This window comes from Furipterus horrens, unplaced genomic scaffold, assembly GCF_987537825.1.
Source record: "Furipterus horrens unplaced genomic scaffold, mFurHor1.1.pri manual_scaffold_2, whole genome shotgun sequence".
Taxonomy (NCBI): domain Eukaryota; kingdom Metazoa; phylum Chordata; class Mammalia; order Chiroptera; family Furipteridae; genus Furipterus; species Furipterus horrens.
In genome coordinates, this window is record NW_028327172.1 from 8,581,228 (window position 1) to 8,725,108 (window position 143,881).

The following is a 143,881-nucleotide window of genomic DNA, read 5'->3' on the forward strand; positions in this document are numbered from 1 at the left end:
TGAATGCATAGATAAATGGAACAACAAATCAATGTCTCTCTCTCTCTCTCTCAAATTAGTAAAAAGTTAAAAAACAAAACAAAACAAGAAATCACTGAGAAGACCAACATCAAGGATATTTCCCCCTGTTTTTTCCCTCATTTTATGGTTTTAGGTCTTAAAAGTCTTTGATCCATTTTGAGTTATTTTTGGTGAGCTTAATTTTTATATGTAAATATACAGCTATTCCAACATAATTTATTAAAGAGACTGTCATTTTCTCATCGTGTGCTCTTAGTGCCATTTAAATTAAGTTTATTGGGGTGACATTGGTTAATAAAATTATATATATTTCAAGTGTACTGTTCTATGATACATCATCTGTATGTTGCATTGTGCATTTACCACCCAAAGTCAGATCTCCTTCCATTTTTGGTACCATTTAAAAAATTAATTGACTGTATATGGATTATACTTAGGCCCTCTGTTCAAATTCATTGGTCTATGTGTCTGTTTTAATGCTAATAACATACTATTTTGATGACTATAGCTTTGTAACATGATTTAAAGTCAGGAAATGTGATGCCTACAGCTTTGTCCTTCCTTCTTAAAATTACTTTGACTATTTGTCTTATGACATATATAATCTTACAAAATATTCCATACACCTTGAGATATTCCCTCTGCCACCATTGGATGGAATGTTCTGTATATGTCTATTAGATCCATTTGCTCTAAAGTATAGCTCAAGTCCATTATTACCTTACTTTCTGACTGGATAACCTATCCTTTATTATTATTAATTAATATTATTTTTATTACTGTTGCTGTTTTTGCCTTAGGTCAGTTAGTAATTGTTTCATTTTGGACCTTCAAAGTCACATTTCAAAGGCGCATGCATATGGGATGTGAAGGTTTTGTGACCATTTGTGTTGTCTACCAGTTATCAAGTCTCTGTACCTTCTTCTCTCTCTCGGCCTATATGCAAGCTAAAGTTTCTCCTACTCTTCTTGAGAGTATACATAGTATAAATTAGTTTATACTCTTGTCTACTTTTTCATAGCTTATTAAATACCTTTAATCTCCTGAAATATGGTCCAAGGTATAAATATCAATAATTTATTATTTGCTCTTTCTATTACTTACCTTGTTTGACATACTTGAATCCCTACCTTGGAACCTACTTCTCCTTTGGCTTTCGTGATACTTTAGTTCCCTAATTTCCTTTGCTTTCTATGACCATTTCCCAAACTTTGTTGCATCTTCTTTCTTGTCATAAACCTTAATATTGGTTTCTGCAGGGTTTTTCCCTCAGTACTCTCTACTACTCTCTCAATACTTTCATCCTGGATGGTTTCATTCATTTTCACATTTAAAAAAATAATGGGATTGAATATACAGAAGGCTGTACACATCAAGCATACCAACTAGATGAATTAACCAAGGAAAGGGAAAATACATTTATGTAACCCTCATCCAGTTGAAGAAAAAAAACTGTCATCTCTTGAGAAGCTCCCTTCTAGCCCTGTGATATCACAACCTCTATTGTTTCTTGTTTCTAACTTTTTACTTTGTATTAATTATAGACAAACAAAGCTTACACATATAGTGCAGAGAGGTCCCATGTAGCCTTCACCCAGTATCCCTAGTGATTGCATTTTACAATTATAACAATAATTGTACAATATAATATCAGAACGAGGAATCTGATATTGGTACAATGTGTGTGTAGTTCTATGTCATTTTATTATATATGTAGATTTATGTAACTTGCCCCACAATCAAGATGCAGAACTATTCCATTACCACAAAGATCTCCCTCATGCTATCCCTATGTGGTCACACCCATCCTCCTCCCCTTCACCATCCTTAAACACTGGCAATCAGTTCTCTGTTGTCTGAAGAACACTTACTAAAATTTCATTTCAATGCTGATAACTTTTGACTTTTATTTTCTTAACAAGTCAGCTGTTATTCTTTTTATTGTTGTCCTCTGAAGCTAAAATGTCTTTTTTCCTTGTTTGCTTTTAAGACTTTTCTCTTTGTGACTGGCTTTATGCAGTTTTACTATGATGTACTTAGATATGGATTTCCTTGTATTTACTTAGCTTAGGAATGTAACCCTTTGAATCTATGATGTCATTTTTTATCAAGTTGGGAAAATTACCAGACACAGTATTTTCAAATATTACTTATTTGCTTTTATCTCTATTCTCCTTCTGAAATTCAAACACATGGTATTATAACTTTTCATTAGCACCATAAGTCTCTTACTCTGTCCACTTTCTGCATTGCATTTCCTGTTATTTTGTCAATACTTCAGTCTGTTTTTTTCTGCTTTTTCTTATAGTTCACTAATTTTCTCATCGTTTATGCCTAATTGCTGCTATGTCATATAGTTAGATCTTAATTTTGGTTACTGTTATTTCTCATTTCCATTTCACTTTTATAATTTTCACTTCTCTGCTAAAATCTTGTCATTTAAGGTTTTATAATTATGTTATGGTATCTATTATGGGCCTGTGTTATTCTTGGACTTTAATTCGTGTTTTACTTTTACTGAATCTCAGACATCATGTATGAAACATTGTAGTGATAACTTGAGGCTCGAGATAATGTTATTTTCTTCTTGAAATGATTTATTTTGCTTTGGAAGAATGTTATATTTGATGAAGCTCACTTTACTTCAGTCTGTAAGTGAGCTGACTTGGGTCTCAGCATTAGTCTGTGAGAGTAGTGGCCCATTGTTATTAATAGGATATAGCCCTTCTAGGGATCACAACTAAAAGTTCTGGATATTTAGGAGTGTCTCACTGGTGAGCCTGAGCTCCAATTACTGTCTTAACAACCCTGTAAGGATATTGGAAGCTCTTCTCAGCTTTTTAAACTCTCAGCTGTTATTTGTGGTTCAGGAATGGATCAGAGGGAAAAGCTATGTCAAAAGGCTGGATCATCATCTCTGTTTCAACTCAAGTTCTTGGCTTCTTAAATCTGATCTCCCTTAAGTCCTAGAACTCCAATACCTTTAAACCAGCGATTCTCAACCTGTGGGTCGCGACCCTTTGGGGGTCGAATGACCCTTTCACAGGGGTCGCCTAAGACCAGCGGAAAACACATATATAATTATATATTGTTTTTGTGATTACTGTGCTTTAATTATGTTCAATTTGTAACAATGAAAATACATCCTGCACATAAGATATTTTCATTACGATTCATAACAGTAGCAAAATGACAGTTATGAAGTAGCAACGAAAATAATTTTATGGTTGGTGGTCACCACAACGTGAGGAACTGTATTAAAGGGTCACGGCGTTAGGAAGGTTGAGAACCACTGCTTTAAACAGATGGAGTTTTAAAACTTTGGCCTGTTTGTGTTGTGTTCTCGGTAGGAGACTTGGGCTGCAAGAACCTAGTTCTTAATTGCTGGAAATGGAAACCCTCTCGTATTTTTAACAATCTCTCTCTGTACATAGCTTTCTCCAACTGCCTGATATGTGTTTTTCAACTGCCTAATACACATCGCTACATTAATGTCTCATAGTTATCACAAATTCAACTTGTTCCAAACAGAATTTATTATTTCATTCAATCCTGCTGCATCTTCTACATTTTGTATCAATGTGGGTGTCACCCTAACTAGAAACTGAGGAGTTATTTTAGATATTTTCCTTCTTACCTTGTGTTTCATAATTCAACCGCGCTAAAACTTGCCCTCTCTCTTTCACTTCTTGGTCTGAATCATGGCAATAGCTGGCCATTACTCTTTCATATTCTAGCTGTCATTAACTTTATCCTTCCTAGTGGATTTCCCCCTATTTAAAATTTTTCTCAAATGTAAACCCAAGCCTATTATTTCCCTACTTAGAAACTTTTCAGGCCCTGGCTGCTGTGGCTCAGTGGATTGAGCGTCGGCCTGTGAGCCAAGTGTCGCTGGTTCAATTCCCAGTCAGGGCACATGACTAGGTTGCATGTCAGGTCCCCAGTTGGGGGCGCAAATGAGAGGCAACCACACAGTGATATTTCTCTCCCTCTCTTTCTCCTTTCCCCTCTCTCTAAAAATAAATAAATAAACACACAAATAAATAATTAAAAAAACAAAAAAAAACCCAAAACTTTTCAATGACTTAACTACTGTCTGCAAGATACAGTTCAATACTTCAGTCATCAATATTTGATAATTTGACTTCTTTATCATCTAGCTTCTAACTGCCTCTCCAGCTTTCACTCTTGACTTACTCCTGTCATTGTTTTAATGATATTTATTTTAGCTAATGAATTATACTACGCTTTCTCACATTTCTGATTTTGCATGAGTTAATCTTCCTATTTGAAATGTCCTCCCACCTCTCATTCTGCTCAGTAAACAATGATTAATCCCCAGCTCAAAGACTGTATCCTTTATAACGCTGAATTCCCTCATTCTTTCCAACAGAAGAATCGTTTTCTTTTCTGCGCTAATTCAAGTTTTTCATACCTCTGTGAATACATGTATTGCACTGTGTAGTCTTGTTACTTGTTTGCGTCCTCACCTAAAATAAAAACTTTTTGCAGTGAGTTACCTTATTAAGCTTTCATGCTCCATAGTTTAATATATTCACTGGTGCACACAGACAATCAATGTGTGGAAATGACAGCTATGAGCTAAGAACTCAAATTCTGGGAAGCATGAAATCTTAACTTATAGTATTAAGATAACAATTGATGAAGCTTCTTGAGAGGCAAGGCAGAAAACAAACAAATGAAAAACAGCAGCACATTTAAAAAAGAACCACATGTTCTCACTGGCATGACTAACACTGCAGAGCAAGACTTTCTATAGTTCTGTTCCGTATTAGATGAGAGGGCGAATCTAAATTCAGAACTTATTCATGGGTAATTCTCATTGTGGAAAATTAGCCTGTTTTCTTCGAAAAGCAATTGAACAGTTGATCCAAGCAATGATAAAAATAAGAAGCAAGGGGGGATGAAAGGGAAGAAAGAGAGCAGAGATTGGCAGGTGCGGCTCAGGAGCTCCAAACCAGGACGCTGCTTCCGTGTTCACGATATTCTGAGAAAGCCGCCCAGAGGCCCAGCGGATGAGGACATGCCGCTTCTCACGCACGTCACAGCGGAGCGGACCGACGGTGGCAGGTCAGCGCAGGAGAGACAGCACCGACCGCAGTCTGAGGCTCGTTGTTAGTGGTCCCAGACAAAGGCAGCAGGGGCCCAGGTAGCACAAACCTCCATGTGGCCCGGCGCTACATTACATCAGTGTGTATGTGCAGAAGGGAAAGGTCAGGAAGCAGTCACAGGACGAGAAGCTGCTCCCAAAAGGAGGTAAAGAAGAAGTTACAATCCATTCACAGAACAATACACATTCCTTCTGGCCAGGCGCCCCCTGGCCAGCCCCCATCACAGGTGGTGAGAGAGCCATGTGTTGACCCCACTACAGGGCAGAAAGAAACTTTAACGAGGAAAAAAGTCAAAGAAGAACAGTGAAGGGACTATGAATTGGATGTCTTTTGATTCTTATTTTATTCAGGCAGAAGCTGGTTTAGGTAGAAGAACTAAGACTGAAACGTACTCTTTCCTTGTAGGGGCATACATTATTGAAAGTTTTCCTGAGAATTATACAGTATCGTGCTCCCAAGTCTTCATAGTCTGCACTCCAGAGAAAACCACAGGTCGTTTGTGGCGTCTTACAAAAACTCCCTTAGGGAGAGTTAACAGCTCTTCAGAGGACCTAGAAAAAAAAAGGCTTCCTTGTAAGTATATCAGATTTAAATAGGAAAAAGCCTTCCACTTGGGGCTTACAAAAATACGTACACAGACATTTCTTGAATACTGAGAAAACTCCAACTTGTTTTATATTTTCTTTAGCACAAAATCTGTGGGTTTTGCAGCAACTTTGTTATACAGAGATATCGTTAGGGCCCACATCAGGTCTGGGCACTGGGAAATGTCTCACATTTCTGAGGTATTTAAAAAGTGCTCTCGGCTCCTTCTGTAACAGTTGTAACACTATCTTCATTACCATGACTCTGAAAAAAAAATTAGCCTCTTTTAAATGATCTTTCTTAAAATCATACTTGTAATAAATACTTAAAAAAAAATACAAGCAATCCTGATGTTTATCGAATAAAATGTTAAAGTGCCACTTGTCCTCACTTGTCCGATCTCTACCACAACCCCTCTCTTAAGTCCTGTTGGGCTACTTGTAACTTTTGGTTGGCTTCCAGACTTCTGTAATGAAAAATATCCATGGTCTTCCTTAACACGAACAGTTGCCAGCATCCCCGAAGTCACCTTGTCATGACATTTTCCAATTAGTACCTATTCCTTCCCTTCAAAAGGAACTGTCATTTTGGCTTTTAGGTAATTAAGCCTTACTTTTCTTTCTAGTTTTACCAGCTAGCTTGCCTCCTTCCTTAAAAATTATAGTTTAGTTTTGCCTGGTTTCAAACTTCATGTGAATAGAATCATAAAGTATGCATTCTTTAGAGTCTGACTTTTTAAAAAAAAATGTTTTATTGATTATGCTGTTACAGTTGTCCCAATTCCTTTTCCCTCTGCTCCCCTCAACCCTGTGACTACCCTCCCTCCAGTTGTCCCCCCCTCCTTTTAGTCCATGCCCACTGGTTGTGCATATAGTTCTTCTCAACCTCTTCCTGTCTACTCCACTCCCTCCTACTATGCTTCTTAATTCCTGTACCATCTCCCTCACTCTCCCCCTTCCCCCTCCCTGCTTACCTCCCCCCCAATATGCTCCCCATACCTATAGTTCTTTTTCCACTCTCGTTGCCTATTTAGTTTGCCTTTGTTTCAATTCCCTAGCTTCTGTTGTTGGTTGTTGTGATGCAGTTTTCATTTTAATGTTCATAGTTTTGATTCTCCTTCTTCTAAATCAGTCCCTTTAACATCTCATATAATAGTGGTTTGGATCTAAGGAACTCCTTCAGTTTTACTTTGTCTTGGAAGCACTTTCTCTGCCCTTTTATTCTGAATGACAGTTTTGCTGGATAGAGTATTCATGGCTGAAGGTTTTTGATTTTCATTACTTTGAATATTTCTTGTCAGTCCCTTCTTGCCTGCAGGGTCTCCTTTGAGAAATCAGCTGATAGTCTAATTGGGATCCCTTTGTACATAATTCTTTTCTTCTCTCTTGCTGCTTTTAAGATTCTCTCTTTATCTTTAACTTTTGACAGTTTGATTATAATGTGTCTTGGAGTGGTTCTCCCTGGGTCCAGTTTTTCTGGAACTCTCTGTGCCTCCTGGACCTATAAGTCTATTTCCTTCCCCAAGTTAGTGGAAGTGCTGAAGCGGTCTCCTTGCCCCCAGACACGACGTCTCTGAATCAGCCTCTAGATCAGGGGGTCAAAAGGACCTTTAAGGACCGTCACTACATAGGGTAACATGGTACTTTACAGAAAGGATCTTCAATGCTATGGCGCAGAATCCTGACAGAGAGAGCATCATGAAAGTCTAGAGAATGATTACAACATTGTCATTACAGAACTGTATTCCCATAGAGTATGCCTCTCTCTCGTAAGTGGAGAAACTGCGTATCAGCCTATCATCATAGGTAAATGATTTTTAAAAGTGTAACAATGTTTCTAATACTGTATTATGAATATGACTATAATACTGTATGCAATAAAGATATTGTAATGATTTAATCATTAGTGTATAGGCTAAGATACTGTGAGACCGTCATATCAATTACACTAACAATCATATTGCTGTTTTCCATCATCAATGCATAAATCATTAAACCTATAAACAAATATGAATTTCTTTTTCACATCTTTTCATTTTTGATGTCTAGTGTCAGTAATATGCATAACCTGTAAGACAGTATTGATACAGCTGCTCACAGACAAGTCGTCTTGTAAATAGATGGCATAAACTTACAGAATCAATAAATACAGTACTAAAAGTGTATTTTCTCTTCCTTGTGATTTTCTTAATAGTTTCTTTTCTCTAGCTTATTTTATTATAATAATACAGTATATGATAAACATAACATACAAAATACGTGTTAATTGACTGTCTATGTGTCAGTTAGGCTTCTGTCAACAGCAGGCTATTAGAAGTTCAGTTTGGGGGGAGTCAAAAGTTACATGCAGGTTTTCAGCTGCATTGGGGGTCAGTGCCCCTAACCCCTGTGTTGTCCACGGGTCAGCTGTACACTTACAGAAATCAACTACCGACAGAAATACTAGTCTTACGTGCGAAGATATATGTATTGAGATGTTTACTGAATCATTGTTTGTAATTTAAAAAATTGGAAGAAAGCTAAATATGCAGCAATAAAGGAATATTAAAATAAAATCTAAGGAAAAGTATAACACTATGAAAAGGCATTGTTTAGATATGCTTTATAATAAAAAATATTTTATTACAGTTTAGAAAAATGTATGCGACCAAACAATATGACTATAATCACACAATTAGTAACCAAAAAAATCTCTGTGCGTGTCCATCTGTGTCTTTTTGTGTAGATTTGCATGTATGGGTAAGACAAAGATTACATTAAGACAATAACTTTTTACTCTAATTTTTTACTGTTTTATTTGTTTCAAGTATTCCTTTTGCAGTTTTGTAAACAATAAGATGAAGAAAAATTAAAAAGGAACTATCATCATATATTCCATTTTCAGTAATTCTAAACATATTGTATGAGTGCACTATATCGCCTCATAGAATGTGCTTACCGAAGTCAACAGCTCTTGATACGCCAGAGAGTAAACACTTACCAAATCAATACAGCCGAAGATGGAGTATGTCAATGCAATAGCTAATTCCAAGGGGTAGGAGATCAGCAAAATCCGAGAAACTTCCCTCCCAAGTTTCTGAAACCAGAAAACAGGTAGAAATCTTTCATTATTATTTTTTTAAGAGCAACTACATTCAGGGAAGGAGCGCCTGGTATGAGAGGAAAATGGGAAGAATAAATAAGCCTCTTTTGCAATCTGCTTTCCCCGGGTGTTTCTGCTCCTTTGCCTTCTGCTCCACTTTTCCCAGCTTTCATTCCTCCAGTCATTGTCCACAGCTCCCAATCTTGACCTTCTCTGCAGCCCGTTGTGTCTCGCTTCTTACAGCTCTTCATTTTCGTATTCTCTTCACTACAGAGTCCCTGGCACAGCTCACTAGCCAAGCTCTTCCGCCAAGAAGATTTGGCTTTCCTGTCTCCAATGATAAGACGGCTACCAAGAGGCTTTTATCAAGCAATCCTCAGGTATTAAAATAGCTATTAGTAATTACAAACTTTCCTAAATTTACAGGTATGGTAATAATAAAAACCACATGGGAATTGCTGTAATATCATACAGGAAGACGAGTAAATTAAGAGTTCATAGAACGACACTTCATTGAGGAGTGTGGGGTGCCTGTGATGGCCGGGGTAAATAAAGCAGACCCTTTCTGCTGCTCTCTGAAAGATACTTTCAACTACTGATACATATCAGGATAAATGATACTGGTACTAATCCTGAAAATGAATGTAGTTTTTGTATTGGCTATGGAAAGACAAGAATGATATTCAGACCTATAAAGAATAATATCATAATTCTCTCTCCTTTGGTTCCTTGGGTTTATTTAAAACATTTTATATGAAATAAACTAGGAGGTGGTAGGATTAGATGGCAAGAATGAAATGACAAAATATGCCTGTTTTCCCAAGGTTTATATTCAAGTACAAAAGACAGAAGAATAATATTAGGTGACGTATGATAAAGTTAAATGTACCAAAGTGGATAAAGACTTGCTCAATAATTATAGGGAACAGGAGATCCACCCTAAGCCATTCATATCTAGGAGGGCTTCATAAAGAGGACCTTTGAAATAAGAATAGGACTAAGAAAAGGAAAGTGGGGAAGCAACATTCTAGGCAGCTTTAATTTACTTGCTTCTTTGTAATCTTTCTTTTCCAGAAAGAATTTAATAGCATAAATTAAAAGTGTGACAAAATAATTAAGAAATGGAGACATTAAAAAGGACCGACAATAAAGCTAAAATGTATATCACGTGATCTATGGTTTGATAATGTTAGCAAAACACTGAATGCAGGACTGAATATGACATGTTGAGAAAATGATAAAAGCTTAACTCAAATATAGTCTTCATTCATGTACGTTAAAGCAAGATAAAGAAAAGATTGTAGAAGGTTTGAAATGGCAAGGTGAAGAATTCTGATTTAATTTTGTTGGCAGAAACATGATCGTAACATTTTAGCTGAAAAGTACCTGTGACTTCTTAGCGGGCAAGATTATAAAAAGTCATTTTGCCCATATTCCTTAATGTATATGTTCAGTGTTATTCTCAAACTCTCTCCCTGAAAAGTAGCAAGATGTCTGCCAAAGAAGTTCAAGTCGGAAAACAACAGAGAGAATGACTGAATTCTGGACACATAATTTAAGCGTCTGAATCCAGCTTAAGTCAGTAAGTGGCCCTTTCTTACTTAAGTCACTTTGGGTTGTATTTCCTGTCACAAGCCAGACAGTCCTAATTAATACAAACTTAAGTAAGAAATAAGCAATATCTGGTCATCGGGAAAGCAGTGGAAAGAGAAGGATGAAGGGTTACAGAAAAACCTAGGGGATTGCAATAAGGGAGTTTTGCAGCACAGTATTTTTGAGGAGGCGAATATTTTCCATTTTATATCTGCGGAGTTTGAGATGATGATGCTACAAGGATATCCCAGCAGAAAAGTCAAGCTGGCCATCAGAACAGGAGGACTGGCGTTTGGGAGACGGACAAAGCAGTTAACTAACAGATTGCGTTCATGTTTTCTCCATTTACACATAAAGAAACTAAGGAACAAGGAAGTTAAGGAACTTGTCCAAGGGGGTCACATGCAGTTAATACTAAAGATGGTGTTTGAATAAGGGCAGTCTGGTTCTGAATTTATACTATTTATCATTTTGCCAAAAGAGGAGTATAAATCTGAGGCATACACTTTGGGGGCTAGCTGAGCCTACCTGTGAACACTGAAAACTTGGTGAGTTTGTGGCTGTAGCCAAGCCACTGGTTTATGTTAGAAAGGTTGGCAGACAGAAAACCTTATACAACGCTGGCTGCTTTAGGAAATGTAGGCATGTAATCCTCGTTGTCGTCGGCAGCCGTCCGTCTCGAGAGACGATGGCGTAGCTTCTTGAGAGTCTATCTGCACCGCCGAGAATGGCTGTGCAGTCCGACTCGGGAGTGACAATCCCTGCCGCACTTGGTACAGGTGAAGGCAGATGGCCGTTGTTGCTGCTGCTGACGCTGCTTCCGCCTCGATCTTTTCTGGACCGCCTCCTCGTTGCGCGCAGCCTCTGCGCGTGACGTACCTTGCCTGACCGCGAGCCTCCAGGCTAGGCGGTCGTCTGCTTGAACTTCCCATGTGTTGAGATTGATGGAGCATTGTGTCATGTCCTTTTTGCAGATGTCTTTGAACCGCAGTTTTGGGCACCCTGTCATCCTCTTGCCTTCTGCTAGCTCGCCGTAGAGGAGGTCTTTGGGGATACGGCCTGCATCCATTCTTTTGACATGGCCGAGCCACCTGAGGCGTCTCTCGCTAAGAACTGCATGCAAACTGCTCATATTGGCTCGCTTCAGCACCTCGGTGTTGGGGACCTTATCCTGCCAGGCGACATGCAGGACGCGTCGCAGGCACCTCATGTGGAAGCTGTTGAGTTTCCTTTCGTGCCTTGCGTAGGTGGTCCACGTCTCGCTGCCATAGAGGAGAGTGCTGAGTACGCAGGCTTGGTAGATGCGCAGTCTGGTTTTCTCAGTGAGGCTGGAATTGTTCCACGCTCGCCGGTTCAGTCTGGCCATAACTGTGGCTGCCCTGGCGATTCTCCGGTTGACCTCCAAGTCGACTGACAGAGAGCTCGAGATGGTGGACCCGAGGTAAGTGAAGTCGTTGACAACCTCCAGGGTGTATCCGTCGATGGTGATGCATGGGGGAGTCCCCGTGCCTTGAGCCATAACATTCGTCTTCGTCAGGCTGATGGCTAGTCCGAACTCCTTGCATGCGTGGGAAAGGCAAGTGACTAGCTGCTGGAGTCCCTCTTCGGAGTGTGATGTCAAAGCTGCGTCGTCGGCGAAGAGCATCTCACGGATGAGCACCTCTTTGACTTTGGTCTTGGCTCGTAGACGGGCCAGGTTGTAGAGCTTGCCATCGGATCTGGTGTGAATGAAGACACCCTCGCTGCAGTCCTTAAAGGCGTATTGGAGGAGCATGGAGAAGAAGATTCCGAACAGCGTAGGTGCGAGGACGCAGCCCTGCTTTACTCCGCTGCTGTAATCCTATAATGCCTCTAAAATAAGAGGTGCAGGCCTAACACACAAGTTCGTTTTGTGTACTAATCACAGCAAATAAAGCTGAAACGTTTGTCTGGTAGATTGTGAAACTCGTCATTAATACTGAGTTTAGGTCAGGTAAGTACAGTCTGCAGTGGTTGGTAATAATATTTGCAAAGGGTAGGTCTTGGCAATTATGCCATATTATCCTAAACTGATGATTACAAGCTTGTGAATAAGAGTGGTAAGCTAAAAGAACTTGAAATAACTCTGCACTTAATTCCTGTCCCTCTCTTTGGTCCCAAAATTAGAATCAAAGATTTGTAGATTGAATTTCCAGGGCTAGTGGAAAATTTTCTTACAATTTATAGGGAAAATCTGATGCATGCTTATTTAAATCAATATGTCATGCACTACTCACAATCTATTTTGGGATATTATTGTATCTTCTCTCATCTCCATGCTTGGATTCCTTCCACTGATGGTCCTATGGAGTGGGGCTACATGGAGGGGGCAGGAAGTTTATCCCTCACCTACAATGACTCTTCTACTGATTAGAATTATATTTGAATTAAAACTTTCAAATAGTTATTTGTTTTGCTCTGTTGTTCAGGAACAAAGAGGAGTTCCACTCCAATCTTTTGATTATGATTTCACATGGAAGATTTTATAAGCATTGCAGCACTAATAATCTGTGATTCGAAATTTAAAGCCAACCCAGTTGGGAAAAAAATTTATTATGATCTCAGTAAAGATATTCCCATTTATTTAGTACTTAAGGACTTAAAGCAAAATTCATGCAAGATACAAAAATAGGCTGTGCATGCAATGCTATATGTTAAACCAGAAATTACTAGGTGTCCACAATTCCAACTATATGCATCAATAGCAAAATTCTTTTGTCAGTTATGGGAATGGTTTTAAAGTCTAGGATATTTTTCTTTCTTTAAGAGAATCATCACTAATCCCATGCCTAATGCAGATACACTTACCACCAAGCCCTTCAAATTATTTACTTGCTTTATTTTAATTGGGTATGTCAAGAACTGAAATATTCTAGTGATATTTACAAAGAGTCATGTTAGAATTACTTTTGCATTAGAATTTCCAACCAAGAGCTTACTATGAAATCAGAGAATTTTGTGAGGACCAATAAAATCCTTATTTTACCTCCTAAGCCTTCAAAACTTCTGAAAAGAATCAGTTTGAAATAGAGATGCTCCTGTAGAATTGGTCACTTACCGCTTGTCCGTAATTCCTATATGACACAGAATGAAAACTAGACAACTCAAGTATAGTCAAAGCTATCGCAGCAATTGTGATAATTATGCAGGAGATGTTCAAGATCAAAGCACATATAACCTGAGAAGAAGATCAAGGGTACATTTATTATAATCAGAATAAACACTTCAGTTAGTGTGCTGGAAAAAAAGATCACCTAGTTAAAACTTTGATCTAGTTTCTGAAGTTTTGGAAGTGTTGGTACACTTGCCATTAGAATAAAATATTTTCTGTTTTATATGAAATCCAGTTAATTTGGAGAAAACACTAAGATATCATCACACCAATAAGCATAAATCTTTCATTTGGACTAAAAAATATTGTATTTTACAGTCTTCTTAGTCAGTTGGAAGAAGGCCATCTAATATGTGATTCAAACAAAAGGAGTTCCATTGCAAAAGGAGAAAAAGGTGGAAAGGGACCACATGTAGAAATAAGCCAAATAGGAATCAATGATTTTTAATGCTGGGCTTTAATTCTCTAGGAAAAATCCATCAATACCTCTGGATATTTGTACAATTATATACAGCTTTTTTAGCTGTACAATTATGAGATGAGATGAGTTAATTTCTAAAGTACTGTTTAACTCTAAAATTTTCTCTTCCCAATAGCTTTCTACCTATACCACAGAGGGATCTTTATTCTGGACATACCCTCTTCTTTATTACAAGATACAATCTTGTTCCCACGCTGGGTAGTGAGGAAAATGGAGTTTTATAGCAGTATTATGTTTGTATATAAAGGCATTTGGTCCTATTACATTTTTCGAAAGTAAAGTTTATATACTCTTAATAGAAGGTAGAATACCAAACTAAAAAATAAAAACTATATATAAATTTAGAAACCTTTATATATCATGATTCTAACTAATATAGGGTGTTTGTCTACATTAAATTATGTGCTTTTGGATTTTCACTTAATTCCTTCATTTCATTTACAGATGGGGTAGATTCCTTCATTGTTTAGATATTCACTATCTAACTTTATTTAACTTTGTGACAAATGATTTGTAGGATACCCTAAATATTTCAACTTACCAGGCGATGAGTTGGACGTCTTGCTATTTTAATTAAGAAGAATCCTGAAATGATAAACTGGATATAAAAATATATATTTATAAATATTCATTAATAATGCTCATCAATTTAAAATGCTTTTTTTTTAAACAACTCCCTCCTCTAAGTCAATAATTTTTATAATACTAGCAGTAGCAAAATATAAAAAAGTTTTAGTTGAAGGTGTCAGGACATATACTAATGAATTGAAAGGCAACAGTAGGGTCACTAATAACAGAAATATATAGGGGACAGTGGGCAGAATTCAGGTTGTAGTATATGACAAAGATGACTTAAGCGATCCCGAGTCAGGGACCAAACCTGTGCATGCTCTCTGAACTCATTCAATTACTACTTCTAATGCTGTCCCTACTCGTGAAATGATGCCACTGATTATAATTGCTGTGTACATATCCAGATGTGAAGAAAGTGGCCAATGAGTCCATTCCAAATTGTGACTGTACAAAATATGTCGCTTAACTGAGACTGTGACTCTCTGAAGGCAACAGCTGCTATTCTTATTATTGTCTTTGTTTTCAAAAAGAATTCTGTTATTCCACATCAGGCTACGTTGTTTCCTGGAGGTATAAAGCGATGCCACATATTTTGAAGGTGGGCTGAACAAATATTCTTTTTGTCTTATCTGTCTTGTTTTAATCTGTGGGAAAATAGTATTCATACTACACACCATATATAGAAAGGCCAAATCTGAAGTTTATGATCTACTCAAGGATAACTTAAATTGACACACTCAGCACTTCATTCTGTAACAAAAGTTGAGATTTCCAAGGACACACATAGTGAAGGTAAGGGCTAATTCAGAAGAGAAAATGAAAATATCTTTTGAATTTTAAACTGGAGTCTTCTGAAATTAAAACTACTAAACCATGTGCTTTACAAAATACCTTTCAAAGTTTATGACCTAAGTAAGAAGTTTTGCACTGTATTAAATTTCATGAAATTTTTAGATAATTTATTCTACGAGCTACATATGCTATTCTTATAATACAAACAATTAAATGCTGAGGGACATGAATCATTTATCTGGATTTTGTCTGAAAACTCAGCGTTTTTCTCCTATTGTTTTCCAATGCAGGGCTTTGACACTTGTGAGCCGACGTAGAAAGGCAGAGTATCTCCTTGAGGCCACTGCCGTGGATAAAGCCCTGTCACGTAGCGGCCGTCTTATCTCCGACGGCCCTTAGACCGCTGGTTGTAAGCATACGGTAAGTGGTCTCCTTGCTCCTTTTTGCTGTTTCCAACCATTCTCTCTCCTCTAGCTTTGAATCAACTGTTATCAGATTCTGTCACCCACTATCCCTCCTGGTGAAAGTCATGTGTTGACCCCTTGGTTGCTCTCCTCGCTCTAGGTAATTTTAATTCTAGCCTTTAACCCTCTCTAACATCTCTGAATCCTTGGTGTTTTAAATATATACATATATAATCCTCCTAATACCCTGGGATTGTAGTTCTTTGAATTTATGTCCTTCAACCCTTTAACGCCACCCTATTTCAGTCACTCACTCCCATGTGCATTCTCTTGTCCTTGTTTCTACCAATAAGTGTAACATTTTTCAAGTCTCAATTTTAAGTATCCCGCTCTGACCACCAACTTCTGTCATTCTAGCTCATGGCCTGTAGCACTTGGACTCTAACAGTCCTCTGACCCCATTAGATCTATAATCTGAGCCCCTCCATTCCCTGTTACATTCTATCCATCACTCTCTTAAATTCCATGGTTGACCTCTACAAACACTCACTTACATACACTCTCAACGCCTTTGCACCTTTCTTGTTTGATCACAGCTGCACGCTTGGACCAAAATCCTGATTAAATGCAATTCTTCTTACTGCATGCCTGCACCTGTGCAGCGAGTCATGGCCTAAGAGAGACACACACCCATCTCGATCTGTCTCACTATAAGCTTATGTGAGCCTTTACCGCTGCATGTTAAGTCAAACTCCTTCTCTATAATTCACGAACTCTCACTTTTCCTACATGACTAATTCATGTCCTCCCCTCCAGTAACCAATCTACTCTTCAGTTCACACTCTCAGCTCATGGTCTTGCTTTTTAATTCACTGAGATATTTGAAGCCGCTGGAAGAAAAGTTCCACAACTTCCCAACATCCCATCTACCTAGTTGTCAAAAGTTTTCTCCTCCCTCTCTGTTTTTCTACCTTTCCCTCCTGTTGCCGACCTTGACACTATTTACATTAAAGATGGGTAATTCCTTGTTGTGGGAGCTGTCCTCTGCATTGTATCCTAGGATGTTTATCAGCGTCCGTGGTCTCTGCCCACTTGAAGCACACCCCCAGCTCTGAAAACCAAGATTGTCTCCAGACATTACCAAATGTCCTCTGAGTGGCAAAATCACCTCTAGGTGGGAACCACTACTAAAGATGAGCTGTCCACACTCTTAACTATTTGGGTATTAAAATCCGTCATCTCTTGCCTACACAAGTACATGATTCTAATGATCTTTCTCTCCCACCATTTATCTCATATTATCAATTTTCTCTTCTGATTCAGTTTCCTCAGTAAAAGACATGATATTTCCAACTTACTGAAACAAATAAGCAAACCCTCTCCTGACCCAAATTTTCCCCAGCTACAACCTCATTTCACTATACCATGTTACACCTGAGTCCTTAAAGGAGTTGTCTGCATTTATTGTCAATAATTCCCTTTCCCCACTGATTTTTAAACCAACCCCAGGCAACCTTGTGTCCCACTATTCCACTGAAACTATTTATCAAGCTTACTACAGGCCTTTGTATTGCTACATCAAATGATCAGCCCTTGTCTTATTTGATAAAATAACAGAATTTCATATAGTTTTATCTTTCCTTATTTCTTTGTTTACTTGGTCCCAAGATGCCAGGCTCTCCAGATTTTTCTATTACATTACGGCTGTGTAAAAACCACAGAAGGGTGCAGGTAACAGGAAATTGAGACAATGTATGAGTATAAACTCATTGTGTGAGGACGCTAATATAACTAGCTTAAATATGAAAATTAACCATGCTAATGGATATCATGGTTGAGATTCTTTGTTTTTCACAGATCTAAGGCAATCCAATCTATGGCTGTCATTGTGTATTCACTCCTGTATCCATATCTCTTCTGACATTGCTGGCAATTCAATAGTGCTCAGAAAAATATTTGTTGAAAAATGGAATTTGATTTTGAATGAATTACCAACTTTAGATTTTGTTATATAATTCTTCTGAAAATTGCATTTAGAAACTGCTCCCTATCTTCCATTAAAGGCATGCATATTACTTATTGAATGATTAAATCATAAAAATGAATTCTACTCACAATAATTCCCCATAAAGCACATCCTACTTTGTAAGTTACAGGTTCATATGTCCCAAAAACTCCTCTAATCTGTCCCATATACAAAATCGATATGAAATACCACATGAAAACATGAAAGATGCCAATCAAAATCTGGATAGTCTGTGAAAAGAGAATGCTATTAGTACTGAAATCATGTAACTTATAACACAATTCTAATAATTATTAACTATAAATAACATTCAACAATTTTTATAAAAGATAAAAGTAAAATAGCAATACACTTAACCATGTATTTCTTGGATTGGTTCACCCAAGAAGAAGGTCCTAACCAAGGAGTACTGAGATTTACCAAACAGGAATCACCTAATAATTGTTCCTTAATAATTCTGGCCAATTATTCCATAAGAAAGTTGACGATCTGGCTCTATTACTGGCTATCCTCCCTATCTACCAAGTAATGGCACAAGAGGAGAATACTGAGAGTACTTGAGTAAAAATGTGGTTACTGATCTATTTGGATGCAGGTAGCCACACATCCAGTAATTTCTTGTTCATTAGTAATTTATTAACAACGAATCACTTCTTGAATCTTATAAAGGTTTGATATCTCTTTTCCTTCAAGACATGCTTGGTATGGATCTTTTCCACAAGCATGCTGGGATGAGGTTCACAGAGATACAAAGAATACCCAAAGTAGACTTGCTTCCACAAGGTCTTCCTATTGAATGGGGATGGGTTAGGTTAGGGGGGAATTATTATTCAACTTAAATTTGTTAGAATATAATTACAATCTCAGTAACTATGTCCCAGTAAGTTTATTTCTGAATGTATATATAAACTGATATTTCATATTCTGAGTTACATTTTAAATTACCCTTTAAAAATTTCAGAGCACATTATTTTCATTTTCATATAAACTTTAATAAAAAGCTATTTAATGCTTTAACTTCAATAGTTCCAGCTCTTTGTAAAGCAAGTTATTTATGAAACACATACATGCAATTGGCTGACATTAAAAAGTGAGGTTTTTTTTTGTTTTGTTTTGTTTTTGGTAAAGAAAGACCACCGTTGGGGGGTAATAATCTCATGCATTTTTATAGATTTAGAATTTGAGATTTCCTCTGCACCAAATTTAGGAGATTTCCTCTGCACCAAATTTAGGAGAATGGCATTATGTTTAGAGGTTCTTTGGATTTGATTGGGAGAAATCCTCTACTAGATCACAAAATTCTCCAGGGCCGGGACTTCAGCTGTCCCGCTGTTGTCACCAGCCTGTAACACGGTGCCCAGTGCAGAGCAGGCACCCAGGAAATGCCTCTTGTGGAAGCGTTTCAGTAACAAGAACATAAATTCCACAGCACTTTCCAACTGTTAAAAGGAGTGACTGGGTTTGAAAAACAGTGCCTCCTTTTATACGACTGGTAATTGTTCTATATAAAACTAGGAAATATCCATTTAGCCAAAGCTTGTTGAGAACTCTACAAGAAAGTAAGGCTGCTAGTGTGTGAAGGAAAAAATGGGTTTTCTTATTTAAAACGGTTCTTAACTTAAGGCTAATGCATGGGTTCCAGAAGGACATAGTCCTCCTCTGTGGAAAAAATGAATACAAAGGATTATGATGAGTCTGAGAAGATTCAGAGCTTTCTTCTATGTCTAAGGAGCCTGTGACTCCCAGGGGGTTAAGAACTCCTGCTGAACAGTCAGGTGGAAGACTTAGACAATTGATCTACACAGTAGCCAAATTCAAAGGAAACGTTCACATCCAGTGGAAAAGTTTCTTCCCCTTCAGGTGCGAAAGAGCTCCATCTCCACAATTTCTTGGTGTTTTTGTTCAGAGAGCTAGATAAACCCTCTATTTATAGCTAAGAAACAGATTAATAATAATCTTACTGCACGGATATCAATACAGTAGTTAAAAGGGGTCAGCAATAGATCTCTTTTACAGTAAAAAAAAAAAAAACACACTTAAAAAAAAATTCCTAGTTTGGATTTTGTCTATTTGCCTGTGTATGTGAGTTTGGTCAGTGTGCTTATACCTAACAGATGCTAGTTTATGAAAGGGCATGAGATCATTCAAAACTTAGAGAATAATCGACATTAAAAAAAAAAAAGTTTTATCCTACTGACTTAACCATATCTGACCTTTTCCAGACCCAAGAATATTCCTGATTAAATGGAAGTAGTGCATGACCCTGAATTGGGTCAAACTGAAGTTGGACTTACCGCGAACACAAGTGTATCTGCTGTAGAGATTTTTGAACACACATACGGAACCATACTGCTAGCATTTCCTCTAGGTGATTATGTCTCTACTCTTTGGTGATATCTGTATTTGCAAACTTCTACAAAACAATACAAGACACATACACATGCTTTGCTCAAAAGAAAATACTTAAGTTTGATTCTTTCCTTATTATTTCACAACCACCTCCCCAAACTCAGAGGCCAACACTGTCTTCTTTCCATGCCTTCAATTTTAGCAGCATCAGCTTGCATCCACCTGCTCTGAATAAGAGTCTCCATAACTGAAAAGTCTGTGACTAATACATACTGGTATATTACAGATCTTTTCTGTGAGTAGTGAACAGCATCTCTGGATGCTAAGGTAGAAAGAACACCTAGGGAACAGTGTTAGATAATGTTCAGTAAAGCTTTTAACAAGTCATTTGCAACCATAATCAATTAAGTACAATTCCTAATGCTATGTTTGCATTTCCAAAATCAAGTTATTGTACTTAAGTTCATCATGAGCTTGTGATTTTTCCTGACACATACGTACTACCTAGTTCCTCATTCTAATGCAAGAACTTTTTCTTCCATCATTTCTCACTCTTAAAGACTTCTACTGTTGCCCTCCCAACCCCCCCCCCCCCAACACACACCATATTCCTGCATTTCTCCCTGGTGTCTAGAGCATCTTCCTGTTTACTTTAAGATTAAAGCCTAGATAATAATTGTATCCCCTTAAAGGGTTTTATCCTCTTGTGGATCAGAAATTACACTGCTCCACATCTTTGAACATGTCATATTTAGGTCAATAATATGAGTGATGCCGCTCATACAGGTGATCTTCTGATGGATGATCTCAAAACTTGAGCCTTTGTCTTTTCAGAAAGCAGAGTATGGACTAAAAGACGTATAATTCCCTGCACCCTTAACATCTCATGACTTGATTATTTTGACGAGTCTTCAGTTTCTAAAACTGATTTTCTGAATGTCTCTTAATTCTGTAAAGTATAGAGACTGGGAAAACTAGGTAAGGATACAAGAGCTAATCATAGAGAACAGAAAAAACAGTATGTTAATAATCGAAGTATAAATAGTAAGCTTTATATATACAAACGCTTCTTCTGAGAAATACAAAAAAAAAAGGTATAGACTTATAGGCAATCAAGCTTATTCACTCTGTCATGCTTAAATAAAAAGGGATAGAATTATATAATTTATATAGAGAGAGTAATGAGGAAAATCCATATTTCGATTATTACTTCACTTTTCAGATAAAAGGGAAATAATAAAAATAATAAGTCCTTTTGTGTATACATAAAAATTCTTTTTACATTCATAGTTGCTAGCGAAAGCAGCAAGAGTGATTTGAGGAGCACCATATTTAGTATTACTATAATCTCTATCAGGCTCCCACCAAAACTGCCCAAAACTAAGTGTTTATTAAAATACTAAGGAGAAAGCTGTGGCTGCTGTGGCTCAGTGGATTGAGCATCGGCCTGCGAGCCAAGTGTCGCTGGTTCAATTCCCAGTCAGGGCACATGACTAGGTTGCACATCAGGTCCCCAGTTGGGGGCGCGAGTGAGAGGCAACCACACAGTGAAAAAAATAAATAAAATAAAATAAAATACTAAGGAAAAGAAGGTGTGTGTGTGTGTGTGTGTGTGTGTGTGTGTGTGTTGAAAATCCTCAACTTAATCAATGAAAGGAAGAAACTAAGAAATGCAACAATATATTCTTGGACTAAATGATGGTTTTAGAATTAAAAAAAACTTTCTATATGCAGTTATTTTTGTAAAATAAATGAACAAAATCAGTCATTTATTCTTTGGTATTTTCTGATGATTGCATCACTAATACAAAATGTCGCTGCAGGACGAGCCCGGAGCCCTTACAGCCAATCCCCTAAACTCGCCTTACAAATTCGGGAACAGTCCCAGGGAGCTCACGTCTAGAAACCACTTCCCCGCCGTTAGCGTCTCTAGCAGCGACGCAACCAGCTCCGCACTGTCCCCAGATTCTTCAGCGGGGCACGCAGAGCCCTTCAGTAACTGCCCCCCGCCCACCTCGTCAGCCCCCTCCCGGCCACTCTGTCGGTTTCAGCCCTAACAGCTCCCACCGTGACCCTCTTTCGGAGGCCCCGCCTCCCGGTCCCCCCACATTCTGGACGCGCAAGCCTCCAATCGCCGTGACAGCCACCTTCTGGTTCTCAGCCCTGGCCCCCAGGTCAGTGTGCGCTCCCAGAAGCCAAGGAACTCATTTCTGGGTGTTCGGGCCCGGGCCCGGGCTGCGACCGAGACTCAGACTGGGGGAGCCCAGCCTCTGTGTGGGGGGATCCCGCCTCCACGTCCCCTGACGGCTTTAACACTTCAGAAATCCCATAAGCAAAGTCACAGCATTACCCCTCATTTTACTTGTTTAAGGTCCCCAAGGATCGATCGAGTGTCACCCTCTCAGGTCCAGGCCCAGGCTTAGGGACGTCTCCGCGCAGGTCTGGCTGCGGAGGCAGATCTCAGCTGGCGGTGCCCTCAGCGCCTCGTTCCTAGATCCCGCCCAGAGGTCATTACTTGGGTTACAAGGAGCCCAGGACCCAGTTGGCCCTCGGGCCGCTTCGGCCTCCAACTGCCCGGCAGCTGAGCAGCCCTTATGCGCCTGCGCGCACACTCCAGGGGGCGGGGCCGGAGAGCTGTGCGCAGACTCACTAGGGCCGGTGCGCCACGTGGCCGGACCTACACCAGCTGGGGAATCTCTAGGAGAGGTTTCTTCGAACCGCGGGTTCTGCTGTTGGCCTCTCTAGTGCGTCTCTTATATGCACATCCGCTGCAACGCCACCAGCGTCACTGATGGAAAGTCAGCCCTTCACCTTTTCTGTCCTCAAGTTTTGGCCACAAATGCACTTTAGAAAGTGTTAAAAAGGCAAGTAGCTGAGTCAGACCCCCTTAAAAATTTTTGGGAAATAAATGAAGGGAATATTTAGCAAGACACCCGAACGACTCTTCCATCCACCTGCTGACCTGAGTTTACCTTTCAGGTCATACCTGGTGTCAGGTGTTCCATTTGATGAGGACAGTGGTTCATTACAACTTTTAGGAAGACGTGTGTTAAGAAGCAGAGGTAGCAGCTGAAAGATGCATAAGAATCAGATCTGGGGTGGATGAGGAAGTTGAGAAAACGGAAAAACTCAAGCAAACAATATCTTTAATTCCCTCCTTATCTAGTTCAATTCCACAGTCCATCATTTTTGTAATACTTTGATGAAAGCCGAAGCTTTTTTGCCTTTCTGGCATTTCATCATTCCCCTCTAGCAAAACCTGTAACCGTGGATGACATCACGTAGGTGCTTTATCTGGATCCACAGCTGAGCGGCCACATCATGCTGAAGCAGTTTGTCTATAAATCTGTGATCACCCCCTCCGCTGTGCTCCCAGGGCACCACGCCAGTCCTCCCCTGTTTCTCCGGCCAGTTTATTCCCTTTTCCATAACTTTTCCAACATTACCCTTTCTGCTCAGTGTTCTGATTTGACCCATGGCCCCGTCCTTGGGCACGACCTCACTTCTACTCTGACAGGGATGACACCAGCCACCATAGGGGAGCCCCCTGCAAAACTCATTGCCATCACTGCAGACCAGTTGGTGTCTGCGACACTGCCATCTTCCTTTCTGTTACGTAGATAAACCTCCCTTCCTCGTGACTCCAGTTGTGCCCCCCATATACACATTTAGTTTTTCAAAACGTACACTGCTGTTCATCCCTTATCTCTAACATATTCAGCACCTCTCTTACCTGGATTGTTCCCATTGGCTTTCAAACATGCTCACATTCAAAAACAAAAACGCTAAAACCCTAATAAAAACACCTCAGTGTACCATCCTTGTCCTGCTATTATCCCGATTACAAATGAACTTAGCGTACATGAACATACTCTGTAAATAGCAAAGCTCTGCAGATATCCAAAAGGCAAGAAGTTTGATAATATTAATGTACAACATAATACGGCTTCCAACAAGGGCAATTGGGCATTTGCTTTCTCAACAGAAGGGGATGAGTAAGGAACTCTAGCAACTTGGACATGCTGTAAATCATCGTCAAAAAAATTGTATCAGTCTGCTTTGCAGAGTTTTGTCAGAGCTATTGCTCTACAATATCAAATCCAAAATAAAATAAAAAAATATACCAAAAAGGGCCTCTGTGCCTAGCAATGTTTTATTGAGGAAAGGGTAACATTAACAGGAAAATTTTAACTTTAAGGTTATTAGAGTTATTTTCAGTCCTCTGGTCCTTCACCCATGCCAATGTGTGGTAGTGGCGTGTAGGAAGAAACAGTGGCAGAGAGATACACACAGTTCTCATTAGTGACAAACTAAGTACAAATCTCAAACATAGTCTTTAAAGATTAGCAATCTTTACGGACAGTAGAGGCCAGCTTCTTAAGAACATTCTGCAGAATAGTTTTACTCCACGAGATTGCATGGTGCTCCTTTTTCTTTAATACCTAGTAGCATAAGCTGGATGGCTATCATTTCTAGGAAGAGCTGAGGAAGACCCTGGTTGCATACACGTTTGGAATAACCAGGACAGACTAGAAAGAATGAATAAAACAGCAATATTGTTATTGCAATCCTATCCAGCTTCCCAACCCCCTGCCCCATTCTCAGGTGTTCTATCAGAGTCAAGGGCAAAAAGCACCTTGGTAAGACCACAGTAGCGCTTAGCTGACAATTGGCTCTGTATTTCTCCAGCACATATTCAGATCATTTTACAGAGAAGGGGTTCAACTCACCCTGTCGGTGATTGCTCAGTTGGCAAAGTGGGCTGTAGTACTAGTTTCGCAGAACTCTGAGAGGAGATAATCAGCATGGCTGACTTTCCTTTCCCAGAAAGCTGAACTCACACTGGATAAACATGGAAATCTTGACTATTGAGGAGGCCTCAAACAGGCTTTCAAGTTATTGACTCATCAAATGTGCTATTGCTCATGTTCAACTCAATCCATGGTTATTTCTCTATTATCATCAAATGCTTATTTCTGTGAAATGTGAATTAATTTTGGATTTTCTTTAAAGTGCCAGAGACTTTCCTTACTTAGGAACACTAGAAACCGATCCATAAATGATGCTCATTAATTCAAAATAATTCCAAAATCAATGTGCATCAGTCCAACCATGATCACCTGGAAAAAAGAAAACAGTCTTTTTTCCCCTTTTTAGTTTTTTCAGAAAAAGAGATTTTTATTGGTTCATATAACTAAAGAAAGCTATCTTTTTTCTTTTCTAAATTTCTGTTGTTCCTAATTATTTAAATCACACATCTAATTACTTGTTTTTGCAGTCATTTATATTTTTTTTATTTAATTGCTATTATGCCAACATTTCCTCATTGGGCATGACATATTTTCTCAAATAAAGGGGGTTCATCTTTAAAGGTCCTTCCTAGTGCACCAGGGCACCTTCCTTCAACCTTAACACACCGCATGTTGTGTGTGGACCTAAAGGGCTTGACCAATATGATGCTTATACCCCTTGCAACTTGCTACACCAGTTTGAATAATCAATGAAATGGTTCAGTAAGGTGAGAGGCCCTACGTGTTTTACCCTTGTCTGCTGTATTTATCTTTTCATGGGTTAGTGATATATATATGCATTCCAGCATTGGTCTGTGATCCACAGTTTGGGGAGCACCAGCCCGTGTCAGTCATTATGGCTCCATGTTTGCCAACCAGGCTCCAACCTGAAGCTAGAGGCATAGAGAGTTGGATCGAGTGATCTGGGAAGGCAAGTGGTGAAGAATACCTTACCTACTTTGGAGAGCCCAGTACAGAAACCAAGGCTCAGTCATATAAACTGGGTCAGAATAAAGACAAGAGGAGGAGAGCCACAAGGGTCAGGGTTCCTTGAATGTCTATGGATATAAACTCTAAACCTCGGTCGCTGGTAGTCAAAGGACGGTAGTATATGTGCGTCAGGTTGGAATTGGTTAAGAAATACGATCATGTGCCATTTATTGGACACTGTGTCACTTTACATTAATCTCTTTTATTTAATTCTTTCAAAAATCCTGTAATGGATTTAATTGCTGTCTTATCCATGGAGAAACTGAATCCTAGTGCGGTGAGCAATCCGATTGAGCTCACACAGGAAGTAGCAGAGGGTCCTTGTGCAGGTGTGTCTGAATTCAAAATGTGTACTGAAGCGGGGCGCCTGCAGGGAACTGGGTCAGATCATAGGTCATGACAAACCAAGCAGGCAGTGAGTCAGACAAAGTCTGGGAAATGCCGTGTGGTGTCTAAGCTTGAGTAGCGGCCTCTGGTGGCAAGTGTGGCCCAGAGAGGCAATTGTGACATGATAGTGACAGATTTTACCACCAGATGTCCTTCGTGGTTAATCTTTGCCTTTAAAAAAATTTTTTTATGCATGTTTGGGACAATCACATTTTTATTGTCTCTCTGAAATATCAAGAAGTTACCTTGAAACCTTGGAGAAGCAAGAAAATGTGTCCTCCTGCTTCTCTCCTGACACTGTGCAACCCTACAGAGGGACAAGTGGTTGAGAATCTTACAGCAGTGCTTGTACGGTATGTCTGTTTGAGTCAAGTATCTTGAATTACAGAGTTAACAAAAATGGTGTCTCTTTTGATGACAGAGATTTTCTCTTTTTAGCCTAAGAGAGGCAGTCGGAGAAAGGATGAGCAATTTGTGGTTAGACTGAAATTTGAATGCCAGCTCCCACTTACTAGCTGTGTGACCTTGGGAAGTGATGTTTTTTTAAACTCCATTTCTTCATCTGTACGATGGAGTCACACCAGCCTCCATTGGGTTGAGCTGAGGAATAACTAATTTGCTGGATATAATACTTCCGCTCTAATGCCTGTCATATGGTGTTTATTTAACAAAAGGTAGTTTCTCTCCCCCTAATTTACGCCAGTTTGTTTCTTGCATTAATTTAAATCAGTTTCCTCTTGTTTTGGTCCTCTAACATGTGGGCATATCTACACTGAGATGCCTTAGGAAGAGGAGTCTTAGTTGCAGATGAGCATTACTCTTTCTCACCACCACCGTCTCTTTGCTCTTTGTCCTTGTTCCTGCCCTGCTGGTTGAAACATACACTCCAGCGAATCATCACCTGGACTGCTCTGCACCTAGACGTAAGCAAGATGGTGGTCATTTGCCGCTAGATGTTTCATCTATCCTTGGTATTACCTCCTTTTGTTAAGAAGATGACCTTTTTGCTTTCATCTAACCTCTGAGTATCTGTAAAATCTCCTGGGGGGCCACCCTCATTCTCTGCTGGTTGAAAAGCCTAAAAGAGCAACTCTCTTTTCTCCTATTATGGAATTAGTTTGGCTTAGCAAGGTTATACCCTATATCCAGTGTCTTTCTCTTAGGGAAGGAGGGAAGAAAGGCAAGAAGGGAGGAAGGAAGGAAGGAAGGAGAAAAGGCAGACAGCTTTATTTCACACTGGGTTTTGTGGTCTGGAATGTCTTATCTTGCCATTATGTTTTGAATCCTTGATATTATTAATTTAGTAAAAATATAAACAAAAGTCAACTGCATTTTAGTGGTGGGCAGAAAATAAAAAGAGAAAGTAAAAAGAAGAAATTTAATTAATTTATTAGAATGCTATTTCACTTCACTAGTAATAGGAAATTATCAAAATTACGTATAAGTTTCTGCTTAATTAATTCAGAAGGAGGCTCTGTAAGAGAGTAGTAATTTATTAAAAGTACTCTAAATTTAGTGACCAGGGTACACTTTTGCTTTGATGGGACTGAGAATCTTAACTACAGACTATATAGAAGAAATTGACACAAAGAAAATATAGAAATCCCTTTGATTCAATATTTCACTGACATAAAATGTAAACCTGTCCAATAAAGAGATAAAAAACTAAAACTGAATGCTCATATATTAATAGATAAGACAGATATGTAGAGATAGATAGGCAGGTAGGTATACAGTTAGGGTCAACATTATTTTTATTTTTTAAGTATATTTTATTGGTTATGTTGTTACAGTTGTCCCAATTTTTTTCCCTTTGTTCCTCTCTACCCAGTACCCCACTTCCCTCCAGCAAGCCTACCCCCCATAGTTCATGTCCATGGGTCGTGCATATAAGTTCTTTGGCTTCACCTTTCCTATATTATTCTTAACTCCCCCCTGTCTATTTTGTAGCAATCAATTATGCTTCTTAGTCCCTGCACCATTTCCCCATTTCTCCCCCTTCTCCCTCCCAACTGATAACCCTCCAAATGATCCCCATATCTTTGATTCTGTTCCTATATTGGTTTGCTAGTTGGATTTTGTTTTTATTTTTTAGATTCAGTTGTTAATAGTTGTGAGTTTGTTGTCATTTTAATGTTCATAGTTTTGATCTTCTTTTTGTTAAGTAAGCCCCTTTGACATTTCATATAATAATGGCTTGGTGATGATGAACTTTTTTAGCTTTACCTTGTCTGGGAAGCACTTTATCTGCCCTTCCATTTTAAATGATAGCTTCGATGGATAGAGTAATCTTGGTGGTAGGTCCTTGCTTTTCATCACCTTGAATACTTCTTGCCAACCTCTTCTTGTCAATAAAGTTTCTTTTGAGAAATCAGCTGATAGTCTTATAGGCACCCCTTTGTAGGTAACTCTCTGCTATTCTCTTGTTGCTTTTAAGATTCTCTCTTTAACTTTAACCTTTGGCATTTTAATGATGATGTGTCTTGGTGTGGTCCTCTTTGGGTCTAGCTTGTTTGGGACTCTGTGCTTCCTGGACTTGTATGTCTACTTCCTTTACAAATTTGGGGAGTTTTTGTTCATTGTTTTCTCACATAAGCTTTCAATTTCTTGCTCTTCCTCTTCTCCTTCAGGCACCCCTATGGTTTGGATGCTGGCTCATTTAAAGTTGTCCCAGAAGTTCCTAAGCCTCTCCTCATTTTTTTCAATTCTTTTTTCCTCATTTGGTACTCATTGACTGTTTTCTTCTTCCTTATGTTCCAAATCATTGATTTGAGCCTCAGTTTTCTTCCCTTCGCCATTGGTTTTGTGTAGATTTTCCTTCGTTTTATTTAGCATAGCCTTTACTTTTGCTCTTATGCATTTGCCATACTTAAGCATATCCATCAAGCCTGTGAGCATCTTTACCACCAGTGTTTTGAACTCTGCATCTGTTAGGTTGTCTATCTCCTCGTCACTTAGTTCTCCCACTGGAAACTTGAGCCGTTCTCCTTTTTGGACCATACTTCTCTGTCTCCTCATCTTGACAGGCTTCTGTGTTTGTTTGCCTCTGTGTCTTAGATAGAGCTATCAGATCTGTTATCTTGTAAGGGGCGGGGCCTTACATATTCATCAGTACAGGGCAACCCGTTTCACCACATTGTGGCGCTGTATGTGGGGGAGGGAACGATGCCACTTGCTCATCACTCGCCCCTTTTCCAGGCACCTCTCCCACTCTGTATGGGACTGGTGCTTCTCTTACTGTTGCCTTGGCCGTCGTTCCAAGATTGGATGGGTCTGTGGATGTTCTAGGACTGTGGGAGCCCTTTAAATAAGCGGATTCTGCTGAGAGACAGGCAGTTTCTTCCTTTGCCCCAACCCCCCCTGGTTTGCACAGTCAGAAGCAATGAGGCTTTATTTTCCCCAGCACTGGAACCATCGCTGTGCTGTCTGGTCTGGTGCTGGGAGCGCTCCCCAGGTGTCCCTCCCTAGATTTTAAAACATGTGACTGTGCTTCCCACTGGCCTGCTGCTGCTGCCACTGCTGCCGCCACCATATTACATCCTTTCCACCCTGGCTCCGCCCCTCCTACCTGTCTGGATAAGTATTTCTTCTTTATATCTTTGTTTGTTGGACTTCCATGCAGCTCGATATTCTGAAATTTCTGGTTGTTTCTAGTTTTGAGGTACTTGTATTCCTTCTTAGCTGTGGAGTGAGATGCAGCGTGTCTGTCTGGGCCTCCATCTTGGCTGGAAGTCTTAGGGTAAACTTTAGTGTTTACCCACAGGGTAAATGAGTAAAATAATTTTGGCATTTTTAGCAATGGATTATTATGCAACCATTAAAATAAGATAAAGTATATACAAACTATAAATGTATATAGAGAAAAAGAATATGCCTATCAATTAATATAAATACAAGAAACATAAACAGAACTGATTTTCACCATCATCATTCAATAAATGTTGGTTGAGGACCTGCTATGTGCCACACACTGTTTTAGGTGAAGGAGCTTCAGTGATAGACAAGATACAATAAATAAGTCCCAGCACTCAGGAACTTTTATTGTAGGAAAGACAAACAAACAAACAAACAAACGTTACAAACATCAGATTGTAACAAGTGAGTGCCAGGCAAAGAATTTAAATGAAGTGGGAGAGTTTCTAGAGAGCAAGCTGAAACTGGGTGGTCAGAAAAGGCCTGTTTTCTGTTGTTGTTGTTTTCTTGTCATTTTTCTAAATTTTGAAATATTGTCTTTACAACTCAAATGTATATTTCAGAAGCCATTTAAACTGATAACTAGTTGCCTAAATTGCTTTAACTATTTGATTTCATAGAAAAAGTTTAGAATTGTGGTTCTCAAACTGATGCACATTAGAATCACTGTGAGAGTTTTTAATTTTTGAAAAAGATTTATTTGTTTTTAGAGAAAGGGGAAGGAGGGAGGAGGAGGGAGGGAAACACCAATCAGTTGCCTCTCACACACCCCCAACCAGGGACCCGGCCTGCAGCCCAGTCATGTGCCCTGACGGGGAACCGAACCTGCAACCTTTCTCTTTGGGGACAATGCCCAACTCGCTGAGCCACACTAGTGAGGGCCACTGTAAGAGGTTTGTTTTTTTTAAACTCCTATGCCCACGCTGACCCCCGGGTAATTGGTAGAATCCCTGGGCTGGCACTCAAGTGTCAGGAGTCTCAAACCTACCCACCCCAGGTGATTCCAAGTTACAGCTAAACATATCTGAAAACCAGTGGTTTCAAAAATGCCACACATCCTAGCTCCTTTTAATGCTAAGACTCAATTCAGCTTAAATCTAGTCCAGTTGTTCCCCATTAATGACAGCCTTTTCCAAATTTGTCTATCTCAGAGATTTCCTACTGATAAAATTTTCAAGAGGGTTTAGGAAAGAGGAAGTGTTTAAAACAATCTGTTGCCATTCCACATTGGTAACCAAATGTCTGCAAATAATACATCTTAGATGCAGTTCAGCACATAATTATGCAGCACGTAATTCATGTTAACTTCAAAGAAAAAAATTGAGGAAAGGGGTTATATAATAAGTTTTAATAAAGTTTTCTACCATCCTGTGACTTGGATTGTTCCTGTCTTAAACTTAGATTCACTGCAGCTGTTTCCTGCAGAATGCAAAAGCATAACTTTTACAAGTTTCATTTCCTATGAAGATAAAAGCCCAGAGAGTTGTGACTAGATCTCTGGGCAGCTCTTTCACCGCAAAAGCTGATGGAAAATGGTATCAGAGTTAGCGACACACTGGGAGGTTTTGGCCTTTTTAGGACCAGCCCCTTCTCTCTTGCTTGATCTCATCTGGGTCATAGAGTTAATATTGCTCTTGTCATTGATGCTGCGGCCCACAAATTTGTTTCTGTCATATTGGCTGCCGTGGCTGTTCCTGCCAAAGCTGCTGAAGATATTGGTTTGATGATCAAGAACATTGTAAAAGTCACACACATGGTTGTCAGTAAGTCGTTAGAATGGCAATAAGTTAGAAGCGATACAACAAACCCGAGCCCTTCAGTGAACAAAAGTGGCCAAACTTTGCAACATCCTCTTGACTAGTGACAGCAGATGAATGCATCGGAATGAAGTAAACTTCACAAAGGCAGACATTATACAGGGTGGGGAAAAAAAGGTCTACAGTTGTTCATATGAAGAATAATACAATAATTGATCTATAATAATATAAAAATAAACTGTGTTTCATGTACTCACAACTGTAAATCTATTTTTGCCCCACCTTGTATCCTCATCACTTGGAACAGTTCCAAGCCATGGAAGGTGCTTGGTAAGTATTTGGATTTCTTAAATGAATGGAGCCTTGCACCCGTCTGGGCCTGCGTGCTTTATACCACCAGCCACGCTGGATAATTTCTTGCCTACTTCTCATCCAAACCGCTGAACCAGCTCTCTCCCTCCTTTTATGACCAAACAGCCTCAAAGCAGAGTCTGCCCTCGCAGTTCAAATGTTTTCACGTCACATTCGTTTTTCACTGGATTACAGCCTGTCTTCTCTCTTTAGTGCTTTCCTAAAATTGTTTCCCCTAACGCTGTCAGTGACTCCTAATTGCTCAATCCAGTGATCTCTACTCAATTCTCATTCTTTGGGATTTCCTAACAACACTGCCGAACTGCCTCCTTGCCCTTTGGGACACTCATCTTCCTTAGCTTCCAAGACAGACCACTCTCGAAGTCCCTCTCTTGTTTGATCAGACATCCTCAATTTCATCATCATGAACTTCACTTTCTCTGACAGGTAAGTGAGGCCATTCCTTACAAAGTGTTGGCCTCCCCTGGGAACTCTCATTCATTCCCATAACTCTCAATTTTAGGTGAATATGTCACACAATTGTCTTTTCAATCCTGTTCTCTTGTCTGACGTTCAAACTGTCATTTCCAGATATCTGCAAGACATATCACAACGAATTTTCAATCCACGATGTGAAACTATAGACCTGGTCCAATCTGAGCTCACAATCCAATTCCCATGCTTCTCCTTCCTCGGCATCCTGTCCCTCCTGCTCCCCTCTCCGTTTTCCAAACTCAGACTGAGAGATGTCTCTGATTTCTTTCTCTCTTCCCTCTTTATATTTACTAAAACCCTTCACACCCATTAAGTCCTGTCTAACCCAAAGCATCTCTAAAATATAACCTTATTTTTTCTAATCTTTAATTCATGTCTAGTTTCTTGCTTACTCCTGCTGTCTCACTAATTTTCTAGACTTTTCCTTTTTCATTATAAGTTTTCTTTTATGTTGACATTGAAACCATGGAAGAAAGTGGTGTGTGGCTGACTATATTATAATTTTACTTCTCTACTCAAACAGCTTCAATAATTCCCTAATGTCTTTGGTTTAAAGGCCAGTTGCCATAGGCATTGAAGGCACTGTGTAATATGGTCCCGGGCTTTCTTTACTCTCTTAAGTCTGATAACACTCTGATTTAACTGAGATCCATCCAGGTTTTTCTGTGAGTGCCCCTGAACACAACTAGAATGTTTCTGTTTACATCCTGTATTGATATTGCTGCCCCTACCTGATATAGTCTTTCCTTTTTCTTTTACTACATAATTTCCGCCTCTTCTCTAAGGTTCAACTCAAATGTGCCTATTCCATGAGATTTTCTTGTAATGCCTAGAGTACCCATTGAGTTCACTCCTATCTTGTAATATTATCGAGCAATTATTTTGTGCTAGTCACTAGGGTGTTGCAGTTATTTAGTGCTTTCTGGCTGTCTTCTATCACTGGTTCTATCTTTCTAAACTATCTTTATTGAAATGTAATTCACACACCATAGAACCCACCCGTTTAGTCTTTGAATATATTTACAAAGTTATGCAACCATCGCCATTATATAACTTCAGAATGTTTTCATCACCCCCAGAGGACACATGAATTAATTAGCAGTTATTCTCCATCCCGCCTCCCACCCCTACTAGCTTCTGGCAACCACTGATCTCCTTTCTGTCTCTATGAATTTACCTATTACGGTCATTTCATATAAATGGAATCATGTACTATGTGGCTTTTTGTATCTGTTTTTTGGTACTTAACATGATGTTTTCAAGGTTCATCCATGTTGTGACGTATGCCAGTTCATCATTCCTTTTGACTGCTGAACACTCTTTCATTATATACCACACTGTCTTTAACTCTTCACCAGCGGTTATACTTTCATGTTGTTTCACGTTTGGCTGTTATGGGTAATGCTGCCACGAACATTTGTATAAAAGAGTCTATGTGATCACATGTTTCAATCCTCTTGAGTATATATGCCTGCTAGCGGGCTCCTGGGTCTTAGAGTCACTAGGTCTAGCTTTTTGAGGAACTGTCAAACAATTTTTCCCAGCAGCACACCAACTTACATTACCACTAGTAGTCGATGCATCAGAGAAGGAAAACTCTGACTCCAAAAAACCTCCGCTGCCTTGCGGCATACCTCTTCAGGGGAAAGGCTAAGGGAGTAAACCCCGACAGAAAATCCGGAGCCGGAGTCCCTAAGGCGGTTTGACGTTGTAGTCAACACCGGCAACTCCTGCGGCGCACCTGAAGCCAAGCTGTATTGGCTCCGTCTTTCCCTTGGACCATTCAGCTGCGAAGAGAGGGGGGGTCTGCTGCATGGGCAACAGCAGACCCTCCATATCACCCTGCCCAGGCTCTGTAGCTTCAGCTTCACTGGAGAGGACACTCCAGCGTCATCGCAAGATGTCGATTCAACACGGGAGGAGACAGATACCGTGTCACTCCCGAGTCGGACTGCACAGCCATTCTCGGCGGTGCAGATAGACTTTTAAGAAGCTACACCATCGTCTCTCGAGACGGACGGCTGCCGAGTAGTCGATGAGGGTGCTGGTTTCTCCAGATCCCCAACAATCATTACTTCCTCTCTCTCTTTCTCTTTTTTTTTTTTCTTAGATTTCTTTTTTACATATATTACTACTTCGGGGTTTAACTCTTTTCTAAAATAAATGTTATTGATTATGTTAGTACAGTTGTCCCAGTTTTTCTCCCTGTGCCCCCCTCTGCCCAGTACCACTCTCCCTTCCAGCAACCCCACCGCGCCTAGTTCACGTCCATGGGCCATGCACATAACTTCTTTGGCTTCTCCCTTTTTTACATGATTCTTAACTTCCTCCTGTCTAGTTTGTACCTACCAATTATGCTTCTTAATCCCTACACCCTTCCCCATCCCAACTGATAACCCTCCAAATGGTCTTCATATCTATGATGCTCTTCCTGTTCTGGTTGTTTGCTTAGTTTGTTTTTTTAGATTCAGTTGTTGATAGTTGTGAATTTGTTGCCATTTTAATGTTCATAGTTTTGATCTTCTTTTCTTAAATCAGTCCCTTTAACATTTGATGTAATAAAGGCTTGGTGATGATGAGCTCCTTTAGCTTTACCTTGTCTGAGAAGCACTTTATCTGCCCTTCTATTCTAAATGATAGCTTTGCTGGATAGAGTAGTCTAGATTGTAGGTCTTTGCTTTTTATCACTTTGAATACTTCTTGCTAGTCCCTTGTTGACCGCAAAGTTTCTCTTGAGACATCCATTGGTTGTGTGAGGAGGCGAAGTGAGTCTACCTCACCTCCATCTTGACCGGAAGTCCTATTACTTTCTTTTTGATTATAGCCATCTCCATGAGTGTAAAGTGGTACTCATTGTGGTTTTGATTTACATTTTCCTGGTGACTAACAACATTGAGCATCTTTTTTTTGTGCTTATTGACCATTTGTATAGTTAGAGAAATATATATTCAGAATTTTTGCCAATATTTAACATTGGCTTATTTGTCTTTTTATTGTCAATTTGTAAGCTTTCTTTATATATTCTGTATACTAGACCCTTGTCACTTACATAATTTGCAAATGTTTTCTTCCCTTCTGTGGATTGTATTTTCACTTTTGTTATAGTGTCCTTTGAAGCAAAAAAGGTTTTAAGTTTGATGCTATTTAATTTATTTATTTTTCTTTGCTTGCTTATGCTTTTGGTGTCATACCTAAAACACCATTGCCTAATCCAAGTTCTCACAGTTTACACCTGTGTTTTCTCCTAAGAGTTTTTATAGTGTTAGCTTTTACAGTTAGGCCTGACAGACTTTAACTAGGCTTGACGTGTGAGGCCACATTTTGAATAATGAGAAGAAAATATATGTATTTTTCTCAAGGTTTCTGCAGCTCCAAAAGTGATTTGCAAAAAAAAAAAAGAACCCATAAAACCAAAATTTGGAAATACCCTAAGTACCCAATTATAGAGGACTGGTAAATTCCATATTGAATTAATGAGGTACTAAGTTGCAACTAAAAATAATACTTATGAAAATTATATATCAATAAGGAAAATACTTTTGAAAAATGTTTAGTATAAAAAGCAGATCATATTATACAGTGATTACAGATGGGTTTGCCTTGTACTGTCTTGGTCTTAACACCCAAAGTTCTGTATCCCAGGAAGCCTCTCAGTCCTGGACAGACTGGGGTAGTCAGTCACCCTATTGTGAAAAAATTGTCCAAGGAATAATTGTGAAGAAGGTCATAGCAAGGATTTTTATTCTTTTTTTTTTTTTTTAACAGTAGACATTAACAGTTTCTCAGAATATAAGGAATTATCTGAGGTCAGTAAAAACTAATTATCTGAGACCTTAAAAATTAATAAAAGTCTTCCCTTTCCCCTGTTCAAGGCAAGACTGCCTGCTATATATTTCAGCCATGTTTTGGGGATCTGAGAGTGAAGGATACATTATTAATGAGCTGTTCCATGAAAAATTTTTCTTGGGAAAGTGTTTGTGTAAGAATATAATGACAAGAATTTTCAATATCCTGACACCTCACAGTTCATACCCAGATTGGGGTTATGTATATGAATTTAAGGCTCTAGGAGTCTCACGTGGTCTGATGTTACAAGAATAAAGAAGACTGGGGGAAAACCAGGTCGGAATCATCTGTTGCAACCAGGAACACAAATATCATTTTATTTATTTAAATTTAATTCTGAGGACTTTACATGGACAGAGGAATGTCCTACGTTCCTTTTTTCTAATCAGAGGAAATATCTTCAATGAGTGGACCCCTAACAAAATGAAAGTATCACAAAGAATGGAGATTACATTGTCTATGTGCCTATCAGAATCTGGTGGCACTCAACATGTAGCAAAGGCTCAACTGTAGTTGATAGATTCTAGTGACATCTTCCTAAGTTAACATTCTTTCTTTGTAGGGTACTAGTATCTCTGAATATCAACAAGAATAGGGAAGTAGGGTAGCTCTTGCCTGAGATTTGGCATCATGACTATTTGTGCTATTTTCAAGCATGATCTTCTCTTTCAGAATGTCTGCAGCACTTAGTGTCTGTATTATATAATCTGACAACTAATTATATATTTACGGTGTAAGTAGTTTTTCAAAGGTTATTAATGTCTCAGTCTTTCGTCTGCAAGTAGTAAAGATTTCTGATTCTTTTTTGTCTCTCTCAAAAACTTCTTGGTGCCGGTCAGAGAGTAGGTGCTTGATAAAACCTATTGACTTGGCTCTAATACTTTATGTGGGCACTGGACAAGCAATTTGATTATTTCAAACATTGCAGGATTTGGGTAAGAAGATCTAGGTATGAAAAAAGGCAGTCAAAATTACTGGCTATGACCATCAATAAATTACCTTTATTTATTTACCAATTACCTAGCTTCTTTGAATCATTCGTAAAATAGGGACTTTTTTCTTGATCATGGGCAATCAAATGCAATTATTTGATAAAATACTTTATTGACTGGAAAATATTGTACAAATGCAAGTGTTGATTATGTGAGATGTGGGTACTCGTGGTATTTTTCTTTCATTCTTCCATTCTTTCTTCTTTTGTCTAAAGGTAGATAATGTAACTAAGAGCCTAGCGCAGGAGTTAGGGAAACTTAAGACAGGTAAAGACATGGCCATGCTGTGCTGTTTATACAAAAAGTGGATCGGGTATTAACCCCTTAGAGCCTCTCTGATGGAGGTTGGAGGCTCTAAGAATGCGCCACAGTGTCAGCTCCATAGAAAGATAGATGGAATAGGCTCCTTATTGCACATTATTATTATTATTGTTATTATTATTTGTACTTTCCTTAAAACACTGGTGCAAAGGGGACTCCATCCAAAATGTAGATATGGGAGGAATCAGAGATAGTTTAGGGGTGGCACGGATCATTCATTTTTCTTTTTTCATCAGGTACAGACTCTTCCTATTAAGAAGGGAAGAAAAGAAAAGAAAACAAAAGAAAAAACAAACAAATGAGCAAACAAAAACCCTTCTGCTGCTACTACTATGGCTTAGCCAAGGCAAAGGCTGGTGAGAAATCACGTTCTGCCCTTTTTTTTTTTTTTAATATAAGAAAACTGCCCCAAACAAGAAACATTATTATACAATCTGTTGCAATAGCTATATCCTCTGAAAGAGAGAGACAGAGAAGGAGCTGTGGTCACTCCATGTGAAGACCAGAGAGGGATGTAGAGGGTACGTGCAGAGCGCCTCAAGAAATGGGGGAAAATATGCGTCTCGGGAGCTATGAACCCTAATGCTTAGAAAAGGGAAACAGAAAACAAAAAGTAGCTTAAGGGGCACTCTCAATTTCTATCGGTGAGGATTCCTGATCTTGGGGAGGTTCTGGAAAGTTTATTTCTCTTGCTTCTTCTTCTTCTTCTTCCTCTGTTTGGACTGGAATAATTTCAATGTCTTCTTCATTCGTTGGTTGGACAGATATTTCAGCCAACTCCACCACTTCTTCTTTTATTTCAGTTGCTTGTACCTTTTTTTCTTCTGCTGACAGGAGAACTACACTCTAGAACACAGAAAATTAAACAAGTTTTTATTGATCTTCACCTTTAACACATTTCTCAACAATCTCTATGAATATTTATCAAACACACCTGCATTTTTATGCTGTTTATTTTATTTCCTATGTGTCTCCAAGTGTCAGGATTGATTTCATAGGTGCGCACATTCTTATCAAATCACTTATCAAGACTTATCCTCAAGGCCAGCAGTTTTTTGCCACTTTGCTTGGAACGATCACTCAATATTTGAGAAAGAACACTGTCATCATAGAGGCGCCTAGAGTTTCACTTTGATTTGCCTCTATTGGAGATAATAATGGGAAAATCATCTTATATCTCTAATCCTACTTTTCTCATCTACAAAACGAAGGAATTCATGATGATTCCTAAATTCCATTATAAATCTGACATTCTATAGTTCTGAAGCAATGGGTAGTAGATATTACTATTGCCCAGTGGCAGAGCTTCTTTGACACTATTGTTTTGGAAGAGGGATTAGATCGAAAGGTGGTACGTACGTGGGGGCAGGTGGAAGAAGGGAATACTGAAAAGTAACGTGAAAGAATTAGTGACTTAATTACCCTTCAACCTTCAGCCACCTGCTTTTTTTTTTTTTTACACATTACATATGGAATCAAGTTGGATGCCTGAAGTCAAGTAAAAGTCAAGTTTAGTAAGAAGGTGACACATTATAGAATTGTAGCCTCTGTCTAACCTATAGACTCATTTCAAATTTCCAGACATTTTCCTTCACACTGAGGCTGTTTTTTCATGAAGCTCCCAGGCTGAAATTCTCATTGCATTGCATTCTCCTATAAAGAATCCTTTTTTCTTCTTCTTCTGCTTCTTCTTCTTTTTTTTTGGTAAGACATGATTTTCCTAGAGGAAGGTTATAGACAGACAGGCTACTACTTACAGCTTTGGATCTGGAGCACAGCTTTTTCCATTCATTCTCAATAGCACCAGCTGTCACAAATTTCTGGAATAAGGCAAAGATCAGCATCACTGCAAGGAGGCTCTGAAGAACAACAGAAAAGTGAGGGTGAAAATGTAATAATAAAAATGTAAGAATATGGTTGCTTCTCAGTGAATGACTTTTGACTAAAATTAAATAATTAAAAGATTAATTCTTTCGGTAAGTAATGAGTAACAGTAAGAACTATTAAAACTAGTATCTTTATAACCCCAACCCTTAGCACAAATCCTGACACACAACAAATAGATAGAAAAATAAGAGACTAATAATTAGTTGAAGAACCAATTCTATGTAGGAAAGAATAATTACTGAGTCCCAAATTAAATTTTATCCAGGTTTACTTAGGTGGTATCACACCAAGGAAACCTCTTCACACTTGGGAAATACATTTTTTTCTTCTTCAAATGCTACACTAAAAAACCCTTGAGACAAAAGATAGTTATAACTGAGGTAGATCTTCAATGTTCACCTTAATCAATAATAATAAATATTAAAACCATTAATAAGAACATTATTAATGTGAAAGTAAATACTTATATAGCACATACTATGTACCAGACACTGTTCTAAATGCTTTGCATATATAAATTCATCCCTCAAAACAGCCTTACAAGAAAAGTACTGTTACCTTCCCCATTTTACAATTAAAATTCAGACAGAGTGTGGTTAAAATTCTTGCCCAAAGCCAGGAGGCAATACGTACCAGACACAGACAATCTGGATTTAGAGTTGATGCTCATAAAAAAAAGAAATCAAATTTCACACTTACCAAGAACACAGATCGAATGCTGTAACAATATTGCATATATTGAGTGTTTTTCTCAGAGGGGTTAGCTGGCTCACAGCTGTATATGTTAATAGGTTGCACAGAAGCTTGAATAAAGTTCAGACTCTCCGTTTTCAAAAAATGGGAAACAGTGATATTAAATATGTCCATAATCAAAAGGATTGTTCCAGAAATGGCAGCAAAGAGGCTCAATGAGTTCATTATTATTTTCCCTTTGACCTGAAATGGAGACACGAAGGAGTCATTAATTGGGTTTGAGCTCCATTTGGAGAATGTAAGCTAGGAGGGAATTCCAGGTCTCATTCCTCTGACTCACAGAGGTACTACCCCTACACGGTCCACATCACCCCTCTCGCAGTTGTGTTTAGTCTCTGTCACTGACATCAAAACCTTCGCCTCTCAGTCTTGTTCTTGTCTCAGTCTTCACCCTCCTGTTTTATGCCATCACCATCCAATCAGTTTATCAAGCAAACATTGTAGGAGTAATTCTTAATTCGTATACATTGTCCCCTTGCGCTTCCTTTTACTTCTGTTCTCAACATCCTAGTAGGCATTTAATAAGTGTTTGTTGGGTAAATGAAGGGAAATGTTCAGACAATATCTGTCTGTGTAAGAAGGTAGAGGGGAGAGAAAGAAGGCGGTTCTTTCATCTCAGTGAAGTGGGGTGGTATTGTGGGACAGGTAGGGAGAGAACAGACAGAAGCCTTTAGATCTAGACCGTCAGGTGGAAGCAAACAGCAGCAGGAATAACAATGCCACATACTTCCTATTGCCATCAGTTGCCAACAGCCATCTTTCAAAATACCATTAGGGCTGATGACCCTGGTAGCATTAGGTAAGGGGATGCCAGTGGGTATTTCTACCTTGCAAGGACAATAAAAGGTCAAAACAGAAAAATATATGTGACAAGTACCATAACAATATGAGATAATTAATGATTACTTTGAGGCACATATATTTCATCCTGACTCTGTGACCTACAGATGGCAAGTCAGTAGGACTGGCTGTATTTGGAGACTAAAACATCGTGATCTTCGTAAGTTTTTTTTACCCAAAACTGAGTTTGTCAGACAACCTCTGGAGAGGATCATCTCAGTTGATTCAGTCCCTCACTAACTTTGAAAGTGACTCAGGTCAGTAATAACTTAGTGGGTATAAAAAAAGTAGGGCAGGAAGATTGCTGGTGAGCTCTTGACCCATACAGTATAAGGATCTCTTCCTGGGTGTAAATGTGTCCCTGTGAACAAGACCACTCTGTAGCTCTTTTGAGCCTCTGAAGCACTTTCCTGTATTCTACTCCATTTCATTCTAGTGACAATTTCATATGGTAGTAAGGTGAAAACTCAGAGGTACATGGAAGTCAACTGAGCTCAAAGTGACAGCCCAATGTAAACTAGGACTTGAGTCAATCACAGCATCGATTAGACAGTTGTCCTAAAGGGTGGCCTGAGAGCAATGACACAGCTTTTAAAGAAATCTGTTAGTCTCACATAGCATTTATCAGTTATAAGCTCATAAGCATGCTCTTCACCCATCTGCCTTTAATTCTGTTCCGATGGATGCATTTCAGGTAGATTTTCATTTCCAACTTTTCCATAAATAAAATAGAACAGCATTGTAGAGGATCTTCTGCTTTTTAGGCTTGAGAAAACTCAGTGTTACTGTGATTACAAAGGCCTTTAAGGGTCCTTGTTTTCAACTGCACACTTAGACACTCCCCTGATGTGCGGGAGAGAAGAACGTAGGATTACTTGCCAGACTCTTCCTGGAGCTTGTCTCTGCTGCTGCCAAGAGCGATCCAGAAATGATATACTGTAAAAAGAGAAGTGGTGGGTGGGGAAGGGTGGGGGAGATGGGAGAACAGGCAGAGGGAGAGAGGGGCCCAGAGGGAGAAGGGGATTACTTTTTAACATTGAGAACTGGTTGTAAAAAAAGGTACCCACACTTTCAACCCCTTTCACTAAACCGTCCAGCCTTTTTTATGGGATTCATTTATTTTTTTCAGTGGTCCTCCTATTTCTCCTTTATTCGGGTTCAACTACATTCAACCCATGCCTTTTCTTTAATGAACTGGGGAGCTGTGACTGGGGATATAATAAGACCAAAGGGGCAGAATTCATGTTTCCATCAGTTAATAGTCGCAATGGGAATTTAAATTATTTTTAGTTTTTCTTTCTTTTAAAATAAAACTGTAGAATTGCTCTTGTAGTTCACAATGATTTACGTGACTGATATCAATGAAGAATGAATCAATGTAGGACCTACTTGGCCATAGACACCCCATTATAATGTTGGCTGCTACAGGAAGTGATGATGATGATTTATCATTTTCCTTTCCTACTGTTCAAGCTGTAAAATGGAGAAAATTCTTGTTCTAATCCATCTCCCTTGTTTCGAAAATTTCAATCTTGGACTCATCTTCATCATAGCAACCATAAAAATCTAATGGTAATTTAAACACCACTGCCCCATACCGCAACCAGACATATTTATAAGCTTGCAAAACATGTGCACAAAACAGCTGCTCTGCGGATAAGCAACAGGAGACTTATTTGGGATGGCGCTAATTCCACCATGTGCAATAGTAACTAAGGAGAATTGGAGGGAAGAAGGACCAGTTGGAAGTGGGTTGCTCCTATCCCCTTTTGCTTTCTGAAACACCATGCTATACAGTCCAAATACCTAGTGCTCCTCTCCCCTGCCCTCTTCAAATTGACTTTGGAGAGGTCATGCTTTGAACAATCTTCCTTCCCTGTGTAAATTCATGTAGGGCATCTTTCTCCAACTTCACATGAAGCATGATGACTAACTCTCATGCATGACTAACATGGCATTCACAATTTAGTCAACTCTCTTTCTACTGCATTATTTTAACAAGATAAACTATTTTCTGCTCAACTTTCCTCAACACACAAATAATCTGTATATTCCTGTGGAACTTTTTTACATTTTTGTCTGCATCACTCCCCAAATGATTGTGAATCTTTACTCACCATAATGCCTCCCCAGAGAGGATACCACAGAGTGACACAGATGGGTGCATGGACCTCTATGTGGACCATCAGGAGACCACCTAGGGCAATGTGGAAGAGTCCATTCATAATCTGGACAGCCTAGGGAGAAAATAGGGGACTGGTGGGTGAACTGAAATCATCTTCAAATCAGCAAGGAAAGGCAAGGCTGGAAGCCAGACTATGGGCCTGTGTAAAATGCCCAAGGGGCGTGGTAAAAGTGCCAAGACATTTGTCTTGGTCAGATCTATTTTCTCCATCACCCGGGACATTTCCAAGGGAGCTATACCTCGGATGCTAGCGATGAACCGGTACAGAATATCCTTCAATATGCAAGCCTCAAAATCAAAAGGGGACATAAGATCACTGTGATAACTTCTCCATCCATCCCTGATTTCATTCATCATTCCAGACATAAAGAACACCTCAGGTTGGATCAGACACCTTCAGATTGGATTGAATCCTATACTTGGCCAACAACACCTGCTTCTTTAAGCCAGAGAATCCCTAGAATATGGAATGGAGGGCAACTGACTCACCCCCAAAGCCTTGGATTCCCTCATGAAGAAACTCTGTGTGGGGCCCACCACAGGAGAGACCCTCCTGGGAATGAGTTTTTGAACAGGTTGCATGGCCATAGGGCCTTTCATTGGGTGAGCTGGGAAAGCTCCACTCATTGAATTTCTGGGTGTCGTCATTTCACCTTCAAAACGCCTAAAAACAGAACAAATAATAAAATGAGAAGAGAGAGAACAGGATAGTCAGTACGAATATTTTTTATCTGTATTCTTTCCATGGGTGTCATTGAGGGTAGCCGTGGCCTCTTCTTTCTGAGTTTGGATCGGAAGCAAGGCCTACTGCTGTGTTCTAAGGTAGGATCTGGAGGGGACATCTCAGGCAAAGACCTATGGGCCCAGGGGTCACTGCCAGTATTCTTGAGAACTATGATTGGAGCATACTTCATCTTAATAGAGAACACAATGCTCATATATCTTCATGTTCTGTTTGTCTCTCATCCCTGGATGCTTTTCCTGTGCTTTAATATTGGGAAATGTATTTTGCATTGACTTGTCCTTGTCCTTTTGTTTACCTGCTTTTGTCCATTGTGATGGACCAGAGGTATCATGAGAGAGTATAATGATGACTGTCCTTGGAGTCAGGAGGGGCTGATTCTAGTCTGCCCTCTACTACTAACTCAGTGACCTTGAGTTAATCATTTCAAGGATGCTCTCTAAGGTCATATGTAAGCCCATGGCCCCATGACTCAGATTGCCTAGGTTTAAATCACAATTCTTTTATTTGCTGTGAAACTTCAGGTGAGTTTTTTAAAAAGTCTCTGGGCCTCAAGCTCAACTGTAATACGAGAATAATAATAATTCTTGTCTCATGGGGGTTGCTATTCCATAAACGGGCAGATGGTCTGTGGGTGGCTTGTGTCTTTCTATTCAGCTATAGCTTAACTGTCAGATCCTCAGAGAAGCCCCCTCTGAACCCTCAGTCCACAAGGCTCCCTCCTAGTTACTCTCTCCTGCGACAGCCCCCCATTGTATTTGCTTTGTGCACTTTTCCCTGTGGGGAATTACCTTGATTATTTTCTTGCTTGCTTACAGTCTGAGCCTCCCAACTAGAATATAAGTTCCATCAAAGCAGAGACTTTGTTCTTTCCTGTCCAATATCTTAGTAGTTTCTTAGTAAATATATTTAAAGAAACAAATGTATGTAAAGTACCCATGTCTGAATAATTACTAGCTGTTTTTGTTGCTGTTCTTGTTTTTAGTATTATTACCTTTATGAGCATTATTTCCACCTGAAAAATAAACACAATACCCCTTTCATAGTCATTCGTGAGAAATAAGTAAGAGAACATGTGAAAGGGCCTAGTACATGAGGTGAAAGCAGTAAATGCTGTTTATTCTTAGAATTGATGATTTATTCACTTCTGAAGTTAGTGATTACTAGCGAGGTCCTTCCCCGCCCTAGTATTTCAAGACTGCTCAAGCTTCTTTACCTTGGGCTTCCTCTTGGTATTCATTTCTTTAGATCAATTACTTACATGAATACTACTAGCTTTTCCTTAGACACTGGAAATCTCTCTTTAGGGGCATGTCATTGTTACTGTCTTTATTAACTGCAAGTCATGTGAGGAGACTTGGAGACCAGGGCCGACTGTCCACCTTGCTTATCTTACTGAAGTCACACAGCGCTGGGCAACTGCAGGTGTGCCATGAGACAGGTGATTGGGAGTCCCCCCGGCCTCACATTTGTACTCACTTTCTAGTAACAGAGATTTCACATCTGGCATTTCATTTCAGCCTCACAGAGCAGACTAGGGATGAATCATTGCCCCTATTTTTTACAGAAGGTAACAAGAGCATAGAAAAGTTAGATAACTTGTTCCAAGTTTCATGACTAGTAGAGATTTGAAATGAGGACTTGGACCTATCCAAGGAGGTATCTATGGTACCAGGCTGCTTTGTCCCCTGCGGGAACAGGAATTCAGTCTATTTCACTAATGAACCTCTTCCATCTCCTCCAAATAGATGAGTGACTATAAATCAACTGCAAACAGAATATCTCTCTGGGCTGAAGAGAAGAGAGGAGGCTTTGACTGGGTGCTTCACACTTGATTTTGTCCAACCTCTAGATTATCAGATGTCACATGGTCCTGGGAATCTGCTTTGGACCACAAACCACCCCACTAACCAAAAGGAATATATTAATGTAGCTCAGTGGAGAGTTTACAAACTGCTTCTGGTCACTAGGCAGGTTTTTTATAGCTAGTCAAAGGAACCTCAAAAACCATTCTGTTCATGTGACAAATGAGAAAACTGTGGCCCAGGGATGGGGCATGCCTTGTTAAAGACCTTGCGCTTAGTGGCCTAGTCAAACTGGAAGGCAGTGACCATGGCCCTGAGGCTGGTGTTCTTTCTGCTACAGCACATGCTAAACCACATAGAGCTGTTCTCTGAGCACCTAATCTGTGCCAGGGATAGTGTATATGCATGTAGTTCCAAATCTCCCAACCCCTTCCTTACGAAGCAGGCATTTTGTCTTTTTGCAAACATGAAAAGGAGGTTCAGAGAGGTTAATTTTCCCATGGCTAATCTGGAAGAAGCTGGGAGGCACCACACTCCCCCCTAGGGGGCTCATTTTTGTGAGGATAACTTAAGGAGCAAAGGTAATCAATTGTCTAGGTAACTAAACTACTGTTGTTTTTAATTTCTCCATATTTTTCAACTGCCTAAAGCTGTGTCTGAATTATTGGTGAGATAAACCACTTATGTAAGTTCTACTCAGGCTGTGTCTGCAATGGCTAATGACAGTGGTGGCCATTTGGAAGAACTATTTTCACTGTTAAAATGATGTCTTGCTATGGAAATTTCTACAAAGCCTTCAATAAATATTACTGTAAAATGGTAATTTATAAACACAAACATACCTGTTTCTATATGCTGCTCTATAAACACAGACACAGCACACACACACACACACACACACACACACAAACAGAGCAAGGATATCATAGACTGATGGGGTAATGAAAAGTTACATTCTTTAGGAATATATAAAACTAGACCCCATACTTCTAAGGATATTGTAGATTCCTGAAGCTTTGCCCTATCCAAAAAAAAAGTGATCACAATTACTTAAACAATGACCCAAATAGTTACACCTAAAGACTAGTTGGCACACTAGTTGCAGTCACTGACCACCTTGATCAAAATGTGGTAACAACAGGATCTTATTTTCACTAAATTATATTAAACTCAGGATTCAGTTTCCCAGACACAGCCCCATTTTATGACAGCAACTTCTGCAAATCTCTTCTGACCTTTAGAAGGCACTGCTCTTTCTGTCCAGCCACTGAAGAAGAGCTCACAACCTTCATGGGTTTTGATTTGAATCAAGACCTTTAGGTCCAATAATTCCATCATTTACCGAGCAGTTCAAAGCTTTTGTTACCTCAGCTTCCCCCTTTGCTACCTCAACTTCCTCCTTTGCCATTCAAAATAGCTTTGCATTTTTATCCTTTCTGGCCTGCTGTGTACTTCTCTCTGGGGAAGAATGTTCTTGCTTCCTTTCTCTCTGCCTGTGCGTCTCAGCCCATCTCCTTCCACCAAGACTCTAGTCCTTCAGAGAAGGCGGTTGTTACATCATCAGTCTGAGATGCTGTGTAGCCCGGGCTAGTCCCAGCTCTGTTGCGTGCTACTTTTGTGATCTCCCTATTCAAGTATTATCTGGAGAACATGACGTAACTTGCAATTTATAAAATACTTAACATTCAAGGAATAATTCTAATCACTGGACTTTTTTAATGGTTAAATCGTGGTGTGGCGTCCCCCAGTCCCAAAGCCCCTTCCTTAAATCCAGCAGGGTCCCCCCACCACTGCCCCGTCTCCCCTGTCCTTTACCCACAGCTTCTTAAAAGCTTACGGTTCCGCTCTCTTCCCTCACTTCCTCCTACCTCCTCGCTCATTAATGCTTCACAGCCAGTTGCAGCCAGAGCCACCCAAGTGAAACTGCTCTCTTCAGGGGCTGTGCTGCAAAGTCCCCAGCCTTCCCTCAGGTGTCATCCCTTGGGTTGCTTTATTTCTGTTTCCTTCGCACCCACGCTTAAAATATTGGAGCCATTTGCCACTCTGCTCCTTTGTCTCCCGTGTGCCATCAATGGCCAGGTCATGCCCCACCGGCCTCCATTATGTAGCTTCTCCTGCAGGTGGACCGCATGCATTTGATTCTCATCTCCTCTCGGTTTAAGCATAAAAATCTTGCTTTTCTGCCTTCAATCTTTCTTTTTGCGAATCCAACCTCCCTCCACCCTTCTGCAATGGACTTGAGGCAGCATTTGGGGGCTCATTTTGGTGTCCACCAAACCTGTCCAGAAATGTTAGCCTGGGATCAGAGTCTAAGTGGTTACTTCGGTCATGCTCTTGCTGAGCTCACACTCTTCCTCCGATCTGTCCTTGCCTGTGGAGAGGCGCTTCCCAGTTCAGCTCTACTTCCCCGGAGATGCTGGTCTGGACTTGCCTCCTGCTTTCTTCTCGAGTCCTCTCCCCTAGGAAATGCTGCTCCTGCCCCTTCATTTTCAGTCAGACTCCCCTAAGGCGGTCACATCCCCCGAGGCTGACCCTCCTCTTCTCACCTATGGCAAAGGACTTCTCTTTCAAAGTCACAGCTCTTTGCATTTTTGACTGGCCGCCAGCTGTTTTCTTTCTATGTCAGAGTGTAATGTCTCTAATGGGATGTAAATCCCGCCAGGAAATGTCCTACTAGGATTACACAGAGAACCCGTTTCCTCCCTACTGTGGGCTCAGTAAGTGTTAAAATGGACATGAAATTGACCTCCTCCCTCAGAGCAGTTTTGCCAAATACTCAGGACATTGGACACAAAGGCCATCCGATCAGCGATCAGCAAGATCAGGCCACTTTATGGGACACAGGGGAGGGGAGTCACATTATATACTGGTTCAAGTGCATTTTTGTCCCCCTTCATTAGAACTTCCTCTTGTCTTCAGTGTTCACTCTTACTCTAACCTTTTGTGATGGATTTGAGGCAGGATTGGGGGCCTCGCTTTTGCGTCTACTAACCCCCTCCAGAAACCTTAGCGAGTGAGGTTTAACATCTAAGGATATTTGCATTGAGCAGGACATCTTTGGAGACAAAAGCATTTAAAGCAAGAGGAATAGAGATATTTTCATTATAGCCACTACGGATTATTTTCTTGTATGGTACCAGGCAACCAATTCTAAGAGCTTCAGGATTTTAGCTCATTTAATCTTCATAATGCAGTGAGTATCACTATGGCCATAATTTTATAGCAGAGGAAACTGAGGGACATAGAGGCTTAGTAAGCTGGCCTGAGGTTATGTGGCTTCTAAGCAGTTGAGTGCGGATTTGAGTCCTGCAGGTTGGTAACTATGCTTCAATCGACCTACTGCAACCTGCTCTTTTGTAGCATGACTCAAAGTTGAGTGGCCAGGGTAGAAAGAGAGCAAGAAAGGGCGGCAGGGTGGGGGGCGAGGGGTTTGGATGGATGGAGAGAGAGAGAAATTAAGAGAGTGGGTGGGCAGCAAGCCTTGATATCACCCCTCCTCAATCATGACACTATCAGAAAACTTGACTGGCCCTAGAACCGAAGTTAAAAATCTCCAATCTCCTGAAACATTCTATACCTTATCCATCACTTCCTTTTAGTCATTTAAACAAAGTCATAAATCAGTTCCTTACCTGAGTCTCCAAAGCCCTAGGGCTCAAGGGCTGCTTTGGTGCTTGCTGCTGAGTTCACCTGAACGCTACTCGCTCAAGTCCACAGGGTGAGTGAGACAGGCCAGGCCTGGGATCTCTGATATGTAGCAGGTGACAGGAAATCAGTGGCTTCTGCTACCTTGGGCTTTGCCTCAATTATTTTAGTTTAACATACACTTACCAGAGCTGAGAGATGTACAAAAAAAAAAATTCTGCCTTACCAGGAGGTTTCGCTTCTTGAAAAAGACCCCAGGGGATTGCATGGTGTACTTTACACTACCTTAATTAGAAGAACTTTGCAGCCCCCACCCTGTAAGCAGGTGTGAATCGTGCATTTACAAGGGCAAGAAAGGCTCTAGAAACTCTGCAAAGATGGGCTGTGAGGGCTTTTACCTTTTTACTTCACAGCGAGGAGTGAGTTAAGTGATCTGTGCAGACAGAGTCAAGAATCATTAAGCCCATGCACTCGTGAATGCCTGTGTATCTATCTGCAAATACAGCCTCATTGGCCCACACTTTGGGTTCTAGCGGGACCATGTATGTCTTGTTTCAGATTTAGTAGAAACAGCCTAAAAAATCTGCTCTGTTGCTGTAGAACACGTAAGCTTGAGACAAGAGATTCGTATTTGGGAATGTAAACTGAAATAACACTTGGACCTGAAAACCCACCTTTTTCTCCATCTGTGTAGCTCTCTTGTGTCCCCTCTGTTTGCATTGAGGGCTGGAGCTGTGGCTATCAAGCCCAGGGCTAGATCAGGCGAGGGAAGGGAGGAAGCTGGTGGCTAGGGGGAGTGTAAACATCTGGGGGGTGAAGCAAAGAAAGTTTTGCCCAAAGATACTGTACTCCCTGCCCCCACTATATACAGCGTTCACCATAGTCCCCCCCTTATTCATGGTTTCACTTTCTGGGGTTTCAATTACCCACAGTCAGTTATGGTCTGAACGTGTTAAATGAAAAATTCCAGAAATAAACAATTGATAAGTTTTCAATGCTGTGTCCTTCTGAGTAGTGTGATGAAATCTCATGCTGTCCCGCTCTGGCCCACGAGGGATGTGAATCATCCCTCTGTCCAGCATTTCCACACTGTGTATGCTCCTGCCCACTGGTCACTCAGTAGCCACTTGGTTAACAGATCAACTGCAGTGATATCTCAATGCCTATGTTCAACTCTTAAGTTCAACTCTGGCCAGAACTTTACTCTACTGGAAATAAATATTTAAAAATAAATATGTTTATCAAAACCTCACTCCTCCATCCTCTGCCCTCAAATATGCCCTTAGAGGCTGATCTCCTTCCAGCTTCTAGCAGAAATGAAAGCTTGATCGTTTATTTCTTTGAATATGCCAAGTGTTTTTCCGTGCCAGAAGAAGCAAAGGATAATGGGATTTGGAGACAGGGATCTTGCTTCAAATCCTGGTTATAAGTCATGCTCCCTCTGTGGTCTCAGAAAAGTTAACCACATTGAGTTTCCATTTTCATGTCTGTGACATAGGCCCGTCATACCTCTCAGGGAGCTGTCGTGACAAGCAAGATGGCAGAGGTAAGAAGAGCTCTAATGCTGAGCAGGTATTCCACCACGGGATTCAATATAATATAAGGCAGCCATCCTTAAAGTGCAGTCTGGGAACCATCTGGAGTCCTTGAGACCCTTTTAGGGGGTATGTGACCTCAAAACAACTTTCATAATAACACTAAGACCTATTTGCCCCTTTCCATGAGTTTACAGTGGTATTCTCCACGGACTACAGAAGGTGAAATGTCACAAGAGGTTGAATACAAAAGAAATTAAGAGAATCCATTTGTCTTCCCTTAAGTTAGAGAGAAGTGGTAGTTCCCAAACTTTGCTCTGAGTTGGAGTCACCTAGAAATCTTTGAAAAATATTGGTGCCTGGCTCTCACCCCATTCTGATTTAATTGGTATGTGGTAATATATGGTACAGTGGGGTTTTTAAAAGTGTTCCAGGTGATGTGAATGGGCAATAAAGTTAAGTGGGGATTTGTTTTTCAATAGGTGTAAAGTTTTTGCTGTGAAGATGAGTAAGGTCTAGAGAGCTTCTGTGCAATAGAGTACTTATCGTTAATAATGTGGTATTGTGAGCTGTAAGATATGTTAAGAGGATAGATTTCACGTTGTGTTCTTACCAAAAAACAGAGACAAAAAACAAAACCCAACAAAAGAACACTAGGGCATTTTGGGAGGTGACAGATATGCTTAATATCTTGGTTATGGCGATGATATTGGAAGTATGCATACATGAAATGTGTGCAATTTATTGTATACAAACTGTAACTCAAAAAAGCCGAAAAATAAAAGAATGTTAAGTAACCTTAAAAAAGAGATTTGTAAAACTATATATCAGTGCTACCCTCCACATTAATTTTTTCTATTTTGGAAAACATAGTTATTTTAATAAAAGTGTATCTGGTAGTAAAGTGTAATGAGTCTTCAGTAGTTTCTAAGAGTGTAAAAGGGTTCTGAGACTGAAAGCTTCAGGGACATTGGTATGTCGGTACAGGGGTCAGCGCCTTGGGCCCTGGAGCCACACTGCCTGGTGATACTCTGGCTCTGCCCCTGCGACCTTGGGCCCATCACTAATCTTCTCTGTGCTTCAGTTTTCTTGTCCATAAAGTGAGTCTCATAATAAAATTTTCCTCTTAGAATGTTTGTTAGGGCAAATAAATCATACACATAAAACACTCTGCACGGTGCCCGGGACATTGTAGTGGCTTTCACCAATGTTCCGCCCCAATATTGTTACTATTGTAGCTGTTATCAATGGATCCTATAGATCTTGCACAATCAATGTAAAATTTGTGGACCAAGCCATTCTTCCAACCAGCTCATCTGTCCACATAACAATGGGGTAGGAGCCACTAGGTAGAGTGTCTTGGAGAGGTCAGCAGGACCTGGTCACTGTACACCCTGGGCTTTGGTTCCTTTGTCGGTTACAGTGGCAACACCCCAGTGCTGCGCTCTAGTTCAGTGAATCCATGACTGGCAGAGGAGGTGACCCCAAGGTGTGCTTTATCAGCCAAAGTCCTCACCCTACTTCCCAGAGTCACTCCCCTTCGCTTCAGAGAGTGGCCAGCGTTAGTATCCTATGTTTCCGTTGACTTTCCCTCATAAGCATAACTCATCTCTCCATGATATTACAGCGCTTCTTTATTCCCACAGTGCTTTTCAACACCATTCCTCACAATCACAACAGTCAAAGTGTCGACTGAAGACTGAGAAAGACATAGCAATGAGTAATTCAATAATGCTGAAGGCCACCAACATAATCAAAATGCCCTGTAACAGAAGAAAAGAAAATAGAAGTCATGGTATTAGCACAATAATGGTTTTTCTGATGAAAATGAGGCAGCAAAGCCCAGCTAAGAAAGCTCCCCGATGTCTCAAGTGTATTTAATGTTTATTTTTGAAGTGGAGGCTCATTACAGTATACAGTTTTCCCTCACTTACTGCGGGTATTACGTTGTGGACACCCCCCAACCCACGGTAGGTGAAAATCCGCAAAGTAGGAGCCTTACATTTATTTTAGTACTTATATATATTTTAAGGCTTCGTAAACCCTTCCCACACACTTATAAACTGTTCCCGGTCCCTTATTCACCTTTCCCACTCCCTTATTAACCTTTTCCACACTTTTATAAACACACTTATGTTCTTAAACATATTCTACACCCTTAAACCTATGGAACTTTAACAACATACGTATACAGTACCGCAAAATCCCGCAACATAGCGAAAAATCCTCGATAAATAATTAAATATAATATTTTTAAAAATCCCGCGATACAGCGAGGCCACGATCAGTGAACCGCGACACAGAGAGGGACGACTGTACAGCTATTTTAGCACGGCTCCACACAGCACAGCACAAAACCTCACAGGCCTTGGCTTCTTTCTCCTTCGCTGCACTCAGGGTGGAATCAGACTCCAAATGACCAACACTGGCAAATGGTCTTGAGGTCTAAGTAGCTTTGTTGCTCTTTGGCGTCCCATTGACAGATTTCAAGTTAGGCGTTCATCTAAAAATTTATCTAGGAGTTCTAGATGACCTTGCAGTTCTCCAGAGGCCTTTTTAAAAAATTATTAATTTTTTTTTAATGTAGCTTTTTTTTTTTTTGGTTTGTTTTCAGAGGAGGGTCAATTCACATATCCCATTCTACTGTTGCCCAAACTAACCTATTCTTTTCTCCCTCTCTGTTTTCTGTGGTTCTACTGCATCCAAATGCTCAATGTTCCTTAGACTCTGCCACATTAAATTTTACTTCTCTTAGACCCTCTTTTCCTTGGCGATTAGTTTTCAACTTTCTCAAGAATTTCTGATGGGTTTCATAGGCTATTTTTTCCTCTCCATGTAGATTCATAACTTTTACATGTCTTTACACTTATTTTAGTGGAATTTTAGAAGAGCAGTAATTAAATGTCTGTTTTCAATCTGTCATGCTTTATCAGAAGTCCAGTCTGAATATTAAAACCAAGACTGTAAAAACACTCCACTCATGAGTCTAATGTACTCATAACTACTACCATACTGCTGTACCTGTTTTGTCTTTTAGTATACTCGGCGGCGTCGTCGGCAGCCGTACGTCTCGAGAGACGATGGTGTAGCTTCTCAAGAGTCTATCTGCACCGCCGAGAATGGCTGTGCAGTCCGACTCGGGAGTGACACGGTATCTGTCTCCTCCCGTGTTGAATCGACATCATGCGATGACGCTGAAGCTACAGAGCCTGGGCAGGGTGATATGGAGGGTCTGCTGTTGCCCATGCAGCAGACCCCCCCCCCTCTTCGCAGCTGAAGGATCCAAGGGAAAGACGGAGTCAATACAGCTTGGCTTCAGGTGCGCCGCAGGAGTTGCCGGTGTTGACTACAACGTCAAACCGCCTTAGGGACTCCGGCTCCGGATTTTCTGTCGGGGTTTACTCCCTTAGCCTTTCCCCTGAAGAGGTATGCCGCAAGGCAGCGGAGGTTTTTTGGAGTCAGAGTTTTCCTTCTCTGATGTACCCTGACTGGAAGATCGAACCAGCGACACTTAGCTCGCAGGCCGACGCTCAATCCACTGAGCTAAACCAGCCAGGGCCATTTTAGTATACTACATATTTATATATTATACTCATTAATGTACATGTTTTATCTCCTTTAGTCATCTGTGAATTCCTGAAGTTGGGAGTTATAATACTTGGGGGAGGGTATTATTCTATTCTACAATGCCTGGTATAATGTCTATTAGATACTATGATTTCTGTATGAGTTTGTGAATAAAAAAAAATACATTTATCTGCAACATTATTTGGATGTGGCCGATTAGGTGCTAATAAATCTTTATGATTAAACCCATTACTCCTCACCCCAAATATGCAGCATACTTACAAGGAATAGGATGTTAACAGCCTTACACTGACTAACTCCAGAATAGCCACAGAGGTAGTTTTGATCTAGAATGAAACCAAATGCAAGGAGAAGGATTCCAAATGTTGCTGCCAGGACACTAAAAAAATTCATTGTTTGGCTCATCCTCACCTGAAAGAGAATAAAAACATAACACAATGACCAGGCCCAGTCTGAGTCTATAGACAAAATAATGGGGGTGTGGGAGGAACTGAAGAGCAGGATTTTAGTCACAGAGCCACAATATCATGAAACAGCCATGACCCCTTATGTGTGTCATTTCACGTCTTTGGGCTTCAGGCCCTCATCTGCAGAATGAGAGGATCCCGGGAATTTTGAATAACCCTCCCATCCCCCATAATCTGTGCCTAAATTAAATCCCATTTATTTGAGCAAGGGATACACACTGAAGAAAAAAGTTTCTTTGACATTGCATTTTGATGCTCTGGTCAAAGTCATGACCTATTTACATTTATGACCCTGTTTAACTAAGCATATAAATGTATTTGCAATTTTTATTTCTTCCTAGAACTGTAAACCTCCAGGTGTTCTTTGCTGAAAATCATTTATTGCTTTATTAATATCTCATAGCTTTGATTCTTAGAGAAAAGTAAAAATATTCTACTTACAGTTTATCTGTAAGTTAAAATTTTGCATTCATTGACACCAATTTTCAGATTCTGCCTCTCAGGTTTAATTATGCCGTCTGCTTAGTATGCCTCTCATGTGAGTGTCAAACCACTGCCTGTCAAAGTGTCTGGCGTGCATTAGGCACCAAATATACTTACAGAAAGGATGAGTGAGTTACTGGAATAATGGGATCCATTCTGCCATTTGGATGAGGAACTTGGGCTAGTCATTTATTCTACACCTCGGTGTCTTTATATATAAAATCAGAATTAAACTGGATGACTTAGAAAACTTGCTTTGGTAGTAGTGTTTTATGATTTTATGAAAAAGAAAAGAAGCAAACAACATTGATTGGTATCCCAGTAACTGACAGTTGATAGGGTTATAGTGGCTTAATGATTTTTCCAATTCATTTTCAATGCTTGACTTAATTATTTCAAAGTTATAAATAAATTTTTATTAAAGGAGAAATATAACTCACCAGAGTTTCTGTGCCTTTTCTTTCCAATGCAACTAGGCAGGCTCCAGAACTAATGAACTGTTAAAAAGAAGACACATATTAGTGATGGATGTAAAGGACCTTCAAGACCCAATGTTGGTATATCAGTAACTCTGATCAAGTAACAGGAAAATAATGTCAGCAAGGTTGATTTTTATTTTGATGTTCCAAAGCCTATCATACAGCTAAATGTAGCTCGCTTGGTAATTAAAAATTCTCTAATATCCCTGTTGGCATGGCATCATATTGAACTTGATTGACTATACTCACCAAAATGGAGCTCCAGAATGGATATCCTGTAAGAAATATAAAGGGAAACCTTGGGTATGGATTTACAAAGGTGAAAACAAAAATAATCCCAAAGGAAAAGTTCATCAGTCCAAGCAGGATCTGGATGGCCTGTAAATAGAAAAAAAACAAAACATGGTGAAGAAGAAACAAAATGACAGATTCCCCTTTTGAAAATTTAGAAGATCTACTTTTGATAAAAGGATTTGTCAGTTATCCTCTTTTATAAAGAAGGGATGATAGTAGAAACTTCATTTTTGATGCACCCAGGTATTTTCAGTTCCCTCTATCTGGTACTTGGTAATAAGCAAAATGATCTAAATCAATACCCCTGAAAACATAGTCCACAGATTGGCAGGCTCAGGATCCCTTGGGAATTAGAGATGCAAACTATCAAGCCCATTCCTATACTTACTGAATAGAGTCCCCAGGTTAAAATTCAAAACAGAACGATGATATGGCCCAGCAGTCCCATGTCCTATATCCAAAGGAAAACAATCACTATCTCTAAGAGGAGTCTGCGCTAGCATGTTCATTGCAGTATTATTCACAATTGGTTAGACATGGAAACAACCAAGCTGTCTGCCGATGGATAAATGAATAAAGAACATGAAATAATATTCTGCATAAAAAAGAAGGAAATGCTGCTATTTGCAACAACGTAGATGGACCTTAAGGGCATTAGACTCAATAAAGAAAGTCAGAGAAGGAGAAATGCTGTATGATTTCGCTTATATGTGGAAGCTAAAAACCCTGAACTCATAGAAACAGAGAGCAGAATGGTGGTTGTTCAGGGCTAAGGGGTGGGGAGAATGGGGAGATGTTGGTAAAAAGGCACAAACTTCAATTATAAGGGACAGCGTGATGACTACGGTTAACAACACTGTACTGTACACTTAAAAGTTGCTGTGAGGGTTGAGTTTTTTTTTTTTAATTAATTAACTAATTAGTTTGTTTATTTTATTTTTTTAGAGAGGGGGAAAGGAGAAAGAGAGGGAGAGAAACATCACTGTGTGGTTGCCTCTCATTTGCGTCCCCAACCGGGGACCTGACGTGCAATCTAGTCATGTGCCCTGACTGGGAATCGAACCAGTGACACTTGGCTCGCAGGCCAACACTCAATCCACTGAGCCACAGCAGCCAGGGCGAGAGTTGAGTTTTAATGTTCTCACCATAACAATGACAAAATGGCAAGTATATGAAGTGAAAGTTGTGATAACTAACTAACCTTATTGCGCTACACATTTGCAACATATGTGTGTGTACGATCATCGCATTGGGCACCTTAAAAACTCACACAGTGTTTTATGTCAATTACATCTCAGTAAAGCTGGGGGGAGACCTCCAGGTCTGTGGCACATAAATGCAGAAGAGTAAGGCGCATCGAATTCTGAAATCACCGCGCCTCAAGCGGAAGTGGACTGTCAGAAAACCCTTCTGGTGACAACCGATGCTCTGAGCCCGTGGAGGGACTGCCATAGGCCGGCATTCACAGAAGCCCTGTCTTCTCTGTTTTTCTCCCGGTGCCACACTTGTGATGCACGTACCGCACCCAGCCTCGGTCTGACGAGTGCGAGGGGAGATGGATGAGAGCGACACGAAGAACAGAAGGCGTACACTGCGTTGAGCTGTGTCCTCTGCCCTCTTGTCTTCCCGTCCACCTCCTCAGGCTGACTCGTCTCATTTACCTTTAAGTCGTTGGGCTGTAAACAATGTCGTTTTCCTCAATGGCGGACCCACAGTTTTAGAACTTGTCAAACCTCCCCACTTGAATGTCCCTTGGTTAGCACCACCTCGTATTCAATGGCCAAAGTTCACTTTTCTCCCTGTAAACCTTCCCTTCTTTCCGTGTTGTACATCCATGGATTCTGGGACATGTGTAACAACATGTATCCACCATTGCAGTAAAGTACAGAACAGTCTTCCTGCTCGCAAAATCCTCTGTCCTTCACCTGTTCATCCTCCCTCTCTGTTCCGTCTCCTGGCAGCCACTGATCTTTCCATTGTCTCCTTTTTTTTTTTTTGGCTTTTCCAGAATGTCATATAGGGGGAATCATACCGTTTTGTAGCCTTTACAGGCTGGCTTCCTTCACTGAGCAATTGTGCATTTTACATTCCTTCATGTCTCCTTCTGGCTTGATGACTCGCTTACTTTGGGCACCGAGTAATATTTCATGGTATAGGTGTACCATAATTTATTTATCCATTCTGATCTTTCTTCTTTCTTAATTTGTATTTTTGAAACTCTTCAATCTTCTAATTCTCTCGCAGCTCTCCTTTGCCATCCCCAGACTATGCTACCATGAGCATTTGTTCATGATACTTTCTCCATCTAGAGCATTCTGCCTCCCTTCTCTCCTTGCATTTCCGCTTACTAAAATTCTGTCACTTCTTCAGGGTTCAGATTTAAATGCCAAATTTGCTCTGCTGTTGTCTCATCTCTTTGAGATGGAAGTAACTGTTTCCTCTCTGGGTTCCCCTTCTCAACCACCAGCACCGTTTATGGCTCTTCTTAGATGCTACATTGAAGTGTAGTTTTTAGTATTTTCTCTTTATTACTTCTAAATTATATATTTATTCTCCTCAATGAGGAAAACTAAGTTACAGATATTTCTGCATCTCCCGTGGTTTGTAACAGTTTTCTACACACAGTTAAATACATATTTACTAAAATAATTTGAATTCTTTAGCAGAAGTTTGAATACTCTTATATAAGAAGCACACTAAAGAAGTTTAGACTGATGGACCTCTTCTGCATGTCAGTGCACCAACTTTCTCTAATTCTCTCTGTGTATTTTTTTCTTCTGAAAAAATTAATAATATCATTCTTAGAGGCTGGGAATTAAAAGGACAAGTATTTTCTAAGATGTGGGCAATCTTACAGCCTCACATACCTGAATTCCCACATTGAAAGGAGGATTGGTAAATAAGAGATAATTAATATTCATAAACTAGATAGATGGGTGGAGAGATGAGCCTTGCAATATTAGGGGATTTTCTACAAAAAACCCCCATATAAAAATACCATGTCATGTTGTCACACTGAATACTGACTTTTTTGGTTGGGGAAATATAAAACTGTACAACTCCATAACCCAGGATATAGAATCTGGTCTATTGATTTCTATTTGATTTTTCTCTTTCCTTTCTTTTTTCTCTGAGCTTGACTGGGAAAAACATCTCCTAAGTGGTCAGTTTGGAGATTTTTACTTTGTGACCTTTAAGAGCCCAGAAACCTTGACTTATTTACTTTATATTTTCCTCCCACAGAACCTTGCGCATAATTGGTATAGGAAGGTGATACATAGTTGCTGAATCAAATGGAAATAAAAGCTGGAATTCGCTCCTACGGTAAAACATTGTGCTATCAGATATTTTCCACCCTTTCTCTCCCCTCACGTCCTGCCTTAGTGCAGGCTTCTATAACAAAGTATCATAGACGGAGTGGCTTGTAAACAGCAGAAATTTATTTCTCACAGTTCTAGAGGCTGCAAGTCTGAGCTCGGGGTGCCAAGATGCTCAGATCCTAGTGAAGACCCTCTTCTGGTTTGTAGGCTGTAGACTTCTCTGGTGTAGCCTCACAAAGAAACCTAGCTAGCTCTCTGACCCCATCTTATAAGAGCATTAATGTCGTTCATGAAAGCTTCATGTTAATGGACTAATTATCCCCCGAAGTCCCCACCTCCAGTTACCATCACATTGGGATTATGGTTTCATATATGAATTTGGGGGAACACAAATATTAAGTTTATAACACACCTTCAGTAGCATTTACATTAGGGCAAATCTCACTTACCCCAGAGATTTTTATTTTTGTAGCAAGTAATTTTGGAAAGGGCATGGTAGACACGTGGATTGTGGCTGCAGGGTCCGGTGACTGAAATTCGGGAACAGCGACCTCTGGAGGAAATACCATAAACACAGGATTGTGTGCAGTGTTTGAAGCCATGATGGTGTCGTTGATATTTTGATGTGTTAAATGACTTAGTTGGTACTTCAGTCTAGACCATGCCCTTCTCCTGTCCCAAGGATGTCTGGAGTGCTGACATTGTTGTACTTTGTCTTGGAACTATAGAATCATAGAGTCACAGAGTCATGGAATCTCAGAACTGGTCAGGATCTCCAGGTGACTGAATCCAAAACTGAGGAGTTGAGGGAAGACAACCTGCCTGGTAGTCATTGTTCAGTGACCTTGAGAAAGTCACACCCCCCTCTTTTCATTTCATCTTCCTTATATGCACATCCATCAGGTTGGACTAGTTGATCTATAAAGGCATTTTAATTCCCAAATAGAAGAGCATTGTGAACAATTTATTTTAGCTTTATACCTTAAGGCAGATGAAGGGCAAAACCCCTCAGGCATAATCTCTACTTAGCCTATCACTTCTGAGTTTCGTTTTGTTTTGCTTTGCTTTTTTGCCGTCTGATTTTATTAGCTTTAGCCATGAACAAATGACCCCAAAACTTAGTGGCATCACACAACCACTATTTGATTTTGCTCACAAGTCTGTGGATCATATGGGTGGTTCTACTGTTCTTGTCCAGCTCAGCTCTTCTCTGCCAGGTTCTCATGCATCTGTGGTCCATCGGTGAAGTGGTCGGAGCTAGATGATTTAGTATGGTCTCTCCCCATAGATACCAAAATCCTCTGATACTTAAGTCCCTATATAAAGTGGCACAGAACAATGCATGCAATCGCCCTCCATATCCACGGACTCCCAGTCGTGAATGGAAAATACTGTTTTTGATCTGCGATTAGTTGAATCCACAGATGTGAAACCTGGGAATACAGGGGGCTGACTGGATATTGAAAAAAAGGTCTATGGATAAGTGAACCTATGCAGTTTAAACCCATGTTGTTCAAGGACAAATTGTCCTTTGGTTTCACATGTGACAAGACAAGTTAGTATATTAAAAGAAAAAGTGATACATCAAAATAAATTGAAACATTTTTTTTTCTTCTACCTTTATCACTCATCAGGGGTGTGATAGGAAGAATTGTGGCCCACAAGAAAATTTCATTCCTTTATTCCTAGGACCGTGAAAAATTATATCACACCCATAAATACATTACCTTAAATGGCAAAAGGAACTTTGCAAGTAAATTTACTTTAAAATAGAGAGATTATCCTGGATTATTTGAGTGGGTCTAATATAATCACAGGGCCCCTTAAAGGTAGAAGTTTGAGAAGGACTTGACAAATGATTGCTGCATTGAAGACAGAGGGAAACACATGAAAAGAAATTCAGGTGACTTCTAAGAGCAGGGAGTGTCACCCCCCTGCCCCACTCCACCCCCCCCAAAACAGCAGAGAGCTGACAATAAAACCTACAGCTGCAAGGAACTGGATTCTTCCAACAGTGAGTGAGCTTGAAAGAGAGTCCCAAGCCTCAGAACCACAGACCTGGCCAGTACTATGATTTTAGCTAAGTGAGGCAGCAAGTAATCTAACCAAGTTATCCAGTACTTCTGACCTACAGAAACTGAGATAATGAATTTCTGTTTTGTTAGGCAGCTACATCTGCGGTAATTTGTTACATATCAATAAATAATACAAAGGGATAAAGATAAGGCTCTACCATTTTGAGCCTTAGCAACTATTATTCAGAGTAGGGTGACTTCTGTGACAAACAATTCCATACTTTCCTCAGCCTGGTATCATATAAGATTTCTCCCTTAGGTCACAACCCAACTAAATGTTCAGCACTAGATTTAATCTATACAGTTATTTATGGACCAGGCTTAATTCTCTACAGATCTGAGCATCTCTGGGTCCTGGATTCTCTGCATCTGGACAAGTGCATGGAGGAAGAGAGATTATGAAAACAAGGCAAGGGGTTGAGGGCCAAAACCTGGAAGTGCTGAGCATCATTTCACCAACACTTCATTGGTGATAGTCACCTTCTCACCTACTTAGATGCAAAGGGGCTGGAAAGTATAATCTAGTTATGGGATGTATAATCCAGCAAATGAAAGTGAATAATCAGCTCATTTCTCCCACAGGGCCTTGGGAATTGTAGGTATAAGGTAGTAGCATTGGAAAGTAACTCTTCCCAATTTCTACCAAAAAAAAAAAAAAAAAAAATAAGAACCTAATAGGTTCCATCAAAGACATATTGTGTTTGGAATAAGATAGTTTCTAAAAATTGCATTGCTTTTAAGTAAATTATAAATGCTCTCGCAATGTACAGCCTTTTTCTTCCATCTTATAAACAGCTACTTCACACATTTATATTTCCTTATTGGCTTCTAAACACATTTAATTTTGTCAGCTCTAGACTCAAACTCATTGATGGGCAGTATTAGGTATTCAGAAAGGGGAGGTAAGGGAGAGAATGCCTGAAAAGCAGAGAGAGTATTGTGGGATTCTTGCAGATTGGAAAGATGGCTAAGGGTCTGGGGGGTGGGGCACAAGGGGTTCCTAACTTGCTCCCTAGCATCATTCCCACTGGGATGAAAAATCCTCAGAAGTTATGGTTTAAAAAATAGTTTTACATTTTCACATTGTAAGTTTATACCCTAGGAGGCCCTGGGTTCTTACAATTACAGAGAAAGAAACCCTGTGTCCAAGTGTGGTACAGAAGCATCAAGTTTACAGGACACATAGGATCAGTCTGAACTGGGACAATGAGTTTCTCAGTGGTAAGTGGTGTGGACTTGCCAATGACAACAGGAATCATCTCTCCAATGGCTTAGCCCTACTTAATACCCAAGAACCCTTGCACATGTGTGCACCAATGCGTGTGAGTGTGTGTGCGGGAGGGGTAAGGGGCTGAAGGGGCAGGTAAGATTACATGGGAGAATTTGATTAAGAATTACAAATATGTATTTTCTGAACACCTGAGTTTGTGGACTGAAAGTTAAAGCCATTATAGAAGCACCATATAAACATGTGCAAATCTAGAGAAAGCAAAAGGGGAAATGATTAGTATTGTTCAGAGTAAGTGGAATACAAAGTGGCAATCATTCAGGAACTGGAGGTAAACTCACGTAGGGCCCGCACCAAGGTCAAACAACCCTGGGTAGCTCAGAAGGCTAATCCTTACTACAGAGGCAAAGACAGGGAACATGTAACCAGTCTCTCCAACTCTAGGCCTCATTATTCTACTACACATAACTTGACTCATCTCTAGGTGTTCAGGCTCCCATTCACGCTTTTAAAAATAATTAACTGAATGCCTGTTAGACGTGAACCTTTGTGCGAAATTCTGTGGAAGACAGACATGACACAGTTTGGGCTTATTCTCAAGAATATAAGAGAACTATGAGAGTGTATATAATTTCAAAAGAGAAGGAAGTTGGTGAGAGGTCCCCTGGAAATATTTATTTTAGACTTTTTGAAATGGGGAGAAAAATGCAGATGTCAACAATGATGATAAAGATTGCAGAAAGAAGGGATGGTTAACAACTCCAACTATATCAAAGGAATCAAGGACAAAGAGGTTAAGAAAAATGGAATTAGGCTTGGAGGATGGAGGATAAATCATGGCTTTTGTTCACATAATTTCCTCTGACCACTGAGGATGAAATTATGTGTCATAGGGGTTGAGGAGTTAGAAGCAGTGAATGCGGGCATATGGAAGGGTGCTAGAGCATCACTCAACAGATGACAGTCTTTCATACTTTCTTTGATGCCATATGCATTCTCTAACCCCCTTTATGTCCTCTTTTTTGTCTCTCCCTATGCTACATTCTGTCCTCATTCCCATATGACCCTATTAATAACTGAACAAGCATAGAGTATATATTCTCAACACAGATTTGGGGATGGGCGATTAAACCGGGTGATTGGAAACAGCAAAGAAGAATGGTGGAATTTATTTTTATCCTTTGCTGACTCTTTGGGTTCTTGAACTTTTAAAAAGCCTGCATAGACTTCTTCCTGGTTGACGCACTAAGCTACTATAATACATAGAGGAGGAGGCAAGAAATATCAGCACCATAGAAAAGCAGGTCTTCTAAGTATTGGGTTGTAAAATAATGGCGGATCATAAATTGAGACACTAACATGAGGACCAAGAGTTTAAATGTGAATGATTCCTTTACACTCAGAAAGTGCTGAAACAGTACTGATGTTTGTTGTCATTTTATTTTACTTAAGGACAAATCCTTTGCATTTTCTGCTTGCCCTTCCCTTTCTGGTGAGTGAATAAGGTGGCAACTGCACTTGAGAACATAGGTTGGAGGTGACTATGTTGTTTTTCTCTAATTTGGTCCCATAATTGGGAGCAGAGTGGCATTTGGGTAGGTTCTGCAAGTTAGTCAGAGTCTTCAGGGTGCTGTCGATCCTTTGTATAACATGAGGTTAAAGTCGAGCTAATGGATCTGTTTTGTTGCACGTCTTGCTCATCTTGTTCTGAACCTACGTTGAACAAATAGGAGGAAGATGCATCTTGTACTGAGCTTTGGCAGGAGGAATGATGAAAATCCAGCTTCACATCTTCTGAGTGTAGGTCACTTGGGTTTTGGCATAGACTCTTCATGTCTATTACTTTGATGTCTTTTGTTTGTATAGGGACTATTTGTCTATCATCTCTTTGGATACTTGTGGATCGAAGGTCTGATTGGTTCTTCTCTTGATACTGATTGTCTGGAAATGCAACGTCTTGTAATTGCTGATCAAGGTTATGTTGAGTTGTGGTGTGCAGAGTTTGGCCTTCTATGAATAGGACTTTCTGCTTTAAGAATTCTTTCTCTAATAGATCTTGGGTTTGCCAGGCTTGTGATTCCCATTTTAGGGAATGCTTCATTTCAAATTGGCATTCTTGTGCTTTACAATCTTTGTTTCTCCATCCTTGAGTTCCCCAGTCTTGGGATTTTTGGCCTAATGATTGCCAGTCTTGGTACTTCTGCATTTGGGATTGTAGGTGTTGGCTTAGCTGCTCTGAGGATTTCTTCTCTTGGACCTGCAGGTCTTTAGCTTGTTTGTGTTGGCTTTGTTTCTTGGGAGATTTCTCCTCTTCATCCTGCTGGTCTTCACCTTGCTCATTTTGGGATTGTTGTTTTAGGAATAGCTTTCCTGGCGTCAGCTGGTCTTCAGCTTGCTGATCGGAGAATTGCTTATCTTGGACTTGTTTATCTATGGAGTGCCTTTTTGGGGATAGCCAGCCTTTGATTTTCTGGTCTAGGGATTTCCTCCTTGGGTATTGCTGGCCTTGGTTTGGCAAGTCTAGGCATTTATTTGTTAGAGATTGCCAGCCTTCACTATGTTGGCCTAAGGAATGTTGCTTGGTAGATTTCCTGCTTTGGTGTTTCTCATATTTCCATTCTTGGGTCAGTAAATTGACTTCTGATTGAATGTCTTGATATGGCATATGTGTAAATTGCTGATCTTGCTGCTGGGTGTTTTGTAGATGAAGATCCAAGAATTGCTGTTCTGGGTGTTGTACACTGAGGTCCTGAGCAACATGGGATGTTGGGGCTTCAAATTGCTTGGCTTGTGTTCGCAGAACCTGTACTTGGGAAAGCCTTTCTTGGGAAGGCATGTCTTGAGATGGTATGTCATGGGATCGTGTGTCTTGGGACTTTGTGTCTGAGGATGGTATGTCTTGAGATGGCATGTCTTTGGATATCAGGTCATGAGACTGTGTAACGTGGTGTGTTGGGGCTTCCGATAGCAAGGCATGTCCTGACAGAGCTTGAGAAGGCAAATCATAGGGTGATAACATTTCAAGATTTTTTATAGAATGGGATGGAAAAACTTGGAGTGACAAAGTTTCAGGCTGCTGAAATTGGGTCTGCATTTCTGAGGGGTGTTCAGGAGTATATAGTAGATCTTCATCATTTCTTTGCTCAGTGTGTGCGATATCTTCTGAGGGCCTTTTCTCTAATATGGTAGACAAAGATTTCAGCTCAATTTCTTCCTCATAATATTTAGAAGGAGGAGGGATATTTTCCCGTTGTTCACCTGACCCAGATGAAGAAGAAGGTGTGTAGTAATTATTACTGCCTCTTTTCCCTGAGTGATGAAAGGTTAAAGGATTTCTTGAGACTCTTAACTTGAAGAAAGTATAGCCTCCAAAGAAAACAGGTCGTATGCTTGCTGATGAACCATCCCTGTTAGACTCTTCTTGAAGGTCAAATTGTATTACAGCATTTTCTTCGGGGATAGATAATTCACTCTCATGAGCAACATCCGAAGGCAAGAAAAACACAATCTATAAAACCAAGGGGTAGGGGAAACATTAATATAAGTCATCTTTGATATTCTTTTATTCTTGTATTACCAAATTATTTTCACCTCTGCCTTAAGACAGTAGATAGAAAATAACAACTACAGGAAGAATAAGGAAAAAAATACCAGTACTGCCCTTACTATCAACTCACTGGTTTTATTCTGGAGAAGTCATCACCCTCTATTATCTCAAATATTGACTAGGGGAATTTGATTAAGATAGTCTGAACTTCTTTCCATACTTAACATTATAAAATTTCCAAGACGTTTTAAATTATCCCATCAATATTCATATATTCAGATTTATTTATTTATTGATCACCTACTAGATGAACTAGGTGTCTGAGATCAAAGATCATTAGATGTGGGCTTTGCCCATAATTGCTCATTATATAAATAGATAATAATATAGTTTAGCAAATGCTATTATGCAAGTAGCTACTAAGTGCTTTATGGGATTGTAGAAGATAACCTAGTTCTGAGAAAGCTAGGAAATGCTTCATAGAAGAGGTAGTATTTGATCTATATCTCGATGAGTAGGAATTCCTCAGGCAAAAAGCTAACATGAAGTAAGACAGGAGTCAAAATCCAGAAAGAGGAAACAGTGGATGCAAAAGCATGAGGTTGTGATACAGCATAGTGTGATGGCGGACGGTAAACAGGTAGATATTGGTAGGTGATATGCTAGGTGCAATAAATTGTTTCTATGTGTAAATAGTGGATATTTGAAAAATAAAATTTTAAAATACAATGTAAATGGGAAAAAAATCATGAAATGCTTAGGATAAATTTAACAAACCATGCACAGGACTTATCCACTGAAGCCTACCAAGTACTGCTCAGAGAAATGAAAATAGATGTAAGAAAATATAGACATATTCTATGAACATAAATAAGAAGACTAAATATTATCAATAAATAAAATTTTCCTAAATTATTTATTAGTTTAATGCAACTCCAATCATAATCCCAGCAATAATTTTGTGTTTTATGGTACATAATTTGTATTGGGATGATGAAAAAGTTTTGGGCATAAATAGTGATAGTAATTATATTCATTGGGAGTCTATTTAATGCCACTGAATTATACACATAAAAATGGTTAAAATAATAAATAGTATGTATGTTTACTACAATGATAAGGAATTACTCTAAAGCTACAGAAATTAAAGACAGTGTGAAATATGTAGGACAGATACATAGATCAATGGGACAAAATCAAGTGTCCAAAGGAATCCTATAGATAAGAAGTCAATTGATTTTCACAAAGGTGCCAGCTATCAGGGGAAATACCGCATTTTCAACAAATAGTGTTAAAACTCTCCAAGGTAGTGGTGTGTGTGTGCATGAATGTCTAACCTTACCTCACAGCTGCACATAAAATTTAACTCAAAATGTATTATACTTTTAAACATAAGAGCTAAAACTGTAAAACTTCTACAAGAAAACAGAGAATAAAGTCTTTACAATCTTGGTGTAAGCAAACTTTTATTAGAATACAGAAAAGACTAACTGTAAAAGAAAAGAAATTATACATTATACATCATCCAATTTGTTATTTAAAAAAAACTACAAGGAAACGAAAAGGCAAGCCAAAGCTGGGGAAAATATTAGCAATACACAAATCTCAAAAAAGACACGAGACTTCTGGCCAAGATGGAGGCATAAATAGATGTGCTGCATCTCCTCACAGCTAAGAAGAAATTTACAACCACTTCAGAACTAAAAAAAAAAAAAAAAAACTTTGAAAATCGAAAAAATCAAAACTACAGGGGAGTTCAGCAAAGAAATAAAGAAGAAATAATCAGCCAGATAGGTAGGAGGGGCAGAACTGGGATGGAGAGAAGGAGGAGCGGAGCAGCGGCTGCGGGGCAGTGCTTGGTGGCAGCAGGGCTTGAGGCTGCACAGCGGGTGGGAGCACAGAGCATGCATGCCGCTAGCATTAGCTGTGGCGAAAGATACAGTCATACAGTTTAAAACCGAGAAGCAGTCCTAGCCCCAAACCAGACCATGTAGCTTGCAGTTCCAGAGCCGGGGAAAATAGAGCTGCGTTGCTTCTGACTGTGAAAGCAGGTCGGGGCTGGAGCAAAGGAAGATGCTACCAGTTTCGAAAAGGAGGCAGCTTGCTTAGTATGGGAAGGGGGAGAAGTGGCTGAAAAAATGGTGGCAGCCGGCACTGTTCCTTCTCAGACCCTTCCCCCACATACAGCACCAAAACATGGTGAAACGGTCACCAGCACTAATGAATACCTATGGCTCTGCCCCCTATAATGTAAGAGCTGCGACAGCCCTTACCCAAATTACAGAGGCAAGCACAGAAAGATGAGGAGAGAAAGAAGTATGACCCAGAAGGAGGGGCAGATCAAGGACTCAGTGACACAACTAAGCAACGAGCAGATAGCATGCCTAACAGATGAGGAAACAGAAAGCTTAACAGAGCCACAGTTTAAGACATTGGTGATAAAGATGCTCACAGATTTGACAGCAAAGATTAAAGAGGATGGGGAAAGAATGAAGGCTACCCTGGCTGAAATGCAGGAAAATCCATACAAAACAATTGGTGAAGGAAAGGAAATCAGGGTTCAAACCAACAAATTGGAACATAAGGAAGAAACAAACAGTCGACCAGTACAGAAGGAGGAAACGAGAATTTTAAAAAATGAGGAGAGGTTTAGAAACCTCTGGGACAGTTATAAACGTGCAAACATCTGAATCATAGGGTTGCCAGAAGGTGAAGAGGGAGAGCAAGAAATTGAAAATTTATGTGAAAAAATAATGAAGGAAAACTTTCCTAATTTGGGGACAGAAATGGACATATGGTTCAAGGAAGCACAGAGAGTCCCAAACAAACTAGACCCAGGAAGGACCATACTAAGACACATCATAATCAAAATGCCAAAGGTTAAGGATACAGAGAGAATCTTAAAAGCAGCAAGAGAGAAGAGGAGAATTACCTACAAAGGGGTACCTGTAAGACTGTCAGCTGATTTCTCAAAAGAAACTTTGTGCACAAGAAGGGGCTGGCAGGAAACATTCAAAGTGATGGAAAGCAAGGACCCACAACCAAGATTACTCTATCCAGCAAAGCTATCATTTGGAATGGAAGGGCAGATAAAGAGTTTCCCAGACAAGGTAAAGCTGAAGGAGTTCATTATCACCAGGCCATTATTACATGAAATGTTAAAGGGACTTGTTTAAGAAAAAGAAGATCAAAACTATGAACATTAAAATGAAAACGGTATCGCAACTATAAACAAAAGAAGCTAGGGAATGGAAACAAAAGCAAACTAAGCAGACAATTAGAGTAGGAACAGAATCGTAGATAGGGGGAGCATGGGGGGGAGGTCAGTTGGGAGGAGGAAGGGGGATGAGGGAGGAAAGTGGTGCAGGAATTAAGAAGCACAGTAGGAGGGTGGGGAATAGAAAGGGGGATGTTGAGAAGAGCTCTATGCATGACCCATGAATATGGACTAAGTGGGGGCGGGGGACTGCTGGAAGGAGGGGGGTTGCTGGGTGGAGAGGAGCAAAGGGAAAATAAATTGGGACAACTATAACAGCATAATCAATAAAACATACAAAAAATGATAAGAATCAGTTATAACTCATTCTTATAATTCAATAAGATAATGCAATAAAAGTTGACTAAAAGTAAGGGAAGGGTCTAGTCAAGGAACGTGTATAAATGACTCATGGACATGGACAATGGGGAGGGATATGATTGTGGGAGAGGGGGTGGACTGAGGGGGGAGCAATGGGGGGAAAATGGGACAACTGTAATTGAAAAACCAAAAAATAAAAGAAAAAGAAGAAGAAAAAAAAAAGTTGACTAAAGATTTGAACAGACACATCTCAAGAAAAAGGTATACAGATGGACAATAAACACAGAGAAAAGGTCTCATCATCATTTGTCATCAAGGAAATGCAAATTAAAGCTATGAAGAATTAACACTGAATATTCACTAGAATGGTTAAATTATTAATACAACTGACAATTCCAAGTGTTGGTAATTATATGGAGCAATTGTAGCTTTCATGTATTGCTGATAAGAATGCAAAATGGTACAGTCACTTTGGAGTACTGTTTGACGTTTTCTTACAAAGTTAAACATGCATTTGCTCTATGACTTAGCAATCAAATCCTAGACACAACACACCAAGAGACATGAAAACATCTGGCCACATAGAAATGAGAATGCAAATGCCCATCAGAAAGTAAGTAAATAAACAAACTGTGGTGGATCCTTGCATAAAAGGAACAAACCACTGATACATGGAACAGCATGGATGAATCTCATAACATGTTGCTGAATGAACGAAGCTGAACACAAAGAGTAATTACATAAAATTCCATGTATATGAAGTTTGAGAAAGTAGTAGCTGAAAGAGGTGATGAAGAAAACTTGACTGGAAAAGAGATTCTGGGGAACCGTTGGGGTGACAAGAACTCACTACATTTTGATAGTTCAGCTACCATCACAACTTCTTGAATAGTACAATCAAATTTGGTGCATTTTAATGACTTTAAATTATAATTCTATAAAGTTGATGTAAAAAAAAAAAAAAAGAGGGGAAAAAACAACTAACAGAAGGCCTGGAGTTGTTATTGAGACATAGAGAGCACAGTGGAACCACATTACTTGAGTCAGAATCCTGATGTTATGAGACACTGGAAAGGTTACTCATTGTGCTTTAGTTCTTTTATATGTAAAATAAGGGTGTTTTAATAGTTTTGTCAAGGTTGAGTAAGTTGGTGCTAAGTGATTACAACAATGACTGACAAAGCATTAAATAAATGTAATCGCTAATGATTATTGTACGTCATAACTGTATCACTGTTAAATATTTTTCGTCTCTGCTTTCTCTCTGGTGAGGGAATTGTTCCTCATGCAACAGGTTCCCATTAAGTCTGGTCTTTCATATATTTTGGCTGGGAGATAAGGAGCTATGTCTGAATGACTGGGGATAGCAGATAGAGCAAGAAAAAGGAGTATAGTTGTCTCAAAGGATAGAATGGGCCTTCAGTTTTAAGTTTGTACCTCCTTAATCTTCCTAAACTTAAAATTTTAGTTCAGCACCTGAGAATATTGTTCTGCCCACTGATAGATCAGGCATCAGCTTAGAATGGGAATCCATTCTCATAAAAACTTAGAACGCACCTCATTTGACCTGGTCCAGCAGTTGCTTCTAAAGGAGGCTATAGTCACAGAGATACTGAGCTCTACTGAGCTGATCATCAGTAAGACTGACAAAATGCCCTGCAATAAAAATGAGGAAAAATAACTGACATTTGGGATGCAAGTTGTTTCATTTTACAAACCTAAGCCAAGGACCACCTACTCTGTATGACCAAGTTAAACAAAACCCATATTGCAGATGCTTCCGTAACCATCAGTGATCGAACGATTTTTATTTTATCTCTTCCTGATAAGCAGAGGAAACAAACTCCAATGCCTATAGAGGCCAAGAAACCACCTTAAATGACTTAAAAAGGTAGGAGGGGAGATGGTAGAGAGTGATGATATTTCTAGGATTCATCTATTACTCAGTTTCAAACAATAGTGACCATGATACTTGGTCTTTTCCTTCTCCTTAAGGAAGCCTGATATGCATATTTATAATAATTTATTTACTTGTATAAATTAACTAGAACTAGAACATATCTTCAGGATTAACATAGTCCACAGATTTCCATTTTGCACACTCTCCTTTAAGGTAATGCTTAGATCAAGAAGCAGCATGGAATAGCATGGTGTCTAAAAAGCATAGACTCTGGAGACAAAAAGGGCTAGTGCAATTGGTCCCAAGGTTACACTTAACCTTGGGCAAGTGACTGAGTCTAAACTGAATCTTGATTTTTCAGTAACACATTCAAAAGCTTGGATATATCCCATTTGTTGGTAAACTAAATAGGTAATGAAGTAACTACTGTAAATTTAATGGTTTCAGATGTCGTACAAGAGATACCTGGTTTTGTCTTTGTAGGACTTCTATCACAGTAAGGAAGGCAGACAGTAACAAATAGGTGATTTTTCACTCAAGTAAATTGTGTTAGTGCCGTGAAAAAGTATCGGGAGCTATGCATGATTGTCATGGGAGACCTGGCCAGGTCTGCCCTGAGGAGGGTAGAGCTGCAATCAGGAAGGGCATCCTTAAAAAATGATGTTAAAACTGAAATTAAGGATCAAGGAGGGGTTCATTGAGTAAGTGAAAAAGGGTAAGAACAGGTATGGGGAGCATTTGAAGCAAGGAAACGCTAGCCTTATGGCCCTGGGACAGTGAGTGCTTAATACATTAAGGAATTTCAGAAAGTGACAGGAGAATGGAGTGAGAAAGATAAAGACCTGGAATAATGTCAGGAAGGCAGGCAGAATAGGTTCTATAGGGTCTTATAAGCCTTTTAAGATTGGGGTCTTAATTCTGTGTTTAACAGGAAGCCCTTGACTAATGTCCTTGGATTCACCTGGTGAAGTATAGACTGACGTGTAGACAAAGGATGGTCTTTGAAACAGAGGTCAGTTCAAGAGATGTCGAAGGCCCACTGCTCTGGCTTTTTTAGTTTATGATGTGTGTGTTACAGCAAGGAATTGTGGGGTTATAGAAGCGAGGTCTTGGAATAAATTGGATATATTTGATTCCGTGTGCAGAAACTAATCCTGCAATACCTGACCATGTGGGGCAGGAGATAGACAGCAGTTTTATTTATATGGAAGTTTAACCCTTTCAGGATACAATTTCTTCCTGATTTATACCAAAGTAATGTACAGTAGTGGCCCTGTGTCCACTAGGAAAAGGGTAAGGATTATAATATAATATTCTTGGCCTAATTAGGACAGGATTTTATCTCTTATATTGATCTCTGGCTTTTTTTTAGTAGCTTTTTATGAGTCTAAGTCTGGAATTTATTTCAGAGCATATGGGAACATCCTTAGACTCACTTTAATGAATGATTGTGAGGATCAAATAAGATCTCATATTGAGTAACTAATGGCTCTTTTCCTATCCTTCTTCATTGGGGAAGACAATTTCCCATGATTCTACTTCACCTCCATTTAAATGGGCCAAATCTCATTAACAATCTAGGACCAAAGCCATCAAGATGTGGCTGGCAGACAGAGACGGAAACCCCAGGATTTGCTTGGGAAAGTAGAGGGAATGGCCTTTTGGATTTATTGATATGTGTAAAAATAATCTCATTGATTACTTTGTAGATAACACATAGAATTACACCTACAATTATATTTCCTGGTAAAGATACATCTCATCTGCTTTAACGAATAAAATAGCCACATTTGTATACAATGATTTATGTTTTGAAATTACTAAAATACTTTATTAAGTGACTTATTAAACACTGATCTGTGTCAACCCTAATGGTAATAGTTAAAATCTATTGACTATTTACACTGTACAAGCTAGTATTCTAATTTAAGTAATCCTCCTAACAACCCATTGAAGTAGGTATTCTTATTATCTTCATTTTCCACATGAGGGAAACTGAGGCTCAGAGAAGACAAAACATTAGGTGAAGGCCACAAGTTTATATGTGACAAAACCAGGATTTCAAATCCAGACACTGTGGCTCAACAGTCAGTTCAAATGTGGACCTGTCAGTTATTGAAATTAAAATTAATGAATCAATGCATTGTGACTATAACTCAGGTAAGATTATACAGATTTCATTGTAAAGAACAAGACCACTTACATTGAAAAGGGTTCTGCCTATAACACATATTCCTTCAGTGGAAGGCTCTTTGCAGTACTGGTGCTGATATTGAAAGCTGATAATGGTGAAAGTAATCCCAGCCACGGCAGCCAAGGAACTGATCACATTCATGCGCATGATATCTTGCCCCTGAAAAAGTTTTTTAAAATAATAAAAGCAAAAAGCTTTAGAATGAGCCAGGAAGCCAAGAGAGAGAATGGGTAGAAGAGGGTGCTCTGTGGTTAATGCGTAAGAAAATGTTCTCCATCTATGAGTCTGTTCCCATTTTCCTTGTTAGTTCAGTTTATTCACTAGATTCCACATATGAGTAACACATATGAGTAAAATCATACAGCATTTGTCTTTCTCTGACTGGCTTATTTCACTTAGCATAAGGGGACTAAATGGTAATGGAAAAAATACAACCAAGATTAATTTTTAAAAAAAGAAAATGTTCGCTTTATCCTGATGCACCACCTTTCATGACTGCTAAGCAAAATAGTGTGTTAGAGATGTCCTGGCCTTGTAATCAAACCTGATTTTGAGTCCTAGTGAAGTATTAATAGAACATCATACAAGATATTTAATCTCTTGGAGTCTCAATTTCTACCTTGAAAAGTGAGAGTGATGTCAGCTGGGTGCGGCGGGGAGCAATGGGGGAAAAAGTAGGACAACTGTAATAGAAAAACAATAAATAAATCAATAATTTTTAAAAAAGAAAGAAACTGTGTATTAACCCTGCCTTTTTAACAAAAACAAGCAGGCACACATTTCAAAACAAAATTAAAATTAAAAAAATTAATAGTGCAGAAAAAAGAAAGTGATGTCACCTAATTTTAGGGCAGTATCCATTTATTCACCTATTTTAATAAATATTTGGTGGATACCAGCTATGTGTCAGACACTGCATTGGGCCCTGGGACACAAAGATAAACAGGGTAGAGAAGGTCCTGCCTTCCTGGGGCTTAGGTTCATTGCCCATGGGGGGTTCGCACAGTAACCCACCAAATCGTTAACATAATTTACAGGTAGTAAAAAATTTGGATTTGAGTTTAAAGGTTTCCTTTTTTTGAGCTCAGTGTCTGAATCCCTTTGAAGGGAAGGGAATATCTTCCTTTTAAAGGAAAAAAAGAAAAATCGCACATCTCAATTTAGTAGGGACAACCAAAAATGTCTTCAGACATTGTCAAATATCCTCAAGGGAACGGAGGAGGTGGCAGGGGTGGAGGTGGGTAAGGGGCCACAAAATCACTCCCTATTACTAACCATTGAGTTAGAGTAACAGTTTTCAACCTTTTGCATTTCATAGCACACATAAACTAATTACTCAAATTCTCAAAAAAAATATTTTTTGCCAAGGTGACAAAAATAGTGGGTATAATTTTGACTCATTCACACTGGACGGAGCTATTGTTGTATTGGCTGTTGTCATTTTTTTATTTGACACTCTAAGGGGGAAGAGGTCAGTGCCCCTGACTAAATAGTCAGGTCTTGCATGTTTTAAAAATTTCTGGAGCTCCCTGGTTGAAAATGGCTGAGTTAAAGGAGCGTAGGAAGGTTTCCAATAAGCAACCTTTCAGTTTAGTTGACCAGGGAAATCAGAACCAGTGGAAGGATGCAGGGCTAATGGTGACGCTGACAAACAGCAATGACTTGAACTGCCAATCTGATGTGGAAAGATTTTCCTAGGAGAGCCTGGATTGCTAAAGGCTTTGTACACAAAGATGAGGTAAAGCAAGTAGAAGATTTTTAATTACATAGAAGTCACCAAAGTGACTTACCAGACATTTTCCCTTCCTGTTGAATCCTGTGAGATATCCTGTGATAATAAACTTTTAAGAAGAAAAGAGATAAAGGTTAACAAGTGATGGATTTGACCACCTTACAATATAATTAACTTTAGAAGTTATATTGTAATCTAAAGGCCTATGATTCTCCCAAACCAGTCTTTCTACCTGAGCATCAGAGAAGGAGGGTGGCACTAATGTAAGAAATACTGCGCTGGCCATGCTCAGCACTGACCAAGGCTTCTTTGCTAAGGTCAGCTGGGAGAGGCAAACCCCTCTTTAAGATCCAAAGGGTACCACTCACTGAAGTATAGTTCTCAAAGCAACCACCATGACAAACCAAGCATTAATTAGCCCATTTCCTTCAGATCTAAGAATGCTGAATATTTACCGTCCCATCTGTATTTGTATCAGCAGTGAAATGAATACAGTTTCTATTATTTAACTATTCTTTGAACTTCAAGAACTGTTGAAGTCTTTTCTGACGTTTAGTAAATGTTTGCACAACATTCAGATGTTTGCCAAATGCAATAGTTATTCGATAGATAGCAGTTTTTAGTGATGCTCTAAATGCAAATCCTAATGTTTTATAAGAGGTACCCACAAGGGTTCCTGAAATCCGAGGTGGTTTACTGGAAGCACGAGGAAGCTTGAAGTACTTGTCAACTGCCTCTTGAAGCATCAACAAAGCACTAAGAATCGCTGGTGTGTAGTCTGAACAACTCCAAATCTATCTTCTGTAAATGGCGCTGCTACTAAGTGAGACAGACCTTCCAATGAAAAAACAGCCTGAATAGAGGCCTCTGGATGCTTACTGAAAAAATACATTATTGGTATCCATTTGACAAGAAATTCTTAATCTGTTCATGTTTATTCTGAATCCATGAATAAATCACACTGGGCTGTCTCACTGTCTTGCTCGTAGCACTAAAAGTAGATGGAAGATTAGAAAATTCATTCATTTGCTAATTAGAAGCAGAAATCCATAATCTTGGCTCTCTTCTTATCAGCTGAGAACCCTGAGGTGACCCATAGCAGGTGTTTACATAAAAAAATTCCAGCTGTCTGATTTATTACACTAAAGCCAAATGGGGATCCAAAGGGTCTTGCAACATTGGGTGTAGAAGGTCAAGGCATGTGGCTGAATTTTGGTGTCTGAAAGGTAGTTTCTTCTGGAGAATTCAGTTTCCTTGGTTCCAATGGGTGTGATGAAGACATCAAGAGAACCAATTTCTGAGTCATATCATTTAGAAGATTCAAACACTCCCTGGAAATGGCTATCCAGTTATGGGGATGTCCACCTGGTTGGCTAAGACTAAAAACTTCTTCTTGTCTTCATGAAGAATATTGAGAAAGCAACATTAAGTCCTGCAAGGCCAAATACTGTATGATGAGGGGTGGTTTGCTATTTAAAACTTTAGGGAAGCATTCATCTGACTCTTCTGCCAATGGTGGTTGAACAAAGAACAGATGAACCTCTGAGGCACAGATTTTGAAGAGTACCCACAAGATGTACTGAGTCAGGAGAAAGACTCCAGATAACCAGACAGGGTAGAGTAATGAGAGATTCAAGAGGCCACTCACAGTATCAAGAAGCCTATGAAAGTGCTCATCTATCTGAAGGTCCGTAACAGTGCTAATCTAAGCTTTGGGAATATGGCCAAGACAATAACACACAATGCAGAGATTCCTAATCAAGAATAGCGACTCCATACAACTGTGTTTAACTACCAAGAGCAAAGATTTCCTAAAGTGCAAAAACTCATATTGTTGTATGATGGGAAATGGAAGATAGTTCACGTTGTTAAGAAAATATAGGAGGTTGTAGCTTTAGCCCATCAATGCTCCAGCCAGTAAAGGGAAAAAAAGGTGATATTTATTTAAGCAGGTTTGTGCAATAGGGTCATCTAGGCTGTCGCTACCGGGGCAGGAAACCACAAGAAAACTGAATCAGCCCTTGGTTATCGCTGCAGCACACCACGCCACCATCATTCCCATTGCGGCATGATTAACCGAGTGCATGAACTACTGAGGATAAATAATCTCCCTCATCAGGGCCAGTCTGGAGCAGGAAATGGAAGGTACAACGGTGTAGAACTCCACATTGAAAATACTTCTAATTATTATTACTGCTGACAGCAAGAGGAAGTAAATAATTACACAGGAACTATATAGATCATTGGAAGAATCAGACAGCCACTGCACAGGATGAAATAAGCCAATGTTGCTGAAGATTATAAATACTGTGGTACAGTGGACCAGACAGTACTTGCAACTAACTATCTTCCAGCCCAAAACATGCCACAAGATGTCCCATGACACCTACGTGCCGAGGACTTCCCTAACCTCCCAGGCCAGGTACGTCCTCCATGAATCCCTCATATGGCAGACCTGGAACTCCTTTCTTAGCCTGCTTAGCACAAGTATAATAACGTATCTGTTATGTTAGTTTTACTTCTTCAATCATAGCCTCCCTATCACAGGACAAACCCCATCAAATTCTAAGAGTAGTTGACCAGTTCTCTCAGAGAGGGTCTGTTTACCAGAACTCTCAGCACCTGTGACAGTGTACTGAAGATTTACTTTGTGCTTAGTAAGTATCTTCTCAATGAAAAGTGGAGTTTTGACAAGCAGCACACCAGAAGCGCATAAAAACTTGTGCATGCAGGTCACACAAAGTCACACTGGAAAAATTCTGTGGTGAAAAGGGCAATGAGGAGTTGGTCTGTTTGATTTTTCTAGGGGACAGTGTGGGTAGTTTGGAAATCATATTCGATATCACATTATTTATATCTGGAAGTGAAAACACTACTAATTGTCTCTGAAATGCAGATTATAAAAAAGGCAGGAATATTTATGTTCATCAAAAGAGTAGAGATTTTTTGTCCCTTCTTGTCTGCAAAGTTTCTTTTGCAAAATTAGCTGATAGTCTTATAGGCACCCCTTTGTAGGTAACTCTCTGCTTTTCTCTTGCTGCTTTTAAGATTCTCTCCTTATTTTTCACCTTTGACATTTTAATTATAATGTGTCTTGGTGTGGTCCTCCTTGGGTCTAGCTTGTTTGGGACTCTCTGTGCTTCCTGGACTTGTATGTCTATTTCCTTCACCAAATTTGGAAAGTTTTCCTTCACTATTTTTTCACCTAAGCTTTCAGTTTCTTGCTCTTCCTCTTCTCCTTCTGGCACCCCTATGATTCAGATGTTGGCATGTTTAAAAATTTCCCAGAGGTTCCTAAGCTCTTCCTCATATTTTTCAATTCTTGTTTCCTTATTCTGTACTGGTTGACTGTTTTTTTTCTTCCTTATATTCCAAATCATTGATTTGAACCCCCGTTTCCTTTCCTTCACCATGGGTTTTGTGTGGATTTTCCTTTGTTTCACTTATCATAGCCTTCACTTCTTCCCTTATGTGTTTGCCATACTCGAGCATATCTGTCAAGCCTGTGAGCATCGCATCTTTATCACCAGTGTTTTGAATTCCTCATCTGTTAGGTTGGCTATCTCCTCATCACTTAGTTCTCCCACTGGAACCTTGATCCATTCCCCCTTTGGGGCCATACTTCTCTGTCTCCTCATCTTTACAGGCTCCTGTGTTTGTTTGCCTCTGTGTCTTAGGTAGACCTGTCGCTCCTGCTACGTTGTAAGGGGCGGAGCCTTAGGGATTCATCAGTACAGGGCGACCCGTTTCCCCATGCTGTGGCGCTGTGTGTGTGGGAAGGGTCTGAGAGGGAACAATGCCACTTGCTCAGCACCTGCCCCTTTTCCAGTCCTTCTCCCACTTCCTTGTGGGACTGGTGCCCCTCTAGCTTTCCGCTCTAGTGGACTCCGCTGAGAGACCGGCAGTTTCTTCCTCTGCCCCAGCCCCCACTGATTTCCACAGTCAGAAGCAATGAGGCTTGATTTTCCCCGGCGCTAGGACCATGAGCTGCGCAGTCTGTTCACAAGCTGGGAACGCTCCCCAGCTGTCCCTCCCCACTTTTTAAAACGTGTGACTGCGCTTTCCACCAGCCTTCCGCTGCTGCCATCACCACACCAGGTCCTCTCCACCATGGCTCTGCCCCTCCTACCTGTCTGGGTGAGTTTTTCTTCTTTATATATTTGTTTGTTGGACTTCCACGCAACTTGATATTCTGGAACTTCTGGTTGTCTCTAGTTTTGAGGTAGTTGTATTCCTTCTTATTTGTGGAGGGAGATCCAGTGTGTCTGTCTAGGCCTCCATCTTGGCCAGATGTCAAGAGTAGAGATTTTAATGGAGACAATAGTCTCATTCATTTTTCACTTCATCCATTTGTTCATTGAATGATGCATTCATTCATGCCTACTGTGCATTAAGCATAAGTCTAGATTCTTAGAATGTAACAACTACTAAGACAATATTCTTGACCTCTTGGGGGTTTGTGTTCCAGTGGAGGGAATTCTAATGAGTCTACCCTTAAATATTGTGGCACAAGAATAGGAACCAAGGCTGTGGGGATTGGCTGGAAATAGCACTGTACTAAGAATTGTATTTATGGCTCTATAATTAACTAGATGAGTGACACTCATAAAATTGCCTTTCAGAATAACAAGGGGGTTGAACCATAATGACCATCTTAAAGTCCTTTTTAAGCTATGAGAGTCTGCAGTTCTGAGTGCTAGCTAGATATTGTGTTGTCCAAAATGTTTGCTTGTTTTTTTTCTGTAAGATGGTTCTAGTAGCACTTAGTTGTCTTTAACTTTACTTGAAACAATTTTGTTAGATTATATTAGATATGACAGCTGTCATATCAGTGTGCATTTAAAAATTATCAAAATTGGTGAATTTTTGTGTAGCCATTTTAATATTGAAGATGGAAGAATAGACGCAATATTTTTGGCATATTAGGCTTTATTATTTCAAGAAAGGTAAAAGTGCAACTGAAATGCAAAAGAAGATTTGTGCAGAGTGTGGAGAAGTTTCTGTGACTGATGGAATGTGTCAAAAGTAGTTTGTGAAGTTTCGTGCTGGAGATTTCTTGCTGGACAATACTCCGTGGTTGGGTAGACCAGTTGAAGTTATTAGTGATCAAATCGAGATGTTAATTGAGAATAATCAACGTATACCATGCAGGAGATAGCTGACATACTCAAAATATCTAAATCAATAACATTGCTGGTGAAAATAAAAAATGTATCTTTTATTTTACAGAAAAAACCATACGGACTTTTTGGCCAACCCAATATGTTTGAATTCACTCCTCTGAGACTCAGTTTCCTTATTAACAAAGAGGAAAGCAGGATATTCACCCATCTAGTCTCCCAGATTGATAGAAATGCCTTTTAATACACACCAGGGCTTTGAAAGCCTTTAAATACTGCACACCTAAGAGCAGTTACTATTATGATGAGGGCAGTGCAGTGACTAAATGGAGTCACTTCTCTTCCCATGGAAGGGACTGGTCTCCTTGGGGACCATATTCATGGGATTCATTATCCTAGGACTCAAAGTAGTTCAAACCAGTCTTGATAGTAATTTCTCTAAAGTTCCTGACAGTACTCACAATGAGTGCTCCCCAAAATGGATATCCTGTGAAGAAAACAAGTGGAAATCTTTGGAAGAAACTGAAGTAATTAAATGCAAATACAGTTCCAATGCTCACAATGATCAAGGCCAGCAGGATCTGGACAGCCTGTGAGGAGAGAAATGTATACCTGAGGTCACCAGTGCCCTGGTGCCTTTGGCCCAGCTCTTCCAGGTCCCTAGGGCTTTCCTCTATCCTTCTGTCACACTTCCCTCTGTCTGAATGCCACCCTCTTTCCATCAACCAACCACTCTCAGATTCTCAGAAGGCCCGTTATCTATGTCCTCATCACACTTGCCTGGGTCCTTAAGGTTCAAATGCTTTACTCCTGTCCATCACTACTTGCTATGTTCCCTGGTGTTACCAACTAATGTTATGTCAGGCAAATTTGTGTATATGTCTGACTCTACCCATGGATTGCAAACTTCCTGAGGACAAAGACTACGAGCTATTCACCTTTACATTTTTTTTTCCTTCCATAGCACCAGCATCCTGTTACTATCCCCATTCCCCAACACACACACGTTTCCCACATTCAGCGTATGCTTCTGGGGTTGTAGCTCCACCAGTTCTCTCAAAGTTTATGTTTGCTAATGCGGAGTGGAGAAGATGGGGCAAGGCTATGTCTCATGTTTGTGCAATGGCCTGACTGGAGCAGAGAGTAACCTAGTGGGTTTTTCAGTCTGCAGGGAGGGGAACTCTGTTGTGGTCTTGCAGGGCCAGTGCCTCTTCTCAGGGCAGAGCTGCCCCTCCAGCATTCAGGGCTTTGTCCCCAGGCTATGCCTCCATGTCACGATGCCACAAGTAGCGATTTTACCCTTGTACTAAGGATGGAAGCTGTGAATACAGCCTCCTGCTAAGTACATTTTAATGACTGCAATTGTTTTTATGTTTATTTCTACTTTGTATCTCACTAGGATCCTCGAATATGGTTTTCGAAGAACTCCCAATGCCTGTAATAGCACAAAGGGGAAAGTTTGAACTCTAATGGCTTTTGCTCCAAGCTCAAAGGTGCCACCAGTTTCCTGCATCTCCACTGCTTTGACTCTAAGACCAGTACTAACTCCTCATGAAAGAGCCATAGGATTTCCTCTGGGTTAGGGGAGTTAGTAGTTATAGTTAAATATTCCATTTTGCAGAGTTAAATAAGCCCTCAGAAGCATTTCTAAGACATGAGGCAAACTGCGTGTTTCTAAAAAGAATTTTTATTTTTCTTGTTTATCAAACATCTATGGAAATGATATTGGCTACACATGGGCTCATCTACTGATGATCAAATTACTTGTGCAAGTAAGTGATTTTAAAGTATTTATGATGAATCCAGAAGGATACACTGTAGTTGAAAGATGAGGAGGAGGGAAGGGCGTGTACTCCTTCCCTGAAAAGCATCTCTGGGGGCACAAATGGAGAAGTAACTTCTTTTTTCCCTTTCAGGAAGACCCATGGATGGGAAAGGACTTACCCCCAAGACTCTTGGCTCTCCCTTGAGGAAATCCAGCAGAGAGCTGTGAGGCCCATAGGGAAGCGCAGTCAATACAGTTTCATTTGGCTGTACAATGATGGCGCGGGTTGTTCTTCTGACCTCAGATGATGACCCCATGATTCAATGGCAAAACGCTATTAAAAAAATGAGCGAGTGAACATTGCAGCCATAATCATGGTCTTCCTTCAGTTCCACATAGAGTCCTTAGCAATGAGCCCATAGTGATTGCTCGACTCAGTACTAGAACCACAGAATCACAGTCATTGAGTCATAGAGTCTTAGAATTCCAGAGACTATCCAACCCCCTATCTTTCTAGTGGAGAATCCAGTTATCCAGAAGACTTACTTTCTTGTCATTTTGTTTAGAAACAAATAGTAAACACAAAATAAATGGACAATATATATAAAAACAAATTCCAATATCTACATTCATGAGATATAAAGGAACTAAAACACATAGAATATCCACTATACCCTAGGCACCATAGAAGGTCTTTTGTTTTAACATGCATTAAGTTTTTTAAAACAATTCTAGCTTTTGAGTTCCAAGATGGCAGAGGAGTACATGGAAGCTCCACTAACCTCCTCCCAGGACCAATCTGGAATTACAACTTAATTGTGAAGAAATCACCCAGAAAAACCAACTGAACACTAGCTGGAGAGAAGCCTTAGAACCACAGACAGACAGAAAAGGCCACTTCCTCACAACTGTGACTGGTAGGAAGTGTGGAGATGCGAGAGAGCTGGCTGGGCTCCCACAGGTGGCAGCTGAAGGGACAGAGAAACATCTCAGCAGCCAGGGGTTCCCCCTGAGAAGGGTGAGGTCTAAACCCCCAGCTGGGCTTCCCAGCCTACAGCAACAGAGCTGAGAGTAAAACAGCATCCAGCTGTGAAAAGCGAAAAGCCAAGGGGTTTTTGCAGTCCTGAGAGAAACAGCGGGAGACCAAGAATTCTTAAAGGGACCATGTACGAAAATACATTGGCACCAACTTACCCTGGGTTCCAGTAGAGGGAGGGCAAAGTGGACTAGAAACACTTAAAGGGATTTTGGGGCAGTGGCTTTGAGGAGGGAACTGAGAGCAGCTGACTGGGCCCCAGTGCTGGCTCATCACCCATACCGCAGGCAGACCACTCCCCTCAAAGTGGATTCAGATGCAAGATATACATTCTTTCAAGTGCACATGGAACATTTTCAAAGACAGACAACATGGTAGGACACAAAACAAGCTTCAACAAGTTGAAGAAAATTGAAATTATATCAGGCATCTTCTCAGATCACAATGGCTTGAAAGTAGAAATCAACCTCAAGGAAAAACCTCAAAAACATTCAAATTAATGGGGACTGAATAACATGCTATTAAATAATGAATGGGTTAACAATGACACCAAGGAAGAAATCAAAAAGTTTCTGGAAACAAATGAAAATGAACACACAACAGCCTAAAACCTGTGGGACACAGAGAAGGCAGTCCTGAGAGGGAAGTTCATAGCAATACAGGCCTACCTAACAAGGATACAAGAATCTCAAATAAACAACCTAACCTTACATCTACAAGAAGTAGAGGAACAACAACAAACAAAGCCCAGAGCGAGTACAAGGAAGGAAATAATCAAGAGCAGAGCAGAATTAAGTGACCTAGAGACTAAAAGAATAATAATTCAGAGGATTGATAAAACCAGGAGCTGGTCTTTGAAAAGATAAACAAAATGGACAACCTTTAACCAGACTCATCAAGAAAAAAAGAGAGAGGACCCAAGTAAATAAAATCAGAAATGAAAGAGGAGAAATCATAACTGATATCACAGAAATACAAAAGATGGTAAGAGATTACTATGAACACCTATATGACGAGAAATTTGACAACCTGGGTGAAATGGACAAATTTCTGGAAACATATAATCTTCCAAAACTGAATCAAGAAGAAGTGGAAAGCCTGAATGACTGATAACAACTAGGGAAATTGAAGCGGTAATAAAAAAACTCTTGGCACACAAAAGCCCTGTACCAGATGGCTTCACAGACAAATTTTACCAAACATTTAGGGAAGAGTTAACTCCTATCCTAGTCAAACTATTCCAAAAAATCCAAGAAGTGGGAAGACTCCCAAACTCTTTCAATGAGGACAGTATTATCCTAATTCCAAAACCAGGTCAAGACACAACAAAGAAAGAAAACTACAAGCCAATATCGCTGATGAACTTAGATGCTAAAATCCTCAACAAAATATTGGCAAACTGAATCCAGAAACTCATTAAAAAGATCATACAGTACAATCAAGTGGGATTTATCCTAGGGATACAGGATGGCTTAAAATTCACAAATCAATAAACATAATACATCACAGAAACAAAATGAAGACAAAAATCCCATGATCATATCAATAGATGCTGGAAAAGCATTTGATAAAGTACAACACAGATTTACAATGAAAACACTCAGCAAAATGGGAATAGAGGAACCATACCTTGACATAATGAAGGCCATATATGAGAAACCTGAAGCCAGTATCATACTCAATGGGCAAAAGCTGAAAGCACTCTCCCTGAGATCAGGAACAAGACAAGGATGTCCACTCTCTCCACTCCTATTCAACATAGTGTTGGAAGTTCTAGCCATAGCAATCAGACAAGAAAAAGAAATAAAAGGCATCCAAATGGGAAAAGAGGAAGTAAAACAGTCATAACTTGCAAAAGACATGATAGTTTACATAGAAAACCCTATAGAATCCACAAAAAAATACTTGACCTAATAAGTGAATTTGGCAAAAAGGTACAAAGTCAATATTCAGAAATCGAAGGCATTTCTGTACACCAATAATGAAATATCAGAGATAGAAACTAAAAAAAAATGCCATTTACTATAACAGAAAGAAAAATAAAGTACTTAGGAATAAACTTAACCAAGGAGGTAAAAGACTAGTACTCAGAAAACTACAGCATGCTGAAGAAAGAAATTAATGGAGTACAAATAAATGGAAGCATATACCATGTTCATGAATGGGAAGAATCAACATCCTTAAAATGTCCATACTACCCAAAGCAATTTATAGATTCAACACAATCCCTATTAAAATGCCAATGACATATTTCACAGACCTAGAACAAATACTTCAAAACTTTATTTGGAACCAAAACTGACCCTGAATAGTCTCAGCAATCTTGAGAAAGAAGAACAAAGTAGGAGGAATCACAATACCTGATATCCAACTATATTACAAGGACACAGTAATCAAAACAGTCTGGTGCTGGCATAAGAACAGAGATATAGATCAATAGAACAGAATAGAAAACCCAGAAATAAACCCAAGTCTCTATGGTCAATTAATATTTGTCAACGGGGAAAGGAGCATATAATGGAGTGAAAAGAGCTTCTTCAACAAATGGTGCTGGGAGAACTGGACAGGGACATGCAAAACAATGAAACTGGACGACCAACTTACACCATACACCAGAATAAACTCAAGATGGATAAAAAATTTAAATATAAGCTGTGACACCGTAAAAGTCATAGAGGAAAACATAGGCAGTAAAATCTCAGCTATCTGACACAGCAAGAGTTTTGCAGATATAGCTCCCAGGATAAGGGAAATAAAGGAAAGAAGAAACAAATGGGACTACATCAAACTAAAAAGTTTCTGCTCAGCAGAAGAAAACATCAGCACGATGAAAAGGGAGCCAACCATATGGGAAAACATATTTGCCAATGATACCTCAGACAAGGGTTTGGTCTCCAAAATGTATAAAGAACTTAGATGACTCAACACCAAGAAGATAGATAATCCAATTAAAAATGGACAAAGGACCTGAACAGACACTTCTCCAAAGAGGACATACAGAGGGTCCATAGGCATATGAAAGGATGCTCAACATCACTAACACTCAGAGAGATGCAAATAAAAACCACGATGAGATACCACTTCATACTGGTCATACTGGTCAAGTTCTGGTGAGGGTGTGGAGAAAAGGGATCCCTAGTGCACTGTTGGTGGGAATGCAGACTGGTGTAGCCACTATGGAAACCAGTATGGAATTTCCTCAAAAAACTAACAATGGAACTGCCTTTTGATCCAGTGATCCCATTGCTAGGATTATACCCAAAGAATCCTGAAACACCAATTTAGAAGAACCTATGCACCCCTATGTTCATAGCAACACTATTTACAATAGCCAAGTGCTAGAAACAGCCTAAGTGGATGAGTGGATCAAAAAGTTGTGGTACATTTACACAATGAAATATTATGCAGCCGAAAAAAAGAAGGAACTGCTATCTTTTGCAACAACATGGATGGAACTGGAGAGTATTATGCTTAGGGAGGTAAGCCAGGCAGCAGAAGGAAAATACCATATAATCTCACCTCATACAAGAACCTAATGAACAAAACAAACAAACGAGCAAAATACAACCAGAGGCACAGAAACAAGGAACAAACTCACAGTCACCACAGGGGAGGGCGAGGTGGAGAAGGGGGAAAAGAAGGGGAAGTGTCTAATCAAGGAACTAATATAAATGACCCATGGACATGGGCAACAGGGTGGGGATGGACCATGGTGGGGGAGAGGAAGGGGAGAGCAATGGCAGAAAAAATGGGACAGCTGTAATAGAACAACAATTTAAAAAATGAGATAAGTAAATAAACAGTTCTACGGTGCTGAAACTGAGGTACAGAAAAGTTAAGTTACCCAAGGTCACATACTGAGGGACAGGGGAAAGGGTCAAAGTCCGCTTAGCTATCTCCAAAGTCTATGCCATTTCTGCTCAACCATACCTTCATCCTCTTTCAGAAGGAGGTTCCCCCTTATAGTCAATGAATTGTCTCCTGTATTGTTTAACCATATTCCTTTGCAGTATAAAAATCCGTCACTAAGCAGATTTAGGCCCAGATGTAGTTGCCACTTTAACAGAGCATAGTGTAGCTTTCAGAAAGACCAGTAAAACTAATCCTACTTGAGGCCTTTCTGTTTAAATTATACAAATACAATTTAAACAATATAAAAATCTTTTTGGAACTTTGATTTTCATGTTAATCCTTTATATTGCTATATGTGTTATGATGTTTGCTATTAAATCATAAAGGCAAAATGATTTCAGAAAACAAAATATATGTATATACAAATCGTCGGCAGCCGTCCGTCTCGAGAGACGATGGTGTAGCTTCTTAAGAGTCTATCTGCACCGCCGAGAATGGCTGTGCAGTCCGACTCGGGAGTGACACGGTATCTGTCTCCTCCCGTGTTGAGTCGACATCTTGCGATGACGCTGGAGTGTCCTCTCCAGTGAAGCTGAAGCTACAGAGCCTGGGCAGGGTGATATGGAGGGTCTGCTGTTGCCCATGCAGCAGACCCCCCCTCTCTTCGCAGCTGAAGGGTCCAAGGGAAAGACGGAGTCAATACAGCTTGGCTTCAGGTGCGCCGCAGGAGTTGCCGGTGTTGACTACAACGTCAAACCGCCTTAGGGACTCCGGCTCCGGATTTTCTGTCGGGGTTTACTCCCTTAGCCTTTCCCCTGAAGAGGTATGCCGCAAGGCAGCGGAGGTTTTTTGGAGTCAGAGTTTTCCTTCTCTGATGTGCCCTGACTGGAAGATCAAACCAGCGACACTTAGCTCGCAGGCCGACGCTCAATCCACTGAGCCAAACCAGCCAGGGTTTATATACAAATATTATCTTGAGTATTTCCTAGTTTGTGGCAGCCACGCACAGCAGGGTTTCTGAGCCTCAGCACTACTGGCCGGTGGGGCCTGATGATTCTCTGCTGTAGGGAGTTCTGTGCATAGTAGGATGTTTGGCGGCATCTATGCCCTCTACTCATTAGATGCTAACAGCGTACCCTAACTACGGCAACCAGAATTGTCTCCAGACATGGCCAGATTCGCTCCCTAGGGTGCAAAACCATTCCAGGCTGAGAACCACTGATGTATAGAAACAATCTCAGACCGTGTCCTCTGTTATTTTTTTTTTTTTTTTAATAGAATGCCTCATTGTTTTTTACGTCCAAACCTCAGAGTAGGTGTGTATTTCTCAATACAGACTTTTTCTGCCCATGTTAATTCAGGTAAATTTTAATTTGTGTTTAAAGTGCAATGCTACATTTTAAACAAAATAGAGTGGGAGAAGTCTATATTTAAATTGTAAGCAGAACTGAGTGACCATCTGACTTGTAGTTTTGAAAGCCTGCTGTGCTGTAAAAGGGAAGTGTGCCCCCCCCTCCATGATGCTGACTAACTGCAGCCATGAATTACACGCAGACAGCATGTTGCCAACCACTGTGGTTATATGGTAAGCAAGTAATTGCAATACTGTAAGCCTTTTCTAACCCTGTTAATTTACTACTTATATGTAGATAGTTTACTTCCTTTCACTCCCATTTTAGAAAATTGGATGGGAATTTAGGTTGACGGACAGCATATAATTTTTTTTTCCTTTAAAATGATGAAAAAGAACTGTCTTCATGCAGAATCCCCGATTTTTAGGGATGAATTATGGATATTAAGCAGGAGAAGCTTATAATTCTGTATGCCTTGGTTATTTCAAAGTGCATCTCATTTTATCATTGTGTTTGTCAGTCTCTCCCTTTTCCTTCTGCTTCAGACTTTCAAGCTTCTTAAAATTAGGCTCTTTAATATTCTAATCTATGGACTCAGACCAGAGGGCAGGAAGCAGGAGAGGTGAAATGACAGAACCCTTATGTGACATCTAGAGGCAGGGTGATATTCTCTGAGTGGAAATGCCTTTCCCTCTTGCTTTCGACATGCCGAAAGCCTTTCTTCCTCGAGTTTGACAACATTTAGCACTTAGTATGCGCCAACACTACTCTAAATAAAATGAGATATTAACTCCCTTATTAAATTTATCTTTCTGCCTGTGTTACCATGTTACCCTCCCCAACACCTTGAGAAGTAGGTTTTATGATCATAACCATTTTGAAGACATAACTGAGTACCATCGTTACTGCTGGGAAGTGGTGGGGCTGAAATTTGAACTTGGCTTTTGCTCTTCCATTTTCCATGCAACAATCCAGTGTGTATCTGTTCCCTATTGCTACATAACTACCACAAATCTAATGGCTTAAAACAGTACAGATTTATTAGTGTACAGCTTTCGTGGCTCAGGAGGGAGGCGTCGCTTCGCTGGGTGCCTCTGCTCAGGACTTCAGGTGGCTGCAGCTGAGGGGTCAGCCAGGCTGTATTTTCATCTGGGGACTCGACTGAGGAAAACCCACTCTTAAGCCCATTCAGATAGTTGACGGAATCTGGGTGTATGAGTAAGGACTCTGGGTTTTGCTGGCTGGAGCTAAGAGGCTGCCGTCAGATCCTAGGGGGTGCCTTCAATGCCTCGCTGCTTCACATGATCACTTACTTCATCAGACCAGGAAGGAGATCTTGCACCCAGGTAGATAAGGTAGGAGGAAGGATTGGAGAGTTTGTGATAAAGATCTGAGTATGTGTGGCTCAGTCACTGATTTTGGGTTCTCATTCTGGAGAAGTTGCTTTTTCTTTTTAATTAAGAGTGAGAACCTGGAGTTCTAATGTGTATATTAGCAATCTGCAATGTCTGCTTGGATTTGGCTGAAGCCATTCGCTCCTCTTGCCACGAGTTCGTTAGACCTTCCTGTTAGTGGGTTTTGCCTAACGGTTTTCCCAAAGGGAATATAGTAGAGAAGCAAAGGAAGGAGTCAAGAATGACTCCCAAATTTCTGTGTTTGGAAACTGAGTGGCTGGTCGTGTCATTTGTGAAAGACAGCCAGGTTGGGGATTGCGAGTAGCAGAAGAGAGTTGCAAATGAAAGATGCATCCTTACTGCGCCTTCTGTCAGTTTGGAATATCATTCCAGGTCATTCTCAGTGTAATTCTCCAGCTACTCTGAAGAAACTTTCTGTTAACAGCAAAAAACAAACAAGTTAGAAGTAGATCCTGGATAAAACATAACTTTATTGTATTGTTTGACTTATGGAATAAAGAGGAATCTCAAAGGTTCTGCACCCTAGTTTAAAACATTCAAACATTCTCTCTCTCTCTCTCTCTCTCTCTCTCTCTCTTTCTCTCTCTCTCTCTCTCTCTCTCTCACACACACACACACACACACACACACACACACGCATGCATGCATGCACAAATAGGAGCTGAAACCTCAGCAGGGATTAGGAATTGAATGCCCTAATGTAGCGTAGAGACTACTGGGAGTAGACATACAATTGACAAACAAATGAAATACATAGTAAATCACATAGTAGTAAGTACTATGGAGAAAAAATAAGCAAAGGACAGAGAAAGAGGATTACAATTTTATACAGGTTGTGGGCAGGGGAGGGGGAGGAGTTTTACTGAGGCTCAGAGATTTGAAGAGAGACCTGAAAGAAGTGAGAAAACAAGGAATGAAAATAATTGTAAGAAAGACCTTCCAGATAGAGCGAAGCTGTGTAATAAAAAAAATTTTTTTAAAGAATATGTCCAGTGATAGTGAAAGGCCAATGTGACAGTAGAGGAAGCAAGGGGGAGAGAAGTCAGAGAGAGGATCAGAGAGGAAATAAGAGTTTAGGACTTCGAAGGACACTGAAGGACTCTGGCTTTTATTTGGAATAAAATGGAATGGGTTTGAGCAGAGAAATGACATGATCTGACATTAGAGTAAAAACTGAACCTCCTGCTGTCTGCTATGGGGGAGAAAAGGCTGAGTGGTGTAGGTGACCCGCTGGGCGCTCAATGCAATAATAGCAATGGGAAGTGATGGACCAGAGTACCTGTGGGACGGTGAGAAGTGATCAGACCCAATACGTTCTGAAGTCAGAACTAGCAAGGTTTTTGTTTTTGTTTTTAGACAATTTTATTTATTTATTTACTTTTAGAGTGAGGGGAAAGGAGAAAGAGAGGGAGAGAAACATCACTGTGTGGTTGCCTCTCACACGCCCCCGACTGGGGACCTGACGTGCAACCTAGTCATGTGTCCTGACTGGGAATCGAACCAGCCACACTTGGCTCGCAGGCCGACGCTCGATCCTCTGAGCCACAGCAGCCAGGTTAGAACTAACCGGTTTTAATGATCACTTAGATATGATGCGTGAGAGAAACAGGACAGTCAAGGATGACTTCAAGGTTGGGGGGAGATGGTGTTTTAAAGGAATTTGACGATGAAGAAGACATGAGGGATGGCTCAATAACTAGACAGGCACAACAGATCGAAAGTAACCATGAAAAATGTTTTTTATTCCATTATAACATCAACGCAAGAGAATGCATCACATGCACAGCAACCACATCCAGATCAAGGAAAAGAACGTTTCCAGGAAACCACAGGCTCTCTGGGTCCCCTTCCAATTATTGCTTGAAAAGGTGACCATGCTCCTGATTCTAACACTGTGTATTAGTTTTGCTTGTATTTAAACTTTATTTTAGGTACGTGGAATTATACAGTGTGTACTCTCTTATACATAGGCTTTGTCCCCCTGATCATTATTTTGTGGATTAATCTATGTGGCTGCAGGAATTGAGGTGTGTTCACTCCCAGTGCTGTATAGTACTTCCTCATCTGAATATACCACAATTTTTTTTTTTGGCTCTTCTACTGTTTATTTGGATAGTTTTCCTTTGGAGACTATTATGTGTGTAACTTCTATGACCATTTTTGTACATGTCATTTGGAAAACATACATGTGCATTTCTGTTGCATGTTCCCTTTTGGGACAGGACCCAAGACCTAGGCTGAGGGGTAATATTAGGAATCTCTTTATTAAGTAGTTTATGTTGTTTACGCCAATACGTGATGAAGTTGACATTATTTCTATATGTCTAATCTCTTATCTGGTCTAGAACTTAGAATGGAGAGAACATTGTAATTAATTATAATTGAGGTATTATAAGTTGACAGAAATTTAATTTATTCAGTTGACAGAAATGAAGCCATATATATTTTTAAGTTTTTTTAATATTATTTTATTGTTTTTCTATTAGAGTTGTCCCATTTTCCCCCACTGCTATTTTTAAGTAGCATTTTATTTAAAACGTTTCTGCTATTCTAATATCTAGTATTTAAGGAACACGCGTGTGAAAATAATACAGAAACAGAACCTGCACAGCCACATAACTTAGCCAATAATTCACACTAGCACGAGAGGGCACATTTTCTCTCCTTATTTATGATAGACAGTTACTTTCTGTTCAGTTTACCCAAAGAAGTTTATAAGTTTTATAGTCATTTTGGAAGACAGGCTAGTAAAATTTTCCTGACCTGGTCTTTTGGGGAATTATTTTCAAGAGCAATAAAATTACTCGCATTGACAAAATACAGAACAGTAGCTATTTTTTAAAAGTTTCTTCCAGACTCTAGAGTGGCTGAAATTTCAGGAAAATGTAGTCACACTTTGCCATGAGCACTGGCTTTCTTCTTCCTTTTTTCTCTAAGGTTGAGAATTCTCATATTCATATTCTTGAAGGAGTCTTTGACATGTTTAATATAATCTTGTGACTGAAGCAAAGAAAATGAACTCTAGGAAAGATTAAATTTGTTAATAGATTTTTTTAGCTCTGATTTTGGAAGCTTTTAAAATACATATTTATAATGCATTCCCCACTAATGTAGAATAATAGCCCTCCCCACTTTCTCATTATATATATAATTGCTTCAGTATTAGTTCAGACAAATGCCATTCTCCAATCTGCTAATTATGTTACCGTTTTCTGGTTAGATCATAATTGAATCATAATTTACTTCTTCTCTTTAAATATTTTTTTTCTACTACAGTTTTTAAATATGAGTTTTAAAAAATTGTAATGGCAGGACCTAAGAAGAAGTAAGGAAGAACACAGGAAAACATAAACAGAACAGAGGGTGTCCTATTAAATTTCCTCACACTAGCAATGGGTAGGGAGGCAGGTGGCTATTCATGATGGGAGTGAAGAGACGCAAGTTCTCAGTCTCAGCCCATTAGTCTGTATCATTCCTTCTCCGTGTGATTTTATCCAAGCCTTGATTCTTTTACAAGCAAGTGGGCCAGGTGTTTTCTAAAGTCCTCTAGCTTCATATTCAGCAATTCTTTAACTGATTTGCTACCGCATAGAAACCAACTGATCTCAGATGACCAGAGTGTCATCATGAAGGGGCCTATGAATTGAACTCTTTTCTCACTGCAAAAGTGGCCTTCCGCATGTACCCAATGACCAACAATGGACTTCTTTTTTTAGACCTGGATCATCATAGCTCAAATCTTGGGACCCAGCAGGTATCATGAGACATGTCAGAGTACTCACCCCAGGGTTGTTGGAGTAGATTTCTTTCCACCAAAAAACAGAGGCATAGGCAGCTAGCAAGAGCTCCAGCACAGTGAAGAAAAGCATCACCGCCAGCAAACCCTGCAAATCAGGACAGGGATGGTTGGCGCCATAAGCCAGCCCTTCCGCCTGACTGAGAGGAGACTGGGGGGATGAAGGCTCTATGAGTGGAGAAAATAAGGGGCAAAGAGAACCCTTTCATTCTCTCTTCTGCTTTCTCTTTTCAACCTCTTAACAGAAGAAGAGAAATAAGCAGCCACAGTTTTATCTCAGAACCTTGGTGTCCCACATTCTGAGATGAAAGTAATCCTTCATTTACCTCTAGTGGCTTTTCATTTCTTTTCTTTCTGTGGGGTTTGCTTTTTATTGTTATGATGTTTTTAGGTGTGGATTTCTTTTCCTTTATCTCACATTGGCTTCAGTGCATTTCTTCAACCTAAAATCTTGTGTCTTTTTAAAATTCTGATAAATGTCCAGTGATTTTTCTTTGCATAACTTTTCTCTTCCATGTCGTCCCTGGAGCCCGGACTAGATGTGTGTTGATCACTTCACTGTATCCTCCGTGTCTTTTAATTTCTCATTCATCTTTTCCAAATTAGTATTATGATGTGTTGTGTTCTGTATAACTTAATCAGACCTCCATTTGATTTCACTGTTCATTTTCCTTGGATATGTTGACTCTGCTATTTAACTGATATGCTAAGCTTTTCGTTTAACATCAAGTATTATAATTTTCATTTCTAATTATACCATTTTCTTCTTTTCCAAATCCACTGTCGTGTTATTTCATTTTGGTTTCAATTACTTTTGTGTGTGTCTTTAATCATTTAAAATGTGTTTTCATGATAGCCTCTTCAAATTACCATGTAACCTCTAATTCTTGAGCAACTAACTTTTCTGTTTGTTTCATTTTCTGCTATTCCCCATTTTTACCTTATGTTTTACAGTATATTTTTATTCTTAGATCATTTCATTGTGTGGGTGGTATTAGGGGAAATTGGTTGATATGTGGGGGACTCATAAGCTGGGTTTATGGAGGTCTCCCTAGATAGTAATTTTAGGTTTGACTCTGGTAGAACCTTAATAACTTCACAGATCCAGGAAGTTTTTAAGTTATTTGAGGTTCCTCCCTTTTCTATGTAATTTTGGATTGGATAGCATATCTGCACAAGAGTCGATGAGATGATTTCATCCTAGAAAACTTTACAGCAGAGTTCCTTGAAGCTCCTTGGGATGTTGGGCAGAATTTTCCTTGTCTTATTTTCATAAACATTCTGTCTCAGCTTCTAACATTTTTGCAGGGCACTTTGTGCGTGCTCCCTGCTTTCTGTGGAACCTCGAATCCTGCCGTGGGCATTAAAACTCCATGATCCCAGCCTCTAACACCTGCGAGTCTATCTTTTCTGGTCTCAGCTCTTGTTTGGTCATGACCTGGCAATAGGGTTTTTCTTAGTTTCTAGAACCTACAATGTTTTTCTTCCCTGCTTTCTTTCTTCCTTTCACCCTTCCTTCCTTCCTTCTTCTAACCTCGAGTGTATATTGTAAATATTTTTTAAGTTGTTACTTTATCCCAGGTTATCTTTGTGTTAAGAAAGAAAGAGTGGCGCGACTCCTCTGACGTTGCAGGAAGCTCTCTTTGACCCCAGTTATCTGAGAATGGGAGGCAGTTTGATGTATTGAAATTAGTTTTCATTAAATTAAGCCCCCACTTTCCCAGTGGGGAGGATGCCTCTCCCAGCCCCATTGCTTTGCCTAATATCTGACCCACACCAGGGTTATACTCTCTCCTGGGCTTCCTCATGCCAGTTTCTAACCAGATGGGTCTTTGTGCTCTTCCACGTCCTCAAGTGCCTGGGTCAAAGGGGTTGCTTTTGACAAACTCTGGATCACATGGACAGACTCATGGGAGGCTATGAGTCCAGAAACTTGGTGTACATTCTCTGAGATTCACAAGACAGTTAGATCCCAGAGAATGAGACAGAGTTCCTTCATCTCCCCAGCTCCTACTGGGAAGACTCACAAAGGAAGAAATCTTTCTCCATAAATGATCAGAGCTGATGATTTTAAAACTCTGAACCTGTATAAAGAGGATTGACTAAGTCAAGATTATCACCATCAACAGGAAGTGACTATCAAGTTTGGGCGAAAGGAGGCGAGAAAATGCTGTCCAGGGATGTTGGCACTTTTGCTAGGAGTTGAATCCATTGGTGGGTCATCTCCTACCCCCTTCTCACTCTCTGCCAGCCCTACGAGGCCAAAGTATAATAATTATATGTTTGGACTTCAGGTTCAAAATCCATGTCTAACATAATGTAGGATACAGTCATCCCAAATCAAATAAAATTCAAATAAAGAGGGATATTTCATTGATCAAAAAAAAATGCCTATTCAACTGAGGGGACAGTTTGAGAGTTAAACCTATGGAGAACGAATTTTTCTTATTTAAGAAAGGCTACAGAAGCGATGAACTCCCCACATCCCTTCTTGATTTCCTTTTTTGAATTTGCGCAATACATCCCCCAATTTTATGCAGTTTGCTGACGGGCCTCTTTCAAACCTTCTTTTTTTTTTTTCTTCTGTCTGCTTCCAGGCATTCAGACCAACGGGGCTAGGGACTGCTGAAAAGGCAAGATTATGAGCGGGAAGCACAGAGATTTCACATGGCAGGATGTTCAATCTGAAAGTACTTACTGTTAGACTGACACCGTCCACAATACAGTCCCTGGCTTCATATGTGACAGAATAGTCCTCTTCATAAAGCACTGAGGACGTATGCTGCCTTTGTGAGCCACACAGTTGAGAGGCAGCCCCCAGGACTACCAGGCCATCAGCGAGGAGGATGAGGCCTAGTCCAGCAACAATAGAACTCACCGCATTGGAGGTCAGGCTGCTCACGACCTAGAAGAGAAATTCTGCACTGGGATCTCATCACAGACGCAGCATGTGATTCTGTTTCCCTCCGTCCATTGCACTGCAACGGATCTCCCCCGGGTCTGTCTCCATTCTAACCTGCAGGCACATACCGTGTCCCATTCGTCTCTGTATCCCTCCTCACTATCTAGATGACCACCTCACAGCATGAGTAAATGTTTGTTGAATACGAGAGTCTGTGAATAATTCCTGCTTGGGGAGAGGGGTCTTGGCTCCTTGACTCTCTGCAGCCCTGAAGACAGGAGTGGTATTGCCAGTATCTCCCTTGACATCCTCAACAGACTTAGAATCATTCCAGAAGGTTTAAGGGTTTTTAGACTATGGCCGTTGGTGCTTCCTGGGAAAACCAGTCTGTGGCTTCTTCTTCCATAAAGAAGTAGCTTCAGAGGAAAGGCAGAAGCACCCTGGAGAAGTTGGAATACATTTTATAGGTGGATCAGGTCCGTGAGAACCTCATTCATCACACACAGTCCTGGTCATAGCCTACATTCTGGGGAAGGGAGCCCTCATAAGATGTCATTCCTCTGCAAAGGCAATGATGGGCGAGGATCTGTACCACAACCCCGCTCTGTACCAGCACATGCCCTTTTCTGTTTGAGCATCATTGTAGGGTACTGTGCATTGGGGAGACAGTTGCCCTATTCCCTTCTCCCTTGACCCAGGAGCTATATGGCTTCAAGTTGTGGAGTCCCTGAAGGAAGAACAGACTGAATGGGTAGCCCCTTGGCCCAGAGATGTCATGTGAGCCCACTTACTATCCTGTGTCCCACATGCGGAGCCCATATTGTGTCAGGTCATCCCAAGTACAGTCTTTCCTTTCAGTGTATTCGGGGCACTTGAGAAGCCACCTCTGAGATCTACACATTCATCTTCTACATTTCATAAATAAGAAAACTGGAGCCCAGAGAAGGAAGGAACTTTTGCAAGCACATAGATGGATCGGGGACAAAGCTGGAACAGTATAGGTTTCCTGATTCCAAGTCCAGAATTCTGACTCCATCCAATGTCATGAACTCTTCCAAACCCTGTCCATTGGTTCTGCAGTTCAGACTCTAACTTCAAGCATCAGGAACATATACCAGCCCTTCTACATCTTATGCGCTCTCATCCATGGCTAACCAGACCCTGGATCTTTCTGAGCCAGGATGTGGTTTTCCCCTAAGTCATCATTGTGGGTATGTGTCAAGGGAGAGGGAAAGGTTGCTATGGAGAAGATCAAAGGCTTCAGCTGCTTCTGCCCACTACCCCCCAATTCCTGATCTTTGTCAGGAAACTGGCTACAGTCTGGTAATTTCTTATTCCTGTAGGAGTGGAGGAGATAGCCAGAGAAGATCTAAGCCCACACACCTCTGCCTCTGTCCATGCCATTTAGGGAAATTACTCATTATTAGGTAGATTTTTTTCTAGGAAAAAAAAAAAGAATCTCTAGGATTGAATAGGTATATATCCTATTCAGGGCCAAGATAACAACTTTTAAACAGTGTGGTGATTACCAGAGGGAAAAAGGGGGGAGGGGAGGGAGGAAACGGGATGGGGGTGATAAATGGTGGTAGGCAGAGACTTGACTTGGGGTGGTGAACACACAATGCAATATACAGATGATGTATTATGGAATTGTACACCTGAAACTTACATAAATTTATTAACCAATATCACCCCAATAAATTCAGTAAAAAAGAAAAAGTTTTAAAGAATCCTTGGTATATGTAAAAATTTCCACTGTACACCTCCTTCAAGCTTGGAATATGATCCAGGAGCTCCATTTTGTAGGGGAAAGAGCACTGGTCCAGAAGGCAAAGAATTTGGGGTTTCCTCCTAGTTCTGCCAGCCGACCAGCAGGGAGAATTTAGGCTCCCTCCCTTGTTATTAGCGTCATTTCCCTAGGCACTCAAATGGAGATTGTGAACTGGAAGAATTAACTCCAAAGTTCCTTTTACACCAACCAGCTGAGATTTAATGGTTCTTATACTTACAAATGTCTTAGTTGCTTTCTTCCCAGAGATAATGGAGAGGAGTCCGGCAATGCCAAACTGCTCAGAAAAAAGAGAAATAATCAAATCATTTCTTCTGTGGAAATGTGTCAATCACTTAATCAATAAGTAATGCAAAACATTTAGAAAGATAACACCGTAGGAATGGTGTGGGTCCAAACTGATAGAGAGACCTGATTTCTGCCCTCAGGATGTTTATATTGACTTTGAAGAATCGGCAGATGCATGAAGGAATGGATTCGTGTTAGTGAAAATCATTATGAGCTGAGGGAGCCTGGAGAGGAGGTGTGCATGAAGTGAGGAGAGTGGCATAAATGACAAGATTGACTACTAGCCCGGGCCTAGTGTCTCATCTAGAAATCTCCCTACAGCAGAGGTCTAGGGATGTCTACTTGTTGCAATGGGCCACATCTGTCTAAAAGCTGTATCTGCAAAACACTTGATGTGAGATGGACACATTGGGGAACTCCCCACTTTCAATCAACTGTTTCTAATAGGAAGGGATCTTTCTTAACTATTCATATTTATTGTTAGGGTTATATTTTTTCATCACAGCATCTGACTATAAATACAACTACGTATATGGCTCTTCCTCCCTGAATTTGATTGTAAATAGTTTTTTTTTCTCACTAAACATCATTTGTAAGCTTCTTCTCATTGAATCATTATTCTTGCATTTCACTGTTAGCAAAGTTTCACCATCTAAAGTAAATTTGAAAAAAGAAATAAAATAAAAATAAAAAGGTTAAAAAATAAAGTAAATCTATAATAAACATCACTGTACATTAAAAAGATGTTACAAGGATGTTGAGAAAGAACAGTGACTTCCTGGGATAGAAAGCAGGGAGCAGCCAACAGGAGCACTAGGTGGGGCAAGGTGGGGAAACACATGAGATTCCGGCCATTGGGGTAGGTGGCCTGAGCTGGAGTGGAGGAAGGTGGGAAGACAGGGTCAGAGGTGAATAGTCTTTCACCATAAAGCCTTGGAAGTCAGTTTTTGATCCCAGTGGTGTTAATGATCCAGCTGGCGGAAGAAGGATATTCCTTTGGGGGGACCCCCCTCTACTCACACACAGAGCTCCTACAAATGGGTACCCGGACATCAGCACGTTGGAAACTGCTGGCTCCAGGTGAGAAGAGTAAGGAGAAAAAACCAAAATGGCCCCCAAACTTAAAATCAGCAGGCAACACAGGATCTGGATACTCTACAAGAGACCAGAGGGAAAATTCTAGAATACATTTTCAATAGATAAAAATGGCTTTTGAATGTACATTGTGAATTATTAAAAGTCTTAAAATGTTATAATTTGTTATATTAAAAAGGGAAAAGATTTGTTACAAAGTAAGACTCTGAAAAAGAGATATTATCAATAAGTCTCAGCGAGGGTGAAGGAAGTTAGAGTCAATGCAGAGTGAGAGGGAGTGATCTGGAAAGACTAGAGTTAGTAGCTGGAGTGTGGGATGCTGGAAGTGTTAATATTGATGGGTTTACTGCTGTTAGTATTGATAAGGTCCAGGGTAAAACTCAAGAAATGTTTGTCTAAGGAAGTATGGATAAAATACTCAGAAGAAGAGGTCAAGGAACTAAGAAGATATGATACTGGAAGAATCATAAAATGAATATTGAAATAGCCAATGCTTATGATAGAAACTTCACTGGAGGGAGTTACAGTGATGGAACAGTCAATATCATGAAGGGAAAAATGTAAATTACCCGGCAGAGTGAAAGAAGCAGGAATGCACTGAAATATGTCTTTATCTCTTCAAGATCATGAGAATGTCATTTTTTTTCCTTTTAGCTGTATGGTTCCCTGGTTATCCTAAGTGTGTAAAATAGTGCCTGGCATATTGACGGTGCTCTATTAATGGTAAGTGAATAAATAAACATGTTTACAATATCTCTTATTGATTGCTGAAGCAAATGTGTTTGTGATTCTCGACTATGTGTAGGCGAGATTGTAGGGTGCATCAGCTGAAGGAACAAGGAACAAGTCAGCATGGCATCAGTTATTTGAAAGAAGTTAATTGAGGAGTTAACATTGGTAAGTAACAGAATAGAAAACATTAATTGGTTTTAGTTTCAAGCGACATACGCATCAAATGATTTTTCTAAGGATGATCACTTTTCAAGTTTGCTAATACATCATTTAGTGTTCTGATTATTTTTAGGTTTTTAAAGTAAACAGTCTTCTAGAATTTTAATCCTCCTATAAATTCTCAATTATTCCTAATATTAAAATTACCTTTAGAAAAAAAAACTTCTTGAAGTTTATGACTGCCTACAATTGCTTGAAATAATTATTGTTTTCCAGTGTTCAGAATATAAATAACAGTTTTAAAAACATCGTCTTGGGTAGAAGACTGATTTAGGATTTTTCAAATGATAAATAAAAAGAACAGTTAAAAATTGTTTTAAGTGGGAGTGAATTACCGAGCAGGATGCCATGAGATGCTAAAGCCGTAGTAGAGATGAGAGGGAAAGGCTGACCTAGAAGTGTCCATGAGAAGCTAAGAGGACACTGCCATCACTTCAGTGCCTAGAAGTGAGGGTTGTAGTGCTAACAGTTCCTTCAGGGCTAGATTTCTCTTTGCACCATAGATGAAGAGGCCTTTGAGGAAAAACAAAAAACAAAAAACTGGGGAGTAATGAGTAGGAGTTGGGTCTGTAAAGAAGATACTCAGAACTGCGAAAGAATTCAAGTCCTGGATCTGAAGGATGCTGATGGCCTTCGTCACTGGGGTGTCTTATAGAGACTCGGGTGAACAGGGAGAAAAGTGTTCAGTGAGCTTAATCCAGATTGTCTCGTCTTAAAACATTTAAGACATGAGCTTAAAGTAAGGTGATCTAATTTAATCATATTGAGTAGAATCATACAATTAAATCAATATCTCTACTATATTAAGCACAACTTACAAGAGATTTTAGTGTATAGATTTCAGGTGGAAAGAGCCAGTGGTTTTTTGTTAGTTTGCAGAAAGGCCTGGGGAAGACACAGTCTTCCCATAAAGTCCCATGCCATGTCTCAGTTAGCCTGGAGTCAGACAGAAAAACAGACAAACACTCTCCTGGATCCATAGTAGATCTGTAGTTGGGATACATTCACAATACTTCCCAGGGTCCTCCCTATAATGAGGTGGACTTACTCCAAGAACCGTGGCTTCTTTTTGAAGATCATTCTGCGGTTTATCTTCTTTGGGGAGGATAATGATGCCCTTAGGAGTGATGGGGTCAAAGTCTTCCTTGGTCTTGGGCTCTGATAACATGATGCTGATGCTGCTGAAAGAGGCAGTGAACTCGGTTAGGACCCAAAGTTTGACTTAATGATATGAAACCCCCGGGGACCAGACTTTGCAGGAACTTAAGATTGTTCTCCATTGTCCAAAGGATGACCTGTCCTTCAAGAACAAAACTACATATGGGGAGCAGGAGAAATGTTGGAAAGCTAGCCTGCTTGACAGTCTGTCCATTGTGGACAGAAAGAATGTCCCTGGGAGAAAGCTGTAAGTAAACATTTGGAGGCCTCCCACAACTGAGAGGCAGACCCTTCACACAGAATTTGCTCGACATCTCTGAGTGGACCCACTTCACTCTCTCTCCAACAATTCCCTCCTTCCAGCTTCTCTTCCTCCTGCATCTCTGCTTCACCTGATACATTCCCACACAAACTCTCCCGGTACACCAGTACACTACCTTATGCTACACCTATACTGCCTGCTCAGTGTTCCATCGTTCTCCCATTTTCTTTCCATTAAGATATTGATTCATCCTATTCCACATCCCTTTTCTGTACCACCTGGAATGATCCCCTGCCTATATTATCTTAAAATTTCTTAATATAAACATTTATTTAACTCCTGATGGATTCCAGTCACTGGGCCATAGTAGCTCTAGTTCTTACAACAACTTTGATGTTATTAAATCCACTTTATACATGAGAAACTCAGGACTAATTAAGTTCAAGTGATTTTCATTAAATAAAATAGTCACACAAATAGGCACATTAAATAAAATAGGCACATAGAAAATGTTTCATACGTGGTAACAAATTAATTAATTTGCATAACTGAAAGTGTCTGAACCAAGTTGGTCTGGCTCTCTCTCGAGCTCATGCTATTTTTCTCATTACCATACTAATTCTCCTCATCTCCCCCTTTCTTCCTTCCTAACGTTGGCAGTTTCAATGCAGATGCAATCAGTAAGCTGTCTGCTGCCCACCAGCTCAGCAGCGGTGCTGGGCCTCTGTGGTGTCAGCGGCAGAGCTCCGCCCCTGGGCTGCCCCCCTAATCTGTCCTCAGCACAACATTTTCCCTCTCGAAGGCCGTAGTTTCAACAAAGGCTTGTGATACTCTCATGGTGCCACAGTTCTGTTCCTTGACACTTCACCCCAATGTCTTGGTGTTTTAGGTATGATTCCAGGCTCTCTTAGAGTGGGAAACATACAAATATTGGAACTGGCATCCACAGTCTCGTTACTAGTGGGGGAGGTGGGCTGGGAGTCATAGCCTCAGCATCTAGTTGCACATCTGACCGTGTGTCATTGATATTAGTACACATAGGTGATAGCAATTCTAAATTTAAAAGCCAAACGGTAAATTCTGACACGTGTTACAACATGGATGAACCGTGAATACAAGACTCTAGCTGAAATTAGCCAGTCATGGAAGGACAAGTATTATATGATTATACTTCTGAGAGGCAGCCAGAGTACTTAAATTCATAGAGACTTATGAAACTGAAAACAACAAATAATGAACAAAAACTCATAGACACAGACAAAAGTGCGGTGGTCACCAGAGGGAGGTGGAGTCGGGAGTAGCAAAGGGTAAAGTGGGTCCAATATATGGTGATGGAAGGTTGACTCTGGGTGGTGAGCACACAATGCAACTTACAGATGATGTATCACAGAACTGTGCGCTTGAAAGCTACATAATCTTATTAACCAATGTCACCCCAATAACTTTAATTTTTTTTTAATCCAGAAGGATGGTTACAGGGGGGTGGGAAGAGAGGGGAATGTGGCGTTTCAGTTTGGGAAGGTGAAAAGGTTTTGGAGTTCAGTCGTGGGGATGGTTTCACCAGAAATCTTCATCCTGATGCCGCCCTCTCCAAGCTCCACAGTCTGAGAAGGACCCTTGGTTCCTTACATTCACCACGTGGGGACAAACTTGGGGTGGCCCCCAACGTTTCAAGACAGATCTGTAACCCCCACAAATCATAGCTTGCGGGACAACTTCTCTGCGCACAGCAATGTTCTCTGTTAGAGAATTAGAGGGGAATAATGGGGGCCCTGGTACAGGATTTAATCTAATGGCACAGGGTTTGTTGAGAGTGTATTCTGTGTAAGACTGAGCAACACATCAGGAAATGCAGAGAACTGTAGAAAATCTCCACCTCCCAGCAGGAAGGAAACCTAAGGATGGTCTCACCCAGTTCTCTTATTTGGAAAGTGAGTAAACGGAGGCCCAAAGAGGGAAATTGACTCACCAATCCGTGCAGGTAGTCAGCAGCGGAGACAGGTGAGAATCTATTCCTGGCTGGCTGTTAAGAAAAACCAGTAATCACCCCCCCAAAATTGATGGTCCAACCAAGGTGCCTACCTATTCCTGCAGCCCAGTCCCGTGGGCTTGGCTGGAGGGCTAGACCACCTCTGGGGAGTGCTCAGCCAGAGCTTCCTACTGGCGGTTCCTGCCAGAATGCTCCTGCTGCTTTGCTCTCCAGCCTCTGAGACTTCCTGTCCCTTTGTCAGAGTGATATTTATGATTACACAAGATATTTTTACACAGTTGATATATAAAAAATACTTCTGCTTCCCCTTTCTAAATTTCAATGTCTGAAGAGTGACACAAATTAGAAGTAACATGCCAAAGAAAGAGCTTGTGAGGATAGTGAGTTCGTTGCCCAGTTCCACTTAGAAATCCTTTCCCACCTTCCTATAGGTGATTTAACTCACTCCTTTTAGCCAGAATTTTCTCACCTACTAGCTGGGGATAGATAAGAACAATTCCACTGTATGGCTGTTGGGAGAATTGGAGAGGAAGCACTAACGAAAAGTAGGCACTCAGTAACCAGTGATAATAGTGATGTTAATGTTGCATTTGGAAGTATTTGTTTTCTCATTTCCCAAGCTCTTGACAAACTGAGAGCAAGCGAACTGGAACTGCCTTCTGACCCAGCGATCCCCTTTCTGGGTGTAGATCCAAAGAAACCCAGAACGCCAATTGGAAAGAATAGATGCACCTTTATGTTCATTGCAGCATTATTTACACTAGCCAAGATCTGGAAGCAGCCCGAGTGCCCATCAATAGATGAGTGGATAAAATGTGGTGTCGTGTGCATACATCAGGCTGTTCTTTATGTGAAAGCGTTTTGCTGTGTGTACTCTGAAAGGAAGAATAAAGAAGATTCTAGGGAATCTGTGCGTGAATTGAGTGGATGTGATTTACTTGTTAATAGGACACCTCCTTTTGAAAAGTTAGCAATTAACACATTTGGACCTCATTATGCAGTTATAAAAAAAAAAGATTTTTTTTCTAAAAGTTCATCAGATGAGGCAAAAATTTTGCCACCTAGATTACCAGTCCTATCCTCTATATTCTCAAACTTCTTAAAAAAATATTAATTTTAACATTACATATATTTAAATACACTGGTATTTAATGTTGTTAGAGGACAATATTATTTGGACATTGCTTTTTACTTTTAAAATATGACACATTTTATCAAACATATGACAATGGGTTTTCTCTAGATTGATTTTGCCCTCTAATTTCAATGCTACAAGGAACATAACTGTTGGCTATAAGCACAAAAACTGAAGTGTGGCAATTTTCGATCTTTGTATCTATGAATTTTAAATTATTTAAAAACGATCATGTTAATAAAGTTTTAATTAATTTCTCCTGTTTAATATTGGTACACTTGGATAGTAGTCCGTTGCTCACGTAATTTGTGGTACTTGTCTGAATGTGCATCCATTTTTATTAAGGCTTTAGATATTACAACCTGACTTAGTTTTAACACAATGTTTATATTTATATAGCATTAAATGGTTAGTGTGAGCAGTGATCATTTATCTGATTTAGAAGACACGTAAGGAATTTTAGGAAACTTCAGTTAATTTGATGTCCAAACCTTAGTAATATAATCATTGAAGCCCCCAAACACAAAAATACTGACAGGCTCCTATGGTTCTTTATTCTTGATAAACTTGGGGAAAGGACAGACCATTGTCTTTAAAATTGAACTTAACTAAGGAATCCAGTCCAAGAATTTGTCATTATTAGGGAAGTTAAGTAAATTTGCACATAACTTTTTTTCTAAACCAAGTATTATTAAACTCTTATAAACCCTGTTTGTCATGTCTGTTAAAAAGTAACTTAATACAAAACGATTTCTTGAAATAGGGCTGAAACCAATGTGCATTTCTTTGTTTCTTATCTTCACCAGATCATTGTCTACTTTCCTTAACTAAAACGGCATTGTTCCCTTTAAAGCCCTGTAGGCAACACACCATGTAAGACACAATACTGGTGTTGGAGTTAGGAGCCCTGAGTCCGAATCAGAACTCCAGGCAGCCCTGTTTCCCCAACCACTTAAAGCTATGGATGAACAAAATCAGAGACTCTCTAAGGCCATTCCAACTACAACATTAAACAGTGGTATGCGAAATGAGCCAGGCAACGAAAGAAAAATACCATAAGCTATCACCTAATACAGGAGACTAATGAACAACACAAACTAACGAACCAGAAGCATGTAAACAAGGAACAAACTAACAATTACCAGGGGGAGGTGGGGAGGGAGAGAAGGGGGCAAGTAGGGGAAGGGTTTAGTAAAGGAGCTGGTATAAATGACCCATGGACATGCACAATGAGGTGGGGAGTGCCTGTGGGAGAGGGGGTGGGCTGGGGGGGGCAATGGGGGGAGAAATGGGACAACTATAATAGAAAAACAATAAAAATTTTTTTTAATTAAAAAAGAAAAAACACAGTGGCATGTTCCAAAGTGTTGGAAGAGGTACATGAGATAATTATAAGTGAAGATCATTTTGAATTTTGCTTTATTATGATATCTTCAGGCTTATTTTCTCATTTGCACAAACTATATTTATCCTTTCTAGAGATGCCTAAGTGAGTCTGCCAAATAGAGTGCATTTAACTCTATACCGCAGATCCCTAAACACCAAAGCTTAGCAAGTTAGGGTCACCCAAGAAGTCTGGGGAGGCTGCCAGGAGCTAATGAAGAAGATTCATGATGTCATCAGAGTTCTGTGCTCCTTTGCCTTTCTACTCAGCTGTCCATAGTGGGCTTTCGTCCTCCTGGGAGCTGCACAGGAGTGAGCTGGATGCTTCACCGTCATCTTTCCATTCGCCTTCCCTGTAGGAAGGAGAAGATAGATATGAGGAGGGGTGATACTTAAATAAGAAACTGACACATTCCCAGCAAAATTTCTGTGAGGACTCACTGGCCAGAGCCATGTCACACTGCAATTTCTATCCACAGGGAAGAACGGAGAATATCGTCTCTTAGCTGCTCACTGTGCCATTGCTGAATGAGGTCACCATCGTTCTGTAAGAAAGATAGGGAGGTCAGGTAGTGAAGAGGTGAATTATCTGTTTACAATTAGTGTTGCATTTGCAAGGTAATTTCTGGGTGAGCTGGGTCCTTTGCATATTTCAAATATCCTAATTATGAGCTCACTTGAAGATTTAGCTGCAAATACTTGAAAAATTATGAAATGACACATTTAAGACTTGATAAGCTTTCTTCCTATGTTCTTTAACCAGACAGTGAGTGGATTTAGAACTATTTTGCCACCACTGTTCCGATCTTATTAAAGTACATTTGAAAGAATTCTATATTTCATCTTTCAACCCCCCATGTACGGCCCTTATATCAAATTTTAATGGTATTTTTAAAAACAAAATTTGTTCGTTAATTTTTTCCCTATAACTTTAGCTAGCAATTAATTTTGAGTGTAAAAGGTAACTATTTCTGGGAAATAACTCAAAACTGAGTGTTGTGTCTTATTACAACTAATTCAACCCACTAAAGCTGATGAATGATTATAAACTTTGGACAGAGGGACTTGTTTTAAACAATTTACTCTTCCCATCCAGAGTGCTAGTTTTCAGTCTTCAGTTCTCACAACCAGGAGAAACCATCCTTCTTATCGGCTGAAAAACTCCTGACTTTCCTCCTCAGAGAATACTTCGGAAATTTCCTCTCAATTTTCTGAGGAAACTCCATTCTGTTTTCCATAGCGGCTGCACCAATATGCCTTCCCACCAAGAGTGCATTAAGATTCTCTTTTCTCTACATTCTCACTAACACTTGTTGTTTGCTGACTTATTGATGGCGGCCTTTCGGACAGATGTGAGGTGATATCTCATTGTGGTTTTAATTTACAGTTCTCTGATGACTGGTGACATTGAATGTTCTCTTTGGAGAGGTGTCTGTTCAGGTTCTCTGCTCATTTTGTAATTGAATTTTTTGTTTTGTTGCTGTTGAGTTCTATACATTTTGGATACTAACCCCTTATCAGATGTATCATTGGCAAATACCAATTTTTCTTCGAAAAGAATCACATGGTGTTAAGAAATTTAATCGTTCAATTCCTAAAACATGAATATATGCAATATGGAGAACCCAAAAATAATATAGCACTTTTTCTCCTATTTAGATTTTCAAAATCTTTGTGCTTTGTAGTTAAATAAATGGGACTCAGAAAAAAGAAAAAAAAAACCCTTACTCCCCCCCCAACTGTCCTTTCCAAAATTCTCAATGTGCCCAGCTTCTTATTTAAAATCTAAGATAAACCACTGACAGTGAGTGAGGAGGTCCCCAGTCACTTTAGTAATTAAAATGTACACGATTACACAAGAATCAAAACTCAGCTGTTGTTTACAGTGAAACAACAGTTTCTTCTCCTCAGTCTGCGTCTGCTTTAGACAGGATCCCTGTCTAAAATGGGAAGAAGGAAAGAGTGTTCTCCTTTTTTCTCTAGCCTGCTTGCTGAGATGGATTTCTGATTCTTGCTGAGCCAAGGGTAGGATGAGAAGAGCTGAGGAGCAGAAAATTTCCTCCTTCATTGGTACTTTCCCAACTTGATGTCAGGCTGGTGAGAGTTGGCTGCCCAGAGGTTGCATCACTGGGATTCATTGGAAATGGTTCCCTCAGAACTCTAATGCTCTTACTCAGCTAGTTTGCTCGTGGTTCTTCCTTTGTCCCACCCCTGAGCATCCAGGGAAAATATCCAGCCCCAAGGTCTCCTTGCTTCTTCCTGGAAGAAGCTGTAAGGCCACCCAGCTGGAGTCTCTCTCACGTGGCTTGCAGTAGGAAAGGTCATCCCAATACCACCTACCCTTCCTGCGTAGCTGTAGCAGGCAGACTCTAGGGTGGCTTTAATGATTCCTGATCCCTGGCACTCATGCCTTGTGTGATTGCTTCCCTTGGGTATAGGCAAGATCTGTGGCTTGCTTTGAATCAATAGAATACGGCAAAGGTGGCAGCATGTATGGGATTATATGTATGCGATTACATGATTGCATTGCAGAAGGTCGTAGCCTCTGCCTCTTTCTCTTCCTTGCTGACTTTGAGGAAGTAGGCAGCTCCATTAGGGACTCTATGTCGCAAGGAACTGTGGGCAGCTTTTAGGAATTGAGAGTGGCCTCTAGCCAACAGCTTACAAAGACTTCCAGGAAACGCCAGCAAGAAAACTGGTGAAAAGGCAGGCTGGGGCAGCCACTGTGGAAAACAGTATCAAGTTTCCTCAAAACATTAAAAATGGAATTGCCTTTTGACCCAGCAATCCCACTTGTGGGAATATATATGAAGAATCCCGAAACATTAATTTGAAAGCATATACGGGGTCTGTCCAGAAAAAGCCAAACCATTGTTCATATAATGAGAATGGTTTGTGCCACATGGATGTAACCTGGCAGCCAAGGAGAGCGGGCTGGAATGCTCATGTGTGAACAATGATGACTTCATTGACTAGTCAGTGGGGGTGGCAGACGCCCTTGAGTGAGCAGGTATACTGTGTGGCTGTCGCATTCAAAATGACTGAGCAAGTAGAGCAGTGAATCTGCCTCAAATTTTGTGTTAAGCTTGAACATTCCTCCGTGGAAACTATTCAGATGACTCAGAAGGCTTTCAGGGATGATGCATGAGTGCAACACAAATAAAACTGTGGCACAAAGCCTTCAAAGATGGTTGAGAACCTGTTGAAAGTGACCCACATTCTGGAGGGCCTGCAAAAAGCAGAACACCTGAGACTGCTGAATGTGTACAGGCCGCTATCAACAAAGATCGGTGACAGTGAGGGAGCTAGAGGCTGAGCTGGGGATTCCAAACATGGAACGTGCCATGGCGAAATTTGTTCTGCGGCTTCTGCCACCAGAGCAGAAGGAACATTGTGCTGCAGTTGAGAGAACTGTGTGAGGTCCCAAGGGGCCTACTTTGAAGGGGACTGAGGGCCATCGTGCTCTGTACAATGTTTCTTGTATCTTGTATCTTCTTTAATAAATGTCTCTTTTTTTTTCAGATCACATGGTGAAATGCTTTCTGGACAGACCTCATGTATTGAGTTGAACCTGAGTGAAGTCTGAGAAACTAAAATATTTTGTTTTCTCTAGAGTGTGCTTTTCCTACCTCTGAGCTACAAGAATAAATCTGGCATGCCTGCAAAAGCAAATTTTTAATCCTGGATATGAAGAACTATTGAGTTCTTAGGGGAAAAAAGAGAAAATATTTATCAGAAATTTGGTCTTTGTGACAATATATGAAGAGCAACCAAAGAACTCCAACCCAAGAAAGTAAAGTTTGAGTTCCCTGAAATGTAGATTTTTATGTAATGAATATTTTTAAATAGTATCTGTTCTCCTGGCATTGTATATATGTGCTCTATCGTATGGGGGGGTTTCTCTTGATTTGCCAGATATTGGCTTCAGATAAAGCACAGAACTGTAAATTGTGTTGATCAGACATTTCCCATAAAACTAGGCAGTATGGTGATTCACTCAGTGGATGATGGGGAAGTAAAGGAGACAACTTTGTCTTGTACCCTTTCATTTTCAACAGACACTCACTGCTTTATGGTGGTGTTCAGACTCTTTTCCAGTAGGGTTGTACAAAAGTAGTGTCGGATCACACCTACTTTCCTCATTAGTGTGTGCAGACAGGTCGCCTACAATGAAGTCTTAGGAACTATGTAAATATTGGCTTTGAAGTAACATTTTTATTTGATTACTATGATGTGTGTGTTTTGTAGCAATACCAAGCAATGAATTCTGACACTATGCACCTGGAGATAATGTCAAATCCCACAGGTTAAGGGCTCAATCCTACAAGACTCCCCGCTATCCACAGCTCCATACCCCGCACTTCAAACATCAGTTGCAAGTCCAAGTGCTTCTGACCCACGGGAGCTTATAGATTGGAGGTTCCCAATACCCCGTCCTTGAGTTCAGTTCATTTTCAGCTCACACGGCACAAGAAAGCGTGTACTTACTTGATTATATGTTTATTATAAAGGGAACTATCTCAAAAGCACCCGCATGGACATTTTATGCTTCAGTTACCCAGGTCCGTTTGGTTGGAGCTCCACCTGCTGTTCGGATCTTTCCTATGCTTTCAATCTCTTAGTTAAATATCTCGTTTTGTTCATGAATTGTTTTCCTGATTTCATTGAATTATATTTTTGTAGCCCATTGAGTTCCCTCAAAACAGCTATTTTGAATTCTTTATCAGCTAAATCTTAAAATTTTATGTCTTTGAATTCAGTTACTGGAGGATCATTGTTACCTTTTGGCGACAGCATGTTTTCTTGATTCTTTTTTTACTAGCTATAAGTATTTACTTTTTTAGCTTTTTTCCACTTTTTTACTTTTAATTTTTTATTGTTACTCTATTACAGTTGTCCCAGTTTTTCCTTCTTTGCCCTCCTCTGTCCATTCCATCCCCTGCTCCCGCAGTCCATTCCCACGTGGCTGTCCATGGTCATGGGTCATTCATACATGTTCTCTGACTAGTCTCTTTTTGATTCTTTAGTTCCTTGGATTTCCTGTTGCTATTTTCACGTTTGACTCGGCAGTTATCCCCTAAAATCTCTACTTGGCATCTTCTAGTGGGAGATATTTTTGGTTGGTTCTGCTTACAGCTGATATTTTCTCCAACATTGTATGGATACACCCGCTCCACATGTTTTACTCCTTGTGGCAAAGGTCTTAAGCTTGTATGTCTTCTGTGGTTCTTACAACTCACCAGGTCGGCTGCTGGAAAGCTCTGTTTTTTTTATTTTTCCTTAATTTGGCGCTACACACAGCTCAAGCTTGTGGTTTCTCCCCTGCCCATAGATCCCAGCCTGTTCTCCCGGGGGGCCTGCTGTTGACTGAGGCAGGCTCTCCTTGCTGCGCTCAGGTGCGTGCGCAAGGAGCCTGACGCAGGGACGGGAAGTATGGGCTGAGCGTTTGCATTGGGGGTGCTCACGGGCCACGTGGGGAACCTCAGGTGACATCCTCCCAGCAGTTTGTGGGTGGGCTTCATGCTGGAGTCCTAAAATCAGTCTGCAGGAAGTGTTCCTTTAACGCCCTCTGATATTGTCTGCCTATCCTGCTCTCCTTCCTCCCTGCAGTCATGGAGGTCCCGCCTTCAGACGCGGATTCAGGTCGGTTGAGGCCCTGGGCACAGAAGAAAATACTGGGCCCCTTAAAAAAAGAGAGAGAGAGACAGGGAAAATAAAAATACACGTTAACCATATTTTATGCAGTGTAGTAATGAAACCAAACTTGGTGTTGGGGGTTTGCGAGGCCCTTCAGAAGTCGGGGCCCAGGGCGCGCGCCCGGTGCGCTCGCAGTTTAATCTGCCTCTGCCCACCTTAGTACTCAGCGTGCTGCAGGGGAGAATCGGGCTTGTCCACCGGTGTCCCTCACAGCTGTGGGGGCCGGGACTCCCTCGCTGCTCTCCCTTTCCCAGGGAAGAGGGCACCCCGGCTTCTTCAGCCCCACTTCTGCCACCTCGCGGAAGGGGCATCACCGGCAGTTCCTCTTACCCTCTCCAACGTGTCCTAACCTGGTTTGGGGTGGACTTCTAAATTGTCTTTGTCTGCTTGTTATTTATTTTGCTTAAGCTGAGTGCTAGAATCTCTCTTTGGGAGTGCTGAACTTCTACAAAGTCTCGTTCACCCGTGAGTGTATGGTCGGCCCAAGTCCACACTCTGGGTTTTCCCCGTACTGGGGTGGACACGGGGGGGGGGTGGGGGGGGGGGGTGGCCAGTTAGCAAGCTCGGGCTGATTCTGTAGCCCGTGTGGAGGTCTGTCTGCCCATTATCCCATGCGCAGGTAGGCAGGACTTCTCCTGGGTCCTTTGGTACGTGGTGCTGAATCCCACAACCCGCACAGAGGTACTTCTATTCATATGTTTTTCTAATAGGCTGATATTATGTGTTACAACATTTGTCATGGCTGAAGACAAGAATGATGGGCTTTTAGAGGTTTCTCCGAGCTCAACTGATGGCATTTTCCTATAGCCTCTCTTCACCTATTCAGTACTTCTTGGCCTTTTTAGGACTAAGACAATCTCATCTTGTAATACATATTTCTTGCAGTTTCAGTTACCTGGTAATATTCTATATGAAAACTACTATGAATGACATGCCCTGGTCTCTTCCAGGGTCCCATACCAACTTTCTCCAACCAGAGATAATAAGGTACAGTATAGGTGAATTTTGTAATGAGTTTTTGAGAAGTTGGAACAGTGTCTCTTCCTAATTTCAGGTTTAGAACTAGGCATGCATATTTAAGAATGCAAAAACATGTCTTGTACACCATTCTAGGCACTTGGCTACATGATCTTTGAGCATATTCGTGTCATTGAAGTAGTTTTATTAAATGTACTCATTAAAAAGATAATGAATAAAAGATAATGAAAATAAAATAAAATTTAAAAGGTTATCCCAGGTCATAGAGCCAGTACCTAATGTAGCTACTACAGTTTGTCTGTGGGTGTATTATATTCCAACACCCACATCCCACACGATCCCTTCTCCTCAATGTTGTTCATCACAGCTGCATGCAGAGTCCCACGTAGAAGCTGTTCAGGAGATGGAAGTGAGCCCATTGACTGTCTGTGGAGTAAGTAGGATTTTTCCTTTGGAGGGAAACACTGAGGACCTGCAGATGACAACTGCCAAAGTATTGTCACACTCTTGTACACATAAACATACCCCAACACTAACTCAAGATGAAATTATGGCTACAGTACCCTATTTTATCAGTGATTTTTGTAGGTAAAAATCTCATACAATGGGAACAATTTGGGAAATTTTACTCCTACGATAATTTCCAGAAAGAAGCCTTTAATTGACTTTTGTCAGGGGAGCTCAGAACAAATGTTATCCTCCCGGATGTCTGGCTAGATGGTACCTCAAAGAGCTCTGACTGCTATTGCTACAGCAATCACAAACTTAGTAATTGTGATTCTCACTCAAGCACCGGACATGGAAACAAAAAAATTGGGTGGGAATCTTTTGTTCCAAACTGCTCATTTTCAGATGGAAGACCTGAGGTTCACCAAGTTCACAAGTAAATCTGAGTCAGGACCAACTTGTAAAACGGGACTCATGGTCCAATGTCCTTTCAACTTCATTCCACCATTTGTTGACAACAGATGGCCGACAATTGTTCTTACAACTGTTTTCTGTCTGTGTGGTTACTAATAGATTGTTTCGTTTGATAAAGCATTGAGTAAAAAGACTCTAGAAACTCTTCTTGATCCTTGGCACCATTGAATTAATGCTTCAATTCTATTATTCTTGATCAGCCTCTCACCCTCATATCCACACAGAGACAAGAAATTGAGTTAAATGATTCCAGTTTATTATATAAGCACTAGTCATTGATACAACAAGCAGATCACAAGTACACTAATAATAAATGATAATACACTGCATCATGGGTAAAGTGGTCATGATGGAAGAAATCAAGGTTGGATGAATAGGTGTGCATTAAACAATTTTCACAGAGAAGATGACCTTTAAGTTGAAATTTTTAGAAAGATAATGTGGAGCAATGAATGAGCGGAAAACATGGTAGTTTTATGCTCAGCGTATACCCGAAGTGGGCACATGATAAAAGACAGGCAGGGGCTGGATGATTATCAGGATGATCTTAAGACAAAAATTATGCTGTGAACATAGAAAATATACAGTCAACAATGTGGTTAAAATATGAATTGAGTGGGAGGAAGATCGGTGTAAAATATTATATAATTTTGATGATAGGCTGGATCCATTTCAAGAGTTCCTGGTAGACCAGACTTAGCGTTTGAATGTGAATATATATGTCATGAATGTGATGTGATAAATACCTATGAGTGACCAAGAATGGAGATTCAGTTTAGCCAGCTACACAGTGAAAGGGTGTATGTTCATTCTGCTGTCAAATTTTGAGAAACAAAATTTTATTTCAGAAAAATGGAAATAGAAAACCTGAGATGCTGAGGTTAGGCATATCAAGTCACTTAATCGCTTGTTGTGTAGTTATGTGATCACTTTCATAGTCTGGGAAATTAACATCTAACTGTCCCTCTTTAATTTTGGCATCCCAAATACATAAAATGTAATTAATTATTTTATTAATGAATGGCAAATAATACCCCAAAATGACTTTTCAATACTTCTTCAGGATGCTTCTCCTTAGGCTAAAGATTTAAATTCCTTTTTCTTCTCTTAATAACAAAAACATCAACAGCAACAAAATTATTTTTCTTATTTTTCTTGACTACTTTGTATTCACAATCTACTCATTTCTCACACCACATAGTCCCCCATTTTCTCTCTCTACATGTCTCTGTAAATGTTATTCATTTCTTCACCACCATACTGTTTCCAATTTCTCTGCACCTTTGCCTTTATTCACGGCCGGTATTTTCTCTGCCACACCTCCATGCTTTACCTGGAGGTGATTTCTCACTGTAGACTTGCGCAAGCCTGCAGAGCTGTCTCTGATAGTTATGTTTTTCCTTGTCCGATCTCTCTCCACTTTGGGCTACCTGCCCAAACGCACTTTTCACAATGCACTTTTCTCAATAATTCTTTTATCTTCCACCCTAGATTTTTTTTTTTTCCTTCCACTATTCCTTGAGTTATAAGCGCAGGAAGTTTAACGTGGCTTCACTTTTATCCCAGAACAATTCTCTTAGAGTGGTAATCTACTTTATTGAATCGTGAGCTCTCATAGCATGACACAAACCTCCATCACCACATTTTGTCTTTCCCAGAATGCAGTAGTAAGCCATCAGATCCTCTCTCTGGTTGCATTACTTTTGGTCTCCTAAAGAGGACCATCGAAAGCCAAGCCTAAGTTAGGTCTGGCTATACTCCTCCCCATTTATTCATATTTCTGACTCGCTGTGATATTTTTCAGCATTCCCAGGTGTTCTCAAACACTTAATGTGTTACCTAACCAATTGCTTGCCTAAATTTATCCTTTAATTCAACTTGTTCACGAGAACACTGATTAGTCTCCCTCTCCATGTTTTAGCTATGAGCATTTCTCTCCATGCCCACTGACTTCATTTTAGCTAAGGTTTTCACTGATTTGTTCTTCTTTCATTTCAAAGTCCTCCTTAAATAATCTTTCCTCCTATGGTTCTCATCTCACCAGATACTGGACAACTTAATTAAGCTCCCCGCTGCCCATTTATCAATCTGCAAATATTATTAAATATTGTGTCCGTGAATGTGCTGCTGATTCAGGCAATATACCAATCTTTATGAGACTATGAGTCTTTGAAAAAATGTATTATCATTGATGGACTATAAAATATTTGCATTTAGAAAGTTATAGTGTAGGTTGTATATGTGTGTGTGTGAGAACACGTATTTGGTTTGAAAAAGTCATCTTGAGAGAGGATCAATCTTGGCTAGAAAATCTTAAAGAATGAAGTAGTATTTAAGATAGTGCAGATGAGAAGGAAGTATATTTCAAGACAGGTTGCTGATATGAATTGATCAAGCACAAAGCATATTAAAGAAAAAGTTAAGTAGGACCAAAGAGTGAGGCTTTTGAAGTTAAGATAAAATGGACTTATATTTTACATCATTGGAAATTACTAAGATTTGGAGACTGCTTAAATGTATATGTGTTAAATAATTTATACCATCGCTTTTAGAACACTTTTAATTTATAGCACACATGTGTATGCATGTGTGTTTCCACTGCAGTAAATTATTCTTAACATCTTAATTTTACAGATGAGAAAACCCAAATTAAGTAAATGGCTAAATGATTTGCCACAACCCACTCCACTAATAATAAGTAATAGGCCTGAGATTCCAATGCAGACTCCTTAATTTTATGAGATCAGTGATCCTTCTAACATACTATATTGTTTTCTCCATATTATAAGACCAAACATAAATAAGAAGCGCCTATTGCTAACCTGGCATGAATCCACCAAAATATTTAATATATGCTTGCAGAATCTCTATTCAAATCTCTGACTATCCTCCTAACTCTGTTCTTAATATCTACCAATTTGGTCTCCTTATGGCCTCCAAATTCACTTCAGAATCATTTCTTTTCCCTTGTCTGCTCTACCTCTGGCCTGGCCTGGTAGGATACCCTCCCTGAATCTACATCCATCACTCTGTAAATACGCACTGAGCACCCACTATGGGTGAAATACTGGGATACACAAGGTGAAAGAGACAAGTGTGAAAAACTTCAAACAATTAGTCCTCAAGATATGTTTGAAGAATGGTGCTTACAATCTAGTGGGACATGTGTACCATGCCCGTCACTTTTGTGAACTCCAGAAAGCATTGAAAACCAAGTATTAAACTGTTAAAAGTTTAACTCAACTCTCAACAACCTTCCTCTTGTTTCTCCTATTTGCACAGTTATGGGCACACAGTAATGCTTGTTGCGTGTTGATTTTCCAAAAGAGATGGGTATAAAATAGCAAAAGGAAACAAGAAAAATGAGAGTCTATCAGATCTACAAATTGAGCAAGGTGTACTTAGGTTACAGAAACAAAAGAAACAGAATATTACCATCTGGAGAATAAATCACAATGTCAGATTGGCAGATGATAGAGAGAACCAAAATTTTGCCAGTAGCCTCTTAAACAAAGATCTTGGCTTTCTGTACCCTTTGTTACGAATGAGAATGTTCTGAACATGCTTCTTATGAGTCAGCCGGAGATGTCTCCTCTCTGTCTTCCAATTCACTGTAAATCGGTGAATCTATGTTTAACTCTTCATAAAGACATTCTTCTGGAATCTGGTGAGGAAAAATTATTCAATATCAATCACTAAGAATCTTCCACGACTAGACTTGTTCAAGAGATGTAGATCATCTCCTCTGGTCTCTGAAGCTCACATTCTCTCCAGTTACATCCTAATTATCCCCTCCATCCATAGCAAACCAAGCCAGATTGGCTGGCCGTGGGCCCCAAATAAATTATGTCAGTCAATGACAAGCTGGTGAGTGTGTCGGAACTTTGGCATATCTGTGGTCTTGTTTGTCTTTGGAGGAAAGTGGTCAAAGCAGGCACCCACACTGGAATGCTTCAGGCAAGTGGACAGATGAAGAGAATGTGTTTCATCTGGAAGATCTGAGTAAGCGTTTGTGCACCAAGTAGTGCCAATTCTTTTTCATACAGTAAAGGTGGAATGGATGAGTAAGGCAAGTAGAAATGCAGGTGGCAGTTGTAAATTAAAAAGGAAAAAAAAAAAAAACCTGAAGCTTCAGAGGACATGTGAAGGTGGAAGCCAAGAAGGTGAAAGCTGTTCTGGGATAGAAGATAAGCCCAGGTGTCTGTGTGGTTCTATCACCTGCCACCTGCTCGTTCCTCTCAGGCCCGCCACGTGTCAGAGCAGCTGCATTTTCTAAAATGATGACGGTTCTATTGCCCTAACGCTCAGCCGTAGAGATATACTGATATTTGTGCTACTTATGAGCAGGAACAGGAAGTGTGCTTTCAAGCATGAAACTTGGACACCAAAACACCGAAACTTGGAGCAATGTTTTTCCGGAAGAAATGTTCCAGGAAATCTAAGCCATGTATTCAAGTGAGTAAGCTCAAAACTTTAGGCTGTTCTTCAGGATTTAGTATCAGGTCTCTGCCTACCTCTTCTTTCTTGAATAATTCCCCAACTCTGTAGACTATGAGTAACACAGCAACACCAAACCCCAGAATGGTGAGGAACAGGATCATTGCCACAGCTTCCTGTTGAACAACCACCAGAAAGACAAGTAACGTCAGTCACAAGGTAGGTGTCCTCAAAGTGCTTTCCTGTTTATCACCCACCTCCACATGATCAGTCCCTATCAAGTGACACGCACAGGAGGGGGTCACTCAAGGCAGGTGATTCCAACCTCGCAGCATTGAGCTGGGGGTGGGGGGAAGAGGTCATCAGCATCTCTGTGGATGAGCCTACGGAATACCACCTTATGTGACAGAGGTGGCAAAAAAAAAGGGGGACTGTGTTCATGGAAAAAGGAAATGGGGGCTTTTTCCTTAGATTAGGACCCAAGAAATACTTACAGCGGAATAAAAAGCGGCTATGCAGAAGTCATCATTATAAGCTTCCTGGCAAATGTGATTATAAGCCAAGCTCCTCTTTAGGTTGACAATCAGAAGAAAGATTCCTATTCCCGCAGCTATGCAGCTGACCAAGTTTGCTCCCAGGCTTCCGTGCACCTGATAATAAAGAACACTCAGACCCGCCCCTGCACCTGCCACCACATTCAATTAACCCATCAGCATTTCAGAGCTGGGTGTATCCAGTAAACCCTGCATGCACACAAAATATAGATTAAAAACGGAAATCTTGAAAATGTATTTGTTTAATAAAGACCTGTAACTTTCTTGCTGGGATCATATTCAGGAAGACCCACATGGGCACACAGAGATTCCCCTCACATAGTCTCGTGAATTGAAAATAAATCATATGACCATATGTCTATATTTACAAGGATAAGGCTGGTTTGAGGATATTTTCTAAACAAGTGTCAAGGTAATTATAGTTTATTGTTTTTAAATGACACGATTGATATTTTAATGATTATATTCAACACAAAACAGGCTAAAACACAATCTCATTACCTCGTAACATAAGAGATGATGACATGCCTCCCTCAAGACTCCTAATATGTGACTTTTCTTACCTTCTCAAATATGAATGACAGAGTTGCGACTCACCAGATATGTTGAGTTTTTCTTTTCAGACATAATTGACAAAAATCCAGAAATAGCAAACTGAAAAAGGAAGGAGGGATAAACACAATGAGTCTCTGCTCTTTATGTACCTTTCATCCACCTTCTCCAAATATAAGGTCAAGTTGTGGGTACTAAAGAAGGGGAAGGGTCTAGTGAAGGAATGTGTACAAAGGATCCATGGACATGGCCAACCGGGTGGGGACTGACTGTGGGAACAGGGTGGTGGGTGGGGTAGGGGTGAGCAACAGGGGAAAAATTAGGACAATTGTAATAGAATAAGTTTTTTAAAAAGTTAACCTTGCAGGTTTTCCATGAACTCACAATTTTCTTACTCTTATTTTCTGTAGAGTGCTCCTCAAAATTAAATGTACATATGAATTAGGTGAGGGTCTTTTTAAAATGCAGATTGTTTTTAGTAGGTCCTGAATGGGACTTGAGATTCTTCATTTCTACCAGGCTTCCCAGGTGATGCTCACACTGAAGGCCAGGGGGCAATTTCAGAGCAACAAAATCAGCAGCATCTGGGGCATAATTCTGCTACAACATTACTCTGCCTACCTTGTATATCAGGCTGACAGCTTCTTTGAGCAAGAAATGTGTTTGTGGCATGTATATCTCTAGAGACTGAGATATACCACGTAGGCATTTAGTGATTATGAGAATGTACATGGTGACAATATAAATCAATAGCATAAATTCAAAACATTTTACAGATTCGGATTGCATGATGGGTTGAGAGACACTAATAAGCTAAGTGTTTAGAATTAAAAGGCAGTAGAGAGAAGTTCCAAATAAAATATAACCAATGTTCAAGAAGATTCCTGATCTAGTCCTAAGTCTTTAGCAGAGTGCCAAACCAATGTGATTTTTTAGACTTGAAATATACCCTGTGAATGACATGTAGATACAAAAAATAACATGGATTAATTGAAAATAATTATTCTGAGCAAAGGAAGCCGGACAATAGAGAGAACATGCTATATAATTTTATTTATATTAAACTCTAGAAAGTGCAAACTAATCTGTAGTGACAGAAAGCAGATCAGTGATGGCTTGAGGATGGGAAGACAGGGAACATAGGGAAGGGGGGATTACCAAGGGGCACAAGGAAACTTTTGGAGGTAATGTTCATTATATTGATTGATAAGGTTTTTATGTGTGTGTACATGTGTCAAAATTTATCAAATCACACACCTTAAATATGTGCAACTTATTGTAGGTCAATTATACCTCAGTAAAGCTATATGTCTTTGTAATATCATTCAGTCATCTGGTTTTCTGGACAGTATAATGATTAAAACAGATTCTATAAGAAAGCACCTGAAAAAGTTTATAGGGCATAAGAGTAGTTTTCTCACCTCAGCATTCTCTTCCCAACTCCCTTCACTAAGATAACTTTACTGATGAAAAGAATTAGACACATTTTTCTAACATTTTATTCTGAAAGTTTAGGTTCTATTTTTATTGGCTAAATATTCCTTGAGCAATTTATTTAACTTGTACTAATCTCAGAAATCTCATCTGATAAAAATGTGCTAACATGTTTAACCTAAGGTAATTTATAAACTGCAAACTTATTTTTAAACAAATATGTATAAATAAATATATAAATATAAATATATTACTATATAATCTGAATTCTAGAGATAAACAATTGGGTAGATCTGATCTGGGTAAGAGAAGAGCTATGTGCAGTGTTATTTCAGAGACAATTATAGATATACAAATACTCACAAGTACTGCTCCCCAGAATGGGTAGCCTGCTTGAAATGATGAAATAAAATGTTTCTCAAATTCTGAAATCTTGAGGCTGGAGTAGACAATCGTTGCAAGATAAAGACATACGAATCCAATCAGAATTTGTGTTACCTGTAGAAAAAGGCATACATTTTGTGAAATAAAAAGATATTTTCCCAAGATTGTATCAATCTTGTTACAATTGAGGTCAAATGTGAGAAATTGCTTTGGTGTCTTAGGCAGTCCTGAGAAAGGATCCAAACGTGATGTTTTCCAGTATCCTCTGGCCACTCTAAGAATTGAGACAAGCATGACCTAATACAGGAATGGCCAATATATTTCTCATGTGCCATTATTTAGGTAGTCATAGTGAACATCAATATCTGTCCTTTTCACCTAAGTGAAGATAAAAATTATAAATCCCTCAGAGCAATATATTACATTAATCCACCAGCAACTAGCCAGAGTTGGCAGATCGTATTTTTCACTTTCATTCTAATCTCCATGAGAAAATGCTTCCTTCTAACTAATAAGGCCCAGTTGGTGTCAAGTCTTCATTTACTGGGTTCTTTACTCCTTATGAATCCAAGTGGGCAAACTGTTAATGCAGCCAAATAATCTTTCCTAGAGCCAGTCCTTATTTTAGTTGAAGTTGGAGAAGACTCACTTACCCCCAGGAATTCCAGCTCCCACTTCAGAAATGACAGCCATGTCTGGCGTGGTAATGAGACTTTCTTCTGCGGTAGGAGTGTACCATGACCAGGTACTTCTGCAAGTTCAATTTCAGACCCTCTGTGAAGTTTAAAAAGAAATTCAGGAGACTTCCTGCCACAATGGAGGCCTAGACAGACTCGTTGTGTCTCCCTTCACAACTAAGAAGGAATACAGCTACTTCAAAGCTAGAGACAACCAGAAGTTCCAGAAAATCAAGCTGCATGGAAGTCCAACAAACAAAGATATAAAGAAGAAATACTCATCCAGACAGGTAGGAGGGGCAAAGCTGGGGTGGAGAGGACGTGGTGTGGTGGTGGTGGCAGCGGTGGCAGCGGCAGACTGTCAGAAAGTGCAGTCACAAATTTTAAAAAGTGGGGAGGACTATGGGGAGCGTTCCCAGCTTCTGACCAGACCACGGAGCTCACAGTCCTGGCACTGGGGAAAATCAAGCCTCATTGCTTCTGACTGTACAAACCAGTGGGGGTTGGGGCAGAGGAAGAAACTGCCAGTCTCTCAGAAGAGTCCGCTTGTTTAAAGGGTCCTAGAATGTCCACAGACCCACCCACTCTGGGAGAAACTGCCAGGGCAACAGCTAGAGTGGCCCCAGTCCCATACGAAGGTGGGAAAAGTGCCTGGAAAGGGGGAGAGTGCTGAGTGGATGACATTGTTCCCTCTCTGACCCCTTCCCAACATACAGCGCCACAACAAGGTGAAACCGGTTGCCCTGTACTGACGAATACCTAAGGCTCCGCTTCTTACAATGTAGCAGGTGTGACAGCTCTACCTAAGACACAGAGGCAAGTAAACACAGGAGCCTGTAAAGATGATGAAACAGAGAAGTATGGCCCAAAAAGGGGAATGGATCAAGTTTCCAGTGGGAGAACTAAGCGATGAGGAAATAGCCAACCTAACAGATGAAGAATTCAAAACACTGGTGATAAAGATGCTCACAGGCTTGACAGATATGCTTAAGTACGGCAAATACATAACGAAAGAAATGAAGGCTATACTAAGTGAAACGAAGGAAAATTCACACAAAGCCAATGGTGAAGGAAAGGAAACCAGGGTTCAAATCAATAATTTGGAACATAAGGAAGAAAAAAACAGTCAACCAGTACAGAATCAGGAAACAAGAATTGAAAAAATGAGCAGAGGCTTAGGAACCTCTGGGACAACTTTAAATGTGCCAACATCTGAATCACAGGGGTGCCAGAAGGAGAAGAGGAAGAGCAACAAATTGAAAGCTTAGGTGAAAAAATAATGAAAGAAAACTTCCCAAATGTGGTGAAGGAAATAGACATACAAGTCCAGGAAGCACAGAGAGTCCCAAACAAGCTAGACACAAAGAGGACCACATCATAATTAAAATGCCAAAGGTGAAAGATAAAGAGAGAGTCTTAAAAGCAGCATGAGAAAAGCAGAGAGTTACCTACAAAGGAGTGCCTATAAGACTATCAGCTCATTTCTCAAAAGAAACTTTTCAGGCAAGAAGGGACTGGCAAGAAGTATTCAAGGTGATGAAAAGCAAGGACCTACAACCAAGATTACTCTATCCAGCCAAGCTATCATTTAGAATGGAAGGGCAGATGGAGTGCTTCCCAGACAAGGTAAAGCTAAAGGAGTTAATTATCACCAAGTCATTATTATATGAAATGTTAAAGGGACTTATTTAAAAAAAAGAAGATCAAAACTATAAACGCTAAAGAGACAACAAACTCACAACTATCAACTACTAAATCTAAAAAATAAAAACAAAATCCAACTAAGCAAACCAGAAAAGAAACAGAATCATAAGTATGGGAATCATTTGGAGGATTATCAGCTGGGAGGGGGAAGAGGAAGAAATGGGAAAATGGTGCAGGGATTAAGAAGCATAATTTGTTGGTACAAAATAGGGGGGAGTTAAGAATAATATAGGAAAGGGTGAAGCCAAAGAATGTATATGCACAACCCTTGGACATGAACTAAGGGGGGTGGGATTGCTAGGGGAAGGGAGGTACTGGGCAAAAAGGGAAAAAATTGGGACAACTGTAACAACATAATCAATAAAATATACTTTAAAGAAAAAAGAAATTCAGTCATGAGAAACTTTTGTGATTTCCTGTTCAAAGTTCTAAATTCACAAAAAGGTAAGTTTTTATCATTTATTTTTCAAACAATATTGCAATTAAAATCTTTATTGCAATGAATAAAGAGCTGAGGCTCAAAGTGTCCACAAGTAACTGGCCAAGATCATTATGTAATCAGTGATCAGAGGAGGCAAAACAGAATAAAAACTGTGCCAAGTTTTATAAGTCCCAGTTCTTTCCAATTAATCTATGCTGATGAGTGAAAATAAAAATGATCAAACATGCTTACCTATGTATCTCTCATTCCTCTGAACATAGAAATGTGTCTGAATATATTTTGTCAATGACACACCCAATTTTACACGCACAAAGAAATGGCTTTGAAAGGTTGGTTAGTTGAATCTCTAATCCTGTTTTTATCCTCAAAGGAGGTTAACTGGAAATATTCCCCCTTCTAAAGACTTGGAATATACTTAACATTTTGCAATAATATTTAATCTGACATAGATTCCCAAAGTGCTGTTTGCAGCCTCTCCTAAAACCGTTCAAAGGGAAATCTTAGCATGTATTCATGTTTGGTACTCAAAGGAAAACTAAATTATCTACTCTTGGCCTTCACTCCAAGAATATTTCCCCTCTAAACAGTGGGGCAGAATCTGACAGCTTGAGGTTCACAAGACTAGCCAAGAAGGAGCCCAGGATCATTTCTAAAGGCATCTATCCGTTAGTGCACATCAGACACGGAGGCAAGAGATCTATACTGATAGTACAAACTCCCCTCCTCATATCTAGAATGTGACCTTCTTTTGTTAGAAAACTTAAGTAATTCCCAATTCACAAGCTGAGTAAAAACCATCCTCCCCATAAACCAGACAGAACCACTGGTCAAGTAGAGCAAATAGCTTCCTCGCGCTCAACATATTGAATAAAGCAAACGGGTCCATGACTGAGCCCATGAATTGACATTTCCCCAGCACTGTGACTATCTCTGGACCACTAACTGAGCACAGAAAAAAAAAAAAAAAAAAAAAGCCTGTGCCTACCTGGAAGGCTCTTGTGGGTTTGGGAGAGCAAGAGCTGTTCTTGTATTTACCGGGTCCATTTTTAAAAATTAATTGAGCTATCCAGTGATGAAAAATACGGTTAACAACAAGCCTGTGGGCTTCCTCTCAAGATCTGCTCCTAGTGGGCAGTTAAGACAGATTGGTTCATGACATTGATGACTATCTTCATAGTTAAGACATTTGTCAGGCAGATAAGTTTACTGGATGATTAAGATCAACAGGGTTTCTCTTATTATATTGAGGAGAAATACTGAATAGCCTACTAGGTGGGAACTAGCGTGAGATCCCTAGAGAATAACTTCCCTGGGACCAGCAGGATTTACAGACCCTAAAGATGAAACAATTAATGGAAGTCAAGAAGGCGAGAAAACAAAAACAAAAACTGCAGGACAGAAAGGATGTCCTTCTCTTCTGGAACTTTCTCTACTTGTGTCCCAGTTCAGCTATTTCTCGGCCAGAAGCTCTCCAACGGTACCTTTGAAAAGTCTATCTTCCCTGCTTAAGGCAAATTGAGATTCACACATAATCTAAGGCCGAGGCACTATTTTCAAGTAGGAGAGTGTCTTAGTCTCTCAATCTCTGGATTCATCTCTGACTTCAATATTTATTGTCTTTCTTTCTCTTTCTCTCCTTTGCACACTATTTACATGGCTCTCTGCAACACGTGGTCTCAGAAGTTGGATAGGCAGAATTTTAACTGCTGTGAACCATTCCTGAGAGAGTGTGAAAACTGAGTCATTTTCACAATGAAGACTGTTGTCTGCTAAATTATTAGACTGATGGTCTGTTGCTTTGATTTTTGTGATGACAAGGACAGGACAGTGAAGACACTGAGGGGCATGAACTTGATGGCAAATCCTATGAGTAGGTCTCAGTAGCATTATGAGGCAGGCTGCCTCTAATGCCCCACCCGGTGGAATCTCCCTGTCCTGCAGAGATTTCAGGGTCACAGATGAGAGAGAACAAAATTACCTGGACACTGTCTTTTGTCTGGGAGTAGGAGAGGTGGTAAATCTCTCTAGTGGAGAAGAGCCCCAAATGTTCCCTCCTAGTTCCTTTTATTAAGGAGGGTATTTGGGAGATACAAGGTCAAGATTCATAGATCATCAATTAGCTTCAGACACTTGGTTACAGTTGACAATTATTGGTTACAGATATCAATGCAAAGAACACGGTGACCATTCTGTGTCAGGGTCTGTTAAACATCCTGGCGCCATACTGACATCAGGTGCAAGGCTTCATACATTTTTTGCTACACACTGTTTATAGTTAACTAAGAGATAAGGGAAGTAGAGCAAGCTTCAAAGCATAATATGTATTCCTTAAATCTAATTCCCATGGGAACCTTCTGAGGGGCCTTTGAGTCATGTCTGCCTCTGGCTTTCCTGGTTTTCCGGTCGAGTCTTACAAGCCTAGGAGCCTGGCTCGTGGCTTGGGCTACAGTTCTCGAAACCAGACAGAGAAGCCCCCTACAACATTGGACTGAGCAGTACCCCACAACTAGGGTTAGAGCTTAACTAATAAGTTTGTTCCAATCGCGTAACTAGCTAGACCATAGCAAAGTGAATATACAGGTGAGATTCACAGACTTGCGACGCTTTAATTTCAGTTTAATTATTGACATAACCTTGAATGCCTCTTCGTTAAACTGTAAGATACTACAAATTGTCCCCACTAATCATCTGGATTGATTCTCTGGGATATGATAAAAATCCTCATTCTCCAGGAAACGAAAATGATTGTACAAACAGAGAACACAAAAATGTATTAACCCATGTGCCACCTTCCCACTGTGTCTTGAGGAATTGTTGGACCTGACCAATGTGTTATTGTAATCAAAAAATAAACCTCGTTGACTTATACATTTATCTAAAAAGGACTTAACATACCATGTCAGGTACTGCTGGTATCACTGAGCATGCAGAGATGAGCACCAGAGCCCAGGCCCTTGTCCAGCTCACAATCTAGCAGTGTAGAGCAAAGATAAATGATATAATATTACCGATACATCAGAGGCTGCTGAAACATACAAAGGATATTATTGATTGTACCTGAAAAGGATATGTAGAATTCAAGGAAGAGATTCCCAGAGAAAGGAATATTTGAGTCTGGATTTAAGATCGTAGCCTCAGGTGATTTCATTTCCTTGCCTCTCCCTCAGTGAAATTACACCACCTCTGCTGGAAAAAGACCTGAAGAAATGCCTGTTTATGGTGTTTTCTGGAAGTATATAATAATTCATTATGTGTGCAGCAAATAATTAGAAATTGCACTTGAGATTTAGACAGGAAACAGATGGAGGATGGTTTTCAGAATTTGAATATAAGGCTCTTTTATGAGAATTCTCAATAGAACCTTGAAAAATGCAAACCAGAAACTGAGACATACTTTATGATCTCCAAATTGTTTCATATCCTGATTCTGACCAACATCTTCTTCCTACCCTTTCTGAGATGCGTATCATCCTCTACACCCACACTGTGGGTCCTTGCAGCCACGCTCCATCATCTTTCACAACAGAGAACATTGAAACATATGACAAAATGGCTATTGGGGGGGGCATGGGGGCAAAATTATCAAAATGAGTTTTAATCATGCGTCTGCCTGAAAGGAAGAGATAATCGAGCTCACATGTCTCCTCCACTGCACACATTTCCTCCTTCTGACAATCTATCAGCACACACTTTTCGCTCACCTCCCCATCTGGCTTCCTCTTTGACAAGCAACCCAAACTCAAAAGAAATTTGCTGTCAGATTGCATCTGAACAATTGTTTTCTCAGCAGTCAAGGAACAAGTATAAAGGGTCCATGAACGTGGACAACAGGGTGGGCATTGACTTTGGGAGTAGGGAGTGGGCAGGGCAGGGGAGAGCAATGGGGGGGAAAGATGAGGACAACTGTGATAGAACAACAATAAATTTTTTTAATAAAAAAAATGCAGGAATTTGCATGTAACGCTTTGAAAGTGTACTATTTCTTAGGGGGTATTTTCTGATACTCCAAAGGAATCTCTTTCTTTCTCTCCACCCTCCCAACCGCCCACAGGCAAGTATGGGTTTAATAAATATAGTTAAGGTGCCAAGGCTGAGAGAGGCTGAGACTGTACCAAACTCCCAATGCTCCACAGGAATGAAAAAAAAATGTTGTTCACAGAACAAGACAAGTGGTCCTAATAGGCCTAGCACTGAGTCCGAACTTGAAGAGAATACCTTGTCTTCATTTATACGACCTCAGAAATCCAAAGACAAATATTTATACAGACCACCCAGGTGCTTCAAATCACTTTCTAATATACGCCAATCTCCTAATATAGTACATGGCACATAGTAGGCTGTTGAATGTACTAAAATATATATATATATATATATATATATATATATATATATATATATATATATATATTTGTCCCCACGTGTGTAATATGTTTATGTCTAAGAAATGATCTCTGGTCAGGGTATTTGAATACTCACAAATACAGCACCCCATAGTGGATAGCCTGTGGAGAAGGTAAAAAAAAAAAAAAGTATTGCCTGAAAAGATGGAATAAGTTTTGTAAAGAACCCAGAAAAACACCCAGAGTCAGAATTACTGCTCCATTCAGAATCTGGATAGCCTGTAAAGAAAAAGAAAAAAACAAAAAAAGGTTAGTGATCATATATTAGTATACACTGAGAAGAGGCCATTTAAATTTCCCTCAGAAAGCATAAACTCAAGCCTAAATTAACTGGGCAAGTGCTTACCCTGGGAGGTTTTTATTCCTTACTGTTCTCACCAATTCCAGGGGCAACCCTTCATCTTCACCTCTCTCCCCCACCCCCACTTTCGTTCACGCCCACTTTGTTTTATAACTTTATGCTTCCTTGATTGGCCCAATGCCATTTTATTGGTCCTGCTCTCCACAAAGTGAAAAAAAGGTATTCCTTTGAAGATACTTACTTTAAATTTAGCACTGTAGAAAGAGCAGTGCAAGGAAGTTACTTAAACTCTAAGACTTCAGTTATCTCACTTGTAAGTTTATGCTTATAGTACCCATTTTAGAAAACAGTTATTTGGTGACAGAGTGGATGTAAAGGTCTTAGTCACTAAGATCTTTAATAGTAATGGGTAACTCTTTGGGTTATTAGGATTAAATAACTTATCATAACATGCTGATGATATTGTCTGACACTCATTTTAAGCCTTCCAGAGGTGTCACCTATTACCTGTGTCTTAACTGCCAAACGGTGTGCCCATTATGAAAATGTTTCAATTCTTTGTTGGACAAGTAAACAGCCATAAGCAACATTTTATTGAACATAAGATAGCAGCACTTTGAATTTTTAAAAGTTAATGAAAAATATCTTAGCAAAATCTGTTTCCCGAAGGATGTAGCACCCAAATTGTACATTTCAGTAAGCAATTGAATATAAGAAATATCCTCAAAGTCAGAGGTGATTTATTTATTTATTTATTTTATTTATTTTATTTTTTTGGTGTATTATTGGGAAGGCCCCCTCTTTAGTGAAGAGAAGATAGTGCAAAGAGCTGGTGACAGGTGATCATGTAATGAATTGCTCTTAGACAGCAGGACAATGCAATGCTTGACCATCTCACTCCATCAATTATTTCAAGTATGGAAGAATCATAGAAGGCAGCAAATTTCAGCGAAGGCAGCAGTTCTTAATTCTAGAATATAGATTTTATTTCTTCTGCAAATATAATGGACATTATTTTTAGGACTCTACTGATTAATTCAGAGAGCACACCCAAGCTAAAGCATCTTCACACACACACACACAAAAAAAGGCTTTGTGTCTCCTGGGAGTTACTATATTTAATTTTAAATTCTGCACAGATTTTAGTCTCTAGCACATTTACACACCTACCTCTATTTTCTATTACTAAAAAAACAGATTTAGAACAGTTTTCAGAGGTTCATATCAAATAGATCAATGACAGTAGTCATTGAGGACATATTGCTGAATTAATATATAGAACAGAAAATAGAATTTAAATGGTAATATTAAGTACTTAATAGTTAACATTGAATTAATAAGCCATACCCCTAATAAATAATAGTATTTAAAAATACATCTTTACTGAATGAGGACCATCACTGAATTAAGGTTTCTTTAAGAATCAGATACCTAAGGAAAGATTTATACCAATTATTTTTTGCACAGAAAAGAACTCCACTGTTTTCCACCAAAATTCATGATGCCAATTTCAAGTTTCCATTTTTCCTTAAGGAGGGAATCAGTTTAATCAGAACATAGTAACCCTAACTCTTCCGGCGTTGCCTCAAAGTCAGCAATAAAGGGACCGGGATCCAATTTTACTTCATCTGTAGAAACTGGTGTAAGCCACACCGATTTCCTAAAGAAAAGAAACACAGAAAGCAGACAGGGTTCACATACTCGGTACCCGGTCTTTCTGGGTCTAAATTCAGAGCCAAGTTATTTTTACTTTTACCACTGTTTAACACCGTGATCAGGTTCCATTTGGTGTTTTAGCAGTGCAGAACTGAGCCGGTACCTCCCAGATATAGATGACTTAGAATGCTTGTGTTAGCAGAATACCAAAGTGCCCAGACTTAGACAAATAGGTCCTAAGAATGGCAAATAAAAAAGGTCAAAAGCTTAATCAGATACACTGCAGTGTGTGTGTGTCTGTGGTGTGTGTGTGTGTGTGTGCGCGCGCGTACCACCGAATCCCTCAGCGTCTGTTTTGCCTTATAAAAAGTAAGTTAAAGGGAAGATGAGGGGTATTCAACAATGTGAATGTACTTAATGCCGCTAAGCTATAAACTTAAGATAAAATTTACTATTTTAGCCATTTTTATGTATATTTTACCACACACACACACAAAAAAAACCAAAACAAAAAACAAAAAACACCAGCCCTGGCTGGTGTCGCTCAGTGGCTTGAGCACTGGCCTGCAAACCAAAAGGTTGCCAGTTTGATTCCCAGTCAGGGCACGTGCCTCAGTTACAGGCCAGGTTTCCCAGCTGGGCTCATGCGAGAGGCAACTGATCAAGTATCTCCCCCACACTGATGTTTGTCTTCTTCTCTTTCTCTCTCCCTTCCCCTCTTTAAAAAGTATATAAATAAAATCTTTTTTTAAAAAAATAACACTAATTCTCTCCCCCGCCCCACCCCAATAATACACTGATCATGCCTAAAGATTTTTCACATTAGCTCTGCGTTCCAAATTCTTGTTTTGGTGTCAACTATTTTCACATATTAAGCAAGGATAGAATTCTCCTGTGCTTTTCAGGTGGTTTCCAGATTTGTCATTCAAATTTGTAACACTTAAGGTACATATTTCAATTCAAATTTGTAACACTTAATGTACATATTTCAATGAGATGGTCAGAGTGCATCAAGATACCATTCCTCTGGTCTCAAAGTTCAATGTGGGGTCCTTTAGGATTCAACATCTCAGCTTCACAAAATTGCAAGCTAAGTACATTTGATTATTCGGCTGATAAGCTCTTCCTTTTATGTATCTCTATGACTTAGTATAAAAAGGAGAGATTGCTTTTCTCTTAACCTTTTAGCCATTTACTTCCCTAACATGGAAACATATCAGAAAATAGTATTATGGAGAAAGCTTTGAAAGATAATACCATGCTTAATTCTTTTACTTACTAAAGTGACTCTGCGTATTTAATGACTCTACTTTGTAGTTCAGTTACTATAAAATAGCCTAGTTCCACTAGATTGTATATGTTTTGATTCTAAAATGAATATTATATTTATAAAATACAAGAGTATTCATTAAGATATTTTTGTAAATGCTAATTTTTAAAACATATTTTATTAATTAAGTTGTTACAGTTGTCCCAATCTTTTTTTCCCTTTGCTCTCCTCCGCCCAGTGCCCCCTTCCCTCCAGCAATCCCACCCCACTTAGTTCATATCCATGGATCGTGCATATAAGTTCTTTGGCTTCACCCTTTCCTATATTATTCTTAACTTTCCCCTATTTTGTACCAACCAATTATGCTTCTTAATCCCTGCACCATTTCCCCATTTTTCCCCTTTCCCCCTCCCAGATGATAATCCTCCAAATGATCCCCATACCTATGATTCTGTTCCTATTCTGGTTTGCTTAGTTGGATTTTGTTTTTATATTTTAGATTCAATTGTTGATAGTTGTGAGTTTGTTGTCATTTTAATGTTCATAATTTTGATCTTCCTTTTCTTAAGTCCCTTTAATATTTGATATAATAATGGCTTGGTGATGATGAACTCCTTTACTTTACCTTGTCTGGGAAGCACTTTATCTGTCCTTACATTCTAAATGACAGCTTTGATGGATAGAGTAATCTTGGTTGTAGGTCCTTGCTTTTCATCACTTTGAATACTTCTTGCCAGTCCCTTCTTGCCTGCAAAGTTTCTTTTGAGAAATGAGCTGATAGTCTTATAGGCACGCCTTTGTAGGTAACTCTATGCTTTTCTCATGCTCCTTTTAGGATTCTCTATCTTTCACTTTTGGTATTTTAATGATGATGTGTCTTGGTGTGGTCCTCTTTGGGTCTAGCTTGTTTGGGACTCTCTGTGCTTCCTGGACTTGTACGTCTATTTCCTTTGCCAAATTTGGGAAGTTTTCCTTCATTATTTTTTCACATAAGCTTTCGATTTCTTGCTCTTTTTCTTCTCCTTCTGCCACCCCTAAGATTTGGGTGTTGGCACGTTTCAAGTTGTCCCAGAGGCTCCTAAGCCTCTCCTCATTTTTTTAAATTCTTGTTTCCTCATTCTGTACTGGTTGACTGTTTTTTTCTTTCTTATGTGCCAAATCATTGATTTAAAGCCAGGTTTCCTCCCCCTCACCATTGATACTGTGTGGATTTTCCTTCATTTTATTTAGCATAGCCTTCACTTCTTCCCTTATGTGTTTGCTGTACTTAAGCATATCTGTCAGGCCTGTGAGCATCTTTATCACCAGTGTTTTGAATTCTATGTCTGTTAGGTTGGCTATCTCCTCATTGCTCAGTTCTCCCACTGGAACCTTGATCTATTCCTTCTTTTGGGCCATACTTCTCTGTCTCATCTTGACAGGCTCCCGGGTTTGTTTGCCTCTATGCCTTAGGTAGAGCTGTCACACCTGTTACACTGTAAGGGGCGGGGCCTTAGGTATTCGTTTCACCATGTTGTGGTGCTGTATGTGGGGAAAGGGTCTGAGAGGGAACAATGCCACTTGTTCAGCACTCGCCCCTTTTCTAGGCACCTCTCCCGCTTCCCATATGGGACTGGCGCCCCTCAAGCTGTTGCCCTGGTTGTCGTTCCAAGAGTGGGTGGGTCTGTGGACATTCTAGGACTGTGGGGACCCTTTAAACAAGTGGACTCTACTAAGAGATCGGCAGTTTTTTCCTCTGCCCCAACCCCCCCCTGGTCTGCACAGTCAGAAACAATGGTGCTTTATTTTCCCTGCACTGGAACCGTGAGCTGTGTGGTCTGGTCTGGTGCTGGGAGTGCTCCCCAGGTGTCCCTCCCTACTTTTTAAAATGTGTTACTGCACTTTCTGCTGGCCTGTCACTACTGCTGCCACCACACCGCGTACTTTACATCCCAGCTCCGCCCCTCCTACCTGTCTGGATGAGTATTTCTTCCTTATATCTTTGTTTGTTGGACTTCCATGCAGCTTGATTTTCTGGAACTTCTGGTTGTGTCTAGTTTTGAGGTAGTTGTATTTCTTCTTAGTCGTGGAGGAAAATGCAGCATGTCTGTCTACACCTCCATCTTGACCAGAAGTTCTCAAAGAACAAACCTGTAAATGCTAATTTAGTGGGGTTTTTTTTTTTTTTTGGAGTTAGGCTTATGGGTTAATCATATAGTCTCCAAACTATATGCCTCTGCAGAACTGTCTGATAAGTAAAGGTGAAGCAAAGGTGTTCAAAAGGGGTCTGGACTCACCGAGAAGCAGAACACTGCAGAGGTAATACATGACAATGGCCATGTAGATTTTTCGGGTTATAGTGCAGCTCACTTTGAAAAAGGAGAGTATGTTCTGAAACAACCTAGGAAAGCACAAAGTTCAAGTAGAAGGTATTTCTAGTAAGAAAGGAGGCATACACACATTTGAACAGGAAGAAGAAATCATTCAAGCTCATAGAAATGGCTCTTGTCACTTTTAAGAACCTATGCGGATCTGACAACCCACTGGGACAGAAGGGATTGCTATCTGGAAGAGTGGATTTAAAGTGTCTGGGGGGGGGGGGGGGAATCTGACTAGTACCTAGAAGTGACTTCAACTTCCTCTCAGAGCAACCTTTGTGATTTATTAATAAAAACGTTTCCAGCAGTTCTTTTGAAAAAGATAATTCGGAGGTCAAATAATAGAGTGGTTCAAAGCATAAGGTTTGGAGAATAACCATCCCAGTTTGGCCTCCAAACTATCACCCACCAGCTGTGTATCACCAGGCCAATTGTTAAAGCAACTTTCAAAATTCCAGTTCCCTTCTTTCTACAATAAAGACAAAATCTTATTCATAGATGACTATTATAATTAGTAATTGGCATGCAAAATTTTTTAGTATGACTGCAGTGTTTAAATTTGAAAATCTATTTTAAAAATAATATGTCAGGGTAACAATGCAATTGATTTGTGCCAGCAAAATAGCTGACAGATTTTATTCTAGTGAAAATCTACTCCCCATACTGACATATGTCCTCATAGAACATGGGCAGGTTCAGAGGATCTAAGGTTGAATATGATAAACCTGCCCAGGACTGGGGACCTTCCACATTAGGAGCCTTTGATGAAATTAAAACTGTTTGCTAAGGTGTAGTGAAATACAGTAATAGCCTGAAGATAATTAAAGTCAGTTCCCTAACCAGTCTTTTAATCTGTGCTAATAGGTCCTGTGCACATAGATGGTCTAATATTCACTGAATGATAAGTAGGGACTGAGCTGTTATCTATTCGAAAGTCTTTATAAGAAGGAGCAAAATTTGTTCTTAAAAAAATTTAGCATCAGACATAAAGGTCTTAATATTTATAAATTATTTTTACCAATAATCACTATTCTCACCTGTGTCCTGATACCACAATCAGAAACAAGATATATAAAATGATATATATATGTTTCTATCCGAGTCACAGGACAGCCCGATCCCAGGTGTAATTCATCAGCCGATATATACCAATGTCCGCTGTATGTATGTGGTATAACTTGGACCATCATCCAGTCCATAGAACAAGTTATTTTTGCTGCAGAAATAATTATAAGACAAAATGTCAGATGTGTATGTAACTTATTGAAGAGCTCAAAGGATATTCAGCTCTGACCTTTGTAATAAATAAAAGATAATCCATTGATCATCAATCAATTAGTAAAAGATAAACACAGCTTATAACATAGAAAGGGTTTTCATATTACCACTATTTTCTAAAATACCTACATAATTATATCTTCAAATAATTACATTTTAGTAATTTCACAGGGAAGAAAATCAACATGTAACAATAAGAAACACCATAATTATAGAGCCCCTGCCTCCTCTTAAAGAAATTAGATTCCAAAGAGGGTGATATTTTCAGGACTACACATAAGGGAGAGAAATAAATTGCAATGCATTGGAAAAGGAGTTGTGTATTCCCAGAAATATTTTGAAGAGGAAGAAGGATAAAGGGTGATATTGGTAGAAGCCACATCTAGAGCGGCCAGAACCAGAAACAATGGGAAATGGTTTAAAGAGAGATGAATGACAGGGATGAACATTTTGCATGTAAAATGCATTGTTAGTTTCTACATTGAAATCTTCAGTAAGTTAATAATAATCACTATTTCTAATGGATTTGTTTTTCCTCTGGAAGAAGTAAAAGTATGCTGGAGTCTGACTTGGTATGCCAGACAAGCATTAGCCAGAGTTAGATTTTATAGGTCCTTCACTGTTGAGGAAGAAAGCAAAGATTTATTAGCTTTAGGATTATTTTTAAATGCATACTAAGTAGAAGAGGGAAAAAGGAACCTTAAATTAGATGGCAATGCTTCCAAATGAGAGAAAAACAAAACATAATGGACAAAAATTAAAAATTTTGAAACAATATAGAAGGCAAGAAAGACAAAACGCCAAAAACAACCAAAAGAACAAAACAGTAAACACGAAGATGGGCAGACGACTATATCACAGAATTATGTGAAAGAGAAAAATAATCTAGAACAACTTAAATGTTGACCAAGAGAAAAGGTGATGAATAAGTTGTGGAATAAACAGACTACAGAATAGCATATAGCTGTGGAAATAAATAAACCAAAGCAGAAATTTCCACATGAAATATAAGAGAAAACCTGATTTTGGCAGTAAAAAATTCTAATAGTATTTATTTTATTTATTTTGAGAAAGTGAAAAAAAAAAAAAAAGACACTCGTCTATCCTCTGTAAGAACTAAGCTGATGAATACTTTTGACATGATTTGTCTTGGCACATTAACACCTGAAGGAGACAAATTATGATTTTGTAAATCATTTTTCCTATTAAAAGCAGATGGACTGGTGGCCAATAGACATATGAAAAGTTACTCACCATCATTAATCATCAGAGAAATGCAAATCAAAACCACAGTGAGATATCACCTCACACCTGTCAGAATGGCTATCATCAATACATCAACAAATAACAAGTGTTGGTGATGATGTGGAGCAAAGGAAACCCTGTGATGGGAAACAGTATGAGGCTTCTCAAAAAATTAAAAATGGAATTGCCCTATGATCCAATGATTCAGAAAAGTTATTAGAATGCAATGTTTCCTTCCAAATGCAATTTAGATAACTTGTTACTTATTTTTCCATTATTCATGCCAATCTTGACAATACACTGAATGCCAGACTACCCTGGGAGTTTGTATGTCATCTAAAAATTAAATTATGTGTGCTGTTCAACACAAATCATACATGATTGAACCTTGACCCTATGCTCCTCACAGATTTACTTAGTAAACTTCCTCTATGGTAGCTGTAGAAAGACTGAGAAGGTTTTTTTTCACAGCAAGCGTTCATTGTTAGCTTTAGTATTTAAAGATGCATGATACGTAGTGGGGGTGGGGAAGCAAGCCTCAATTAGACTGCAATACTTACAAATTGAAGAAGAAAAAAATAGAATGCATCTCCCTGTGGATAAACCTTCCATCCGTGTAGGTATTAACAACAGTTGGTTGTTGGTAGAAACAGTCAAACATTGTCTTAAAAATGACTGTCTACCATCAACTTTTTAGCATCTTCTACTTCTCACGAATAAGCCTAATATTACTCTGAGCAAGTCAGTTGTGTGTCAGAGGGACTGTCTACTTATTATCTTCTTTCCTATATGACCAGTGCTCCCTTACACATCCATTGCAAAGTAATAGTAGTAAGTCACATCAAACGATGAAAAGAATAATTAGCAGTTCAGACCTTGACTAGGAAAATGTCCAAACCAGTAAGAGGGACTGGTAGTCCTTGGAAGACATTCAGGATATTCTTAAACACTTTGGAGAAGTGGAATCTTCCCAGAATGAAAAAAATATTTATATGTTGATGAATAAGAAACCTCAAACCTCTGAGCCTGGAAGTTCATGGTCTTTACAATTCATCAGCAAGAAAGAAAGAAAATTCAGGGATATTATGGGGGTGGGGGGAGTGGGATTGGAGAAGGCAGGTGTTCTCCATCAGTGATTGTAACTTCTGAATCACCTCTCCATGTGTGTGAAATATTATTTTAACATCACCTAGATAAGATTATCAAGATGATTTCTCATAAAGCGAAAAAGTTTTCAACAGTTGGGATTAAAGATGGTTTCAAGAAAATAATTGGGCATGGACATACAGGAAGTCCATGCTTCTGGCTTCACTACTTCCTTTCACACTAATATTAGAGCTGAGTTTCCATTTGACATTATGAGGTTGTGTCTCAAATAGCTGAGACATGAGTTGAGAAAAAGCCTGAGGAACACACATAGCTTCTACATACATGAACTGGAGCAGAATCTTCCTGGCACCCAAGCATCACGTACCACAGCCAGGCCTGAACGTCCCACTCACCCCATCCCAGATCCCCAGGATGGTCCCCTGACTCACAAGTCACTGTCCTTTCTCCACACGTGCTGAGCTGAAATCTTTGAAATCAGAAAAATAATTAACTGCTTGTGTGAGCTGTGGTATTCTAGGATTCTGGAAGATTCATCTTAGGTACAATGGAAAGATCGGGAACTATATGAAGTCCTTGCTAAAGAGGATTTACAGGCCAAATAGATAAAGGAGAAATTAACAAGACGTGGCATAAATACCCAATAGAGTATTACTTGGCCATAAAAACTAATGGAATCTTACCATTTATGACAGCACATATGGACGTAGACGGTACTAAGCGAAGTAAGATAAAGCAGACAGCAAAAGACAAATACCATATGATTTCACTTATGTGTGTAATCTAAAAAAACAAAATAGAAACAAACTCGCAGACACAGAGAACAAATTGGTGGTCACCAGGTGGGAGGGTGGGTGGGGGAAGGGTGAGAAAGGTGATGGGATTAATTACAAATTGCTAGTGATAAAAACAGTCATGGGAATGTAAAGTAGAGCACAGAGAATATAGTCGATAATACTGTAGTAACTATGTATGGTGTCAGATGGGTACTAGGCCCATCGGGTGACCACCTCATAAGTTATATAAAGTGTCTAATCATTATGTTATACACCTAAATTATTATAATACTCTATGTCAATTGAAGTTAAAAAATTTTTTAAAAATAAATTTTAAAAAATCATTGGTGCCATTCACAGGACCTCCCAGAGATGTAGCTTGCCATAAGAACACATAGAGCACCTTTTCTGTGTCTCCCATGCACTTGAGGGAATTGGAAAATGTGAGGTAGCCTTTACAAAAAGAAAAAATTTCACATGTCAGTTCCACACAAAAAGGACCCACTGCAAACAGAAGGAAACATACGCATATAAGTGATGTTCTAAAAACATACAGAACACAAAAAGTAATATTGAAATACTGCCTTAGAGTAGTTGATATTTAGGCAGGCCTTGAAGATGGAAAGCATATGGAGAACACACACACACACACAGGAGAATATTCCAGGTAAAACAGAAGGTGTTCAGATCAACTTATAGACAGACCAGATATTGATTTAGCTTTATCTTACTGGCTTTGCAGAACCATTGATGAATCTGATATGAGTAAAGTTCAGACAGTATTTTAAAAGAACAATAGAGCAGTATCATCACCAAGCAAAATGTGAAGAGTCTGGAAGCAGAAAGGTTAGTTAAAACACAACCAGGTACCTTACAATACAATACAATCAATTGTATTATAACTGGCCTTGGGTTTGAAAATGCAGACCAACCCGCGTAGAGCCAAGGGCTACATCTGAGGAACCTTTGCAAATGAGGATCAAGATAGAGAGAAGACCACAACAAAAGAAAAAGAAAAATCTCAGGCATTTAGGCAGAAAGAGAAAATGTGTCCTCAACATACTGACTCCAGTCTAGTTGGCCCCAAATACTTCTCTTCTAGCAAATTGTGAGATCAGATTTCGCAGAGAGGAGAGAGTCTATGTGGAAAGCCATCGTAGTGAGCATCCCCTCTGAGGACACATTCTCTAAAACTGGACATTTACCATACATGGGGTCAGCACACAGCCACATCGAAGCAGCAAGGAGAAGCAAGACCTCTACAGCCACAGAGACTTTCATCTCGGCAGATCCTCAACACAGGACTTCTCGGGAACAGGAAGGGGTAACCGGCTTAAGTGATTTTATATGGCCTCCCATGCTCAGCTGATTTTATTTTCCTTCTTATTTGGATAATCCATGGGGTTCAGTTATACTATCAACCACCTAGAAGCTGAGACTCTCCTGATTACCCAAACACTGAAGTTCAGGTAGGGATATCAGGCAAAAAGCGCTATTTGACCTCTGTGTCTGCATGACAGGCCCGTTTAGGTCACCTGGGAGGCTGGCATGGCATACTGCACTTCCAACAGATGCTCCGTTGTAGGAAACTCTTTCACTAGGTAATTTTCAGGTGTTACCTAGTATGCTAGGTAACAGAGAAGGAAAACTCTGATTCCAAAAAACCTCCGCTGCCTTGCGGCATACCTCTTCAGGGGAAAGGCTAAGGGAGTAAACCCCGACAGAAAATCCGGAGCCGGAGTCCCTAAGGCGGTTTGACGTTGTAGTCAACACCGGCAACTCCTGCGGCGCACCTGAAGCCAAGCTGTATTGGCTCCGTCTTTCCCTTGGACCCTTCAGCTGCGAAGAGAGGGGGGGTCTGCTGCATGGGCAACAGCAGACCCTCCATATCACCCTGCCCAGGCTCTGTGGCTTCAGCTTCACTGGAGAGGACACTCCAGCGTCATCGCAAGATGTCGGTTCAACACGGGAGAGACAGATACCGTGTCACTCCCGAGTCGGACTGCACAGCCATTTTCGGCGGTGCAGATAGACTCTTAAGAAGCTACACCATCGTCTCTCGAGACGGACGGCTGCCGACGACGACGACGACCTAGTATGCTGAACAGCCTAAATTACACATCTTTGAAATCAGGAGACGATCCCTTTTCACATGTATGGGTTTGGCTTGAAGACTCAGTAGCAGAGATGGTAAAGTGACTTGATTAGGACTACAGCCCTATAGAGAAAAAGCTCTTGGTTCACTTTCTTCTGCCAATTAGAGATACTTAGCTAGAAAATACATGAGTGGTACCAAATTTATGGATTGTGGATGTAATGATTGAAGATACTGTTTATATTACAGAAAGGAAAGCAAGTGCTGACCAAAATGAGTCCCCTGTGGCTCACATCAGGGTGCCAGCAGGGCTGGTGTCCCTGTGGATGACTCTAGGGGAGAGACTGTTTTCTACTTGCCTTCTAAAGGCCACCTGCATTCCTTGGCTGGGGCCCCCTCCCTGCAGTCCCATCACTCTATCTTTGCTTCCATAATCAATCTGATCCTTCCTGCTTCCTCTTATGGTCCTCTCTTCCACCAAGGTAATCTTCCCATCTCAATATTCTTAACTCAATCACATCTGCAGAAGTCCCTTTTGTCCTATAAAGTAACATAGTTCCAGGTTCAGGGATTAGGATGTGGACATCTTTTTTTTTCTCTACCACAATTGCCCATCCTAATGTAGATCTTAGGGGAATGATAATGAAGAAGTTAATCTATACCAGGGAACAGGAGGAAGAGGGTCACATAACAGAGCCGTTTAACCCCTAATATGAGAAAATAAAACAAACTCTAATGTAACGGTAGCCTTGGAAACATACTATATTGGAAAATAAGCACACATAACACAAGATTTGTTAGAGGGTCTCCACAATTGCGCAGCTCTGAGGATGACTAGAAGGAGAAATTCCTTGGCTTTCAGCTGTAATCAGTCAAGGTGATGTGAAAGCCTGGAGAACGAGGCCACAGCACTGGTTTTAGCAAAGTCAAAGGCACGACCTCCGTAGGTTTCGAGGAAAGAAAAAAAAAGAGAGAGAGCATCTCAAACACATTTCTGATGTTCTTCTTTGTAGAATTAAAACACTTTAAAGGTGAATGAGATGCACAGATATTGATATTAATCAATATTAACTCTGATATTGGTAGGTTGGCATACTGGAGCAAACTAAAGGTTCCTTCTCAAATAGATGAAGGAAATTATTAAAACAACGTACTTCTGAGGGTGTTCTATGTGACTAGCACTGTTCAGATGCTTTAAATGTATTATCTTATTTCAGCCTCGCCACGTGCCCATGAGAGAAGGAGGGGAACAGATGGTCCAACTTAGGCGCAGAAACCTCGAGTACCCGCTCAAGGCAATTCAGCAAATACTGAGTAGGTGGCAGGGAGATTTCAACCTGCAGAGAGCCTGAGTGTGGAGGCGAAGCCGTGAGAACCCCATCATTCTCTTCGCCGTTCATGACAACCTTCCATCACAATACTCAGAGTCAAGAACACCCACATCTTCTCAGTCCTAAGCCCAGAAACCACTCTCCACCGAAGGAACTGACCCTAGTTTGTTAAACTTGACTAAATTTATGTTCTATTTTCTATAACAAACATGGTTCTAAGTATTAGAAGGACAGTGGTGAAGGAGACTCTACCAGAACTTAAGACCCTTCTGACTTGTTCATAAGACCTGAAAATGATATGTTGGAATCATTATATTGGATCATCATAAGGGAAGTTCAAGATTCCATCCATGCAGGGAAAAAACCACGAACCCGACTAGAAACACATAGAACTAGCTACCAATTTATAACCAGGGCAAAGCCTACTTCAGAAAGCCAAAAGGGAACTATTCACACAACAGTTTTTTAAAGGCCATCACACCTTTGAAAACCACAACCACTCTTCTATATTCTCTCTTATTCCTAGGAGGTAATAGACCCAAAGCAGACCAAATCAAAGAATTAAGGAGGAGGAGCCTTCTTAGCACGGAGGCCTTCGTTTCCTCTGATGCAGAGTCAAAATCTCATTAAGGAAATGAAAACGCAGTGGTTATTTTTGTCACACTGAGCTGTGTGCGATGACTCAGTCTGCCCAGGACAGGACCAAGGCTCTGCACGCCTCAGGAGGCAGGTCTCGGTTGCCGAGGAATTGGCTGTTGGGAGCCTGCATCTGCTTCTTATTGCTTGTGGCCACCGTTTTGTCTGACAGGCAAAGAAAGCCGTTTGCCTTGACTTTCTCTGACCCGTTCCTCCAGTTGTCTCTCTTCAGCCATGCGTGTACAGGAATGGAGACCACAGGGTCGGGCCCGGGTGCTTCCCTGGGCTCTGCAAC

At 40.0% G+C, this 143,881-nt stretch overlaps 7 protein-coding genes and 1 pseudogene across 8 annotated transcripts; all 8 read right to left on the reverse strand.

Moving 5' to 3' along the window:
• Positions 1-5,789: 5,789 nt before the first annotated feature.
• MS4A13 (membrane spanning 4-domains A13) lies at positions 5,790-22,750 on the reverse strand. 2 transcript variants are annotated; one of them, XM_090267479.1, is made up of 7 exons: positions 22,530-22,750; positions 20,113-20,231; positions 17,908-18,048; positions 14,565-14,621; positions 13,489-13,608; positions 8,718-8,813; positions 5,790-6,002 (listed from the first exon to the last, which is right to left on the reverse strand). In XM_090267479.1, the coding sequence occupies exons 2-7, from the start codon at positions 20,164-20,166 to the stop codon at positions 5,943-5,945; spliced, it is 528 nt and encodes a 175-aa protein (XP_090123605.1). In that variant the 5' UTR covers positions 20,167-20,231; positions 22,530-22,750; the 3' UTR covers positions 5,790-5,942. The 2 variants fall into 2 exon arrangements, with proteins under 2 accessions (XP_090123605.1, XP_090123604.1); XM_090267478.1 differs by having other exon boundaries at positions 22,518-22,750.
• A 14,810-nt stretch (positions 22,751-37,560) lies between these two features.
• MS4A1 (membrane spanning 4-domains A1) lies at positions 37,561-49,768 on the reverse strand. Its single transcript, XM_090260872.1, has 7 exons — positions 49,634-49,768; positions 43,944-44,118; positions 43,387-43,506; positions 42,149-42,205; positions 40,376-40,612; positions 39,547-39,648; positions 37,561-38,635 (listed from the first exon to the last, which is right to left on the reverse strand). Exons 2-7 carry the CDS (start codon positions 44,100-44,102, stop codon positions 38,408-38,410), a joined length of 903 nt encoding a protein of 300 aa, XP_090116998.1. The 5' UTR covers positions 44,103-44,118; positions 49,634-49,768; the 3' UTR covers positions 37,561-38,407.
• Positions 49,769-52,833: 3,065 nt separating this feature from the next.
• MS4A5 (membrane spanning 4-domains A5) lies at positions 52,834-60,414 on the reverse strand. The gene is made up of 5 exons (XM_090267480.1): positions 60,262-60,414; positions 56,448-56,576; positions 56,160-56,216; positions 55,031-55,180; positions 52,834-52,944 (listed from the first exon to the last, which is right to left on the reverse strand). Exons 1-5 carry the CDS (start codon positions 60,412-60,414, stop codon positions 52,834-52,836), a joined length of 600 nt encoding a protein of 199 aa, XP_090123606.1.
• Positions 60,415-64,575: 4,161 nt separating this feature from the next.
• On the reverse strand, positions 64,576-84,201 carry MS4A14 (membrane spanning 4-domains A14). Its single transcript, XM_090267481.1, has 7 exons — positions 84,145-84,201; positions 83,130-83,284; positions 81,647-81,775; positions 76,124-76,174; positions 74,343-74,492; positions 71,797-71,895; positions 64,576-66,623 (listed from the first exon to the last, which is right to left on the reverse strand). The coding sequence occupies exons 2-7, from the start codon at positions 83,265-83,267 to the stop codon at positions 64,725-64,727; spliced, it is 2,466 nt and encodes an 821-aa protein (XP_090123607.1). The 5' UTR covers positions 83,268-83,284; positions 84,145-84,201; the 3' UTR covers positions 64,576-64,724.
• LOC150017707 (nucleoporin NDC1-like) lies at positions 76,575-78,793 on the reverse strand (annotated as a pseudogene).
• Positions 84,202-92,684: 8,483 nt separating the features above from the next.
• On the reverse strand, positions 92,685-102,603 carry LOC150017708 (membrane-spanning 4-domains subfamily A member 7-like). The gene is made up of 5 exons (XM_090267482.1): positions 102,475-102,603; positions 100,401-100,535; positions 97,100-97,306; positions 94,388-94,489; positions 92,685-93,626 (listed from the first exon to the last, which is right to left on the reverse strand). Exons 1-5 carry the CDS (start codon positions 102,592-102,594, stop codon positions 93,495-93,497), a joined length of 696 nt encoding a protein of 231 aa, XP_090123608.1. The 5' UTR covers positions 102,595-102,603; the 3' UTR covers positions 92,685-93,494.
• Positions 102,604-118,456: 15,853 nt separating this feature from the next.
• LOC150017709 (high affinity immunoglobulin epsilon receptor subunit beta-like) lies at positions 118,457-126,178 on the reverse strand. Its single transcript, XM_090267483.1, has 7 exons — positions 126,120-126,178; positions 122,965-123,085; positions 122,291-122,425; positions 120,539-120,595; positions 119,882-120,037; positions 119,465-119,563; positions 118,457-118,614 (listed from the first exon to the last, which is right to left on the reverse strand). Exons 1-7 carry the CDS (start codon positions 126,176-126,178, stop codon positions 118,519-118,521), a joined length of 723 nt encoding a protein of 240 aa, XP_090123609.1. The 3' UTR covers positions 118,457-118,518.
• A 5,202-nt stretch (positions 126,179-131,380) lies between these two features.
• LOC150017710 (oocyte-secreted protein 2-like) lies at positions 131,381-140,787 on the reverse strand. Its single transcript, XM_090267484.1, has 4 exons — positions 140,730-140,787; positions 136,156-136,334; positions 135,038-135,141; positions 131,381-131,495 (listed from the first exon to the last, which is right to left on the reverse strand). Exons 1-4 carry the CDS (start codon positions 140,755-140,757, stop codon positions 131,381-131,383), a joined length of 426 nt encoding a protein of 141 aa, XP_090123610.1. The 5' UTR covers positions 140,758-140,787.
• Positions 140,788-143,881: the final 3,094 nt, after the last annotated feature.

Coding starts and splice junctions, on each gene's coding strand:
- MS4A1 (XM_090260872.1), bottom strand. CDS start 44,102: ATGACGACACCCAGAAATTCAATGAGTGGAGCTTTCCCAGCTCACCCA. Junction 40,613..42,148: donor CAAGCTCCAGGAAGAGTCTG/GCAAGTAATCCT, acceptor TCTCCATTTCAG/GTCAAAGGGAAAATAATAAT. Junction 39,649..40,375: donor GCATTCGATCTGTGTTCTTG/GTAAGTGTGAAA, acceptor GTTGTTCTTCAG/AGCCTCCTTGCAGTGATGCT.
- LOC150017709 (XM_090267483.1), bottom strand. CDS start 126,178: ATGGACCCGGTAAATACAAGAACAGCTCTTGCTCTCCCAAACCCACAA. Junction 123,086..126,119: donor AACCCACAAGAGCCTTCCAG/GTAGGCACAGGC, acceptor TAAACTTCACAG/AGGGTCTGAAATTGAACTTG. Junction 120,038..120,538: donor AGAAAAACTCAACATATCTG/GTGAGTCGCAAC, acceptor CTTTATTATCAG/GTGCACGGAAGCCTGGGAGC.
- LOC150017710 (XM_090267484.1), bottom strand. CDS start 140,757: ATGTGGCTGTGTGCTGACCCCATGTATG. Junction 136,335..140,729: donor GTGTGCTGACCCCATGTATG/GTAAATGTCCAG, acceptor TTATTTCTGCAG/CAAAAATAACTTGTTCTATG. Junction 135,142..136,155: donor ATTGTGGTATCAGGACACAG/GTGAGAATAGTG, acceptor GTGCTTTCCTAG/GTTGTTTCAGAACATACTCT.
- MS4A14 (XM_090267481.1), bottom strand. CDS start 83,267: ATGGGGTCATCATCTGAGGTCAGAAGAACAACCCGCGCCATCATTGTA. Junction 81,776..83,129: donor GAGAGCCAAGAGTCTTGGGG/GTAAGTCCTTTC, acceptor CTCTCCTCACAG/GCTGTCCAGATCCTGCTGGC. Junction 71,896..74,342: donor TAGGCAGAACCCTTTTCAAT/GTAAGTGGTCTT, acceptor TTTTTATTGCAG/GGCATTTTGTCAGTCTTACT.
- MS4A5 (XM_090267480.1), bottom strand. CDS start 60,414: ATGGCTTCAAACACTGCACACAATCCTGTGTTTATGGTATTTCCTCCA. Junction 56,217..56,447: donor CATTCTGGAGCTCCATTTTG/GTGAGTATAGTC, acceptor TCTTTTTAACAG/TTCATTAGTTCTGGAGCCTG. Junction 55,181..56,159: donor GAAAAGGCACAGAAACTCTG/GTGAGTTATATT, acceptor ATTCTCTTTCAG/GTGAGGATGAGCCAAACAAT.
- LOC150017708 (XM_090267482.1), bottom strand. CDS start 102,594: ATGTTATCAGAGCCCAAGACCAAGGAAGACTTTGACCCCATCACTCCT. Junction 100,536..102,474: donor AAGAAGCCACGGTTCTTGGA/GTAAGTCCACCT, acceptor GGTCTCTTGTAG/AGTATCCAGATCCTGTGTTG. Junction 94,490..97,099: donor TGGACGGTGTCAGTCTAACA/GTAAGTACTTTC, acceptor CCTGATTTGCAG/GGTTTGCTGGCGGTGATGCT.
- MS4A13 (XM_090267479.1), bottom strand. CDS start 20,166: ATGGTTCCGTATGTGTGTTCAAAAATCTCTACAGCAGATACACTTGTG. Junction 18,049..20,112: donor CAGATACACTTGTGTTCGCG/GTAAGTCCAACT, acceptor CTCTTTTCACAG/ACTATCCAGATTTTGATTGG. Junction 13,609..14,564: donor GACGTCCAACTCATCGCCTG/GTAAGTTGAAAT, acceptor TCTTCTTCTCAG/GTTATATGTGCTTTGATCTT.